General features: G+C 39.8%; 3 protein-coding genes across 4 annotated transcripts; all 3 read right to left on the bottom strand.

The window, feature by feature from the left end:
- Nucleotides 1–6,502: 6,502 nt before the first annotated feature.
- On the bottom strand, nt 6,503–23,410 carry rhoab (ras homolog gene family, member Ab). 2 transcript variants are annotated; one of them, XM_061736702.1, is made up of 5 exons: nt 23,312–23,410; nt 12,392–12,552; nt 10,672–10,792; nt 9,915–10,045; nt 6,503–9,159 (listed from the first exon to the last, which is right to left on the bottom strand). In XM_061736702.1, the coding sequence occupies exons 2-5, from the start codon at nt 12,545–12,547 to the stop codon at nt 8,986–8,988; spliced, it is 582 nt and encodes a 193-aa protein (XP_061592686.1). In that variant the 5' UTR covers nt 12,548–12,552; nt 23,312–23,410; the 3' UTR covers nt 6,503–8,985. The 2 variants fall into 2 exon arrangements, with proteins under 2 accessions (XP_061592686.1, XP_061592687.1); XM_061736703.1 differs by having other exon boundaries at nt 12,392–12,549; nt 23,312–23,406.
- A 9,910-nt stretch (nt 23,411–33,320) lies between these two features.
- tmem115 (transmembrane protein 115) lies at nt 33,321–44,014 on the bottom strand. The gene is made up of 3 exons (XM_061736701.1): nt 43,324–44,014; nt 37,991–38,355; nt 33,321–35,558 (listed from the first exon to the last, which is right to left on the bottom strand). The coding sequence occupies exons 1-3, from the start codon at nt 43,813–43,815 to the stop codon at nt 35,270–35,272; spliced, it is 1,146 nt and encodes a 381-aa protein (XP_061592685.1). The 5' UTR covers nt 43,816–44,014; the 3' UTR covers nt 33,321–35,269.
- A 13,158-nt stretch (nt 44,015–57,172) lies between these two features.
- LOC133457428 (helicase ARIP4-like) lies at nt 57,173–99,056 on the bottom strand. The gene is made up of 22 exons (XM_061736700.1): nt 98,817–99,056; nt 78,434–78,680; nt 76,810–76,943; nt 74,519–74,692; nt 70,105–70,325; nt 69,809–69,991; nt 68,243–68,376; nt 67,894–68,090; nt 66,654–66,857; nt 66,411–66,549; nt 66,146–66,323; nt 64,861–65,079; nt 64,653–64,771; nt 64,436–64,560; nt 63,050–63,149; nt 62,670–62,875; nt 61,684–61,859; nt 61,377–61,573; nt 60,175–60,362; nt 59,975–60,064; nt 58,719–58,814; nt 57,173–58,622 (listed from the first exon to the last, which is right to left on the bottom strand). The coding sequence occupies exons 1-22, from the start codon at nt 98,848–98,850 to the stop codon at nt 57,700–57,702; spliced, it is 4,284 nt and encodes a 1,427-aa protein (XP_061592684.1). The 5' UTR covers nt 98,851–99,056; the 3' UTR covers nt 57,173–57,699.
- Between the last annotated feature and the right edge of the window lie 17,653 nt (nt 99,057–116,709).

Raw genomic sequence — 116,709 nt, 5'->3', positions numbered from 1 at the left:
TTTGTAGATGGTAGAAAGTACCGGGATAGCCAGATTTAAAAGAAGGTGAGCGAAAAGTTGCGCTATCAGCATTTGTTTTGAATTTGGATACAGGAAGAAGAAATGACGGGAATAGCGCCATCACGTTCTCCGTGCGTCGCTGGTTTGATCCAGATATCCCGAATGAATAATTACCATGTAAACGGAATATTCCGAATGTTTCAGTAACCGGAATATTAGCAATAACCCGAATTTTGACTGCATGTAAACGTAGTCAGTGTCCTTGAGGCATGACCTCTAGGAGGAATACATCACAACATAAGTCTTAAACACTAGTTGGATCAATATGAAACACCTGACCACAGTAAAAGACCCAACAGGTGTTTATTACTAACAAATTCTTTATTCCTAAATGTCCCTTTCCATGTGGTACATCTTCAGCTTCAGCGTCCCGTCTCTGGAGTCCCACGTCCGGGTCAGGCCCAAGAATCCCATCCATGTCACGAGCAACATTAGTCCCGGCTATGAAGTGAAGGAAACGCCTCCTTGCATGTTTTATCCACCTTCGACATGCCTCAACTGAGATGTCTAAACAGGTCTCTTTCATAGCCTGGAGGAGGTGAATGCAAGCATGGTGGTGTCTGTTGTAAACTTTCCACTATCATGCAAGAAGGAACTCATCCGTGGGCCTTAAAAAGGGATAATATGCAGGAAGAAATATGTAGAGCAGCCCAGACCCGGACAGTCCAGACCCCACCTGGTTTAGATGGTGCACACGGCGTCTTATATCGTCAAGGGGTTGCTGCGTTAAGGGACGAGGAAGAACGGGGCTGATAGAAGCACATAATGATATTCTGTCCTCTGTGACCAAGAACATTTCTGAAGGTTTGAATGAAGGTTTTCTCTCGTTCTTGAAGACCTTCCATCTCCTAAGCAGCTTAGCAACCAGACATCCTGCTGCAGACGTTTTTGTTGCGGTCCCATGTTCATATTTATTCGCCCACTTTAATATATTCTGAGTTTGATTCTGACTCACACGTGCACAGAAAAGTTGAGGTGTTGAAGTTACTGAAAGAAAATGTTGAAATGTTAAAAAAAAATGAATCAGCAGCAACAAAAATTGTGTGCATTTATATTTATTTAACTTTACCAGAGTCTCTTTTTCAATAGAGAGCAATTTTTATAACAATCAATAGTTCCTCAGTCTCCAGCATGACTAAATATAAACATCAATATGACAGTAAATACAAACTGAAATATGATCAAGTGCGTATGAGCTCTCTTGTTGTTTTAGTTGGAGTTTAAATTCACTGAGTGTGACCAGACTGCAACTTCAGATCCTGCTGGAGCATGTTTCACCCACTTCAGTACACACCTGACAGTAGAGCGTGCAGTGATGAGTGAGAGATTTACTGCCATTAGCTCAGCTCATTCGCAAGCTTTCAGGAATTTGACCAATAAAAGCTACTCTGTAGGTACTAGAAGTTAAAATAAGAAAAATAAGCTTAATAAGCTCATTTCAAGTAGAACTTATTGGAAGATGTTAAGAGTACAAATGGTAAGAAGAAGATTCAAGTGCTTCATAAAATACTAAAACTTGTAGCTCTTTATTACTGGCACTCTGTCAGTTTCTTTGAAGAGGAACGCTGTGGCGCCGTTTCATCATGAGATCATTGAGGATGCAGGCGGTTGAAGAGACGCCGTCAGCAGGAATCCCTCTGAATACTAAGTATGTGTTTTCACCCTCACAGGGAGACAGATCACACTGCGAGCAATGACCTGTATGTGAAACTGGAATTCAGAGCATTTGTAACAACAAGTGCTGTACTGCAACGGACCCAGAAGTGTCAAGTAACGAAGTACAAATACTTCGTTACCTTACTTATACTCTATACTTCACTGGAGTAATTATTTTTCAGACGACTTTTTACTTTTACTCCTTACATTTTCACACAATTATCTGTACTTTTTACTCCTTACATTTTAAAAACAGCCTTGTTACTCTATTTCATTTCGGCCTTTAAAAAAAAACTATCCAGTTAAATTGCTCCATCCGGATAGAGTGAATTTGGTTGTGGTTGTTTCAGATGTTCTTGTCCAGTTTTGTTCTTACATCCGTTCCCTCAGATTCCTGCAACTAAACTTGGATGTACATTCCAATAAAGGTTAGGATAAATGATAACATGCCTCTGAAGTTTGACTTTTTGCACCATTACAATACTTATAGGCAACTAGTCATCATATCTCCTGCTCTCTGAAACACATGTTAATGCTCAATAGTACACATATATGGTTCTTTAATATATTTGCATTATACTAAGATGCATTCATTTTCAATGGCTTTTGTCCTTAATGGCTTTTTTCCCCTTACATTACTTTTACTTTTATACTTTAAGTAGTTTTGAAACCGGTACTTTTATACTTTTACTTGAGTAAAAAACTTGAGTTGATACTTCAACTTCTTCAGGAGTATTTTTAAACTCTAGTATCTATACTTCTACCTGAGTAATGAAGGTGAATACTTTTGACACCTCTGAACGGACCCATGGACTGAGTAAAACCTTTCTGTAACGTCATCCACAGAGGTGAAAGGAGCCACTTCTCAGTCTCAGTTTTTAAATTTTATTGATACTGACCTTTTTCCTGTACTTGTTTTAACTCGTTTTAATCTTGTAAGCACTTGTAAGAGATTCCCTGAATGAAGAGTGCTCTATAAATAAAATCTATTATTATTATTATTATTATTATTTGATCCTGGTTGGACGGCGGGGGAGCTGAAGTTCGGCTAGGCGGCTCAGCCCGGGCAGACCAGAGATAACCGCAGCATCCGTTAGCCCAGATAACAACGTGACAACTGCATATTATCTTTAAAATGAGAGTAAAGCTCTTTCAGTTCTTATCCACGGCTCAGATGACAAGTTTAAGTGCCGACTGACTAAAGTGACGACAGCTAACCGTTGACAACGTAGACTGGAATGTAGCTGTCACTGAAAGGTCAAACAGATTTAAAACAAATATGTAAATGATCTGAAATGGACCAAAGGAGACCAGAACTGTTTCTGTACCAGGCTGTAAATAGGTTTATGTTTGGACACTTTGACCGGGATCAAAGGCGGTGGACTCGCCTTTGGAACAAAACCCTAGTGGTCATTCAATGAACTGCACTTTTCCACATTTCAGCAAGGACTCCAGCTTTGAAACCCAGATTTTGCTCCTTCAATGGAGGTGAAAAGCTTCAAGATATGAAAGTATTGAGTAAAGAACATTTACATTACAGTAAAGAGCAATGAAACACATCCATGTTGTATTAGAGTGGCATTTCTTCTTCTCTTTCTCTCTTCGGTGGTTTATCAGTCATCCTGTGGGATTCAGAAGTTAGGATTGTTTTTCCTCTTAACTCCGGGGTGGTTTTTATCTTATTCTCAGAATAAAACTCAGTTTTCCAAATAAGTAGTGTGTCACAGCAGCATCATCATAACCAGCACAATGCAGAAGTCCAACCGGTTACACTTGAATGGAATATTTTGGGTGTTACGACACGCTGACTGAATATTAATGGATGCTGTGTAAAGTGCAATCATTTACACATTTACATTACACAACAAGTAGATAAAAAAAAGTGTGTGAAAAGTTCAAATGATCAGCAATAAAAAAAAGAGACAAGATTATAACTCAAAACACTGGTTGGAGTTTAACAGGGTCGGTGTTACATGAAGCCTTCTCTAGAAGGCTAGTTTTCATGAGGAGAAACACAAACTGACTTTTTTCCTCCGCACATCCACCCACTGCCTCTTGTAATGTTGTTGAAGGCCGTATATCCTTCCATTTCCTATACATATCTATCCTTCCTCCTCTTCTTCCTCCTCCTACACCACATCACTGTCCCACTTAAGCTGCCAAGAGCTGTCTAATAAAGAAACGTAGGCTTTAAACAGCCTCTACGTGTTTTAAAAGAGTCCAGGAGATCCCCAGGAGATGTAGTTTCTCTTGTTTGAAACGTCCTCCTTATCTTTGCCTCAAGATTTAGCATTATTAATTAACTTCTTTGACAACCAATCAGACTGGCTTTATTGCTCAGTTTCTGTGATTGTGTTATCTTGCTCTCTCCAAGCTAACAAGGACATTTCTGTGTTCTAATAAAGCGTTTCTGGAAAAGCATTTAACACAAAAAGATGTGGTGAGATTGCTCCCAGAGGCAAAGAAAAAGTAATTATGATGAGACACTTAATAAACCAGAGAATGGAGTGTGTGCTGCGTGTAAAGCTAAATATTGACAGTTTGGATGTGTGAAAGGGAGTTGGAATGCTGCATACGAGCACCGTCCAGCTCGTACCCTGGATGCATTTTATTCCTGGATCTTCCCTCCTCCACACTGCACAACTTACACAAGCAGTGCATGCAGCTGGAGGCGGAGCAGCTCAGTCTGCAAACATGCTCTCGGCTCCTCGACTACTAACCCGGCAACAACCAGCATCATCCCTCACCTTCGCCTCCCACACAGTTTACGCTTTAGCTCAAGCGTCAATGCGTAGCCGCTGGAAAATCTGACCCGAGAGTCCAACTTCTGCCCCTCCACCCACCCCCAGAAGTGATAGATTACCAACTGATCCAGTTTTCTACATTAATGTGCCATAATTGATCCACAGCTATAGGCAAATTCAGAGTTCTTCAGCCAAGCTGTGTACAAAAAGCAGGGGCGCAGCTTGTGAACAGGCAAGGCAGGCAACTGCTTGGGGCCCCGAGTTGTTGGGGGGCCCATGAGGCCCAAAAAAAAAAAAAACTTTTTTTTTGTTTTTTTTTAATAATTACTTTTATTACAAAAGTGTTTCCTATCAGGGGTTTTGAGGACTAAAAAAGTATTGAAGGCTGTTTTTACAGATCTCAAAATGTGGTAACCGCAATGACCACATCCTCCTCCTTAAACAAACATAAGGCAATTATCAATGACATCTCAGTAGCCAGTAAGAAACCTCCCTTAAGGGGCCCCATGTTGTCATTCCCATGATCACGGCCATCCACCTGTACGCAGTGTCAAAAAAAAAAAAAAACTACACAGTGTTGTGTGTGTAAATTAGCAGTGTAAATAAATATAAATTTCATAAAGTTTTCGTTGGTGTCAGTTTATTATAACATAACGGTGATGAACGCTGGTTTGAGGGGCCCCCTAGAAATTTTTGCCTAGGGCCCCAACAGACCCTAGAATCGCCTCTGACAAAAAGGGACGCCAGCACCTGTTTTGTTTGAGAAAACTGTCTACTTTTAACATTTCCAGGACCATGCTGATCTTGTTTTATCGTGCTTTTATAGAATCAGTTCTATCTTTCTGTCTTGCTTCATGGTTTGGAAATGTGTCCCTTAAAAACAAAAACTGTTTAAACCAAATCGTGAAATGGTCGAGCAAGCTGATTGGTGAGTCTCAGCTTCAGCCAGAATCCCTGTTTTCTAATCAGTTACAGAGGATAGCTGGCTCTATTTTAAAAGACAACTTCCACCCTCTTAAATGTGAGTTTCAGCTGCTCCATCAGGCAGGAGGTTCATGGTACCTGCTTGTAAAACTAAACGCTACAAAAACAGCTTTGTACCAGCAGCCATCAGTGCCATTAATAAGTGAGGGAACTGCAACATAACTTTGTATTTATGTTTTGTATCGTTTCCTTTATCTTGTTTTTATGAAAAGGCACATTTATCCTTTTGCTTGGTTTTAATATTTTAGTGTTTTTATCTACTGATGTTTTAACTTATCTTGATTCTTATCTTGGGGCCGTCCTTCTTGTTCTTTGTTCTTTTAGCCAAAGCACTGTTGTCACTTTATATTATCCTGTGTTGTTGAGTGTATGGTTTTAGATTGTATGAGGAGGCAATCACTGTGAACCAAATTTACCAAAGGGTACTATAATAAAATCTATCTATCTCATAACACACAAAAAAAATTTAATTTCCCTTTTCTTGCACTATGTTTGACTGCACAACTCAACATCTTAACTGACGATCCATGCACTTGACAGCAGCTGCTCAGCATTTGCTTGTGAGGCACGTCTGATTAATATCGATCTATGGTTATTCTCGGGTCATTTCCACTGAAAGCACAAAAACTCTGCTTTAATACCAAACAATGAGCCAGTGGAGATATTTTGGAACTTCTGGACCATTGAACAGATAATGTATTGAACTTCAACATGTTTTTTTTAAATTCCATTTTGGTTTGTGCACAATCACCCCAGCAGTAAATTCTCATGGTTTGACCAAACAGCTTTGTTTTAGTAAAAGGGACATGCATCCGTTTTTACTATTAAAAAAAAAAACAATTTAAATGTTCTTTTGAGACTACTTTCAAACTATTTTGCTCTCCCCTTGTAACCATCCTTGAGTGACTGAGTCCCTTGAACTCTTAGTCAAGTCTCGGTAACCCACAGTATCATGTTGCATGTGCATCATAACACTACACTCCTGTTCTGGGTGAATGGATCAAAAGAGAACAGGAGCGAACAGCGTTTCCAATCCCCAAAACCACAGTGAGCAGGAGCTGGGTGTTATAGAAAGTAATTTATTACACAAACCAAAGCTAGTTTACAAATACAGTTTCCAGTCATGTGCGTGTGTATAGTCTAGTATGAACAAACCCACATTTTTATATTTACAGACTTTGCATACAGCGTGGTTTTCCTGTTCCTTTGTTATCGTCACTGCTTCGGGATCAAAGAAAAAAGAAAAGATTTAAAATTACAGTAAAAACTAGGCATAAAAATGATTTGTACATTAGGAAATGAGTCTTTTTTTTTTTTTAACTTTAGTCTTTTCAGCCAAGTTTGTGTGCAAAACAAACAAGAGGAAACAAAGCCAGCACTGGTGGTCCTCGGGATGCTCCAGACAGGCAGCCGAGAGGCCAGCCCTTCTCCTGACTGCCCAATAACAGCATTTGGCAGGGATTGACGGGTCATTACAACCAAGTGTAAATCATCAGAAAAATCCAGGTAAAGCGCAAAACAAAACAAAAAAACTAAAGCAAGAACATGTGTAATTCCCTAGACTTCCACCTCTTTTTTTTTTTTTTTTTTAAATACTGATAGACATGTTTGACTTATATTTTTAAAAGCTGTGAAAAAAAGAAAAAAAAAAGAAAAAGTACAAAAACATTAATTTCTGGAATTGGCTCCACCTCGTAGACCAGGAAGAAGAACAACGCTGCCGAGAGCCCAAATCTGCCGGCTCTACATGGAAAAGCCAGGAAAAGCTGGTGGCTGATTAACTCCAAAAACAACTGGCCATGCTTACGTTTGTTTTCAGAAAGAAAAAAGAAAAGAAAAATAAAAAAAAAAATTAACCCCAAAACAACAGCAGGTAGTTAATCTACTCTCCACAGCCACAAGGATCACCTGAACAAAATCCATCCAGCCAGCAAACTTGACATTTCTGGCATTTCCATGCACATTACTCTGGACAAAAAGATAATTTTACATGTTTTTTTTTGTTTGTCTCAAGTACTTGTTTAACAGTTGGCGAGTACCAACAGTTTACTGGTATAAATCAGACATGTAAATGACACCGTGGTAAACCTCAGGCACCTTTTTCTTTTCCATTAAAAATGAACTACAGGTCATTACTGCATGTTCAACCTTTATACATGCCTAAAAATCAATATTCATAGTCATTTACACCCCCTCCCGAAAGAAATCAGTGGTGCGCATGTAAACAATACTTTCCTCTCCTTGTTTTTCATCCTGGTCTACAGCCAGGGGAAGAAGATGACGACCGGGAGTCAGCTAAGTGGAACAGGAAGGGATGGGAGCTGCTCCGGCGGTAATATACAGGCCAGGAAGTTACCGTCGTCATCCTGGGGGACTGATTCATCTGCCACTTCCACTGATTGAATGCCTGTTAACATGCAAATGATGGCGGATCACGTCAGAGAAGACAAACCAGCTGCAGCGGAGAGCAGCGTGTGCGTAGCTGTCACGGTGAGGAGCTCCACACCGACGCCGTGGTAAGATGCCTACATTTTGAGGCAGGAAGAGATAGCCATCTGCCTTCCACTTTTAATCAGATCAGCAAATTTAATCTAAAAAGCAGAAAAGGAGGAACGTTTTTTTTTTTTTCCAATTTAAGGTGCAGACGACTACAGCACCTAATACCAGGACAGTAGAAGATTATCTTAAGACTAGAGGCTGATGCGTTTGTTGTTGGGTGTCTCAGTAAAGGATTAGCTAGTGAGACACAAAAACGTCACCGAGTTGTTCGTGCAGACACGTAACCTCCGATAAAACAAATAAGGCCTGAGCCCCTACAGCATGTGACGGCTCGATTAAGAACAGGGTGTTAAAATGCTCCTGGTCACGATGTTAACTACAAATCACAACCATTTAAAATCAGTTCTGAGGAATACAGATCAGTGGAAGTTTGTCTTCTTCTGAGGTCGTTCTGGTGTCAACTGCATGTTAACAGGCAGGATGGGAGCGTAAAACGAAGAGGCGCACATTAGCCCCGCGCTGCACTTCCTCCGTCCCATCAGCCGTACAATCGAAGTCCCCGACTCCAGGAATGAAAACCGGGGATAAATATCCCACATGGTCACTGTGCAGTCAGTTCACCCACCTAGGAAAGATATAAACCTCTCCTTACCGACGGTCAACTTGTCAGGTTTGAATAAAGAATCTAATAATATTAATCAGTGTAAGTGGCTTGTTGAAAAGACTAAATGCACCGACGCTTGACTGGTAGCTGGTGTAAATCTCCCGCCCTGATGGTAGACCCGCAGGTAAAGGGCCCGATGGTTTACAGCGGTAATCATTTATGATGATTCCCCCTCCTCCCTCGTCCATTTCCCTCCATCAAAGCTTCGTCAACCCCAGTCCCAGGGTAAATGGAGTCCGTCAAAAACAGCCAGGTTACAGCGTATTCATTTACTGCACTCTTTTTCCTCCCCTCCCCCCTTCTAGTAAATCCCTCCCGAGCACTATCCCCTGGCGTAAGAGCCCAGGGGGTAAAAACAGTCCAAATATGCCTGCTTCTTTACAGCAGTACACATTTATTGCTCTTCTTTCCGCGGCGGGCCTGCAGCGCCGCCCTGGTGGCCATTTCAAACACCTCCCGCACGCCGTCCTTCGTCTTGGCGGAGCACTCCATGTAACCGAAAGCCGCGATGCGCCCGGCCATGTCCCGTCCCTCCTCCGACTTTACTGGCTCCTGTACGGATGGAGAGGAGGAGGAGGGATTCAGTCAAACATTCACTGGACCTTCAACCTTTCCCCAACATGACGTTCACAAAAACAATTGAATGTAGGGCTGGGCGATATATCGAGATTTTAATATATATCGATATATTTTAAAACGCGATATGGTACGAGACAATATCGTTTATATCAATTATTAAATTTTTTTTTTTTAATGATTTTGATATAGCTTATTTTGTGACAAATTGACTTGAATGTTTTATTTGAGATTTGCACAAATGTTTTGTTATTTGCACAACTGTCAACCTCAGTGGAAAAGTCTGCCTGTTACTGTCTACATTGTATTAATTGCAGTGTATTTTCATTTAATTGTTATGCAGGAAAGGGATATTTCTTTTATTTTATTCAAGAAACATTTTTATTCTATATATGCAGGCAGTTTATTTTTATTTCATTTGTTTTATACATTTTTATATTGTGCAGACCTCTGTTAATAAATATACCTGTGTGACATTTGGCACGAGGCTTTGTATTAAAACTGACTGTTTTTTTTAAGGGTTTGCCTCAGAAAAAAATGAAGCTAACAGAGATGCTATGCTATAATGCTTTGGGGAAAACCCCAATTATGGCACAGAAAAAATATCGATATATATCGAGTATCGCCATTCAGCTAGAAAATATCAAGATAGGACTTTTGGTCCATATCGCCCAGCCCTACATGACGTTCACAAAAACAATTCAATCCAAATAAAAGACGACGTCGGCTACCTGCTTCATCTTGGCCAGCTCTCGGCGTGTGTGCTCGTCGTTACGGAGATCTTTCTTGTTTCCTACCAGGATGATGGGGACGTTTGGACAGAAGTGTTTGACCTCAGGTGTCCACTTCTCCGGAATGTTTTCTGTCATTACGAGACCAAGGAGAAAGGAATAGATCAATACTCTTTGGACAGTGATAATGATTTTATTGGGTCTATTTTAGTTTTCCATATGCATTCAGATCTTAGTTTGCTATAACATACATCTGTGAGTATTTAACTTAACAGATAATACATAAAAGTGTAAAGAATAAAGCCATGTCAAACCACCAGAACTAAAAGACAACTACCAAGTTCATATTTGCATATTTTCCAATGTGATGGACTTTGTCTACTCATACTATGAGATAGTGGCTGCTTCTTATTCCTCAAGGAAAAACAGCAGCAAAAAGTGAAGTTCCTTATTTCTATTTGTGATCATGTGGATTAAGAAAAAAGCAACCTGAACAAATTTATATTAAAACTACACATCATTAAGGCCCAGTTATTTCTCATCTGGATGTTGCATTATTTGATTTCAACATTTTATCTAATGCCACATCCATAAGTTAACCACCGTTTACAATCTTCAGATTGTAAATGAGAAAAAAGAAGTCTTAAGGGGCACAACAGAACGGAAAAAGATAAAACATGGGAAAGTGTAGAGGAAAGGACAGCCAGAGCAGGTTTTATGTAATGCCTGAACTCCTGCATGTGCGGTCTGTACTCACCCAAGCTGTCAGGGCTGTCTATGGAGAAACACATGAGAATGACATCAGTGTCTGGATAGGAAAGAGGCCTCAGCCTGTCATAGTCCTCCTGACCGGCCGTGTCCCAAAGAGCCAGCTCCACCTGACACACAAGGAAAAGAATACACTTAAAATCGAGAAATGTGGGAGAAGATACTCCAACATAACCTTATATAGACAGAACACTGATGTTTGTCTTTATTTCTATTCAAAACTCAAGCACGTCATTTTATGCTTCTAATTAGGCCTGTGTTGAAAAAAAATAAAAATCGATTTTCCGATTCTAAATCGATTCTCATATTAATTCCTAAAATTCGATTAATATGTCTAAAGATCTTTTTTTTTTTCTTTTATTTATTTATGTATTTTTTTTTCCATCATTACATTACAACTTTTGGTTATTTTTTTGTTTATCCCCAAAAAAGGAATGTTTTGTTGGACACGAGAATAACTGGTGCCATGTTTTTGCCTTTAAATATGTTTAAAGGTATGAAAACATTAAACTGTTAGGTTATAATTGCATAAATTGTCTATATTTCATTACTTTATATACTGTCTTGGGGTTACATTTGCAAAAAATGCTAAAAACCAAATGCTCAAAAATTAAAAACCAAAATAGACCGAAAATGGAACAAATAAAAACGGAATGTGGGAAAAAATAAAACCGATTTCTTTCGTCCTCTGTTTGCTGCCCTGGATCTGTTTGGTAATTCTGACCCACATGATGTTTCTGAAAGCAGTTCTATCAGCATTCTGGGAGCTGATTGGTCCTTACAGCATCGTTAGCTGCCAATACTTGCTGTTTAATCTCAATATAATACTAGTATTAATATTTTGCATAACTACAGTCATATAATTCATGCAACAGCTCAAAAAACAGTTTTAATAACACTAACCCAAATCAATATCGGAATCGAATCTTGATAATCGATTCTGAATCTTAAGAATCGGAATCGATTCTTGACATTTGAATCGATCCCCAGCCCTACTTCTAATTATTACAAAATATAAGTTCTGTAAAATGCTCTGCTCAGGCTGCAAAGCTAAACAGCGCAGGGAAACCAGACAAAGTGACCTAGTAGCTTGTGACCTCCTCAGCAGCAGGGTTGGAAATCAACCAGCCAATAAAAGGCTCAACGTCCAAGAATCCCATTAACCCAGAATGAGGTCAAGACGTGGTGAATTGGTGGCTGATGAGTGAAGCTGCGCTGAAGGGCACATAACGCATCAAGGACCTGAATATTAGAGGAGCTTTTATAGCATCTTCTACACACAGCCGCAAGACACACACAGGGGGTTATGAAAATACATTCAATTAATTTCATGAGCAGAGGAACCCAACACCATTTTAAATAAGAGTTCTAAAAAAAAAAAACTTTGTGAGAAAACTCAACATAGGCAACCTTTAGAAAAAGGCCAGGTGTAGCAGATTGCTGCTGCGATGGGAGGAGAAATGGGGAAAACGGAACTGGATGGTGTTACGAACAAAATTATGTTGAAGCACGCTTTTACAATAACCAAACCAGTTATTTAAAAAGAAAAAAGAAATCCCACCATCTTTAAAAAAAAAAAAAAAAAAAATCAAATAATTTGATCGTTGAAGATAAACTAAACTAGTCTCTCATTCAGGAGGCTTTATAGCCCTGAAACTGAAACTGCCCCAAGAGAATCACTAGTTTATTCGTAGCAGACGATGCCTCACCTGTTTACCATCCACCTCTATGTCAGCAACGTAGTTCTCGAACACGGTGGGGACGTAAACCTCAGGGAACTGATCCTTGCTGAAGACAATCAGGAGACATGTCTTTCCACAAGCTCCATCCCCCACTATCACCAGCTTCTTGCGGATGGCTGCCATCCCTGCTGGAAAATGAGCGAGAGGAATTCCAGATTACAATCAAGGAGTCACAAGAAAAAGAGCAAAAGCAGTGAATAATAATAAAAAAAGGAAACACACAAGCAAGTTTTACATCAACAGAGATCAGTTTAAGCATTAACTAGGGGTGTAACAATATATCGTGCCACAACATTTCGCGATACAAAAACGTCACGAAACGTGTCGTGGAGCTGACAAACTGTATCGCGATATTGGGTTATTAATCTATTGTGTTGACAGTAACGCGCATCCGACCGCGCCTCGACCCGCGGACAAAAATCTTACTCCTCTCAGAAGAAACTAGTACCGTTTTGCGGTCCCGATCACGGGACTCTTGCAGGTTTTTCAGCTCTGTACCTTTATGTAAGGCTGGTGTAGAGTTAAGCCTTACCTTATTAAATTAAACCTTTTTAGTAGGATAAACACGGGGGCAACTTCTTCCGAGTTCGAGTGTACTTTAATGTCCCTCAACAGTGTAGGATTTTAGAACATCAACACCGCAGCTAGTGCCGTACTGTGGCGTATCACTCCGCCCAATCTAAAACAGACTAATCACTACAGATAAACTGACTACTGTAATTATAGTCCCTGATTTATATCAGAATATAAAAGAATATTTATAAAATAATGAACCCTGAATTACCAAAATAACCTTCTTAACAAAAATAAATCTCCTCTGGTGAGCATGAATCAATCTTTTTTATGATGTAAAATTGTATGTATTTATTTACCTTTATTTATTTAATTTTAGTTGTTACATTTCTGGAAAAGAAAAAAGTCAAATCATACATGAAAAACTATTCAGTTTGTGGCAAAATATTTTTACTTGTATGAAACTGAAGATGCATAATGCAAACCTGACATTTACTTTTAGTTCAGTTTGTGGAAAATGGTTGGCCTGGCTTTCTCTTTAAAACTTAAACAGTTATAAAGCATTACAAACTGTAACAGTAGGGCAAACGCACAGTATTGTTTTGTATTTTGTGTCTTTCAAATAAAATACATTTTTTCCAGTCATATGTTCCTCATTCAAGGTTGTTAAAAAAAAAAAATACTGCTATAATATCGTATCGTTATCGTGACCTCAATATCGTGTATCGTACCGTATCGTGAGATTAGTGTATCGTTACACCCCTAGCATTAACACAAGAGTGCTGAGTGACAGTTATGGCGTTGCACATGCACCTTGCAAAAGTTAACACATTAAACCACATTTTGGAAAGCATTTCTATCACCTTTACGCTACAATGGTTGGAGAAAAAAAAAAAAAAAAAAAAATCAATGATACTTCTGATGCAAATACTTTATAGAAGCACATTTGGCAATCCTTGAGATTTCTCTTGAGTCTTTTTTGTATTCATGCACATTCAATCACTAAAATATTTCTACATGTACTTCCACACTATTACATGACACACAGACAGTACATTGCAAGAAAAATGATACCTACAAGGAAGTCACATTTAGCTGAGGTTCCAGTAATTCATTACAGTAAAAAAAAGACCCATCGGGCACATCAGACAGCTCATCAGTCAAAGGAAGTCAAAGCACATATCTTAACCTCAAAGCAGCTAAGATTACTCTAGTTTGAGAAATAAGAGAATACTGCAAACACAGGAAGCAAGTAAAAACACTGTTGTGCACATTTACATTTTATTCATATGAAATGGTTAATGGACCAGAAAGACAACCAAGCTGTTGCACCAACAGTGTGATCAAATGTAAAGTAGGAAAGTGACCATTTCCTCCCATACAAGATGTATCAATACAGCTGTTGATTGTTGTGAACATCTGTGACAATTACTTTAAATCACCATGCACACAAAAGCTTATTATCCGTCATGGTGGGATTGTCAGACGACAATTATCTGTTAGCTGCAGTGGTGTCGGTCACGTGAGGTCGAGGGCATACTCCCTGAAACTTCCGATCATTTTTTCTTTCCAGGAATTTGCACTTGATATTCTGGTTTGACATGTCGCATTTCTGATGCCGTAATGAAGCATCTTTTTCTGCCATCACAGCTTTGCAACTAGCAGCAGAATATCATATGGCCTTAAATCGTACCATTTCTCCCCCCCATCTCATCAATGCAGCACACGGAGTCAACACATTTCTTGTATGCGTCTAGAATTTACAGATGTGATGCAAGTAGATTCTGCCTTATTTCCTTCGGCTTCTGGCATCACATTTGGCGCATCTGTTATGAAAAGTCAGCCTTTTTCTGTACCACAGGAAGTTTGGACACTTCCTCTAGCAGCACATTCCCACAGAGGGGGAAAAAAAAAAAAAGCATTGGCCCACATACCCACTAATTATAATAAAAAGCAAGCACACAATATCAAGTGGCTAAAGATAATTTTCTTCAGGTTAAATCTGAGTTGTTTTTTTCCCCTGCCCACAGCCCTTTTACCTTCCGACACTGAAATGTAACATGGCAGTACGAGGTGCTACAAGCAGCCTATAAATGGTACATGAATACTCCTAAGTAGGACAGCGGTGTCAAAAAGGATCAGACTGGTTCTTCTATGACTTGAGGATGAAAAGACAGAAATGGGGACAGCTGTAGCCTAAAGGCTGCTGTATGGTCAACATTGGATAATGTGACCAGTGGGTAAATGGATCTGTATGTCCTGATTTTAAACAAATGCCACCTAGGTGTCTACGACAGGACTTATCCATAGTATTTTCAGTCTCATATTTGTACTACAGTACAGTAACAGTGTAATTTTGTTTGTTTGGAAACTTGATATTAAGCTGACAAACATGCTAAAATTGTGCTGGATTAAATGGTAGTGGTATGAAATACCTGGCATTCAACCATAACAGTGGTAAAATATCGATTAAAAAGAAAAATCTATTTAACCAAAAATAGCAGTGTCACCTCTCTTTAGATCTAAACACTGCATTCATGTTTGGAGGAGGCTCCAATCTAAGTTATTAAAAAAAAAAAAAAAGTATGGACCGTTTTTAATTGAACTGATCCAGTAGTAAAAACATAATTGCGAATAGCTGGCAGAGCATGCAAACAGCAGCTTGTTATCTTTCAAATTGGCTGATTATGTTACTGAAAGTGGTTGATTACAGTTCCTCAAATAAAAAAATATCTGGATTAGTAAGGCAGAACTGTTCTTCATCAATATCTTAACAAAACACTGAGCTTTATCTATTTGGCTTCAACAAAACAGCAAATGACTTTTTTTTAAATCAATTCCACATCACCATCAGCTGTTAATACCTGGCCAGCACAGATTTGAGTTCCATACTAAAATTAAACATGCTCATTTGTCAGGCTTTGGGAATGATGTAACACTTAACTAGAGCATGTGGATGACCTGAAATTATAGTTGATGTCCAAACTGTCTTCAACTGGTAACCGGTATCTAGTAACGTGAAAGACGAGTTAGGTCATTCAAGTAGGTTGAGAGACGGTAGCGACTGAGACCAGGTCAGATGTAGATAATTGAGACCTGGCTACAAGTGCAAATCCTCATCCTGTCTGTGTGTGCTGGCAGACATGAGACCAAAGGCAAGACATTGAGAGCCCCCAAACCACATCCTCCAACTCTTCCAGGGGAGCACCAAGGTGTTCCCTGGTCAGAAATATAACCACCTTTGGGTCTGCTTCTTGGCTTTCTCCTGGGAGTTACCCAATTGCCAACCCGGTAGCTGTCACAATTTTTTTTTATTCATCCAAAATGTATTACGGTTGTCAAACACTCTCACAGAAAGCTCACCCAGATTTATGAAAATCTCAGTTTTCTATTTGTCATTTTGAAACGGGTGCAAGTGCTGTAGCCTACCCCCTCTGCATTGTTTTTCATCTTCCTCTACTGGCATCATGACAAAAAGCTGTCTCATACAGTATTATAGCATCTAGTCTGTTAAGCCTGAATTATGGTTCTGCGTCAACCCAACTTAGAGCACACGCCGTCGTGAACCCTTCGGACTTCTCCGTCACTTATTTCGCCGCGGTGCAGTCCCCACCGTGACCGCTAATTCGCGATCTTTTCCTGAATGGTTTATCCGACTTTTTCCGGTCACAGTGAATCAAAGAGATAAGGATAAGTATTGTGCAAAAAAACAAAAACAATAATAATCACACATACACAAAGAAAAGAGCGCTGAAAGTTCACCACTGCTTCAAACCGGAAATGCGTTGCTTCCAAGTGAACCAATCACAGCCCTCTCAGTCTGCGTCGCCTCGACACGTAGTTACAATTTTCGGGAGGTGCACGTCAGTGACGGCGTGTGGTCTGCGTCGACGCGTACCACACGCTGTAGGCACGGCGTCGTTTTGACGCAGAACCATAACTCAAGCTTTAATGGGGTCTGGTTGTCTTATAAAAGATATACATTTTTTGAACGGGGAAGCCTAAACTTGGGTTTTAATTAGGGGTGTAACGGTATTCATACCGAACTGTTTCGGTACAGGGCAGTCGGCACGGTGCAGATGTACCGATCCGAATACAATGTTTAACAGTAGCTAACAAGTAGATAAGACGAGAGCAGTGTGCAACATTGTTCAACAGCAATCGGGCATGTTCCTTATAACCGGTCTAACCCCATAACGCATTTGAAACAACACCACGTAAATATCGCGGATGCTGCAAGGTAAGAAACCAGCACCGCATAAACGCAGCTACCTTTGGTATTTAAAACAAGCTTTTGCCGTTAATTCAGATCGGGCTGGAGCTATAACTAACGCCTTTGGTGTTTTTATAAGGACTAGGGGTGCAACTAGGGGTGGGACGATACGGGTAACTCACGGTTCAATACTGTGGCGATATGTGGCCCACAATAACGATAATATCACGATACATTGTAAGAAATTTCATCAATGATATGTGACTGAAAAAGAAAAAATACCCATAAAAAGGAAAATGTCTGTAGTTATGCATTTATTCAATGCCAAAACTTCATACAATGTACAAAGAAAGTGCATTTGTATAGAGCCTCACTGCCTCCTAGTCTTGTAAATGTAAACACTGAACAGCTGGACAAATTGAAGTGCATGAACAATAGTGCGGTGACAACCACGTAAATCCATTATGCGTGTTGTAATAAAATAGATATTTGCTGTCAGTTTATCGATTATTTATTGTGACAGAGAGCGCAACAATATATTGCAACCATACTCAGTTGAGAACACAGGTTTTTAAACCCCCCCCCCCTCCATACTGTACTGAAAAACTGAGGTAAATACTGAACCCTGATTTTTGTGTACCGTTAGACCCTTAGTTTTAATGCATTAAATATATTAATATTCCTTAGCCTAACATCACTGCCACCCCTCTCACTCACTATAATCCTCACTCAGGCTCTGAATCTCTTCAAGGGCATCTTGTGGCTGTGTCGCACTCTCATTTTGGATAAATTAACTATATTTTAAGTACCATGTCCTCCGTATAAGATAATCTCTTCTCTGCACTCTTATCCCCCGACACGATTCTTCTCCTCGCAAATTAGATTTTTAATATTAGCCATGTCTAAAAAGAACACTGATGGAATGTAATGTTAATTCAGAGAAATGTTGAGAATTGGCATGTGCGTGCATGCATGTAAACGGCATTAGAACATATTTATGGGCTTCAACGCTCTCCAAATAAAGAACCACAAAGTCAGGGTGCTGAAAAACACATTCATCAGGTAGGCATGCCTTTCTTTCTTATTCGTTTGGGTTGGTTTGCATGATGAGCAGATTGTGATATAGTGCAACTAACCTATTCTGGGAAGGCCGAGATGGCCACGTTGCATTTTACAATGTAGGAAAATCTCTGTCAAGAGAAACCCGTTGGAAGAACTTGGAGGAACTGTCAAAGACATAACGAGCTTCTGAAGCCCACTTGTGTGTCTGTGCAATCAATTTTCATCTTATACAAAACCCTCCTGCGAGGGTTTGATGAGCACAGTTCATTTGGCACAGTCTCCTCGTATGACAGCTGTCAACACATTATAGAGCAGTTATTGTTTACTGTACATGGTTACTCAGACATGTCCCTTAGAAAACCCCACACCGGCTAGAGCGACATTTTAAGGCCGGTGTGTGCTGTTGGCAAGAAAAACCCCCACACAGTCATTGGGGTGGAAAATTATATTGTGTAGATGTTAGTGCTGCGTTATAAGTTTTATAAGTATAGCTTTAGACAGAAACTTGACAGACAGGCAACTGTCTGACAGCGGATTTGCCGAGGACAACTTTAGTCCATCCTGTGAAAGAGCCAATGTTTATTTAAAACTAGGGCTGTCAAACGATTAATTTTTTTAATCGCGATTAATCGCAGAATTTCAAAAGTTAATCGCGATTAATCGCATTTTGAATTGCATGTTTAAAATTCTGTTATTTCGCATTTCAAGGCAGTTTTAAGCCCATAATGTAAATCATTTCTTACCATTGTGTCTTAATTGGGAATCAAATGAACACAAAGAAAGAATTTCCTTTTTGACCTTTTGTATTTTCTTTCAAAAAAGTGCCATGTAGACCAACTTAAAACACTGTCTACTTCAAATACAGTTTTTCAAATTAAACAAAGTGCCATATAGACAGGGCTGCACATAATTATTTTGGTCTGGTGCTCAGAGGAGCCCCTGGATATGTGACTTGGGGCTCCAAAAACGCGGTGACCCGTCTCGCCAGATCGATAAAAGAGGGATGCAGGAATAAGTTATAGGCAAAACGATATTTATTCACTTATAAAGATGAATGGCTCAATATGGTCCTTTACAAAGTTAATTTATTTCAATAATTCAACTAGAATATGGTGTAAAAGTTAATTTATTTCAATAATTCAACTAGAATATGGTGTAACAGTTAATTTATTTCAATAATTCAACTAGAAAATGGTGTAAAAGTTAATTTATTTCAATAATTCAACTAGAATATGGTGTAAAAGTTAATTTATTTCAATAATTCAACTAGAAAATGGTGTAAAAGTTAATTTATTTCAATAATTCAACTAGAATATGATGTAAAAGTTAATTTATTTCAATAATTCAACTAGAATATGGTGTAAAAGTTAATCTATTTCAATAATTCAACTTAAAAGGTGAAACTAATATATTACCTAGTCTTATTACATGCAAAGCAAGATATGTTAAACCTTTATTTGTTACAATTTTGATGATGGAATTGTTTATTGATTTCATAAAATATTCTCTAATTTATTTTTTATTTGGGGTTTTCATAAACTTTGAGCCATAATCAGAGCAGCGTCTTGCTGGCGCAGGAAACTGCTGCACGCAGTGACGGACGCTGGCTGATTTATGGTTCCGCGTTGCACCAACGCAGAGCTTACGGGGTAGGATACGCGGGAGCGCGAACGTACGGTGCGCGTCGCCGCGTAACATCATGCAGCCACTTCTCGGCAAACACACGTTTTCTGTTTCTATCCACGGGTTGTGGTTCAGTTTGGCGTCTCTTTGTAGTTGGTGGTGGTGGAAGTTTACTTTAGGAAACAGCAAACATGGCGCTACCATGGATGTATTATAAAACGGGCGCTACAGAGGAGTCTTCTTCTTCTTGAGGTTTATTGGCGGTTGGCATCCAGTTTTTTCCGGTGCATTACCGCCCTCTTCTGGATCATTACAGAAGAGTCGACTACGGGTGAGTAGAAGGGACAAAAAGGTTTGCGATTAAAATGCGATTAAAAAAAAATAACGCATTATGGATTGCATTAATCTAATCGCGATTAACGCGTTAACGCTGACAGCCCTATTTAAAACACATCAGGTCGCACATGCATCATTGGATAAGAAATGCAAGCTTGAAGCTTTTTTGAGCTTTTTTGAGCACTTAAATGAAATCCATGATTCCAGCATTTGATTATGCACAAGATATTTGCGAAATTAGTTCTGTCATTGGAAAATTTGCATGCAGCACACAAAAAAAACTGCACACACATGCAGACTGAGTGCAGAGAGAACACCAGTCAAAGTTGACAGGGCAGAATCACACCGAATGTTTAGAGGAGGAACTCTGCAAATGGCATTACGCATAGCAGCACAATTCTTTGCTGAAAGTCTAAAAGGGACTTTGGAACGCTGGTGCTACGAACCCATCACCTTTAACCTTATTAGATAGCTCAAACTCACGCCCTACCAGCCTGTTGAATGTTTCATTCAGTACAGAGCAAGATAATGAACCGATACCGTAATCAGGAAGATCTATGGAGAGATAGTAAACGTCATAGGCTTCTGAATGTGAACCCAAGGAAGAATAATAAATTGTTCACCAACCAAATCGCCTCAACATGGTGTTGATTTTAATCTAATCTGAAATAAAGACATTACACTATGCTAGAGCTATGCGGAGAAGGTGTTACCTTTGGCTATGGGGCATGAAGTGGCAGTAGTTGCTTAAACGGTTATTGCTTGATAGGGGTTTCATTTAATGCTTCTCGTTTAGTCAGAAACTAAACTGACTTTTAGGCTATCAATACGTTTGGGGACTAAAAAGGGGTTATTTAAATAATGGGTTATTCTTGGATAGTAGTCCTCCAGGAGAACACCAAGGAAATACAATCTCTGTCTTGTGTGCTTCAAGGCCTTCTTTTGGTTGGACATGTCCAGTAATTGACCCAATTAAGATTAACACAGAAAACCAAATACACAGGGATCAAGAGACAACACTCTTTCATGAACAATGATCAGAGTTTGTCAATAATAGGCAGAGGTAAATCGGCTCAGTGGTATAGTTCAAATAAATTTGTCAACAGCAGCTTTTGATACATCACACATACTGCACCAACAAATTTTTTTTCAAGAAACCATTGGCAAGAAGATTTTCCAATTCTCCTAAAGGCGTTATCTTAAAAAGACTAAGTGCTCGCTCAAGCATCCGGCAATGAGCTTTTGGGCAAAGTCAGTAATTTTCAAGGAGAGCAAAAGTGTTATCCTCTCAGTGGGGTTTATTCCATGTCTCACCGTTTATTCAGAGGCTAATAAAATACAATATTCTAAGTGAAAAGATTTAGGTTGTCAAAAAAAAGATTTAAAATTCAACATGGTTTTATTCAGGTAAAATCTTAGAACATGAAAGGTTTAAATTTGGATATTGGTCCGTTGACACAATTTGCCTTCAGTGATGAGGATTTCATTATTATCTAGATCAGTGTCTCCCAACCTGGGGTCCGGGCCCCCCCTGGGGGGGGGGACGCGAAACTTTGTCTGCTTTGAGGATATGCAGTTGTAAAAATTATATTAGCGCATGTTAAATAAAAAAAAAAAAAAAATAATCATAACACACCTAATGGAATACTGTAATCCAAGTCTGTATAAACCCACGTAGTATTTTAAAATTACCAAAATATATTTCTAAGTGATTTAGCAGGATAAAAACGTAATTATTATTATATCATTATTAAACATTTAATCATACTATTACTCTGACAGGTTGTTAAAGGAAAAAATGTTAAACATTTTTGCTCTCATATTAAAAGAGACATTTTTCATTAATTATTTTATGTCCTTGCAATTATTTTCTGTGCGTATTTTATACATTGGTGACACAAAATGAAGGTGAGAAAGACAAAGTCATATGTATACAGGGTAATCCAAAGAGAAATGTATCACAAAAAGATAATGAATGTTAATTTTTTTCAATTAAAGATTTTTAACGAATCACTTTACTCTATTGGTGCCAGTACGTACAGGTCGGGGGGCCCGGCTGGTCTTAGACACAAGTAGGGGGGGCTCCAAGGAAAAAAGGTTGGGAACCACTGATCTAGAAAAACATGAAATAAAGCATGTTCGGCTCTGCCCCCTGTCTTAGGTGCAACAAAAAAGAGCTTAATGGAATAAAAAGGCATTTTTGAGACTTCTCTACGTTGGCAAATAATATGAAGGAAAAAAAAAGCCATATTTTACAACATGCCTTGACATTTCAGTGAGAATACCATCACATTAAAAATAAGTATTCATAAAAAATATAATATGTAAAATTTCGTAGAACGCACAAGGTACTAGGTGGTGAACCATTTAATACATGTGGCCATTCAGAAAAGTGAAAAAGGTGGTGTGTTGCCGGTGAAAGCTCCCAGTGTTGAACATTGTTTTTCCTCCACTGGGTGGGTCAGCAGAAACATGGCGTCATCACAGGCAACAGATGGCTAGTGTGTCCGCAGTGGAAGAATGGGTGGGTGGCCAGGACCCTAACTACAACAAACACCCGGCCACAGCCCTACAGTATGCAAACTACAGATCCATATTATAATAAAAAAGAAAAAAAAAGGTTTTAAATGACAGTCAAAATTAAAATACTATGATTTCAAGTTGAGACTGTGCTGTCATATTATTAATGCCACCAAAATGACCCTGAATGCGGATCATGTGTTAAAGTACATAGTCTCCCCGTTTTACGGTGTTAATTGTTGAATTAAATCTTAAATAAATAATGTAAATGTTAAATAATTGGGTGCTGAAGTCGTAAAATGGTCAATAACCTAATTTTTAGTTACAGCCAGTCTCTGATATTCGGGATTTTAAGTCTTGCCAAGTTTAAAAAGACTGTTTCTTGAGCAGAACAAGTGTTATTTTCTTTTTAGCAGTCTATATTGACCATAAAAGCAGGTTTTGCCGCTACTGCGGAAGAGACAGGCGAGTTAGCCTCGTTAGCCTTTTTAGCTTCATTACAGCACGGCCACTAAAACCTCAGCAACTACTTTAAAAATAACCGTATCGACTGTAAAACTGAACAACGTGACAAAAGAAACACTTTTCCAGTCACTGTGTATCCAACGGAAGTGGTTTACCTTCAGTCTGCGGTCACAAAGTCGGATCTTTCGGGTTTTGTCGAAGCTAAATCGCTCCTCTCGTCTCAAATCCGATACAATGAATTAAGTCGCGGGAGCGCGCTTTGTAGTTCCTGCGGGGGAGGGGTGGCGGGCACGCGCACGAGGGCCACGCCTGCGCGGGCACAACAAGCTGCAACAAGACAAGTTTATTTATACAGGACTGTCTAAGAAAATTAGAATATTGTGATAAAGTTCTTTATTTTCTGTAATGCAATTAAAAAAACAAAAATGTCATACATTCTGGATTCATTACAAATCAACTGAAATATTGCAAGCCTTTTATTATTTTAATATTGCTGATTATGGTTTACAGTTTAAGATTAAGATTCCCAGAATATTCAAATTTTTTGAGATAGGATATTTGAGTTTTCTTAAACTGTAAGCCATGATCAGCAATATTAAAATAATAAAAGGCTTGCAATATTTCAGTTATTTTGTAATGAATCCAGAATTGTTTTATATATTTATTGTTAATATTGCACTGTTTTTTGTTGTACTGAAGGGCTGCACCCTACCTTTCGTTGCACTTGTTACAATGACAATAAAGAGAATCTTGAATCTTGAATCTTGAATGTATGACATTTTTGCATTACAGAAAATAAAGGACTTTATCACAATATTCAAATTTTCTGAGACAGTCCTGTATAGCACAATTCAACAAGGTGATTCAAAGTGCTTTACATCGACATTAAAAGCGGCAAGACATAATTAGACAGTAAATAGCAAATAAAATGAAACAAAATTATGAGAAAAGAAGGTAAAATAATAAAAAGCACAAGTTGCTGACTTAAGAGTATGCTTAAATAACAAATAAATGAAATAAAATGATAAAAAAGAGGTAAAATAATAAAAAGCACAAGTTGTTAAAAAGTAAGGGCAGTAGAGTACAGCAGTATATACAGTACAGTTGTAAAAAAAATCAGGGGGGGTGGATTTTATCATATGGGGACAGATAATTTGTGCTGATTACAAATAATATAATATATTACAAATAATAGCACTGACCAAAACACCTGCAGAAATACTGCAGGAATGACATAGCAGCAGTTAAATGCAGCCTTCTGTAAGCTTTAAATATCCACTGGGCTTACATTAAATACATCAAAACACAAAAATAAAAAACAGTTTTCTGAACTTATCAATATGACTCTGTCCTTCACAGGATAAGTAAAATGAATCACTGCAAAAACTCAAAATATTAACAAGAATATTTGTCTTATTTCGAGTTAAAATGTCCCATTTTAGTAAAACAAATCTAATTACACTTAAAACAAGACTCATCACTGGAAAAACAACAATTTTCACCTGTTTCAAGTAGATTTTCACTTAAAATAAGTAGAAACATCTGCCAGTGGAACAAGATTTTTTTGCTTGTAATAAGAAGATAAATCCTACTGGCAGATTTTCCTACTTATTTCAAGTGAAAATTTACTTGAAACAGGTGAAAATTGTCAAATAAGTTATTTTTCTGGTGTTATTTTTCTGGTGATGACTCTAAATGTTGAAATAGCAGTAAAACCACATTCATTGATGAAATGACATAAGGGATGGAAAGGGGGCATGATTTTGACCGTTTTTATTTCAGGGGGGATGCCATCCCCCCTCATCCCCCCTCAACTCCAGTACTGAGCACCACTCAAGGTGACCAAACTTACTTATGATTTTTTAAAAGATCCATGTCTGTAGATGATATTTTGGTAAGATAACCCTTCCTGAGTGGCAGCTGTATCATAGTTATCAGCTCATGAAGTTACCCAGCCCCTTCAGGTTAATTGATGATTCTAAATTGGGTGTATTATACATTTCCTGAATCCTTATGGTCCTGTGAGTATTTCAGTTTTTGTATTTTGTTTTTTTTGTATTTTTTGTATTTTGTGTCTCTAATGTTTATAAAACTAAGCTGGTTCCTTATCTCATTGTGGTGTCCTTTATGTCGTGTATTTGCCTGATAAAGGCCAGTTTGTGAAATTAACCTAGTGGCTGTTATAAGCCCCTTTCACACTAGATTCCGCAATATTGGTGTAAAGAAGTCCTGCCAATACGCCGCCTTTGTTGGTTCACACAGAACCATACAACGCCGGCATAACGCCGCTCCCGTCTGTAAATTCACACAGCATGCCGGCGTTCCGCAATCAGAGGCGTGACGACAGCGTCAGTCCGACCGTCATGTCAGCGGCATGCCGGCTGTGTCATTCACACAGACCCCGTTCCGTCTCTGTGACGGCTCTGTAGCCCCTTTCACACAGAGATTCCGCAATATTGGTGTAAAGAAGTCCTGCCAATACGCCGCCTTTGTTGGTTCACACAGAACCATACAACGCCGGCATAACGCCGCTCCCGTCTGTAAATTCACACAGCATGCCGGCGTTCCGCAATCAGAGGCGTGACGACAGCGTCAGTCCGACCGTCATGTCAGCGGCATGCCGGCTGTGTCATTCACACAGACCCCGTTTCGTCTCTGTGACGGCTCTGTAGCCCCTTTCACACAGAGATTCCGCAATATTGGTGTAAAGAAGTCCTGCCAATACGCCGCCTTTGTTGGTTCACACAGAACCATACAACGCCGGCATAACGCCGCTCCCGTCTGTAAATTCACACAGCATGCCGGCGTTCCGCAATCAGAGGCGTGACGACAGCGTCAGCGTCTAGTGGCATGCCGGCATGCCGGCTGTGTCATTCACACAGACCCCGTTTCGGCTCTGTGACTACCTCCGCTGCCGGCTTATTGGTGGGGCCACTTGGCCCCCCCATTCCGCCTCCGTGACTTTCACACAGAACAGCGAGGCGGCTTAAAGGCGCAACGTTCCCGCCTCGAACTGGCTGTGTGAAAGGGGCTCATGACTACCTCCGCTGCCGGCTTATTGGTGGGGCCACTTGGCCCCCCCATTCCGCCTCCGTGACTTTCACACAGAACAGCGAGGCGGCTTAAAGGCGCAACGTTCCCGCCTCGAACTGGCTGTGTGAAAGGGGCTTATAGTTTCATAGGAGCCTAATGATGCTCTTCTAGTTTAAGGCTCACAATGACCTGTAACAACAATATAGTAGGGGTATGTTATACATTTCCTGAATCCTTATGGTCCTGTGAGTATTCCAGTTTTTGTATTTTGTGTCTCTGTTGTTCCTAGATGACACAGGGCTAAAAGATAATATATCATTTAAGCGAAAATTGTGTAAAAATGTGTGTTGTTTATAGTTTAAAGAGCTGCAGTGAAAACTATGTTGGTCAGATTCACATATTAGCTTGAATGAATGCTTAAAAGGTCCCCTTTAAAATGATACCAAAGACAATATTGTGAAATATTGACAGATATTCTGTACATGAGTCTAAACCAGGATATGCACCAGCATCTAAAATGTAATTTTCTGAAGGGGATGGGTAACTTCATGAGCTGATAACTATGATATAGCTGCCACTCAGGACGGGTTATCATACCAAAATATAATCTACAGACATAGATCTTTTCAAAAATTATGAGCAAGTTTGGTCACCTTGAGTGGTGCTGACCAGTGACATTTTGGGCTCTCAGACCAGATATCAGTGCCACTCAAGGTGACCAAACTTGCTTATAATTTTTGAAAAGATCCATATCTGTAGATGATATTTTGGTATGATAACCCTTCCTGAGTGGCAGCTGGATCATAGTTATCAGCTCATGAAGTTCAGAAAATCACATTTTAGATGCTGGTGCATATCCTTTAGACTCATGTTCAGGATATCTGTCAATGTTTCACAATATTGTCTTTGTATTGTCTTCGTATCATTTTAAAGGTGACCTTTTAAGCATTCATTCAAGCTAAGATGTGAATCTTTCTGACCAACATAGAGGTCACTGCAGCTCTTTAAACTATAAACAACACACATTTTTACACAATTTTTGCCTAAATGATATACTATCTTTTATCCCCGTGTCATCTAGAAACAACAGAGACACAAAATACAAAAACTGGAATACTCACAGGACCATAAGGATTCGGGAAATGTATCACATCTTAGCTTGAATGAATGCTTAAAAGGTCCCCTTTAAAATGATACCAAAGACAATATTGTGAAAAATTAACAGATATCCTGTACAAGAGTCTAAACCAGGATATGCACCAGCATCTAAAATGTAATTTTCTGAACTTCATGAGCTGATAACTATGATCCAGCTGCCACTCAGGAAGGGTTATCATACCAAAATATCATCTACAGACGTGGATATTTTCAAAAATTATAAGCAAGTTTGGTCACCTTGAGTGGTACTGACAAGTGAAAGTTTGGGCTCTGGCCCCTGGACTAATAGGGGGAACAATGTACCTGTTTACTGTGATGACTGTATTAACTATATTTATTTTATTTATTGTATTGTGTGTTTGAAGTGGGATATGTATGTTGTCCTGTTGTTGCAAACCAAATTGCCCTTCGGGGACATAAAAGATTTTCAAATCAAATCAAATCATGTAAGTATTTAATTTAAGAGTACTTTTCAGTAAATAGTAATATCAACAAATTGTTATTATAATTTTAAATTCCAGCCAAACGGGTGGTTTTATCATCTGATGTTAATCCTTGAATCTGAAAATGATTGCAGTTATGTTCACACAAACCCCGGGACACACAACATTTTGAACCTAAAGTAAATAAAGCTTATTCCTGTTTTATATACGTTTCTCCTTCTTTTGGAGTCAACTGCAGGAAGATTACTGTGCTTACTTCTCCACCTGGTGGTTATTTTAGGTCAATACATTCAGGAAATTGAAGGTGAAGTCTGTAAATGTTACCTTCAGCTCATCTTGGGAAATGTTTGAAAGTTAAGATTGAAAGTTCATGCTCTTTTTTTGGTATTACACAATAAAAGTGTAGGCAACAATCTACAGTATGTCTCACACATGTCAGAAATCCATGAAAGTTTAAGCTGGAAAAACCACATCAACCATGTCTGTAAAGAAATATCTAAATCTATTGGAATTATTGGCAAATTCCATAGTTTGGTGAATGAAAATTGTCCCCCAACTCTTTATTATAGCTTGATATGTCCATATCTCACTTACTGTAATATTATTTGGGGAGCTACCTATAACACACATCTTCATAAACTTCATATGTTGCAAAAAAGATTCTGCAGGATTGCCACACACAGTAATTGGTCTACTCATTCTGCCCTTCTTTTCAAACAACTCAATATTTTACCCATCTTTAAGTTAAATACATATCAAACCTGCAATTTTATTTTCAAAGTATTGTTCCTGCCAGTTTCATTTTCTTTGCCATGTAAAGATTTTTTTCAGTTCAACAGTAATATGCACCATTTTAATACAAGACAGGCCAATCATTTAAATGTCCCGAGGTTCCGTCCTGGTTTGTGTCAGTTCTCCATCAGATACAGTTATGGAACGCCTATACAGCAATCTCGTCTACCTCTACTTCATTCAATCATTTAAAACATAAACTCAGGACACATTTAATTGATCAGATTACCTAATGATATTTCTAGATTTGTTATTTTTTCTTTAATCATGTAGATACCACGTATTCTATTCATGCTGCTGTTTATTTGCTTTGTTTTTGTTTTTAGACTGCAATCATGTATTCTGCATATTTTAAATCTTTGTACAATCTTTTGCTGTATTTTACAGGTAGAGGCCTGTATAAGCCCCTTGGGCTTTTGCCTCAGGCTAGCACATTAACAATCTCTCTTTTACATTTGTATGTTGTTCTGTTTTTTTAATCTGTGCTGAATAAATAAAAAAAAAAAAAACATCTTAATCATTTTAAGCATTAAAATGTTAAAGGAAATCTGAATTTATCAATGTGGTGTAAATAAAAATCTAAAGAAACAACAAATTCCAGCCAAACAGGTGGTTTTATCATCTAATGTTAATCCTTGAATCTGAAAATGATTGCAGTTATGTTCACACAAACCCCGGGACACACAACATTTTAAACCCTAAAGTAAATAAAGCCTATTCCTGTTTTATATACGTTTCTCCTTCTTTTGGAGTCAACTGCAGGAAGATTGCTGTGCGTACTTCTCCACCTGGTGGTTGTTTTAGGTAAATACATTCAGGAAATTGAAGGTGAATTCTGTAAAATGTTACCTTCAGCTCATTTTGGGAAATGTCTGAAAGTTAAGATTGAAAGTTAATGCTCTTTTTTTGGTATTACACAATAAATAGTGTAGGCAACAATCTACAGTATGTCTCACACATGTCAGAAATCCATGAAAGTTTAAGTTGGAAAAACCACATCAACCATGTCTGTAAAAAAATATCTAAATCTATTGGAATTATTGGCAAATTCCATAGTTTGGTGAATGAAAATTGTCCCCCAACTCTTTATTATAGCTTGATATGTCCATATGTCACTTACTGTAATATTATTTGGGGAGCTACCTATAACACACATCTTCATAAACTTCATATGTTGCAAAAAAGATTGTGCAGGATTGCCACACACAGTAATTGGTCTGCTCATTCTGCCCCTCTTTTCAAACAACTCAATAGTTTACCCATCTTTAAGTGAAATACATATCAAACCTGCAATTTTATTTTCAAAGTATTGTTCCTGCCAGTTTCATTTTCTTTGCCATGTAAAGATTGTTTTCAGTTCAACAGTAATATGCACCATTTTAATACAAGACAGGCCAATCATTTAAATCTCCCGAAGTTCCGTCCTGGTTTGTGTCAGTTCTCCATCAGATACCAGTTATGGAACACCTATAAAGCAATCTTGTCTACTTCTACTTCATTCAATAATTTTAAACATAAGCTCAGGAGGACACATTTAATTGATCAGATTACCTAATGATATTTCTAGATTTGTTATTTTTTTCTTTAATCATGTAGATACCATGTATTATATTCATGCTGCTGTTTATTTGCTTTGTTTTTGTTTTTAAGACTGCAATCATGTATTCTGCATATTTTAAATCTTTGTACAATCTTTTGCTGTATTTTACATAGGTATATAAGCCCCTTGGACTTTTGTCGCAGCCTAGCACATTACTAATCTCTCTTTTACATTTGTATGTTGTTCTGTTTTTTTATACTGTGTTGAATAAATAAAAAAACAAAACATCTTAATCATTTTAAACAATAAAATGTTAAAGGAAATCTGAATTTATCAATGTGGTGTAAATAAAAATCTAAAGAAACACAACAAATTGTTGATATTATCATTTTAAATTCCAGCCAAACAGGTGGTTTTATCATCTAATGTTAATCCTTGAATCTGAAAATGATTGCAGTTATGTTCACACAAACCCCGGGACACACAACATTTTAAAGCCTAAAGTAAATAAAGCTTATTCCTGTTTTATATACGTTTCTCCTTCTTTTGGAGTCAACTGCAGGAAGATTGCTGTGCGTACTTCTCCACCTGGTGGTTGTTTTTAGGTAAATACACTCAGGAAATTGAAGGTGAAGTCTGTAAATGTTACCTTCAGCTCATCTTGGGAAATGTCTGAAAGTTAAGATTGAAAGTTCATGCTCTTTTTTTTGGTATTACACAATAAAAGTGTAGGCAACAATCTACAGTATGTCTCACACAAGTCAGAAACAATGTACGCCAAAACCTCCAGACTCAGAGACAGTTTCTTCCCCCAAGCTGTTGCTTTGATGAACTCACAACACATAAGAGTCTCAGAGTAATCAATCACTGTGCAATAATAATAATGATAATAATAATAATAATAATAATAATAATAATAATAATAATAATAACCACAATCATATGCTGTAATAATGCACCTTTCAATAACCATGTCTACCTCATACTGCTGCACCTTTCATTAAAAAAAAAAATGTATATATGTTAATAAGAGCTGTCATTTGTCTATTTACTGTACAGTGACCGAAAATAACAGTCAAATTTCCTGTCTTGTTTGACCTGACTTGGCCAATAAACCTGATTCTGAATCTAAAATAGTTATGGTTTCTGTATCACTTTATCCACTGATTTAACTTGGCCGATGCCAAGTGTCTTTAAAAAAAAATACAAAAAAATCATATCATAGTACAGTCAGTAATACTTAAAAATGGAAACTAATGCTGTGTTTTAATCAAAAATTTTGGTAACAAAAAAAAAAAGACACTCAACTCATGACTTATTGGCTTGTTGTTGTGCAGAAATCATTCACTGCAAGGCAGCAAACAAAATAATAATGCACCCTCAACCGAAACTTTTACAATCGTCTTTTATTTTATATTGACAAAAAGAAATTTATATTAAAACTAAAACAAAAGTCTGTGCAAAAGCCACAGGACAGAGATATAAGGAGTCTCTTTAGTGTGAACAGGATCCTTTAGAGCAAAAGTGGAGACAGAAAAAGAAAAAACGAAAACAGCGAAAAACTCCTGAAATCTTATGAATGACCACATGGGGCCGATCATACATGTGATCGGATATGGGGTATATAATCTTTTGTTTCAACGCAGGCTGTTATAAACAAGCACAAAGGCTGGTGCTCTTTACAATGGTTTTCTCCAAACAATGACTTTTTTAAAAGATATTGTGTCATTTTACAAAGTGGCTTAAAAAAAAGAAAAAACAAATCGCGTTCACATACTAAACTAGGGACCAGTGGCCCAACCATATAATTAATTATTAAATTCCATTCCTATTTCGACATGTTAGAACATTCATGACTTTGGCAACAGATGTACTTGAAAATAAAGAGTAGGAAAAAAAAAAAAAGAAAAAAAAAAGGTTTATAACTGATGTATATGAGGTACTCCAGTAGTTAGTGCTCCATTTTCTCAACTTCTCAGGCTAAATGGAAGAAAAAAAAACATCTTGTTTTGCTTCATCCAAAACTGATTTTAGGGATCAATAACCCATACAAACAAACACTGGACATTCAGTGGAGAAATAATCATCTAGTTCTGATTAATGGTTCTCTCCATCTTTGCCCAACCAAGAAAAAGGTCATGTTTAGGAGAAACTAGTTAAAGAACATCAGCCCATGGTGCATCTGCAATTATGACCAAACACTTGAGTAAAGGAAAGAAATAAATGACAGAGTTTGTAAACAAACTGACAAATTGCAGTGTTTGCAGTTTGGCCGCTGTAAACGGAGGCCACTTCAATAATCACTACTGCTGAATATCACTGATGTTATTCATTTTTGCCTGCACTTTTCTTAGTTTGACAGCATGCAGCCGCAATCCTCTCTCGTCTTTGAGGTTTGCAGATGGAACAAATGGGACTGCAGGAGAAGGGAGAAAAACCAAAACAAACAACCGAAAAAAGCAAGGGAACATGGTTGGAGGCTGAAAGTCAGACTGAGCAAGCTCAGTCTAAAACCGTGAGGCTGCCAACCTAAATGTTCCTTCAGTATTACCCCAAAAAAAGAAGAAGGGGGAAAAAAAAGACAACTTCACCACATTAGGCAACCTCAGTTATCTGCAGGCAGCAAAGTTAGGGTGTGTTCAACCGTGTTGCTGACTTTATTGCGCATTGCAAGCTGATGTGCGCGGAAAGCTGAGCTAATTATCAGACTTGCATGTAAAAAGTATTAAAAAAAAAACAGCATAAAACTGTAATTGCACTGTAAATGTATGCAATTATATACAAGGTTATTTGGACTATTTTCAAACAAATGCTACTGTGAATATTTGCAATGGTCGGTTGCGGTTTGAGACGTCAGATATGCGAGTGCAGCTCAACTTTATCCACTCTGAAGCTCCACTGGACTCGGGATCGGCCTAAAAAAGGTACTGCGTCTAATTCCTCTGTCCATTAATTCGTATTTACTGATACAAGGACCAATACAGCAGCAGAAGGAACATAAAAGTAAAAACAAAGGTAGAACACATACAAAGTCATCCGTCTTTATTCTGAACGTAATTCTTTCAACTGCTGAAATTAACAGATGTCAGTTTTTACAGACCATTTCCGCCGTTTTCTGAACGCTTCCTTATAAACCTCGTATCTACTGCAGACACGCTCCCACGGGGCTTCCAACACACGAGGAACCAGTCTGAAATCAATTCATATAGTGTTTTATTTAGGGACAATTTAAAAAAAAAAAAAAAGTGGACTGTTATTCCAAAACCTGTAAAGGTACAGAAGAAAGAATCATTTAGCTCTAACAACCAATCCACTTTTGCCAAACATGTCAGATCAAACCTTTTCCAGGAAGACGTTTACACACTGAACTGTCTCCGTGGAAACGAGATCGTCCACATCACCTCACGTACTGCTTTTTAAATTGAAGTTCGGCAACGCAATAGGGAAACCAAATTTCTCACATAAGTTGTTGACGCTTTCAGAAATGATGGGCTGGTTTGTCATTACGAAGGCTGAAATGCAAACTGCTGTAATGAACGTGAAGGTGAAACGGGCTTCCGGTGATTTGATTATAGCCTGAATACCATGCAGCATTTACAAGAATGACCTTTACATGTGCATGAAGTTCATTTTTGTCTTGATGAAACAATTTAGCTGCCCATAAATCACCTCAGAAATGTGTTCATCACTGCTTGCACCAAACCCTTTGATTTAAGAAAATAAAAGTCCAAATGATGTGAATGGGAACTGTACGACGGACCGAATACTAATCAATACAGAAATCAGTTTATGGTTTCATTTATCCTCATGGGCTGGCGTCCAAACTCTGAGAAACAGAACATTCAAAAATCCTAAACTGCAACTAAGGAATGATGACTCGGCACAGACTGTAAATATGCATCAAGGCGACTCTGTACTTTTCTCTTGCAGTCAGCATTTATCCACATTTGTGAGGGTTCAGATGACTTACAGATCCACAGATAACAACCAGCACTCTTTATCATATGCATCAATATTATTCAAAAGCTTATCTTTCACATATTATCAGATCTAAAATAGTAAAAACGACAAAAGGTGCAGGATGGTGCTCAGGATTAGACCTGGAATTTAATAAAAAGCTTTAAACCAACCCATAACTCGTTAAAACTGGATTATCATCCACAGACGTGTTTTGAGTGCAACATTGCTAACATGTCTTTATAGTCAACAGAAAGAGAGATTTCTGTTTTTATTTCTTTTAGTGGCCTAGATGGGAGAAAAAGAGAAGAAAAAAAGGTTATCCATTGCAGGAGCAAAGGAGTTCCAAACAAAAAAAAAAAAGGGGTGTATGGTCCATTTCTCCATCTGTGATTCCAGATCGGGATCAGGTGCTAAATTAATTGCTCTACGCACTTCTGTTCCACCTGGAACTCCTTCAGACCTGGAAGTTTAGTAGTGCAGTGTATCTAGCGCGACAAACCGGCAGCAGCATCTCTCCTTTAGTCCAGCAGGTCGGTACACGGCACATGCTTTTCGTTGCACGCACATTTGCAAGACGCACGTCTGCAACACGCAAACCAGCAGACAAAGTCACCTGCGGCGTTTCTCCGCGCTCATCAAACTGGCGATTCATAAAGAATCAAAGAATGAATTCCTATTATTAACGCTTTTCTCTGTGCAGGCAAAACAACAAATATGGCTGCTCTGAAAAAGACAAAAAAAAAAAGAATTTTGTACATCGTTTTTTTGTTATTTATTTAGAAAGTAAAGAGAAAGAGACACACGTAGCAGGGATCAGAGTTCTGCAAATTGGGATTGAATCCAAACCACACAGAATTTTCTGACTCTCTGCTGCCTTCGGAAAGGCGGAGAAGAATTAAGTTGCAAGTGAGCCCGACTGTACTGAGCAGGTAAAACCGACATTTCTGAAGGGGAAGCGCTGTACAGTCTTCTGGGCTTCACAATAACGCTGACAGTGTTTGTGAGGGCAAGGCTGTGTATATTAAACTCGCCACACATGTGTTTTTTCTTTTACATATCGTGTGTACATCTTATCACTGTCACTGAACACGTATGTATACTAGTCAGGGACGCTGGACGCACTCGTATACTTGCCAGTGACGCCAAACTTACGGTGTATATCTACACACTTGCATGTGCTCCTCTTGCTATGATCTAGGAGGTGCGTCCTCAAAACTGATAATGCTGGACTCGGAGTGTTGCACTGCGCCCGAGGACGGCGCTCCGCTGCCCTGTGACCCCGGGGAGGAGGCGGAGGAGAGGGACGGGACCATGGCTCCCCCGGAGGACGGCGGGTCACGCCCCACTGGGAGGAGCGGCTGTGTGTCCGTTCTGACCTCGTCCTCTTCGTCATCTTCCTCGTCATCCATGCTGGGCCAAGCAGACTGGTCCTCCACTCGCTTTAGACGCTCGTTCAGAGCTTTCAGGGCCAGTTGTCTGGAAGGAAGGGAGAGATAGATGTTCATCATTAAAATCGGAGAAAAGTTAGCTGGAAGTGTAGTTTTTTTTTCATGTCTTAACCCTTGTGCTGTGTTTGGGTCAAGGGAGGGTGAAGGGAGAAAAGAAGGAATGAAGGAAGGGAGAAAAGATGGAAGGAAGGAAAGAAGGAAGTAAGGGAGAAAGGAGAAAAGAAGGAAGGAAGTAGGAAAGGGAGTAAGGAAGGGAGAAAAGAAGGAAGGAAGGGAGAAAGGAGAAAAGTAGGAAAGAAGGAAGGAAGTAGGAAAGGGAGAAAAGATGGAAGGGAGGAAAGAAGGGAGAAAAGATGGAAGGAAGGAAGGGAGAAAAGATGGAAGGAAGGAAAGAAGGAAGTAAGGGAGAAAGGAGAAAAGAAGGAAGGAAGTAGGAAAGGGAGTAAGGAAGGGAGAAAAGATGGAAGGAAGGGAGAAAGGAGAAAAGTAGGAAAGAAGGAAGGAAGTAGGAAAGGGAGAAAAGATGGAAGGGAGGAAAGAAGGGAGAAAAGATGGAAGGAAGGGAGAAAGAAGGAAAGAAGGAAGGAAGTAGGAAAGGGAGTAAGGAAGGGAGAAAAGATGGAAGGAAGGGAGAAAGGAAGGAAAGAAGGGAGAAAAGGAAAGAAGGGAGGGAAGAAGGAAGGAATGGAGAAAATAAGGAAAGAAGGAAGGAAAAGCAAAGAAGGTAATAAAGGAACGAATGACGAAAGGGAGGTAGGAAGAAAAAGGAGTAAAGGAGGGTAAAAAAGGAGGAAAAGAGGAAAGGAAGAAGGAAGGAGAGAGCATGGCAGGAGGAAAGAAGGATAGAAGAATTGGGTCATTTTGACCCAAAGACAGCACAAGGGTTAAAACATCTTGAGCAGAACTTTGTAAATCGTCTCGGAGGTTCTTTGCATCGGTTAACTGACCTGGAAAATAACCATAAATAATCACACACTCCAAATAGCTCTAGTTCGATTATTCATTAATGTACTAATGTAAATTAGTAATAAATGATAATAAATAAACGGTAGCAAAACCAAAGCCCTCCTTGTTGGCACTCCACACCAGGTTCAGTTATCCTCCAGAACTCACCTCACCTTCGATGCTCAGGTCATACCCGTCTCCTCCAGTCACTAATCTGGGAGTTAAGTTTGATCCTCACCTGACCAAACCTCCTTTTATCGTCTCAAAAACATCTCCAAACTCTGCTCCACTTTAACCCTGTCTGATGCAGAGAAGCTCGTCCACGCATTCATCTCCTCTAGACTGGACTACTGTAACTCACTCTTCACTGGGATCACTGGCAGGAACATCCAGAAACTGCAATACATTCAAAACAGCTCTGCCAGGATCCTGATGAGAGTCCCGGAATATGAGCACATAACACCCGTTCTCCACTCACTCCACTGGCTCCCTGTCTCAACCCAGATTGAATACAAAGTCCTACTCCTCACCCATAAATGCATAAATGGACATGCACCTCCGTACTTACAAGAACTCATTACTCCCCAAAGCTCTACCCGCATCCTCAGATCTACAAACCGCTTGCTCCTCCAGGTTCCCAACACCAAGCTCCGCACCATGGGCGACCCGGCCTTCTGCTCAGTAGCTCCCCGCTTATGGAACCGTCTCCCTGACCATCTAAGGGCGGCACAGACTCTGGATTCTTTTAAGACTGGCCTAAAAACCCTTTTATTCAGGAAGGTGTTTTTGAGTTAAGTTTTATGACTTATTATTGTTAGTTTTAAATGTGTACTGGCTCTGTAGCACTCTGAGATTCTTGGATGAAGGCCCTGTCCCAATACACCCCCTACCCCTACTTTTCAGCCCTATCCCTAAATTTTGCGCATTCCCGTGAGGGTAGTGGTGTCCCAATTCCTCTTTTCACCTAGGGGGAGTGTGCTTATTTATGGATAGTGAGTATGAATCTGGCCCTACAGAGCGAGTGTTTTCCGATGCTCACTAGCTGACCTATGGCCAGATAAATTTCCCAGAATGCTTTTCGTCAGTCATTTGCGGACTGAATAAAAAAAAAATATGGCGGACATTTCTTATTTTTTAGTGAATAAAATCAATATTTTGATGACGTAGCACGCAAAATTTAGGGGTGGTGCTGAAAAGTAGGAGTAGTGGGTGTATTGGGACAGGCCCCTGGGAAGATTTCAAGTGCCCTAAAATCTGTGGCTTCTTTTTTAGGGGTAGTGGTAGAAAGTATGGGGTGTATTGGGATTGGCCCGAAGAGTGCCTTACAAATAGAATGCATTATTATTATTATTAATTATTATTATTATTATTAGATTTCCCTTTGAAATCTGTAATTCCAAATTAAAAAAAATATTGAAACTTGTTAAAAAAAATGTTCCTCTACATTACTGTTAAAGTAAAACTGCTTCTGAATCTGTGTTTGTTTTCCTTTAATGGATCCTGGACGTGTCTCACCTCCTCCTCTCTGCATCCTGCGGGTCTGTCCCTGGCAGGCTGATGGTGATGGAAGACGGCGCCCCCACGTCGTATCGCTTCACCATCTTCCGGCACACCTTGACCTTCACCAGGGCCGCGTGGACCAGCCCTGCCAGCAGCCCCACGGCCGGCTGCACGGCCTCAGGGAAGAAGCTGGCAAAGGCAAAATGGTCCGACATGTCCCCCCGGCCCCGGCTGTGTCTCTGGTAGAAGCGCAGGTACACCCACCCGGCCAGGGCGCCGTAGCTGTACGCAGCCAGGGGGGCCGAGCTCTCCAGCAGCCCAGACAGGCGGAGTAAGCCCAAGAAGAGGAGGACCAAAGCCGGCGCTGCTTTCAGTCTCACCTAAAATGAGAAGGGAAAATTGTTGGTCCATTTACGTGACATAAAACCCTAAACATTGATAGGCTTCATGTCCTAACCTGGTCAACAGATATAAGAGAAATGAGTCAAGTCACACATTTCACATAAAATTATAGTTGTGCAGGAAAATTTTTAAACGCTTCTGTATTTCTGGAACCATTTTGCTACTAAGCTCCTAAGACCTAGTGTGATTTTCTTTTTATTGGTGCTTTGGGCCCCCATAAAGAAATTAAATGTTTTGAAATAGACAACAAAACAAGTGATGTCCACATACGTGTACACCGGGTCTTAGGATATTAGTTTGAATTTCAAAAAATAAAGTGTTTTTAATGGGAAATCCACAATTACAAGTCAGGCTTTAATAAAAGTCTGGAATTCGCAGGCGATTACTATACTATCCATCATGGACAAGGTCTCCCACCCCCTCCACGAGAGTGTCAGAACCCTGGAGAGCTCCGTCAGCGACCGGTTTCGTCACCGACCGGCTTCGTCACCCGCGATGCGTCACTGAGAGGCATCGCAGGTCCTTCCTCCCCGCGGCCATCAGACTGTACAACCAGGCAACCGGGCCTGCTCTCAGTAGAAATGGACTATAACATGTGCAATAACAACATGTGCAATATCCGTCTACCTCGTACACATCCTACCTGCTTTTTTGCACTGTTTTTCTCTCTTTCCCGTACTGCACTACTTTTATTTTTCATTCCAATGTACAGGTATATACTGTTTTATATTTCGTAATTATATATTTTTTACTTTTTTACCCTTTCCCTGCATGTGTGTTAAGTGTACTGCTGCTGCACAAAGTGAATTTCCCCATTGAGGGAGAAATAAAGGATAATCTAATCTAATAACTATACATGTATATAACTACACAACTAGTACATAACATATATATATATATATATATATATATATATATGTATGTATGTATGCATGTATTAGGGCTGGGCGATATATCGAGATTTTAATATATATCGATATATTTTCAAACGCGATATGGTACGAGACAATATCGTTTATATCGATTAAAATTTTTTTTTATGATTTTGATTTTATAGCTTATTTTGTGACAAATTGACTTGAATGTTTTATTTGAGATTTGCACAAATGTTTTGTTATTTGCACAACTGTCAACCTCAGTGGAAAAGTCTGCCTGTTACTGTCTACATTGTATTAATTGCACAGTGTATTTTAATTTAATTGTTATGCAGGAAAGGGATATTTGTTTTATTTTATTCAAGAAGCATTTTTATTCTATGCTGGCAGTTTATTTTTATTTCATTTGTTTTATACATTTTGATATTGTGCAGACCTCTAATAATAAAGGTACCTGTGTGACATTTGGCACGAGGCTTTGTATTAAAACTGACTGTTTTTTTAATGGTTTGCCTCAGAAAAAAATGAAGCTAACAGAGATGCTAACAGAGATGCTAACAAAGATGCTATGCTATAATGCTTTGGGGGAAACCCCAATTATGTCGCAGAAAAAATATCGATATATATCGAGTATCGCCATTCAGCTAGAAAATATCGAGATATGACTATTGGTCCATATCGCCCAGCCCTAATATGTAGGTATAAGAACTATGTATAATATAGTATACTATAATATACTACAACACATAATCATAAAAACAACAACAACAACAACAACAACAATAATGTTATTGTGTAATAGTCCTCCACATCATAAAGTAGCTCAAGGTGACATCTAAGCAACTGCACAGGTATCTCACACTGGCTGATGATGTTCCCATAAGGAAAACAAGGAGCATTCATGTGGATGGAAAGGGGCACAAACTTTACTTTGTGAAATAATAGTAGTACAATTAAGCTACAGCCTACCATGTAACTAACCAAAAAAAGCTGTTGGAAAACTAGTCCGATAGATGCAGCATCATTTTTCCTCAGCCAATTTGTATTTTTTTATGGTCTAATCTACTTTTTGAAAAGTCTAATAATGAAATTATTCATAAAATGTTATTTTATAATTAAGAATCTGAATAGAGATATGTAGATGGTGTAGTTAGTCCAGTTATGTTGGTTTGTGTTTCTGGTGTATTCATCTAAGAATATTAGTGTAGGACAACACCTAACTACATTTCAGCTTAGACCAATTGTCAATAACTGTTATACACAGAAATTACACGATAGTGTTCTTGACAAGGAATGTTTAAACGTATCCAAGTGAGTAGATGCATTTGCTAACATACATTTACTTGAGTGTGTATAAAACAGAAAATGTTTGTGTATACAAATCTTTAGATCAATATAAATGTACTCTTTGTGTCGTTATAAGACACACAGTCTTTTATATCTGATCGAACCCTGTGACTTTAGGACCTGCAGTGTTCAAAAACTGCAGTACAATTTAAGATTAAGATATAGATTACTTTATTGATCGCCACGGGGGAAATTCAGATATCACAACTGCTCAAGAAGATAAATATTAACATTATTTATGTTATTTGTGAAAGGGGGCAGATCAGATAAGATTCTTCTTCGTTCTGCTCCCTTTTCATTCATAGGTTGGGAACGTTTGTATTTGTGTTTGTTTTAAATTGTTTTGTTTTTTGAATGAAATAAAGAATAAAATGAAATGAAAAATGAAGAAACTCATGACTTAAATTGTTCTAGTCTGTTAGGTGCTGTTTCATTCTTTTAAACCAATACTACTACTAAAGAAAAAAGTGAAACACAACACGTTTCAGCAAGTATGAATATGTAAAACTGGTGTGGCGTACTGCATCAGAGTTGCATGTGGTGGAGTGTGTGGTCCACACTCGAAATTTTTAAATCTCGTCTTAAAACTTATTTTTATTCTTTGGCTTTTAATCCAGCATGAGAGTTGTGTGGTCTCTGTCCTGTCTTTTATGTTTATGAATCACTGGTTATTGTCTGTCTGGTGTGTTTTTATTTCGTGCTTGTCTGTCTGGTGTGTTTTTATTTCGTGCTTGTCTGTCTGGTGTGTTTTTATTTCGTGCTTGTCTGTCTGGTGTGTTTTTATTTCGTGCTTTTATGTGCTCTTATCTATTTTATTCCGTTTTTAGTTTTTACTATTTTATTATCTCTTGCTGTACTCATTGTGCAGCACTTTGGTAACCTTGTTGTTTTTAAAATGTGCTATATAAATAAAGTGGATTGGAGTATTTTGCTCCAGTTTGTTCTGCAGACATAAGCAAACAGAAAGGTATGTTTGCTAGCTTAGGCTAGGTCTGGTTTGCCTTTTGCTACCTCAGATGTAAACAATCTTTTCATTTACATTTATAAATACTCCACCAGAGCAAAATGTTAAGCATCCACCTGCACACATCAGTGGAGTGTTTTGTCCCTCTAATCTAAAACCAAATCAAATAGCTTTTTATTTTATTCTATTTTAAGTTAAATGACTTGTCTGTCCTCAATTTGTGCTAATAATAACTCTGATAAAGTCACTTGTATACAGATGTCAGTGGCTAGTTGTTAGATGTTTATTGAATTTTCCCCACATAACAGCGCTGCCCCATGTATCACCAGTGTTTTTTTTGTTCTCCAAAATAAAACTCCAATAAATTTACATTTACATTTATGAATACTCCACCACGGCAAAATCTTAAGCATCAGTGGAGTGTTTTGTCCCTTTAATCCAAAACGAAAGCAAATAGTTTTTTAATTTTATTCTATTTTAAGTGAAATTAGGACTTGTCTTAATTTCAGACTATATAATACAGACTATTATATATACTATTATATAATTCAGACTAAATTTGTGCTAATAATAACTCTGATAAAGCCCCCTGTATACAGATGTCAGTGGCTAGTTGTTAGATGTTTATTGTGTCACCAGTTTTTTGTTCTCCAAAAAAAAAAAAAAAAAAAACGACAATAAAACTAAAAACAGAAGCTCAGTACATTTAGTCCATGGGCCAGACCAGATATCAGTACCACTCAACGTGACCAAACTTACTTATGATTTTTGAAAAGATCCATGTCTATAGATGATATTTTGGTATGACAACCTTCCTGAGTGGCAGCTGTATCATAGTTATCAGCTCATGAAGTTACCACCCCCTTCAGGTTAATTGATGATTCTAAATTGGGTGTATTATACGTTTCCTGAATCCTTAAGGTCCTGTGAGTATTCCAGTTTTTGTATTTTTATTTTTTTGTATTTTGTGTCTCTAATGTTGTTTATAAAACTAAACTGATTCTTTATCTCATTATGTCCTTTATGTCCTGTATTTGCATGATAAAGACCAGTTTGTGACATTAGCCTAGTGGCTGTTATAGTTTCATAGGAGCCTAATGATGCTCTTCTAGTTTAAGGCTCACAATGACCTTTAACAATTATATATTATTTAACCCTTCCTGAGTGGCAGCTGTATCATAGTTATCAGCTCATGAAGTTACCCACCCCCTTCAGGTTAATTGATGATTCTAAATTGGGTGTATTATACATTTCCTGAATCCTTAGGGTCCTGTGAGTATTCCAGTTTATGTATTTTGTGTCTCTGTTGTTCCTAGATGACACAGGGATAAAAGATAATATATCATTTAGGCAAAAATTGTGTAAAAATGTGTGTTGTTTATAGTTTAAAGAGCTGCAGTGACCTCTATAGTGGTCAGAAAGATTCACACCTTAGCTTGAATTAATGCTTAAGGTCCCCTTTAAAATAATACCAAAGACAATATTGTGACACATTGACAGATATCCTGTACATGAGTCTAAACCAGGATATGCACCAGCATCTAAAATGTAATTTTCTGAAGGGGGTGGGTAACTTCATGAGCTGATAACTATGATACAGCTCCCACTCAGGAAGGGTTATCTTACCAAAATATCATCTATAAACATGGATCTTTTCAAAAATCACAAGTAAGTTTGGTCACCTTGAGTGGCACTGACAAGTGAAATTTTGGGCTCTGGCCCCTGGACTAATTTTGGTAGACGTCACAGCGGACTCTCACCTGTGGCACTCTGAGCACCGTGGTATCTCCCATGGTCTGCTTGAGTGCAACCAAGATACCTCCAAGAAAGCCGGCCCCTCCGTGGACACGCACAGCAAACAGGAAGTCCAGGTTAAAGGTCGCCACATAGGTGAGGAGGTAGGAGAGGCCTGCCAGGAGTCCTGCTGACACATTAACAACTGCAAAAAAGATAAGGAGCTCCAGGGCCCCCCACAACGGCTCCAGCAGGCGTCCGCAGGTCATGACCGTCCCCACATTGGCCACCACACCCCAAATGTGCGGCTCCACCATCCCATGAGTCACCAGCGTCCACACCCAGAAGTTAGGCGGAAAAAGGTAGCCGGGGGTAATCCCCAGGGCATATGGAGTGTCGGCAGCCCATGACAGCAGGTAAAGCAGAACCACGACAACACTTATCGCTTTTACCACCACGCTGGTGCTGGCCAGGGCAGCGAGGAAGTGCTGCCTCGCCACCGGCAGGTAGCGGTTCATCGTGGTCCTCTGTGAGGCGGCTGGTGTGAAAGCAAAACCGTTCCTTCTGGACTTGTCCCTGGGTGTCGGTGAGAGGTCAGTGGTGCCAAGCAGAGCAGGAGACGGAGACTAGGAGTCCTGGAAGCAGCAAAATCCACACTTTTCTGTGAGTTTTCATTTGGGATCGTCAGTCAGTGTTGGAAAAGGCAGATTTGGAAAAAGAAAAAGTGTAAACGCCTTCTCTTCAACTCTGAGATGACACCTGGGAGGGGGGGTACACCTTTTTTTGTGGCCCACAGACTTGAGAGAGAGATAAAAACAGGTGAGTTTGCTGAAATAATAACCTCAACCAGAGGGAAAACCTATTTGGATCCAGCCAGCGACCTCCAGCCTGGGTTTGACAGAAGTATAATGAGCTTACATGTCACCTCAACACACTTCCTGAAACAAATGCACCAAACATGCCAACTTTTTAACACAATCAGCGTGTAAACACGGAAGGGCTAAAGCTGGGCGAGCTGTCACAACCTGGTCTGATTATTCACCAATACGAGATTTCTTCTGGGTTTAGGGACCGTGAAACCTGTGTGAATGAGAGCCAGTCCCTGGATATCCAGTCCCCGGACCTCCAGTCCCTGGACCTCCAGCCCCCGGATCTCCAGCCCGGTCCTCTGCGGTTCCTCCTCCTCTCTCTCCCGCAGCTAGTGTAGCAACAGGCCGTCAAAACAATGTGACTGCCGGTCCACCACAACACGAGCCAGTCAGCGAACAATTGATGTTTTTTTTCCGCTACTTCATCTTCCACCGTTGTTTTTGATGTTTCTCGGTCCTTTCTCGGGCGCGTTGCTTCATTAAATAGTGGTTTTGGCAGCCCCTCGTCCTCCCAGGATCACCACTCTGCTAACTGCCCTGCGCCGCTGCCACCGTCATCAGCAGGTCGGTCCTGTGACGTCACGTAACTCCTCGGAGCACGGAACTCTGGGAAATTGAGTTGTTTGTTTATTTCGGTAATTTCCAAAGAATTCAAATACAAGGGGAGATATGCCTTGGACTGGAATATTCCCACTAGGTGATCTGTGAGCATATAATGTGCCTATCTACTGTTATCACCTGTCTCTAGACCTCCCCCTCGTTGTTCTGTTTTGTTTTGTTCTAAATTAGTCTAATTATTTAACTTAGGTATTTATACATTTATATTTTTGTCATCTTGATGGTTTTATCTATGTCATTCATTTAGGATTTTTGAAGTTTAATTATGTATGTTATTTATTTGTTTATCTGTTTTTATTTTCATTAACCTCGTCCACTCTGTTGTTGTTCTATGTACTGTATTATTATTATTATTATTATTATTATTATTATTATATACTTCTACTGTACATAGATGGTAGTTGGCACAGTATGCGGATAGATGACTGAGGCGGTAGCTGGGGAGGCGGTAGGACTGGAGGAGTGTGTCCGGGGGGTGTGGGGTTGCAGGGTTTTTATTTATTTATTTATTTATTTATTTATTTATTTATTTATTTATTCGTTTTTTTATCCTTTTTTTGACAACCCTACCTTGAGTAATTTTATTTTGGATGGTGGTATGTTTTCCTTCCTGTTTTGATACCTTTGTGATTGCAGAGAGCACTTGTTTGTTGTTTAATGTCTGTTTCATTTTGATAAAAATCAATAAAAATCTATAAAAAAAAAAAGAATTAAAATACAAAATAAATGAAAGAAAACAAAACAACAAATAATCATGATATTATCCTAATATTGCATTAGACCAAAAATATATAAACAAAACAAGACCGAAAAGGTGTAGGCTGAAGCTTAGCTTAGTACCCTTTTATAATCAATTTCTGTCAGCTCCTACATACTGTATACCGATACAGAGCAGTAAATCAATGAAAAGAAAAACATTTCATATACTTTTTGTATATTTAAAACTTTCAATATACTTCATAGACCTTTTATCTATTTAAGTTCTGACACTTACATAAACACTCATACAATATGATATGAGTTCATACACGCCACAAAAAAACCAGGCAAGGCAAGTTTATTTGTATAGCACAATTCAACACAAGGTAATTCAAGTGCTTTACATCGACATTAAAAGCGGCAAGACACAATTAAACAGTAAATAACAAATAAAATATAAAAAGTAAAATGTAATCAAATTATAAGAAAATAAGTAAAATAATAAAAAGCACAAGTTGTTAAAAAGTAAGGGCAGTAGAGTACTACTACTACGACTACTACTGTCATTTAGTAGATGATTTTATCCAAAGCGACATCTGAGATAACAACACAAGCACAAAATCACATAGGAGGGTACAGCTGGATAAGTGCTGGTCAGACTGCTGAGAGTCCACTTGTACACAGGTGCTGTCACGCCAGTGATAGAATATAATTTTTTTGTATATATAAGAAAGCTACATCTAAAAGTGCGTGCAGCTTACTAGATGCAGAAGTGCTAAGAGCTGAGTCTTTAGCTTGCTGTTAAAAGTAGGTACAGACCCTGCGGATCGGACAGAGAATCGGATCGGAGAGAGTACAGCAGGTAAGTATTTAATTTAATTTAATCAGAATCAGAAAGAAGTTTATTGCCAAGTAGTTTAACACATACAAGGAATTTATTGTGGTGATTGGTGCAGTACAAAAGAACAAATAATATTAAAAGAAAAAATGTACAACATGTTGGTTTTAAAGTGCCAGAGTAATGAGTCTGTACCAAGATGACCTAGGATGTGTGTTAATGTGACGCATAAGGTCAGAAGTGGGATCTTTACATTAATGTAATGTAGGAGTGGGGTGGGGGGACAGTCTGTGGTAGACGGGGGACAGGGGGGTCCGGGGCCTTGTTGACGAGGCCAGCTACAGTCAGGAAGAAGAGTATGGTACGCTTCAGTAAACAGTAATGTTTTTATCCTGATTTAAAGGAGCTGACAGTTGGAGCAGACCTCAGGTCTACAGGAAGTTTGTTCCACCGGTGAGGAGCAGAATAACTGAACGCTGCCTCACCTTGCTTGGTTCTGGTTCTTGGGAACCACAACAAACCAGATCCAGATGAACCTCAGGGGTCTGGGAGCTTCAAGAAGAAGAAAAATCAGGTTTATTTTGCCAAGTCAGGTCAAACAAGACAGGGAATTTGACTTGGTTATTTCGCTCACTGTACAGTAAATAGACTAATGATGGCTCTTATTAACGTATATACAATTTAAAAAAAAGTGAAAGGTGTAGCAGTATGAGATAGACGTGGTTATTGAAAAGTGCATTATTACAGCATATGATTGTGGTTATTATTATTATTAGCATTATTATTATTATTGCACAGTGATTGATTACTCTGAGACTCTATGAGTGTTGAGAGTTCATCAGAGCAACAGCTTGGGGGAAGAAACCATAGACATATATACATAGAATACGGCCGATAGTTGAACCTCGGATTCAGGAGGAACAATGCGGTTTTCGTCCTGGTCGTGGAACACTGGACCAGCTCTATACCCTCCGCAGGGTGCTCGAGGGTTCATGGGAATTTGCCCAACCAGTCTACATGTGCTTTGTGGATCTGGAGAAGGCATTTGACCGTGTCCCTCGTGCCATTCTGTGGGGGGTGCTGAGTGAGTATGGGGTCCGGGGCCCTCTATTAAGGGCTGTCCGGTCTCTGTATGATCGAAGCAGGAGTTTGGTTCGCATTGCCGGCAGTAGATCAGACTTGTTCCCGGTGCATGTTGGACTCCGGGAGGGCTGCCCTTTGTCACCGGTCCTGTTCATAATTTTTATGGACAGGATTTCTAGGCGCAGCCAGGGGCCGGAGGGGATCCGGTTTGGGAACCTCAGGATTTCATCTCTGCTTTTTGAATGAATGAATGAAGTTTATTCAGTCATTGCAACACAAAACAACACCAAAAAAACATTGTACACAGCATTAACTATTAAACCAAAAAAATGTGTTGAACAATAACTGAAAAGGCATAGGCAGAAGCAAATTGCTTATAAAAGCCTATCCTATATTAACAACTTTCTATTTTTGGCTACCAACCTCCAGAAAACCAAAAAGAGAATAGAAAAGCAAAGAAACAACAAAAGCAAAGAAACAATAGAAAAGCAAAGAAACATTGACAGATGGTCAATTGCACTTATAAGCTTCAAAAATAGCTTTACAAACCATTTTCTTAAATACAACAAAAGAATGACATGTTTTTAAATTTATGTTGGCATCATTCCAGAATTTAACTCCAACGATGGAGACACATCTCCTTTTCATACCTTTTTTAGCCATTTGTACTGTGAAATTACAGACACCTCTAAGATTGTAACGAGTCTCCTGAATTGAAAAGAACCTCTGTATTGGGTCAGGGAGCATTTTTGATTTTGCTTTAAACATAATTTGCATGATTTTAAAACAAAACAAATCATAAAATGTAATAACATGAGAATTTAGAAAAAGTGGATCTGTGTGAGCGTAGTAATCAGCCTTATTGATGATACGTATGGCTCGTTTTTGAAGTTTTATTATTGCATTTAAGGTGGTTTTAAAGGTGGATCCCCACAATTCCACACAGTAAGATAAATAGGGAACAATCAATGAGTAGTAAATCAAATGCAAGGCCTTGGAATTCAGTATATTTCTGGATTTATACAGGATTGCGAGTGATTTTGAAATTTTCCCTTTAATATATTCAATGTGTTGTTTCCATGTTAACTTTTGGTCGATGACAACGCCAAGGAATTTAGTCTCAGAAACCCTTTCAATATCAACATTACATATTTTTAATTTAATATTACCATCACTTTCATTTTGATTCCCAAAAACCATGAATTTTGTTTTCTTAATATTTAGAGATAATTTATTGACATCAAACCAAGTCTTGAGATTTTCCAGCTCCCTTTCTACACAACACAAAAGTTCCCTTAAATTCGTACCAGAGCAAAACAAATTGGTATCATCGGCAAATAAAACATATCTAAAAAAATCAGTTACATTACAGACGTCATTAATATAAAGAATAAACATTATTGGACCAATCACTGAACCTTGAGGTACACCACAAGTAATCTTTCTAAAGGCGGACATAGTATCATTAATTTGTACACACTGTTGTCTATTACCTAAATAACTTTCCAGCCAAGAATGAGCAACCCCTCATATTCCATACATCTTTAATTTCTTCAATAGCTGTTTGTGATCTATGGTATCAAAAGCTTTCTGCAGATCAATATACACTCCAATAGAACACTCGTTATTTTCATTTGCATTTGCTATTTCTTCTACCATTTGCATTACTGCAAAAGCAGTAGTTCTACTTTCTCTGAATCCATATTGATTTTCACTTAATAATTCATTTTTATTAATGAACCGATTTAGTTGTTTCACAAACAATTTCTCTAAAATTTTTGAAAATTGCGGTAAAAGTGATATTGGTCTGTAATTTTCCATACAGTGTTTATCTCCATTTTTATGAATTGGGATCACCTTTGCTAACTTCAAGTTGTTTGGAAAAATTCCTTTTTGGAAAGAAAGATTACAAACATAGGTCAAAGGTCTGACAATATAATCAATAACATCTTTAATAATTACTGTATCAATGGAGTATATGTCAAGTGATCTCTTATATTTTAATTTTCTTACAATTTCAATAATATCAGTTTCATGTATTCCACTTAGAAACATAGAACTGACATTAGTGTTGATCAAATTAAACATATTTTTATTGTCATCGGATACAGTAATCTGTTTTGCCAGCGAAGCTCCAACATCTACGAAGTAGTCATTGAACTCGTCAACAATATTTTTTAAATCATCCACTTTATTATTAACTTTATTTATAAAATAATCTGGAAGTTCTGAGTTATTACTTTTATTCTGAATAATATGATTGATTACCTTCCAAGTTTTTTGTATGTTATTTTTACTGTCCGCCAATATTTTACTATAGTATTCCTTCTTTTGAATCCTCATAATGGTGGTTAGTTTGTTCTTATAGCGCTTATATTTTTCCTCACTATCACTAGTTCTCTGCTGTAAAAACTTTTTGTACAGTTGATTTTTCTTATTACATGCCCTTTGCAGACCTTTTGTAATCCATGGTTTACCTTTATATTGATCTTTCACCTTACACATTTTTATAGGACAATGCTTATTAAATAATTTTAAAAATATAGACAAAAATGCATCATATGCTAGATTTGGATCATCAACATAAATCTCGTCCCAATTACAACTCCTAAGATCCATCCTTAAGGCTTCAATTCTTTCTGATGTTTTCAATCTCCTTAATTTGCAGGAAGGTTTATTTTTATCAACCGAGCATTTGGTATTTAAATTATGCACAACTACAAAAACAGGAAGGTGATCACTGACATCACTTATGAGTAAACCGCTTGTTACTTGATGATGAGTATTCGTAAAAATATTTGCAGATGATGTTGTCCTGTTGGCTTCATCGGACCGGGACCTTCAGCATGTGCTGGGGCGGTTTGAGGCCGATTGCGACGCGGCAGGGATGAGAATCAGCACCTCCAAAACCGAGGCCATAGTTCTCCATCGGGAAAGGGTGGTGTTCCTTCTCCTGGTGGGTGGAGAAGTCCTGCCTCAGGTGGAGGAGTTCAAGTATCTCGGGATCTTCAGAATCAGAATCAGAATCAGAATACTTTATTAATCCCAAAGGGCAATTCATTTATACAGTCGGCCTGTCCATAGCAACAACACATAATACACCAAACGGCCAACATCCACGACCACATCAGCAACAACAACCACAACCAGTGACAGCACAGCAGAGCAGAATGCAAATACTTTATGGTTCACAGTCGTTCATAGCAAGAAAACTTAAAGTTTCATTTTGCATTTAGCAGCCTTATGGCAGACGGAACAAAGGAATCTGCATAGCGGTTTGTTTTCCGCACCGGCACATAATACCGCCGACCTGAAGGCATAATTACAAAGTGGTTGGCCAGAGCATGATCAGGCTGGGAGAGTATCCTGTCTGCTTTCTGCACCACCCGTGCTTTCCAGAGAGAGCAGAGGTCTTTAAGCTGGACTCCAGTAATTTTAGAGCAAACCCTAACAATGTCGTTCAGACACATGACATCTCCCCTGCCTCCGAATGAGCAGTTTGTAGAAAGACCTGAAACTTTCTATACTATAAAATCCACTTTTTTGTTATGATGTAAACAAAACTGTCCACGCAAATCTTGTTCACGAGTGAGGGAACGATGGAGCGGGAGATTGACAGATGGATCGGTGCAGCGTCCGCAGTTATGCGGTCGATGTAGCGGACCGTCGTGGTGAAGAAGGAGCTGAGTCGAAAGGCGAAGCTCTCGATTTACCGGTCAATCTACGCACCTACCCTCACCTATGGTCATGAACTTTGGGTAGTGACCGAAAGGACAAGATCGCGGATACAAGCGGCCGAGATGAGTTTCCTCCGCAGGGTGGCTGGACGCTCCCTTAGAGATAGGGTGAGGAGTTCGGCCACCCGGGAGGAGCTCGGAGTCGAGCCGCTGCCCCTTCACATTGAGAGGAGTCAGCTGAGGTGGCTTGGGCATCTGTACCGGATCCTCCTGGACGCCTCCCTAGGGAGGTGTTCCAGGCATGTCCCTCCTCCCTAGGGAGGTGTTCCAGGCATGTCCCTCCTCCCTAGGGAGGTGTTCCAGGCATGTCCCACCGGGAGGAGACCCCGGGGAAGACCCAGGACACGCTGGAGAGACTATGTCTCTCGGCTGGCCTGGGAACGCCTCGGACTCCCCCCGGAAGAGCTGGAGGAAGGAAGTCTGGGCATCCCTGCTGAGGCTGCTGCCCCCGCGACCCGGTAATGGATAAGCAGAAGAAGATGGATCGATGGATGGATATATAGAGTACATAGACGCTTCATCGACCGCTGGGTTGCAAGAAATATGGCCGCCATCCTACCCATAAGACAGCATAAGACAGAACAGTATTGAAGATGCCAGAACGCTGTGCCGCGTATAATCATAGAACCAAGTATGTGTTCAACATGCAAATATTTTCCGAAACCGTGATAATGCATACTCTTCATATAAAATACAAATTTTAGAGTGGTAAAGCTCTGTGTGAAATTTGCTGTAGTACAAAGTATACAAAGCAGTCCTCTTTCAGGGCTTTTAGCATATGTGTAAATATAGTTTGTGATATATATATATATAGTCCAGGTTAAAGGTTGCCACATAGGTGAGGAGGTAGGAGAGGCCTGCCAGGAGTCCTGCTGACACATTAACAACTGCAAAAAGATAAGGAACACCATATATATATATATATATATATATATATATATATATATATATATATATATATATATATATATATATATTGTGTGTTTTGCAAAATAGCCTACCTATTATACTCACATGGCAGAATATTCTATTACTGTTAAGCCTACTATGAATATTAAAATACGCCGAATCATGGGTCCGGTATCATGCCTAGATATATGACGTTTGCAGAAAAAAACCCTGTGAAAATCAATTTTGTATTCTGCGAGTTATGACTGATTAAATGCGCTGACACTTAACTGCACCAGCCAGACAGATGACACAGTCATTTGCCGGATAACTAACGTTAACTAGTTGATGCCACTTGGGCCTCCATCGATACCGAACCTTCAGTATACAGTCTGTTTAGAACCATGTGTGCAATTTTTTAACATTTATTCTGAACAATATGTGGTTACTTAGGATTTGTTCAGGAATTCTTTTTGGCCCTACAGTAGGTAATATTAGTATGTTTTATATTATTTTTAAACAAATTATTTTATTTGTTTTATATAAGATATTAAATCCTGAATAAACACTAGATTTAAGGTTACATATAATTGTGTTAATTATATATCCACACAATGCCTTTTTTATTGTGGCATAACATAATAAATATACATAAATAAACATTATAGTTTTTTTTTTTTTTACTGGGAATCAATTATATTAATCAATGCTATGCCCAGATTTTGCAAAACAGTTGTATCTGTATGCAAACTTATAAAATAGAGGCTTTTTTTTCTTTTCTTCAAAATGAAGATATACAGTATATTCTGATTAAGGCACAAAAATAACAGTTGCATTGATTTTATTCTGAAAATCCAAATTCACATATGTACAGAGACACCATTTACATTTAGTTTGCAACAATGAAACAGGGAACACGTAGAGATTCCCCCACTCAATCATAGAAAGGTGAGCTCTCATCATAAACTGAATAGAGATGAAACAGAGAGACATATGATACCGTACTCATTGTGCTTCATGATCCATCCCCAAGTTGACACACAAGCACACACCTTTATGCAGAGACTAGTGTACTCTGCCTGGCTACGGCTGATAACGCTAATGTACTCTAGTGTATGACTTTGATTCATAGGCACAATTCATTGTGAAATTATAGTTATATGGTGATAACAGCTTTGGTTTTGAACCGTCATTGGAGCTGGCTGTTTTGCTCTTTATTTATCAGGCACGCTCAAGTGAGCTGATTTGGCCCTAAAGCCAAGGCCCTCTGTGTACAGAACAACATTAAATTGAACAATACACTCCCCGTTATCATTCACGCGCCTCCCTTGGCCAGTGTTTCATCTTCAATATCCTCTTTCTGGGAACAGGTCAGAACTTCTGTTAACCTGCAAAACAAATGTGATTTTTGGAAACGAATAGGGGGAACATGTGTTGTCTTATGTGTGTTGATTAAATGCAGATCAAGAATTTCCACATTGTGGGACTAATAAAGGAAAGTTATTATTAAACTGATGATCATGAATTTCATAATCAAGTCAATCAAAGTTGGTGAACACAAAACAAACATGGATTTATTTCAGCCTCTGCATTATATTTCAGTCTTACTACGGTGTTAAATGAACAACAGGAGTAGATATGTCAAGAGCAGCTGCAAGGGGAAGGATTTGACATTATTTTACACAGATACAACCAGCATTTGTCATTAGTTGATCCAATTTCGGTTTTAAACATTTGTTTCCCTCGAAGCTCATATCTACTTACCCTTATTTTAAAATTGTAAGCATGTTTAAAATAAGGGTTAGTAGATATGAGCTTCGAGGGAAACATATGATTGAAAAACCAAAGTCTAGGACTAAAATTAAAGATCAATGTATTACTGTAAGGGGTGTAAATATATGGAATGCACTTGATGAAAAATTGAAGATGTGCCAGTCGATTCATGCATTCAAACATTTGTTTAAGTTTAATGTGTTTGAAAAATATGAGGGATCCAGTAGATGGTACTATTACGGAATTATGTTCGGGATTGTGTAAACAATATGATTTTTTTGTATGATGTTTTGTATGTTTGATCTGAATAAGTTGATCATGTGAGAAGGGTAGGCGTAAATAAGCAATAGCTTCAGCCTATTCCTTTTCGGTTAGGTCTCTTTATTATGTGAACTAATGCTTTCTGTTGGTGTCTAAATTCTGAATGACCTGGCCGAAATAAATATATTTTCATTCATTCATTCATTTCATTCATTAAACATGACAATTATATCTAAAATGTTTGTGGTTCCTATTTTTCTCTCAACAACACGGCTTAGACAGTTCTCTAAAAATTGCAACACGTTTCGACTTTTAGTACTTTGTAATTATGGTTCGTTCATCTCATTTTGAGGGAACAAAAACACAAACTAGAGTGAGAAACTATTTGTTGTCCTGATGTGTATTCTTAGATTTGCCACCATAATATTTCATTCATATGTTACCATTAGGAGGGTTTTTTTTTTTTTAAATTGTGCTGCTCAGTTAAAAATATCCATTAACTGATCAGACTGATCAGTGCAAAGTTGAATTATCTCAAGATAAACATAAGCTACACCATGGCCTTAAAATAAGGTTATAAAATGTCAACCTAGTATATTTTCAAATTTTTAAGGCTTTTGTTGTGTGTGTGTGTGTGTGCAGATGTTGCTGAAATGGCAGCTGTAAAGAAAGTAGGAAAAGTATTTTTTTAGAGCACAGTTCTTTTATTTACAAACTTCAAAAAAAGAAAATAAAAAAAAAAAGATTTAAAGTGATTCAAAGTCATACACATTATGCATCGATAATCTACACAACAGACTATGAATCAAGCCAATCCCCAAAGACAGCAGATTTAATCTCTTCCCCGGATAAAATGGAATTCAAGACAGTCGGACTGGCTTGCCCGACCTAATTGGTTTATATAAATAAATATGTAAATTCAAGTAGAAAGCTGTGAAACTAAAGAGCAGTCAGTCTGCACAGCAAAAGGCCGAGCCAACAGCCTAACAGTTCGACACTGAGGAAACTCGTTTGCCATCGTAGGACGACGCGGGTGGACAATTCTGTCGATATGGTCATGAACTATCAAAAAAAGAAAGCACTTGATATCATTCTTTTCTTTTTGAGTAGTTGGACTGCCTCAGTTTTTGACCCCAGTACCTGTGATTGACCTTACATGCACTCAAATGGCTCATAATATTCTGATTGAATACATTTGTATCCGCGTTTCCGAGCTCAAAAAGACCAGAACATGCTTTCCCCACTGCGCAGTGAGTCAGAATATCAACACACCCCCCTTGTCTCTTTCTTTTCATCTTTTTTGGGGTGGTGGGTGAATCACGATGAAAAGCTGATTAATCATCAGGTACACCATTTACCCTTAATGTCGTCAAGATCCTGAAAGTTTATGTGCTCAGCAGCACAACAACTGGTTGGTCCACATGCAAGTTCTGCACAGGTTCACATGTGTCGGGTCAGACTGGCTTACTGTCAGTTGTTCTATAAAAAGATAAAGAAAAAAAAACAACAAAAAAAACAACAGTAACATGACCATAAAAATCTCAAACAAGTTAATAAAGAAACAAATGGAACCGAAAAAAAAAGACATTGTACAAAAATAAAAAATACAAATGAATAAATATGCAGTCATAAATAAATTAATTTGGTAAATTCAAACATTTTAAAATGAGAAGAGGAAGAAAAAAATAATAGAAGAAAGAAACATGAGTAAACTAACAGTTTCAGAACGAAGACCAGACCCATGGAAGAGAAAGGCCGAGAAATGCTGAGACTTTGCTGGGGGATGTCTTTCAACTGAGAGCGAGTTGGTTCTTAAAGCTCTCGTAGCAAAGTTTAAGGAGAACAGACGGTGCTGATCCCGCCGGATCTGCAGGATGAAGGTTTGCCGTCAATCTAAAAGGAATCCTGCTCCCTAGAGAGTGTTTGCAGACGTCTCCTCCAGGTTTATTACAAACGTATACAGATTTGTGTCTCTATTACAGTGCAGAAATGGATATGGACTTCTCGACCGTGAAGGTGCCGTGGAGAACGTGCCGCCGCGATGGGCCGGATTTGACACTGCTCTGTCAACATTATTTGGTCTCTTGGTGGATATTTTTATGTTCTTGTGCATTTCTCTGAACTATCCCTCTCTCAAAAAAAGAAAAAAAAAATCCACAAAAGTTTGGTTTTGCATTTACATTATTTTCCGTTTACAAAATAAGATGAAACGAAGCTCAAAAAAATTAAAGGGGGGGGGGATTCAGAAATAAATCCAGCAGAGCAGAGGCGAGCTGTGTGTCACTGAACTAGGTGTCCATCCTTTTTTTTTGTTTTTCTCCTTTAAATGAATCCTTTTATAACCCTTGAAAACACGACACGTTGATACGAACACAGTAACGGCACGAGCGTAACCACAACTCAGGGCTGCAAGCTCAGTTCTGCCGGGGTTGTACGAGTACATATAGGCTTGAGTGAGTGTTTTGCATCGCTTTACGCTAGGCTACAGTAAGACTGCGGGTGAGATCCAGAGAGCCGTGACGACCCGCTGTTTCTCTTTACCTCTCCTCTCTCACAGCTAACATTCAGAAAGATGGAGGCAAAAAGGCATTTTCTGTTGGTTGTTCCTCTGCTTTCGAGCAGGAGACCTCACTAGTTTCGTTTCCTCAGTTTCACCTGGCTGATTTTAGGCAATCGTTTTAACTTTTAAAAGTAGATTACATACAATACAGTACACAGAAGAAAACCAAAAAAAAACAGAGAAAAATTACATCTTCCCACGTCCCATGCCTAAATAGAAGGAGTCTTTCCCAAAAGGCCTGGTAGAAAGGCATTTGATTAAGCGTACATTCGTTGATTGTAGTTTTAAAGTCTTGAACCTCATCCTCACCAAGCCTGACGGGTTTCTTCCAAAAGTCAAGATGATGCCATTATTTTTTTTTTTTCCCCGTCAAGAACAAAAATGTACGACATGACCCCTTTTCTGGCAGTGAATTCTGTTAAAATAAATTGCTTTCTAAAACTTCGGTTTGATCCTCCAACTGTATTCAGTAGCAATATACAACAAGATGAACACTTATCGTTGTAGTTATTTAGCAAAATTTACTACCAGCTACTTCAACTTCAAAGCTTTTTGTCTTTTTTTTTTCTTTAAAAATGAGCAACTCCATCCTATGGCTGTTTTTTTTTTTTTCGTCTTTTTTCCTTAATTCGATGAAAGCAAGTCTTGGCAATAAGCAAAGCTGTAGAAGTAGGATCTCTAGAGTACAACTAGTGGCCGTTTGTAGGTACTGCAGGCCCACACTCAGCAGCACTCAGTCCAGTGATGAGCGTTGTAATGCCGGGATTTGACGAGAGATTAAAGAAAAACAAACAAACGAACAAACTTGAGAGCTCAGAGTCTTCAGGTTTTCTTTTTCTTCCTCCCTCCGAGTCTTATACACGCTTTCTCAGTTTCACCCTCGGACATTTAGCATCGATATTTCTCGTTCTGTGTCCAGTCTGTGTTCAATCGTCGTTGGATCTGTTTCTCCAAGGCAGTGCAAAGGAAATGCTTAACACCTCTAACCGTCTTTTTTCTTTTCTTTGTCCGTGTAACTTTTGAAACCTGTATTTTGGAGAATAGAGCCTCCTTGTGTCGGTAAAGAGCTGAACGCCTCACTGCCTCCTCACCTCGATGAAATCATCTTCATCGTCATCAGAGCTGCGGACTCGGCCGACATCCGGGGCCCGGTGGCCGTCGGGCCGCGCTGAGGGGGAGAAGGATGAAGGTGAGGATGAGGAGGAGGAGTTGGAGGCAGCAGTGGGGGGGTACTGAGACAGGAAGCTGGCTCCGGCGGGCCCCGGGGTGGCGGCCGGACCGGGCAGCCCCCCCGGGACCATGGACCCTGAGTAGAGGCTGGCCAGAGACGGGCCGTACGAGTAGCCCGGGGGCAGCAGGCCCGTCATGCCCGCCATGCTGGGGCTCAGCATGAACGGCGGCAGCGTCCCTGGAAGAGAACCGGCGGTAGAGACGGAGGGAGCGGCGGTCGTCGTTAGCGACGACGGGGATGAGGAAGCGGGGGCGCCGTTTAAGCCGAACACGTCCGGGTACATGTACCTGGGGTCGCCCAGCTGAGGGCGGGGGGGCTGGAAGTAGTTAGAGCCCGAGCCCATGTAGAGAGGATGCCCGAGGGAGCCGCCCAACATGGCGGGGCCCAGACCCGCGGGGGGGCGGCCGTAGCCGCCCACGAAGGGGTAGCCGTGCGAGGAGGGAGGCGCTGACGAGTGCTGCTTCCTGGCCCGCTCGTCGGGCGGCGGGGAGGAGGCTCGGCGCTTGGTTCGGAAGTCTTGAGGGGCGTCGGGGTCCACGTTAGCGACGGAGGCGTCGTGGTGGCTCAGGCTCAGGCTCAGGTCCGCCCCGCTGCTCCCCGCTGATCCGTCCGTCGGGCCGCGCGTGTAGCGCTGCAACTCCTCGACCATCCCGGGGTTGTCGGGGGAAACGGGGGAGGAGCCGGCCTCGGGTACCGGCTGCCCCCCGTCAGGTGACGGGCAACCGTTACTGCCGTTGGCTGAAACCACCTGCGACGGGGCTTGCAAGTCTGAAATACAAACACAGGATGGTTTTATTACATTTTATGAATGAGTCAAAGCTCTTGACTTCTAACAGAGTTCAGATTGGGAGACTAATCACTCACCTGTGGGTGGCGCTGTCACACTCTCCTCCACCGTCTTGGCCTTGTTTGCTGCTCTAATGGCAAAGATTCGACCATCAGACGTCCTGATATAAGTCCCTAAAAAAGTCAAACAGTGGAAACTATTAAAAAGTGGTACACAAGAGGCTGAATTCCTGTAACTTGACTTTTTTTGTTTTGCAGTGCAGTAATCCCTCGCTATAACGCCGTTCACCTTTCACAGTCTCGCTGCTTCACGGATTTGCATCGTGTTCTGCATTCTGATTGGCTAAACAGTCTCCCCGCTACAAATATAATCGATGGTGGCATGTCGGTTTATAAGAATCTTTTTTCCCCAGAAGAAAAAAAGAACAACTACCCATAACTATGTTCTTCTCTCGAAAAAACACACGTGGCAGCTGCAGTCAGAAGAGCAGTGAAATACACGCCAGTAACAATTTTACCTACTGTACTTAATGTATTTTTTTTCGTAATCATTTTTCATTTCCTCCCGTTCAAATCCAGTTACTCGGGTCGCAGAGGGGCGGTGCTGATCTCCGAAATTTGAAGCCTTGTATAATAATTGTAAAAAATAAAAGGTAACTACCTCACAGATTTCACCTATCATGGGTTCTTTTTGGAACGTAACCCCCGCAAAACGAGTGAATAGAATAGAATAGAATAGAATAGAAGACTTTATTTATCTCCCAGAGGAGAAATTATGTCGTGCAGCAGCCAAAACACACGCACGCTTTATACAAAAAATTTCAAATAGAAATAACCAATAAATAGTTAAATAATAAAAAGAGCAATATAAAAAGTAGAAAAAGAGTATGTACAAGAGAGAAAAAAAAATACTAAACACCAAAAAAAATGGATAATATTTACAAAAAAATTACAAATAGTGTGATTACTGTATTCAGTCAGTCTGACCAACAACAAACCGGAACTTGCAATAACTTTACATGACACTTATTCCTTTTTTATCCATATCATTTTATTTATGGCACTGCACTTTTTTTTTTTTTCCTATTTTTTTTATCTTTAATTTTTTTATCTTTTCATCCTTATATGGGTGTTTGGCTTTTGGGGTGTTTGATTTGTATATAACAGTGCTGTGTGTTTGAGACGGAGAGGTCAATTTCCCCGGAGGGAACCTCCCAAAGGGATTAATAAAGTTGTCTGAATCTGAATATTCTGATTGCATGAGACTCATAATCCTGATTAAAGTTTCTGCCTCACTCATATTTATTTATCATATTTAGTTCACTGTGTCGTACCTTTTGTGCCTCTGATAACATGAATACTCTCTCCCGTGGCGATCCTGGCCTGGACGTCCGAGGAGCTGTTAGTGCCTGGAATCACGATGTCTGGAAGAGAATCAGCAACAGATACTCAGGTTTACGTTTCCAGAAAAGTCAACCGTCATTAACTATTTGCAAAAACAGATGGAGGGTTAAAAAAAAGAAGACTTGCTTACCATTAGTGGTGACAATCTTCTGGACAAACACGCCTGCTTTCTGCAGACAGTTGACCGGGAAGGAACCGAGACTGGATCCGGGGGAACCGCGGTCCGGGCCGGAACCTGCAGCCGTCTGGGGAACCGGAGCCGGTGGAACCGGTCGGACGCTGGCCACTGGTTTCTCCTCACTGCGAGGGGGAGGACGCCTAAGCACAGATATTCTCCTATTATTTTCCATGTTTTAAGTAAGATTTTATCATATGGGGACAGATAATTTGTGCTGATTACAAATAATATATTATATTACAAATAATAGCACTGACCAAAACACCTGCAGAAATACTGCAGGAATGACATAGCAGCAGTTAAATGCAGCCTTCTGTAAGCTTTAAATATCCACTGGGTTTACATCAAATACATCAAAACACAACAATAAAAAACTGTTTTCTGAACTTATCAATATGACTCTGTCCTTCATAGGATAAGTAAAATGGATCACTGCAAAAACTCAAATCTTAACAAGAATATTTTTCTTATTTCGAGTTAAAATGTCTCATTTTAGTAAAAAAATCTCATTACACTTAAAACAAGACTCATCACTGGAAAAAACAACAATTTTCACCTGTTTCAAGTAGATTTTCACTTAAAATAAGTAGAAAAATCTGCCAGTGGAACAAGATTTTTTTGCTTGCAATGAGAAGATAAATCTTGTCCCACTGGCAGATTTTCCTACTTATTTCAAGTGAAAATTTACTTGAAACAGGTGAAAATTGTCAAATAAGTTATTTTTCTGGTGATGACTCTAAATGTTGAAATAGCAGTAAAACCACATTCATTGATGAAATGACATAAGGGATGGAAAGGGGGGATGGCAGTTTTACAGGGGGGATGATTGACTGTTTTTATTTCATGAGGGGGTTCCATCCCCCCTCATCCCCCCTCAACTCCAGTACTGGATGTAACCCTTTCAAAACTAAACTTTTGCTTAAAACCCCCCCCAAAAAAATCCTCTAAAACCCAAGGATTTCCTGGACAACTCAAAGCTGCCCACTTAAACCTTTTACATTTCATCTTCTTAAGAAAATTGGAACATAAAATATCGATTACGAGAAATATGTAAGACCATTTGGCCTTTTTCATGTAACAGTTTGCTTATTGGTCTGAGGACACCTACAGTAAGTTGCATTAGTTAGGAAGTGTTAAACAGCAGATTGACTGACCAGTTCCTCTGGCTGAAGGCGGGGATGTTGGTGAGGCTCTGGTCGCTGGCGGGGTAGTAGTGGGCGTAGGACGGGCGGGTGTACGGCACCGACGCCCTCTTCTCCTCCTCGTAGCCCTTCCTGGCAGCTTTCTTCTCAGCGCGGCTCAGCTTCAGCTCCCTGCGGTCGATCAGCAGGGACTCGTGGGGGAAGGGTTGCTGGAAGGGAGGCGGGAGAGTTTGGCAATGAGCCTTCGGTCTTAATAAAACACACACTTCTGTAAGTTCAGAACATTCCCACGCTCTGGGTCTGTGGAGGAGACTCCCACCTTGGTGATCAGGTGAGAGTAGAGGCGCAGCGCCTTCTGCAGGACGCCCTCCATGCCGTCCTCGGCCTGCAGCTGCACGTTGAACAGGCCCGGCTCCTCCTCCACAAAATGAAGGAGCGACTCCACTTCCCTCCTGGTGAAGGTCAGCACCGGGTTCAGATCATCCACCACGCGATCTGCGTTGGGAAACAAAATTGGTTTGCTAAAATTAAAAAGGCAAAGATAAAAATACATGTATTACTCAAGAAAGACCATTTTTCCATTGTCACAGTTCAACCGCTCCAACTTTCCAGCAAACACTTGAGGCAGTTCACTTGGTCACACGACAATTTCTCGGCTCAAGAACTTTGGTTTAAACTGATAGTTAAACTTCATATAAAAAGGTATATTTAGTTTAGTTTTACAGAGACGAACTTGAAAAATGTTTGAAAAAGTCTGAAGCGTGGGAGTGGGACGGGAAACATCCTCTGCATGAATGGGAATCGAACACATTAGTGTTCTTCCACGGAAGAACTTTGGTTTAAACCGATTGTTAAGCTCCATATAAAAAGGTAAAGCCTGAAGCGTGGGAGTGGGACAGAAATAAAAACCAATCTACCACAAAAATGTTCTGGCAAATTGATGTTCGCTGCCAAATATCTTCATTCATAAATCTAAAATCTGCCTGCGCTCCTTCTTTTCTCTCTGGATGATTCTGCTGATTCTGCATCATAAAAATGATCCACACTTCTTCTCTGCTCAGTACATTGGTTTTATTTATATTATTTATATTCAGAGTGAAAGATTGATCCTGGCTCATGTGGAATCAATGCAAACAATTAAATGCATTCAATTAAAACCTTCTGACTCTGCCGCAAAAGGACCTGGTGGACGTCAGTGAGACATAAATTACATCTCAAAGGCTTTGTGAACAGAATTGCTCCCGTGTGGGGATGTGCAGATGTAATCTACTTTAATGATCTTTGATTGTGGAGGTAGTTTCTCACCAGACATGCCCTGTTTGGAGATCTGCCGGTCGTAGATCTTCTTCTCCAGCGTGAAGTCGCACACCAGCCGGTAGATGTGGCACGGCTTCCTCTGTCCGTAGCGGTAGACGCGGCACACGGCCTGGGCGTCGTGGCAGGGGTTCCAGGAAGCGTCGAACACCACGACGCGGTTCGCCCCGATCAGGTTCACGCCCAGACAACCAGCCCTGAAACCCGCAGAGTTGGAAAAGAGAGTTGGGCCTGTTAGTTTGGTTTTTAGTTTCACCTTGATGTCCAGACCTGACACTGTGTGTGTGTGCGTGCGTGCGTGCGTGCGTGCGTGCGTGCGTGCGTGCGTGCGTGCGTGCGTGCGTGCGTGCGTGCGTGTGTGTGTGTGTTACCTGGTTGACAGCAGGAAGACCCACGCTGAGGTGTTGGAGGGATCGTTGAACTGGTTGATGAGTCTCTCTCTCTCTGAGGCCGTGGTGCTTCCATCCAGTCCTTCAAAACATCACACAACCAACTCAGAGTTACCACAAACCAGTAGCTCTGGATTCTGTTGTGCTTCGTCCGGTTTCCGTGTCATCCCATCTTTTTATCCCAATACATCTTTTATTGTCTTTTTTTTTTTACCAAGATTCATGGTTTATTTTACTTTTATAGTGCAAATCTATCCCTGTTATGTGATCTATGGGTGACTTTAATTTAAGTATATATACAACTAATGAAACAAAGTTTATGCCAGAAAAATTACAGCTCATCACAAAAAATCTAAAAAAATACAGATAAAGTCCTTGTGGAGACATTAATGAATTCATAAATATTCTTAAAACAGAGGTCAACACAATAAAATCTGCAGGGTTTGAAGTTTGAGTAGATTTATAGACCAAACTGTATCAGTTATAGTACACTTATTCAGTTTCTATTTTACTGTATTTTTTTTATTTTTCATAGTTATAATTTATATTTATCGTTTATTTAGCCTGAGTTCATGTTGCCCTGAACATGTATCTGACTTTCAGCTGCTGTAACACCTGAATTTCCCCTCAGGGGGTCAATAAAGAACCATCTTATCTTATCTTATCTTATGTTATCTTATGAGAACTCACCAGCAGGTGGCAGCACTAGTTTTCAATCGACGGCTGTCTTCAAAATCACCCACTTGCTCATTAATCCACACCAGTTTTGTGTGGAGGACTATTTTCCACGCTCATCATCTTAATGAAAGGATGCTTTTGGAGGAGTAAATTACTCTGCGCTCTGTTCCCCTCACTAATGCACAATTAAATGTTCCAAGTCAATAATGCGATACTTTTCTGTGACGTGCTGAATGTTTTTCCAACTTATTTTACCCAAACAAGGAAATGCAAAACCCTTTAAGCTGATATTACTACTTTCTACTCACATTTTAGAAATGTTTAGGTTTTTTAAGTTTAAGAACAACCATGCAACACAAACATGACTTGGTTGAGAGGTTTTGGCGTTGCAGGTTAACTATTTGCTGCCTTATTCCAGTGCAATGGCATGGCATGATGGTATATATTTGCTGAGTTACTGACAATTCTGCAGCACTTTTCAGAGTGGTGAATGATTATATTATTAGACTTAGAATATTAGACAGACAAACCCAACAAATGTATAAATATAGTTTGCTTTATGTTATGAATAAATCTTCTCCTCTTGAGAAAATTCATGACAATTTCCAGAAGATTCATCTGCCTCTTTGCCTAACAGTTGCACAGTTGTACACATTTGGGACACCAGGGCACCAATAAATGCTGACTCACTGTAGTAGTTGAGGTTGCGGACCCAGTTCTGGTTGGGTCTGTCTTGGCTGGCCGTGTAGGGTGACGAAGGTACCGGCCTCTTGGCCAGGAAATCCTCAATCACCGTCAGCGTGGACAAGCTCTGACTGCAGACAAGACAAGAATCTCATGATGTAAATAAACACACAGCTGAGAGAAGTCGGAGACGGATATGATTATTATTAGTTTGAGTTTTTACCTAAACACCAGGAGTTTGTCTCCGTTTCGGACACTCTCCTCTATCAAGTGGAACAGCAGCACCATCTTCGCAGAATTCTCCAGGAGGCCGGGTTTGTAGTCGGACATGATGTCCTTGGCCTGGATGTGAAGAGACAAGCTGCTGAAACCGCTTGCAGATGGAATGAATGCATGCACGTTTGCGGGCACCATTTCCAGGGAGCACGTACCCATTCGTAGGTGATGACCTGGTTGGCTTTCTCCTGCAGCTGGCTGAGACTCAGCCCGCCGATGGGGGGCGGGTTGTCTAAGGTCTTTGGCTTCTGGCCGGGTGCAGTGGGACATCGGCCGTGAGCGCTGGAAGTCATGTCATCGAGGTCCAGGTCCTGCTCGCTGGGCAGGTTCTCCTTCTGCAAGGCCTCGTACAGCACATCTGGATGGTTCCAGATCTGAACAACGACATTCATTCATATTAAGTAATGTAAGTATTGAAAGAGGGGATCATATCACATTTCTTGGCGTGATAATTGATAAAAAAATTTGCTGGAAAACTCACATTGGCTATGTATGTTCCAAGATTGCAAAGAGTGTGGGTGTTATGAGGTGATCTAGGTTCATACTTAACCAACAGTCTCTACTTATATTACTTATACTTATTATATTATATTATATTATTCTTTTGTTTTGCCATATTTGAGTTACTGTGTGGAAGTCTGGGGTAATGCGTATAAAACCAACCTGTTGCCTCTATATATATTACAAAAAAGAGCCATACGAATAGTTTTCAATATCAGGTTCAATGATCACACTATCACAATCTACTTTTTCTTAAGGCCTCTGCATTACATTTTTTTGACTTGGTAAAATTGAAAACTGCACTAATCATGTATAAAGCGAAAAACTATCTTCTTCCAAGTATAATTCAAAAATTATTTCATGACAGGGAAGGTTGTAAAAGGTATGACTTAAGAGGAAAACTTAAATTGCAACAACAAAGTGTAAGATCAACTCTTAAAAGTATGTGTGTTTCTGTTGGAGGGGTTAGTCTGTGGAACAGCTTAGAAGATGAAATTAAACTTAGTCAAAGTGTCAGTCAATTAAAAGTAAGTACAGAAAAGCAGTCTTTGAAATGTATAAAAGGGAAGATGAGATAAATTGATGTAAAGAAATGAAATGATTGAGGGGAAGAGGGGTTTAAGGGAGTAACTTTGTGTTATGGTTGTCTTTTTTATATGTGTGTTGGCGGGGGATGGAAATTAATAAGCTTTGCTTCTGCCATCCCCTTTTCAAACAGTGTTTGTTTTTGTTTTGTTACAGTGCCTGTTGTTGGTATTGTTGTTTGTTCTGTTCAATGGTGTCCTGTAACTTTCTGTTCTTGTTTTGTAGTACGAGAGTTGTGGTTTTGTGGGTTTGAAATAAATGATTGATTGATTGATATTTAGACGAACGAGAATATATGACAACCTAAATCAAAGAATTTAACAGGTAGATTTGGAAATGTGCTCCTCTCATCACCTTGCAGCACACGCAGAAGGCCTTGAGTGGGTTGAGACTGAGCCAGCCGGTGTTTCCTGCCTCTCTGAAGCGGTTCATGAACTCCGTGTAGAGCGCCCTCTGCAGGGGAGACAGGCGTACCAGGATCACATGCTCTTCCTTGGAGGGGAGCTGGTCCCTCAGGACGTCGTGGCCTCGCCTGGATTCAAGATGAGTAACAGTTAATACCCAGAAAGCATCACTTCTCATTTATTCTCCCTGTGAAGTCTCTGTCAGATAAAGTTACCTTTGCACAAAGCCCTCCAGCAGGCTGTAGAGGACGTGGCTCCTGTACCTCATGAACTGGACGTCCTGGGGTGTGCTGTCAACGCACTGTCCGTTCAGAATGGGACGCTCAAACATGTTGCTGAACTCCTGCCGTGTACCTGGAATATGTAAAAGATGGAGATCAACAGGAAAGCATCGGCCTGCAGATGCAACGGCGTGGAGGAAGAATTCCCCTGAAATAAAGCAGAGGTCTTGTCTTTACCCAGGAAGTCGGGGCGGACGAAGTCCACCATGCACCAGTATTCAATCAGATTGTTCTGGAGCGGGTAGCCGGTCAGGACCACACGGCGACGCGTTTGGATGTTCTTCAGAGCCTGAGACGTGGTGGCGTGGCAGTTCTTGATGCGATGCCCTTCGTCACAGATCACAACATCTGGACCGGGTCGCGCCAAGGCTTTCTCCACACCTAAAAAAGAGAAGAGACAACAATTAAATGAGATCAGGAGATGCAAAACAAAATCGTGAGGCCACTTTATTGAGCATCTGAAGTAGGGATGGGCGGTATGGACTAAAACATTTATCACGATAATTTCTGGCATTTATCCCGATAACGATAAAAATGACGATAAAAAAAATACCAATTCAACTCCACCTTTTTAACTATAAATATATCACCACATTCAGTCTTTGGAGCCCCCAAAACACTGCTCTAAAAGAATAATAAATGCTACTAACTACACCAATTAAATTGAATTAATAAAAACCAATTAAATTAGTACACCTGTACTGCAAAACTGGAATGACTCAAGCTCCTCGCTCTCAGATCCGCCATGTTTGTTACACAAACACGTCATCAACGGGAATTTATTTCTTTCTTTCTTTCTTTCTTTCTTTCTTTCTTTCTTTCTTTCTTTCTTTCTTTCTTTCTTTCTTTCTTTCTTTCTTTCTTTCTTTCTTTCTTTCTTTCTTTCTTTCTTTCTTTCTTTCTTTCTTTCTTTCTTTCTTTCTTTCTTTCTTTCTTTCTTTCTTTCCCGCACACGTACGTTGTTCGCCGATTTAACACAGAACCATAAATCCGGCTTTACACAAAAACGTCATCAACGGGAATTTATCGTTTTTACCGCGAGATGACAAATTCTTACCGTGGGGAATTTTTTTGACGGTATATCGTGAACGGTAAAATATCGCCCATTCCTAATCTGAAGTAACTGCCGAACTAAAAACTTCAACAGAGCACAATTCTTTCCTAAAACTCCCTGTTCCCATCTGCTGTTCTTTGGTAGCGGACGAGAGGTCGGACCGTATGACTGAGGTGCTTTGAGAAAACCTGCTGCAGATATTTAACTGAGATCTCAGGATATGGGGTCAGCTTCTGGAGAAAGTGTCTCAATTAACGATTTAAAACTCTTCTATCATCAAACGTCTTCCCGCGTTTCACCCAACTCAGTTTCTTTCCCGTTTTCTTGCCCTGAAAAGCCAACGTCTTTCCTTGTGTCACCAACCTTTAAGCAGCTCCTGCTGTCTGTCTTCTTCGTCCAGGTCGACGACATCGGCTCCTGCCGTTTTCTTGCTCCTCTTCTTCCGGCCCGCTACAAAGCTTTTTTTCATGGACAGGAGGCGGTACATCTCGTAGCCCATCAGCAGCACGCCGCCGTCCCGGGCCCAGGCCTCCACCACCCGGGCCCGCGTCGCCGTGTTCCTGCCGAGCAAGACGAGAGGACGACATCGGTTACTGACCCGTACAAAATGAGTACAAAGTACAAAAGTAGAAAAAGCTATTGTAAGAGATAAAACTCACTATAGAGTAAAAACAAATGCTTTCTAAATAATTTTTGTTCAAATATCACTCACTTGTGTTCATCGTTGAGGATGTGAACCTTGAAACTGCGAGGCGTCACCACTGCGGGGTCGTTGTCTGAAGGCAGCGCCTCTGCAGGCGGGACCCAGGTGTTGAACTCTGACAGCCAGTTCTGCAACGTGTTCACCTGGAAGGAGGTGATAAATATGTCATCCAAATTAGCATCAGTCGTCTAATCTCCTCCCTCTTTCTGCTTATACAGGACTGTCTCAGAAAATTTGAATATTGTGATAAAGTCCTTTATTGTCTGTAATGCAAAAATGTCATACATTCTGGATTCATTACAAATCAACTGAAATATTGCAAGCCTTTTATTATTTTAATATTGCTGATCATGGCTTACAGCTTAAGAAAACTCAAATATCCTATCTCAAAAAATTTGAATATTCTGGGAATTTTAATCTTAAACTCTAAGTCATAATCAGCAATATTAAAAGGCTTGCAATATTTCAGTTGATTTGTAATGAATCCAGAATGTATGACATTTTAGTTTTTTTTAAATTGTATTACAGAAAATAAAGAACTTTATCACAATATTCAAATTTTCTGAGACAGCCCTGTATTTAAAGCAGCTCAAAAGGACTTTAGTTCACATGAGAAATATCAGTTTCAATGTCATTTGAAGGAATATTTGATGACTTTTAGGATGCTTGCTCTTGAGTCCCTTCAAAATGACTTTGGACTCTCAACTTGACGGGACAGCCAAGTATCGATTTATGACACTATTGGCGCTTTTCCACTAGTACCTACTCAGCCTGGCTCGACTCGGTTTCGCGCTTTCCCACTAGCGGTCTAACGTGCCGAGTAGATACTTTTTCTGTACCTATTCTGCCGAGGTTTTAAGCGGCTGAGTCGGCTGTATCTAACATCATCACACTACAGGCCACCGACTGGTCGGGGGGTTGGAGTCAGACGTCTGAGTAAGGATGTGACATCAGTGAAAGAGCGACTCTGACGTCGGCTTCTCGTTCATTTTATTCGACAGGCAATGGCAGCGCAAAAGTCTGTTTGGTGATCCAACTCTGAGGTGCAGATGTTCATAAACCTGGTGGCTGAGGAGAGAATTAAAAAGGGATCTAGACGGGCGATAAGGAACGACCAGATCTACCAGGAGCTCTGTCACTTCATAGCTGCTCGCGGCTCCAGCTGACTTTTCAGCAGCGCCGAGACAAACTAAAAAAGATTAAAAAACGTCGCCGCTTGAAACTTCTTTCACTTCCACAGACACAGACCCAGCAGCACATATACATCATCTCCTTCATGTTTTACATCTTTAGTGTTGTTGTCTTCTTCGTTTAGATCACACAATCAAATATGTCACAGCAGCTTCACTCCAACCTCCTACTTCTGCTCCAGGTGAATTGTTATGGAAAAGAAACCGAGCCGAGTAGGTACTAGTGGAAAAGTGCCACATGTCATCGCTCCCCATGCCAAACATCGGGAGCGATGAAGCTCGCTCACAGAAAAGGGAGTGAAACGAAAGCAAACTGTGTGGTAAAAGCTGTAAAACAGGTTCCCGTTCTCCGAATGATTCCAGCGTTTGGCATCAGGATGCTCACCGGTACGATGGCGAGCACGGTGTGGGCCTGGGTGTGTCTGAACAGGACGTCGATGAAGGAGATGACCTGCAGCGTCTTGCCCAGGCCCATGCTGTGAGCGAGGATGCAGCCGAACCCGCTGCTGCTGCTGAAGCGCTCCACCGACTCCACCAGGTTGTCGTACAGGAAACGGATCCCACCGATCTGAGGAGAAAGAAAAAAAAGCCACGGAGAATGAAAGATGAGACCAAAAGGAGACAATGAGGCAGTTAAAAGTAGGTATGGTGGAACAAACGGGAGAGAAGTGACTGCGATACCTGGTGAGGCTTGACGGCGCGAGCCAGCTGGGGCGACAGGAAGACGTCGCTCTCTGCAGGCGGGTGGCTGAGGTTGACCAGCACCCGGCCCTGGGCGTCCGCCTGGTTCTGGGCGTCGTTTACGTGAGCGCTGCTCGGCTCGCTCTCCTCCTCCTCGTTGGTGGACTCGCTGCTGGCGTGGAGGGCGGCGTCGTCCTCCCCGGAGCTGAGGTCTATCACATCTGAGCAGAGGGTGGAGGAGCATTTAGACCACGGATCGGCATCCCGCGGCTCTAGAGCCGCGTGCGGCTCTTTAGCGCCGCCCTAGTGGCTCCTTGGAGCTTTTTCAAAAATGTTTGACCTTTTTTTTCCTTTTTTTCTTTTTTTTCCTCTTTATTTTCTTTTTTTCCCCCTTTTTTAATTTTTTCTTGATTTTTTTTCTTTTTTTTCCTTTTTTGACATTTCGATTTTTTTCTCGAAATTTCAACCTTTTTCTCGACATTTCGACTTTTTTCTTGAAATTTTGACTTTTTTCTCGACCTTTTTCTTGAAATTTTGACTTTTTTCTTGAAATTTTGATTTTTTTCTTGACATTTTGACTTTTTTCTTGAAATTTTGACTTTTTCCCTCGACATTTCGACTTTTTCCCTCAACATTTCGACTTTTTTCTCGACATTTCAGCACTTTTCTCGACATTTCGACTTTTTTCTCAACATTTCGACTTTTTTCTCGACATTTCAACTTTTTTCTCAACATTTCGCCTTTCAACATTTGCCTTCATTCTAAGGATTATACAAGACTTTTCATTTTTTGCAGCTCCAGACATATTTGTTTTTTTTGTGTTTTTGGGCCAATATGGCTCTACAACATTTTGGGTTGCCGACCCCTGATTTAGACTCTACACACTCTTATACCTTCCACATGTGACATCCTCTCTGGCTGACCAGCACAAACGCACAATAGGATGATTAAAAAACTAATTACATTTCATTTTCTGGGATCTAAGTCTCCTTCGTTCTAACACACAGATTTTAATCTACACATTTTACTTGGAGGCTAAAAATCAGTGAGAAAAAGAACAACGGATGGCACAACATGCCACATCTGGAAAGCACTTTTATTTGTCTAGCTTTTTCCATTGTTTTTTTTTAAATAAAAAAGAAAAAGACCGTATTTAAGCAATCCTAGAAAGGCATTTCACTAGAGCCGCGTTGACCTTTAAGATTGTTTTGGGTTATTGCTGCCGTTTGTTCCGGGGACAAACACGGATTAGATGCCGGCTCTACAGGCTGCGTAGCTCCCGTATTTCACAGTGTTTAAACTTTTACGGATTAAAAATCCTCCATGTCAAAGTGATTATAAAACCCAGAATCTTCAATATGAATGCAGAACTTTACAAGTAGTACAAGAAACTGTACTGAAATTTTAAACAGAGGTTAAATTTGACGACCCCAAAGAGAACGTAGAAACTTCCAGCTGCAGTTTCTCTGAAGGAACCGACTTCCGTTTCATCACCAGGAAACGGGTGTTGTAAAAACATCGGGCGTCAACGTGTGTGTGTAAGTTTATGTATGAATGACAGGAATCAATATGTGATTAAAAAGATCCTCTTCGTCAGGGGCATCAAGCGGTGAAAGTTACACAACCTGGCAGCCTGCGAGAGCATGCCGCCAAGACTTGGCATGTGTGTGTGTGTGTGTGTGTGTGTGTGTGTGTCACTATGTTAGTGTGCTTGAAAAAGGGGGAGAGCAAGCTTATATAACTGCAGTGAATGGCTGGTTATACAAGTAGGATTAGTATGGAGGGGGGGGGGGACTGGTTATGCAACCCCAACCAGAAATGTCACTGTGCCACTGTGGTGCTGGTGTGTGTTCGTTACAAATGTGTGTGTGTGTGTGTGTTCTGGCTCATAACCAGGATTAGCTGGTTTTACTGCTCTCATCTGCCCTACAGACACCCTCTCCTTTCATCTCTTCCCTCCGCTTCCCCCTCTTTTGTCTTTCCCTGCCTCCCATCATGCTGCTTCGCTCGTTTGTTTCATCCATCAGTTTCTCCCCGACTCGCTTCTTCTCCGCTATCATTTACGCTACAGATGTGCGCCTGCAGTTTGGCCCCTCGCCGTCATTCGGCCTCTGTCTGAAGTGCCAGCGTTCGTCCCAGACCGCGGGAGCGCGTGCTGGAAAGCAGCTTCCCACACGCGTGTCTCGGGTGTAAATGCGACTCTGACCGCCTTGGCAGTATGGGAACAGTACATGATGTACTCTGTGAAGGGTTTAAATATTCTGATACGCATAGCAGCTAATCTCCCAACGCTCCCTCCGCTTTAAAAACAGCCACACGCACAAATCGCACTCGACAGTGCGCGGGCAGCTCTCAACTCCGTGCATGAGCTTAAATGTTTCCCAAAAAAGCTTGTTCACTACGCGAAGAATTCACTATTTATGGGAAGTGGCGATCAAGTAATTAGCCAGTTTCAGAGTGAGAGTAGCTTCCTTCAGACTAAACCAGGCTTGAAAACTGCTATTAATTCCTCCTCGTGGCTTCTTCTCTGATATGGTTTAAGATAAGTAGAAGCCGAGACTTTAAGGTGGCTTTGGGGCAAAAGAAAAAGTTTTTTTTTTTTCTTTTCTTCCAGGAACTCTTTTAATGTGTCGACTCCCCAGACCCCTGAGGTCACAAACGCTTGCAGCGTGTCTAATTTTACAAACACTTGGTTACCAAACAGCTATTTGGAGCTTCTTAGGTGAATCTTTGAGCCCGGGGGCCAATTTTCCACTTGACCCTGAAAAACCCCTAAAACTGTGTGACGAGCCTGAGAAAAGTTATCAGACATCGAACGTTCTTTAAATAAGTTTCTGGAAATCAATTCATTCCTTCACACAATCAGTATTAGAAATTAATTTTGAGTTAAGCTCCAATTTGTATTTATTAAATGACACACTGGATCTTCAGTTAGACCGGAAAAAAAGCAGGATATTAATTATGATCACATACTTCGCTAAAAAATGCATACTTTTACTTTGGAAAGATGATTCCCCTCCAACTTTCAAGTTTTTTTGAGATCAAATTTCAGTTTTTTTACCATTGGAAAAATTAACTTTGGAAAAATACAACCGTGCTCATATTTTTCAAGAATTTTGGTTTCCATTATTTTCAAAACTGGAGAATTTTTCCAAGGGCGACCAATGAGTATCTCTATTTTCGAACTTGTGCCTTATATGTACCGGTATGTATGTTTGTATGTATGTATGGATATATATATAGTTTGATATCGCTGTTGCTGCCATTATATATATTTTTTATTTATTTATTTTTTTTTTTTATATTTATTTAATTTTGTTCTCCCTTAATGTATGTTTTTTGTTTTGTTTTGTTTTTTTTTTTCCCATAGGGTACTTATGGGGAGGGTAGGAATGTGGGTAGAATAGAAATCGTGAATGTGAAAATGTGAATTGTGAAAATTATTGTGAAATAAAAAGATCAAACGTTACCTAAAGTCGCCGTTAGGTCAGTAATTTAATTTGGCAGCCAAAAGAGTCAGGATGGATGCAAGAAACATGCGTTTTGAAAGTGGATCCACTCGCTATAATATACTTTTTCAGCCCTCTGACAACAGCCAGGAGCTTCTTGGACAACTTTACACGAGTGCTCCATGCTTGATTAAACTGGATCTTATATTCTCGAGATAACTGCATCAGCGCAATAAAAACATCCTGTTTAATCCCATTTAACCGAACAAGAGGAAACCAAACCGCTTTAACAAGCCCCTGCCCCTAGTTTATTACTTACGCAGTCAAACATACCAGGATTCTCTGAATTAAACGTAAAAGGATGAAGGGAAATGTGATTATTTTCCATCTAGCACAGATTAATCTCCATCCATATCCGCTTGTACGGTTTCTGCCAGTTATCACATCACCAATCACTTTACCTTTAAAAAAAATATCGTTTATTTAGTCTGAGTTGATGTTGTCCGACTTTGAGCTACTGTAGCACCTGAATTTCCCCTCTGGGGATCAATAAAGGACTATCTTATCTTATGTCCACAATAAGAAAACATAACAGGGATGACATGAGGAGGAGGAGGCTGGGCTTTGTGCTACAAAAATATTCTCAGGTCTCCTTGTCTCTCTTTTTCTCCCTCCCTCTCTTTTAACGAGTTTCACTGAGGTCTCTTAGTTGTTTTCATCTTTGCAATGTTCTTGTGAACGCTGCAAAGATGTTTGCTGACAGAAACCTGCTCGAGGAAGCACTGAAACACAACATCCATTTGCAAAACAAAAGAGAGAAGTTGGGAACAGATGTGGCTTTTATGTTTTCAGAACAAGATGTTAGAAGATTTGTTTCCTCTACCTGTCAAAAACCCTCATGAAATAAAGAAACAGCATGCTGATTTCAGACTCAGACAGATGAGTGTGTTGTACGCGTGTGTTACCTGTTTTGTGTGGGTGCTCTGTAGCAGCTGAAGAGGGCGTGTTAGTCTTGCTGTCGTCCTCGCGGATGCTGGCGCTGCTGGAGTCCAAACGGATCACATCCCGTCTGACCGGCTTCACGTCTGGCTGCGACGACGCTGATGCCGACGACGACGGCACGTGCTGCGTAACGTCCGCTGGAGAACGGGGCAGGAATCATGCAGCAATGTGAGTTATTCATGGTGAAAAGAAAAAAAGAAAAGGTTTGGGAATGAAAACCGGGAGGCGTTGAACGGACAAAGACTAAATAGGGCTGGGGATCGATTCAAATGTCAAGAATCGATTTGATTCAGATTCTTAAGATTCAGAATCGATTATCAAGATTTGATTCGATCCGAATCGATTCCGATATTGATTCAGGTTACTGTTATTAAAAAAGTTTTTTGAGCTGTTGCATGAATTATATGACTGTAGTTATGCAAAATATTACTACTAGTATTATATTGAGATTAAACAGTAAGTATTGGCAGCTAATGATGCTGTAAGGACCAATCAGCTCCCAGAATGCTGATAGAACTGCTTTCAGAAACATCATGTGGCAGAATCTATTTTGGTTTTTAATTTTTGAGCATTTGGTTTTTAGCATTTTTTGCAAATGTAACCCCAAGACAGTATATAAAGTAATGAAATATAGACAATTTATGCAATTATAACCTAACACTTTAATGTTTTCATACCTTTAAACATATTTAAAGGCAAAAAACATGGCACCAGTTATTCTCGTGTCCAACAAAACATTCCTTTTTTGGGGATAAACAATAAAATAACCAAAAGTTGTAATGTAATGATGAAAAAAAAAAACATAAATAAAAAAAAAATAAATAAAAAAAATCGACCTTTACAAAACGATTTTTTCAACACAGGCCTAAGACTAAATAAACGGAACTAAAAAGCAGTGGCGTGGGTATCAACTATGTTTGCTTGATGGAGTGTGTGCTGATGTAAGATTGAAGTGTGTTAAAGAGATGAGGAATGGAGACTTCTGGATGTATCTTCTACTGGACGGCCAACATTGGCCCGGTTTCCCACATCAGTTAAGTAGCTCTTAACAGCGAAAGACTTCTTTCACAGGCTCCTTAAGATGGTTTGAAAGAAGTCTTTCGCTGTTAAGAGCTACTTAACTGATCTGGGAAACCCAGCCATTGTCTGCAAGGTGTTACGGTTGCCATGGCAACATCAGCGGGTCTCACCCCTGGTTTTCCTTGCTCAGAGAGTGTATCCTGCCACCTGACTTCATGCAACACAGCAGCGGACAGACCGGGTGTCTGTCCGCTTTCACGTACGGCCAAACATTACTGACTCTTGTCTGTTTGAGATATCTTTTAAGTTAGTTTCGGAGAACCCTGGCTCAAACATTAGACTGGACATTAATGGGACATTTAAATGAGCATGTCTGTTCTGCAGTAACGCCGGCGTCTTTGAGTTTCATCTTAAATGAGCATCGGGCTCCAACGTACTCCGTTTTTTTCTAGTTTCAGAATTTTTATTGGTTATTTAATGTTTTTTTTATATTAATTTGAATACTGTGTCCATGTTTTTATTTTATTTATTAATTTAAAAAGGATCCCCATTAGTCTTCACCATGGGAAGACTATTCTTCCTGGGGTCCACACATAGACATACAAAAGATTACAATAATACAACTCAAAAAAGGGTGAAAAACATTCACTAGAATTCCTGAAATAATAAATTGAAACAAAAATAAAAGATTAGTAGCAAATATTGTTACTATCACCAGATCTGTATCCACTTTTGAGCAAAATACTGTAGTTTGCAACGACTTTATAATTTATAATATACCCATGCCTCTATTTATAGTAGTATAAATATACTACATATCATAATATACTCATACATTATAATATACTTATACTACTATACTATATATATACACTCATAGCCTACAGTAATTTAGAATATATTTACTATTAAATTTACAATATACTTACAATTTGCAGAATAATCACAATATATACCTAGGACCGATCATAACCTCCTTCTGAACCACAGCCTGCTTCAGTCTCCTTTTAAAACTTTACACCTTGATTATTGCAACTATAAATGGGGGGAGAGGGTTCCAGTGTTAAAGCTGTTACCTGCTTCTGGACAGACTCCGCTGAGGTATTTGCATTCTTTTCTTTAGTCAAGTGTTAATATATTTGTCCTTATACTTCCACTAGTTAAGGGAGTACTAGTGGACAGGTACGAGTTGTCGTGAATCACATTCATTTCCACGATGCTGCGTGCCTCTCACCTTCTGTGTACTCGGGCAGCAGTGGCAGAGGAAAGTCCTGCTTTCTTTGCTCCTCCAGGCGCTGCCTCCTCTGCAGCTCCCCCTGCTGGGCAGCTTTGGTTACTGAATCCAACTGATGATCCCTCAGTAACTTCCTGTGCAGGCGCAGAGAAAGACATTGATTTTAGTGCAGTTGTCGATTTTGCATCGGAAAATTAAAACCCTGAATGGGAACAGATGGGCTGTTTTATGCAGTTGCGCTTGTACTGAATAATTATCCTCTTAAGAAAAGTAGGCTCAGTGGGCCTTCATTACGATAATCAGACCAAGGATTGCTTTCTTTGAAGCTACACTAATCTTTAAAATCAAACATTACATTTGAGCTGTGTAGTTTAATCTGTGACTCAGCTCAAAACCCTCAGAAAACCCACCACCCCTTATTTCTAGACATTTTCAGGGCTCATTATCTTCTTTTAAAGGGGACATTCATCGTTGTGCTACTCTAAAGACGTCACTGTGAATTTACGACGGCATTCTTTGGGGTTGAGCTTAATGCAGTTTACTGGCAGTCAGGAGGACAGAAGCTGAAGACTCAGCATATACTGTATATATGTGTAGAATCAGTGCCAGGATTCATCAGTGAGACGTCTGCAATACAGTGTTTCAGAAATGAGAGAAAAATGTGAGGGAGAGAAAGGAGGAGGAGGAGAAAACCTACAATGCAGCACATTAAATCCTATTATGAAGCCAAAGATGGGTGTTATAAGGAGCAAAATTAAAAGAAAAGTGTTGAGTGAACAGAGGAAATGCTGGCTTACTGCCACACAGCACCAACATACTCAGCAAACTGTGCAGTAATCCCTTTCATCCTTAGGATGACTGGTTACCATTTGAAGAGTGGAGATTCATTAAAAAGAAAATCTCACATAAATCCAGTTTAGCTGTGAAAATGTCAAGAAGGAAAAACACTGAATTAATGAAAAATTGAATTACTCATGAAAACAATGATTTAACCATGAGTTTTGAATGCTGCTGTAGTAGCATCCTGTGATTTATGCACCTTTAGATTATATTATTCAGGTAATTAAACTCAACTAATGTAGTGGAATTCGTTCATCTAAAGCAGGGTAAATTTTTTCTCTTTTTTTTCTTTTTTATTCTTCTTTTTTCTCTTCTTTTTTCCTTTTTTTCTTCTTCTTTTTTTCCTTTTTTTCCTCTTTTTTTCTTCCTTTTTCCTTTCCTTTTTAATCTCGACATTTCGACTTTTTTCTCGAAATTTTGACTTTTTTCTCTACATTTCAACTTTTTTCTCAACATTTCGACTTTTTTTCTCAAGATTGTACTTCAATATTAATCTTGACATTTCGACTTTGTGCAAGTGCATAATGAAAAAAAAAACTTCCCCCAGTTATAAGTAATATAGATAGGCTACATGCAGCATGTGTTGCCTTCATTCTAAGGCTTATACAAGACTTTTCATTTTTTGCGGCTCCAGACATATTTGTTTTTTGTGTTTTTGGTCCAATATGGCTCTTTCAACATTTTGGGTTGCCGACCCCTGATCTAAAGCCTTAAAGGTTAAAGGGTTAGCTGTTCAAGTTTGCGTCAGAACCTTCAGAGACCCGGTTTCCGTGGAGCTCAGTACCTGATGTTTCGTCTCATGTGTGTGGGTTTGGAGCTCCTCTTCTTGGCTCCCGCCAGGGTGGAGGGAGCGCTGGGGCTTTGGCGCGCCTGCCTGGAGTGGTGGGGTCTGGGCACAGACTCTGCAGAGGGGGGGTGGGCCGGCGTCTCTGCCGCAGGTGAGGTAGATGGGGCCGGGGTGCACTGCCACACAGCCGCGTTCCCCCCTTGAGCCTCATTCTCCGAGCTGAAGGAGGCGCTGCGGGACTGGTCTGAGGAGCGAGAGGAGAGAGCTAACGGTTATTACAACCCACCTTCAAAAGCTCATTCATTTTCATTTCATTTATTCTTTATTTCATTCAAAAAAATAAAGCAATTCAATACAAATACAAATGTTCTTAAATTGTGAATGAAAAGGGAGCAGAAAGAAGAAGAATCTTATCTGATCTGCCCCTTTTTCCAAGAAATAACTTCACAAATAACATAAATTAAAAATTAAAAAAAAAAACAACAACTAAGTGAATAAAAAACTAAAATAAAATAAAATTACCGCCGTCTATGGGTATGTCAATCAAACTTAACTAACATATTTCATTATATTTACTTAACATACAGGCTTTAATTGTTCTTTTGAATGTAATGATTGATTTGGATTCTTTGTTTTCTTTATTCAGATTGTTCCATAAACTGATTCCTTACACAGAAACACAACGTTCCATCAATTTTGTCCTGAATCTTGGTTTTTTTTAAATCTCTGTTCCTTTTAAGTTATACTTGCTTTCTCTTTTTTCAAATCTTATCTGAATGTTGACTGGTAAAGTTTTTTTATGAGCTTTAAACATAATTTGCAGAATACTATAGTCTACTAGTTCATGAAATTTCAACAATTTTAACTGAAGGAATAATGGATTTGTTGGATCTCTATATAAAAGCTCACTGCATTCAAGAGTGGTGCTGAAAAATGCACCACACTTTAAAAAAAACAAACAAGTCCAGTCTCGAGAGAAAGCTGCTAAAATCACCTTGTTTTTCCTTTTTCTGACAGCTACGACTCCCACTAGACTGTAATTTATGTTAATAGATAAAGAATAGGCTCAAATCTGAGATGAGCAAGGACAACTAACACATTTATGAAAGCAACATTCAAGCATCCTGAAAATAAACCCCAACCTTCCCCACAGACTGATGTTTATACGCAAACAAAGCAGAATTTCTATTAATGAGGGAAAAAAAGCCAGAGGTGATTTTTGGAAAAATCCAGCATCTGCCAAGTCATGACAGCTGAAACGCTTGCATAACTAAGCGTTTTATAATACTGGATGACTCAGGGGAAGTGGCTCGAAGCAGCATTTCACTGATACAGATAAACAACTCGAAATGCTAGAATCACCGAGTGTAATAGGACGAGCTGCATTCAGGACAGGCCCTCGCGCTGAAACAGTGTCATCGGGTAACCAGGTTATTTAAGACGCCTCTGCTACTGCCGTACCGGCCCTGATCTCAAAGATTACACTTCAAGGTTTCACACTCATCAATTATAACCGGCAAACGTCAAATATGCAAGTTACTGCAGCAAATCTGCTCGGCCTTCACTTTTATGCAGGTGAACGTATTTTTAAGTGATAACAGTATTCTCACAAGTGTGGATGCAACACCTTCCCCACCGTCACTGCAGAGTAAATCAATGCTTTATTCAATATATGAACCAACAGTCGCTGTGCAGATCCAAGATCAAGATTTAATCTAAAATCATCCAGCTGCAACGCTTTGCTTGCATAATTCACTCTGAATGAGGTGACAATTTCTACTGAGCTGAATTACTTCGGAGGCGCTGCTCACGTCAGACGTTGGGAAATATTCAACTTTTCAGGCTACGGTACCAATCAAACTGCAGCCACGCTCAGCCAATTATTTGATTTTTGCAGTCGGCATCTAATATGACCAGACTTTGATGTCTTATAATGACTCAAACCTCAGAAATAAAGGTGTATAGATTAATCTGCTGCGCACTGCATTCGTGTGGTTGTGGACTTGTCTGTGCCGCTTGGTAACCACGAGTTATTCTTTCTCAAAAGTGAGCAGCGTGATCCTGACCACAGGAAATCACACTTATGACAGGCCCCCGTCGTTCCCCCTGCAGATAGTTGATTTGTGGTTTACTGGTACGATGAAGGTGTCAAAAACAAAAAACGGGGTTGGGAGAGACATGTTTTTTCTGCTTTAAGCCGCCCAAAGGTAATTTTTCTAAAATTATTACAAAGATTTGTTTAAAAGCTAAAATGCAACTGTATTCAAAATTCACTGTAGTTTTCTTAAATTCGTCAATATTTGATTTGGAGCTTAAGATATCTTTCTAGTGTTGCAGTTAACTGCTTTGATCTACTGAGCTGCAGTCATCTGTCAGCATCTGCGTTTTCAAATGAACCTTTAAAATTATCAGCATCATCACAACAACATAAAAGACATGTGACAACTTTATTTTGGCTTTTTTGCAAACTCAACTTTGCCTCTAGATTTCTCACATTTCTCTTAATCTGCCCGGATGTTACTTTCACCTCTCTTATGTTGCTCCCCTGCTCTTCTCTCTCTCGGCCAGAAACACGGTGATCGAGGCTTATGCAAGAGCTGGATCACAAATATGGACGGCTTATGAAACACAAGACAGGACACAAATGCTGACACACAGACGCGTGTGTTGTTTCCTGGGGACAGCCGCTCATACAAGAACATTTATCAAGAACGTGTGGGCAGGTCCAGCCGAACAAAAACCTGCCTGGGACGGCTAGACGAACAGGGACTTCCTGCCAACACGTACATTATCGGTTTCAACACAAACGCGCAGAGAAATGCATGTGAGATGTGCTCACTGTGGGAAACCTGGCACACACACATGCGCAGCCTTGATATAAAAGGGAATGGAGGCTGGTGATGAGCTCAGTGTGAACTGAAAAACAACTTACGTAAAACGCCCCTACAGTGTTTCTATGTGGCAGAAAATGTCTCGGTCTGGTTGCTCATCCATTATGTGTGTGTGACATGTTAATAGTCTTCTTTCCAGGAGTTCTAAAATAAATTAACTTGCAAAAGTTGTGAAATGATGCATGATGTGAACTTAGGTGGAGATCATACGTGGAGGCTGGATACAGCTCCGAGTCTGTGATGTCACAGAACCCTGCAGCTCCAAACAGCACACTCAAGGACATAATTTTAGTCACAGAGTTGTTCCAGTTTTGGTTTTCGGTTGTCACTTCAGACACCCAAATAGAGACATATTTAAACTGAATATGTCCCATTTAAACTCGGCTCTTCCTTTAAGAAACCAGTTGCCTCCCTCCACAATAAATACTAAAAAGGCAAACGCAAGCTTCACTCAGAGCAGTTGTAGATCGTACAAGGATCTTCCAACTTTCTTAAAAGCTGTAAATGAAGTCTGAAAACTATGTTTATGTTCAGCTATTAGCCTCAGATGTTAAATACGTGCTGTTCCTTAAGTTGTAAAGGAATAATAAGTGCTGATGTTTATTTCGCTGAGCTTTTACTTTCATGCTGACATTAGATGCCGTCACGAATGCAGCATTGTAACATCTCATACATGTCCAGAAAATAGAAAACTGAAGCAATTTCATTCAAATTAACACAAGATAAACTTAAATTACCATCATTACATTATATAAAGACAGAAACAGCAAAACAAGTTTGTTCTTTTTTTGTTTTAAATTTGCCAGAAATGTAATTTTTGAATTCACTTGATTACTCTGTTTATTCCGGTTTCCATTTGTCCAAACCTACCTTACAAAACAGTTGCATAACAGTTCCTCAAGTGCACAAAGCATGAACAGAAACAAACTCACACACACACTGAGGGGGCAGGAAAAAGAAAGGAAATTGGAAAGGGGAGATTGATGAAAGAGAGGTCATCACTCCACATAAAAGTGAGAGGTGCACTTCAAAGACAGAAGTGGTCGTCAAATCTCTCTCTCTCACACACACACACACACACACATACACACGCACGCACACGCGCGATAATAACGAGTGAGCGCAACACAAACAAGCACTTGCATGTGCAAAGATGCAGCTGATTGTTTATGCTGCTCAGGTCAAAAGGACGAGTTCAGGACTGATTTACCACCATGAAAAAAAGGATCTTTATGAAATCTGTAGCAAAATAGGCTTTTATCAATTGTTAGACAAACATTCTGCACAGATATGATGTCTTTGCACACTTGCATCAATAATACTGATCTCGAATGTGCAGGTCCAAATATTCCAAGCCAACTAAATTGGTTTTAGGATAAAAAATACACAGAGGAAAACAAGTACCGGTACATGTCTTGACAACAGTGGTGTTTTTATTTAAATGTGAGATTGGAATTTTGATTGTAAAATCCTGTAAACTGATGTGGTTACTTTTGTAATACTGTATTTGACCCGGTCTTTGTACGTTTTGACCGTATAGAGACGTAATTCTTGTCAGTTGTGTGAAATAAGACCTGGAAACAGGCATTGTGGCATAGAATTGTCAAATTGGTTTAATTCACCATACGAATTGTTACAGATTACTTTTTTAATACTGTATTTGACCCGGTCTTTGTACGTTTTGACCGTGTAGAAACGTAATTCTTGCCATTTTAAGAATGTGTACCTGCTGTACTCTACTGCCCTTACTTTTTAACAACTTGTGCTTCTTATTATTTTACCTCTTTTCTTATAATTTTATTTCATTTTATTTGTTATTTACTGTTTAATTACGTCTTGCCGCTTTTAATTTTGATGTAAAGCACTTTGAATTACCTTGTGTTAAATTGTGCTATACAAATAAACTTGCCTTGCCTGGTTGAAACTCTGTAGAGATAAAAAGTTAAGATGAAAGGAAGTTCTAAGAATAACATGTCCATCTGTGAGCTGGATGGTGTACATCCCGTTCTAAAGCGATATGGTAAATAGCTGAGATCAACAACTGAGATCTTTCCTTTGGGGGAAAGACAATATGTGCACATTATTTGCAAATTATCATAGATAACTTGAGACCATGGACTGAATAAGAGGAACTGGTCCTGTTATGTCATCCATAGATTATCTCTTCTGAAGCCTCTTTTTCCTGGTACTGTGTAGCTTAACGTTGCAACTGGCTTAGCTTATGCTACTATGATGCTAATTAACACTGATTAACACTCATTCTGATCAAATCAGTCCAAACCGAAAAGTCATGTGATTCGAGGGCCAGAGGGCCAGAGACCTTCATTAGTTTCAAGTTTAAATGTTGACAAAAAAATACATGCAAACTTTTTTTAGAAAAATTATTCCTCGTGCAGGGAAATAAGATGCTTGTAGCCAAGTTTAGATGATCTTTTGTGTTCATACTTAATATTATTATTATTATTATAAATTATTATTATTATTATTATTATTATTATTATTATTATTATGAATTAAGTTATAATTCATGTTTCATTTGTTGGAATGAATCTGTGTTTGAAAGTTCTGATTAATTAAGAAGTTTGTCAACAATGGCTGGTTTTATATATGGATAACAGCAACGATCTGTTTCAGATAAACCCAAGAATACAGGACAACCCTTTTAAGTCTGGGCAATAGACTATAGTCCTATAATAATGCTGGCGCGAGACGTAATGTCTTCCTTATGCGGTAAAATCACGGACGGACATCTATAGACGATATACATAATGGAACATTAATATATCAACACCTCAAACAACTAATCAAGAGCTTACCTTTATCTATTTTACTTGATTTATTTTAAATATGGGTTGCGTAGCGGGTCTGGTATTATTTTATGTTTATCAAACGGTCGGGTTGGCTGAAAACGTCGGGCGATCGTGGGTCGTTTCTACACTCACCGGTGCAGCACTGATTCCTACATATAGCGGCTTTAAAAGGCGGCTGCTCCACAGTGTAGACAAATACTTGTCTAGCAAGTCCACTTCAAGAGAAAGGACAGTGCAGAACATGCAGAAAAACAAGTTGCATAACCTCCGTAACACATATCCACCAAACATTTATCCATCTGATTTGAAGAGAAAATAGATTCCCATTTGTAACTGAGCAGCTGCGTCTTGCGTGTTTACGAGTGCCGTCTGGGAGACTGCAAGGTGAAGCGCCTCGCACGTAGTCAGACTCACACATGAAATGTACTGAATCTGACACAAAGACATCTTTAAAAGAGTTGCACGGCTTTACGACCCAACCACTTACACAACACGCTCACATGGAGGCAAAAAAAAAAAGTTACATAACCAATAAATAGTTCAATTCTCCTCATGGAGGAGACGAGAAACCGAAAACCTCTTGGGTCCTTGCAAATAAACACACACACACGCACACGCATGCACTTTAGGTGCCGAGCAAACTATTCTTCAACACAGGATTTGAGTGCACCTAAAGCACTTATACTACGTACTGTAGAATAGAAAATGATCACAAATCTCCCATTAGCCCAAATGTCCATTATCGATAACGCAAGTGAGTGTAGCAGGCAGAGCTGAAAGCATCTACACCGACACTTTAGGCAGAGCTTGTCTGAGGCAGATCCAGATGTGCCAGACCAAGTTATGCCGGTTCTTTGGGTTAATTTTACAAAAACAACAACGCTAAAGCAACCTACAGGGCGTTCAGGCCCTCTGGGGATGCTTCAGCTCCGCTCAACACCTCGGCAGATGATGATATATACAGAGACAGATTGCTGGTGTCTGCTGTCATGAAGAGGTAATGAAGCACATAGTTGTGGAGCCAGTGACACTGGAAGCTAAATAGCTGAATATCCAACACACAACTGAGCAACAATCATGCCTCTGACACTTCAGGCATTCATGCCTTCTGTCTATAATCTATTTTACTATCTAAGCAGTGAAATTACAATCATTCTATTGTTCAATCAAAAAATAGAAACAATCTTACCAGAGAAATGACAGTATTTGCTGCTTCTAAACTGCACCCTCAGTTCAAAACCTGCTGAATTGTGGTTTTAAAGGGGAATAAAAAAAAAAGGCTAAGGAGCCAAAGCAATGCTGCAGGATTTAGAAAATCATTTATTTGTGCCTTCTCTTTCAGTTTTTTTTCTTGCAGTCCCCAACTTTATCACTAAATTGCGTTCTGCACATCGCTGCCATCCTTTTTTCTCTGCTTTGTTGGTACAATTTACACAAAGACAATAAAACAGTCTTAACCATAGGTAATAAGTGCTTTCCTTCAACCTTAATAACATCTAGACCAGGGGTCGGCAACCCACGGCTCTAGAGCCGCATGCGGCTCTTAAGCGCCGTCCTAGTAGCGCCCTGGAGCTTTAAAAAAAATGTTTGACCTTTTTTCCCTTTTTTTCTTGTTTTTTTCTCTTTTTCTTCTTTTTTTCCATTTTTTTCCTTTTTTTCTATTTTTTCTTACTTTTTCCTTTCGTTTTTAATCTCGATATTTCACTTTTTTCTCGACATTTGGACTTTTTTCTCGAAGTGCATAATGAAAAAAAAAATCTTCCCCCAGTTCTAACTAATATAGATACATGTTTTTTATGTCTTTGCTCCAATATGGCTCTTTCAACATTTTGGATTGCCGACCCCTGATCTAGACTTAACTGAAATTGATGAATACATTGTAGGGCTGGTGAGTTTTAGGTCTGTGCTTCAGGACCAGCAGCACCATATTTGAAAGGCACACAGTTTTTGGGCTCAGAACTTCAAACTCTAGTACACGAGAGCACGCTTTGCTGGTACTGGCTCGACGATGTGATATGAGCTAGGAACCGGCCGTTAATCCGCTTCTGCTGCCAGGCTGGCCAGCTTCTAGTCCTCACATCCACTCGTCACGGCTGCAGCCCACACGCACCACCGCCGCTGATGCAGAGCTTACATGGAAACAGGGAGTTCACTTATTCAAGCTTTTGTTTTCTTTAAAGCCTTCGAGAGTTCACATATTTCAGAGGTCGTGAACAAATTCTCAGACATGCTAAAGGCAGTATTTTTATAACCTTGGCCCCAATGGTCCTTGAGGGCCCTACATGAATAATGGTATAAATCAGCACTTTACTTCATGTCCTTCAAAACATCAGTTTCAATTTCATTTGAAGGGATAATTGATTACTTTTGGGAAGTGTAGTCTAGTTCTCACGATCCTTTGTCAATGCTATTGACGAAAAACAGCCACAAACCCCCTAAAAAACAAAAACCTTTGGACTCTCAACCCAGTAATCTCTTGCGATGACATAAACACAAAAACAAAACATGCTCACAGAGCCTACAGTTGGAAAATAAGAGACGATAAAAAGTAATGATTGAAGAGAAAACAAGTGAGGGACCAAATAAATGACACAGTATCATAACAGCGACTTAACCTCCTATCGAGGGACCTGCTGGCTAGAAATTGCAAAAGGTTTATTTGTGCTGCTTTAATTAGCTGAATTAAAAGCACCCATCTCAATGCTGCAGGGCGTAACGCGTTTCAGAGCAGATAATGAACTTCCATCAAAGGGTTCGGGAGCCTGTCAGGAGTTCAGACTGGAGCGTTGATCCTTCACCTCCGGAATTTGTTTAATTATTGCCCTTTTGGAAAAAATAATTGACATCCGAGAGCCTCTCACATGACTTGTAATCCTGATTCTGTCATCTCAGTGCTTTTAGCTGTGCTTCTCAAACAAATACTTTCATTTTCCAGAAACTGAACACTCATTTCAGAGTTCAGAACGATCTGAGGAACCAAGAGGCAGCTAAAAACAGCGTAACTGAGTTTAAATCCTGCTCTAAATTCAGCCACGGAGAGCTGCCCGCCTCATTTAGAGGTGTTATCTCACGGGGACAATTTAACTTGGAGGACTACCTGTTGCTAGGTGACCAAATCAAACCAATACTGCGCAACATGTAATCTGGAGAAGGAAACAACACAACTGCAGACAGTTTTATGCAAAATGAGTTGGAGGAAGCGCCTGGAAATGAGAGAACGCTTGACCTCTTCCATAACAGACATGCAACCAGCAGCAGAAGCGTGTGACTGAGTGTCCTGATGAAACACGGACTCATCAGGACCCGCAGCAGGTTTTCTAAAACTTTAACGCTCCCTGTGGGCAGCAGACACAACAACATATACTGACACACGAAGAACGCAGCGGCGTTGCTAATAAAGCCATGATATGCGTGTACTTTTGTGCATCTGCACCGGGGGAAACATCCCCTGCAACCACGAGGTTATATAACCCCATCTATGTGTGCGTTAAGCTTTTATATAACTCTTCAAACTGTACTGACGAACATTAAACCACGACAATGTGACGTCAGTGCATGCGACCCAAATAAATGCCAATCCCTGACGTCCGTCCGCGTCATCGAGAAGAAAAGAGGACAATTATGACGAGCGAAGGAAAAGGAAAAAAAAAAAAGTCATGCCTCGTTCATATTTGAAGGTTTTCATGTGTGAAAGTACTTTAACAGACTAAAAATAGACAAACCAAGCCACAGATTAAAACTTTGACTCATTTTGCACACAAAAAAAGAAAATAAACGGACCCGATATACAGAAGATGTGTGTGTAAAAGCATGTGAACAAAGAAGTTAAGCAGATGATGCTAATCAAATACAGATTCATTGATCATCTGGAAGTATGAGGGCCTCTACAAAAGAAGAAGTGTTGGTAGTTTGCTGAAGCCTTCAGGCTTATGTTAACACGCTGCCAAAGAGGGAAGACATCAGCCGTGATCTTAAAGGGGCAACTGTTGCCATCCAATCAATCAAAAGGAGGATTATAAATCCATTAACAAACAATTTAATCTAATTCCACACTGAGAAAGGGGTAAACATCAGAGGCAGCTGCAAGTCTTTTCAAGGGTATATACAACCAACCAAGGTCAGTTAATGCATTGCTCAGAGATACCCCAGAAATCTCATCAGGCTTCAATTTCAGACAATAACGTAGGAAAAGGCGACACTAACATGGCTTGTCTGGGAGGATTTCCTGAAAAAGATAACAAAACAAACAGTAGCACAGCCTTGGGTTTGCAAAGTTGCATTTGAACCATCCGCAACAAGAACTCTGGATCAATATCCTTTTGAAAGGCCAACATTGAGATATTTGGTTGTGCAGAGCATATCAGCAATGCGTTGTATCTTTTTTCTCATATCCTGATGCATGAAACCTTAAGGTGGACTTTCTTTTTCACATGAGGGAAACAAACAACTCTATGACACAAAGACGTCGTAATACGTCTTTATCCGTTGTGGTCTGGCCAAAAATGTTCTGACTCCACTAATTACTATCATCAGTACTGGAAATAAGCTCCTGCCTGTCTTCTGGGTCTCCTAAAAAAACTAAACCTAACAGGTTGAAGACACTTAACCACGCTTTACATATATTTATTTGTATTCTTAAATCTGTTTCGCCACCAACACACACTGTTATAACAAACACGAGCACCAACGATCTGACCCTGGACCCGCTGTGTCACCTTGGTAACCAGGAAAGAGATGGAGAAGCTGTTCCAACTCTCCTGACATGACCTCACCGAAGAAAACAAAGGAAAAAAGTTAAGCGCATTTTAATGAAAAGGTTCATATCCACTCTCATTGTATGAAATCCAATTAATTATAAAAATAAACCACTTATTGATCCCACTGGCTGTATTAACTGCATGACAGTGATATGAACAGCAAAAAAACAACAGAAAGGACAAGCGGACAACAACACGAGAGACATCTTGCATGTGTGTAATCCATCACTGATGAAGTTAAGGAAAAGAAATGTGTTCCCAGTTTCTTCAACAGTAAAAACACAGACACATGTCTCTTCTGGCTTTAACTGTCTTATTTGAAGATACAGCTTTCTACCATTAGTGATTTACATATTTTTTATACATGTCCATTTGATTAACTTCCAATAAACTATGAAACCAAACGAGGAACTGATATTTATCATTATGAATTACCGAGGAATCTTTTCAGGTTTCTCGGTAAAATGACTTATAAAAGAACCCCCACACTCTGGCCCTGCTTAAGGGTGAGAATAAAAGTCTAAAAGTGTAGGTGGCAAGTCTTTTTTAATTACTGTACTTCTGTTAATAACTTTATATAACCTTCAGTTTCTCTACCACACTCCTCGCTTCACTCGTTTTCCTTCCACCTCCGCTTTCTCTCTTTCCTTCCAGCTGTCAACACTTTGCTCTCCCACTATATCTTCATCCTCCACCTGCTCAGTTACCTTGCTGAACTCATCTCAATTTAAATTCCCTCCTTTAATGCCCTCTCCTCTATTCATCTGCTCTCCTTTTCTTCTCTGCACTAACTTTCCTCCCCTACGCCCGGATTCAGATAAAAGTTTAAGGGCTTGGTGAAACATAGGACGCCGCTTGCTGACAAACATAACCTGTAGATCAGTGATTCCCAACCTGTGGGCCGCGGCCCCCTGGTGGTCCGCAAAGGTATTGCAAGTGGGCCGCCAAATCATTTCCAAAAAAGTATGATTTTTGTGGGGGGGGATATAATTATATAAAAATATACACAATAATGTTTTAAATGTTAAAACTCAGTTATGTTTAAAATGATATTAAAATGTTTAAATATTATTTTCATTATTTTGTTTTGTTTTCCTTCAAGTATTAGACATGTGACAAGCAAATGAGCGATAGGAACTTTTGTTGTTATTGGTCGTACCACTTTGCAGTGGGACTGCATTGCAGTTGACTTATTTATGTTTTTTTTTTTTTTTTTTTTTTTTTTTTAAAGGTTTTTTTGGGCTCTAGTGGCCCTTTATTGGAGATGTAGACTGGAAAGGGGTAGAGAGAGAGAACGGGGAAGACATGCAGCAAAGGTGCGCGGGCTGGATTCGAACCCGCGACCGCTGCAGGAGGAGGACTGTAGCCTCAGTATATGGCCCGCTGCTTAACCCACTGCGCCACCGAGCGGCCCGACTTATTTATGTTTGATGCTGATACCTGAAACTGGAGTATAAAGATGGATAGCTGGCTAGCAACAGGGAGAATTAAAAAAGGTCGGAGATGGGCCGCGAACATTTTTGAGACATAAAAGTGGGCCCTGAGTTGGAAAAGGTTGGGAACCACTGCTGTAGATATTCAACATGCTACCATCCAAAGCTGTGAATCCACTTCTGTTACTGATAACTGCCTCTTTCCAGATGACTGATTAATATTTGTGTTTCTGCATAATCATAGAAAACTGTACGGCCCTCATATTAAAATAAGTAGCGACGTTGCTCAGAGGTTTCCAAAGCTCTGAAAAGTTTAGAGAAAATGCTGCTTAAGTGACAAAAAGTAATTTAAAGAAAATATAAAATAAAAAATAGAATTTCTTTGGCTGAATTTGCATCATTATCAAAGCATCTGAGCCTAAATAAGCCAATTAAACATAAAGTATTTTTATTCCACTGTGGTAGGTTTCCATCAGTGTAGGTTGGGGGTAACTGGAACCTCCTCTTCAGTAATTTCAAAAGCTGCTACTTTATTATTACATTGGCGGACCCGGTAGGATCCACTGACTTATGGAACTACCACCCCATACCAGTTGGTGGCAGTAGTGCGCCATTTCCAGAAGTTGCCAAAAACCTACTAAACAAAAAATCTGATAAATAAGAAAAAAAATGGGAAAAAATATGCAGAAAAAATTAGATGAGTTTGCTGTTTGCATAAACTCCAATGGTAGCAGCTTGAACTTGAAAGGGACGTCGAGACGGCTAAACAACATCCCAGCAATGGCACCCGTCACTCTGTGATTTCTGAGTCCATACCCAAACCAGGGTGAGTAGAAGTACCCGAGGATTCTCACTGCAGAACCGATCCTTGTAACAGAGCCCTGTAATAACACCCTGTAATAACACTTACGCTAATAGAAATCCCCCAACAGACAGTAAAGCATGCATGTTTTGGCAGACTGATTAACAAGCAACTTTTTTAAGCAACTATGGTTTCCTCAGTTCTTGGTAAGACCTGCTCTTTTCATGCAATATCCAACAACGCGAAAACAAAAGTGGACTCAATTCTGAACTCAAGTTCTTAAAACTTTCATCCAGACACCATGGATGGCGGTCCAAGGCGTACTTACATCTCTCTTTTAGTCTGTATTTAAAAGAACCAAAACTGATGGGCAGTCCCAACAATCAGTCCTTCAGTCTCCTGAATCAGTCCTTTCTGCATCAATCAATTCAATTTTAACATGAACGTAATGTTTATATCATTTTGAAAGCATTTATATCCAACTTGTTAAACACAAAAATGACATTTCTAGAGAAACAAAACTGATGTAACAATCAAAGATGCTTAATTCAGATGATAAAAATCTAGTTTTATGCCACAGTGAGCAGCAGTTTTCAACTCAAATTTTTCGAAATGGCAAAAAAAAACAGGGATTAAGATGATAAAATAAAATAAAAATGATAAAAATGAGACCTGTGAAGGCTGAATGCAAGGTCAGCGTTTTGTGTACAAAACTCCTCATTTATTTCCACCTGAAGGGGCTGTAGGAAGCTGCTGCGCACAATAAAATGTTTTATTTGGGCTGCGATTAGCTGCGTCAGTGACACACGGTTTCAGTCTCACTCAGACAGAGTTGCCTTACAGACAGGCCACTGCTGTCGAGGCCGTTTGAACGAGAAGGGACGCTTATGTAACTGCTGCCTCTGGCTGTTACACAACCAGCATGTTCACACGGACCTCACGTCCTGTACGCAGAGATGCGGCGCATCACCGACACGCAGGACTCGGGGAAAGCTGGCAAACTCAGGGGAACGTGGTGACATTTAGACAACTTCTGAACATATTTTTAAACGCCTCCACAGATGGGAGCGACTCTAAACGGCATGTACCAGCAGTGCTGGGGTTTTCCACCTTCCCTCCACTGTTTACTGAACTCCAAGGACTGTTGGCCAAATTTAACCAGCAGGAAAGATGTGAGAGTGTCCGGATGAGGAAAAGATCAACTGGAGGACGGATTAAAAGAATAAAAAAAGACAGATAAACAGATCGATAACGTGGGAAGAAACAACCGATTGGACAAAGTTATACAAGTACAGATACTTTTTTTTTTTATGTAATTAGAGGCGGGCTTGGCTTAAGTGCTTCCTCTCAAAGCTTTTGATGAGACGGATGGAAAATTTAACAAGGCTACATACTTTTTTCAGAAAAACAGGAAAAAACCCTTGAGAATAATCTTTCAAAATGACCAAACAAACAACACAAACATGCACAGCGACACACACAGACACACACACCTCAGTCACGTAACAGATTGCCCTGAATTAGTTATTAACCCGCTTTATTAGAGCAGGACAGGTGAGTTATGAAACCCTCCCGTCAGCGGGGCAGCACACGAGTCTGCGCATCACAAAAAAAATCAGGCGTTGCGAGACAAACATGAAAAACAGGGAAAAGAGAAAGAAGACGGAGAGACGATGCGATTGGAAAGAGCAGCAGAGGGGTGAGGCGAGGTGGAAGCGGCTGTTTGTAGGCCAGTGTGCCACCGCCGCTGCAGAGGAGGAAGATGAGAGCGAGAGGAAGACACGGAGAGAGGTGTAGAGGCAGGATGCTACAGTGTGTGATCGGCGTACGGGTCAAACGGTAGTCTGTTACATAAGAGCCGCTGGCAGACTGCAGCTTCAGCCCCCTGAACAAGCTCAGAGAAATCTCGCCTACTCAAAACATGATACATCGCACCACATATGCTGACATTGGGTTCTGAGTGCGAGTTTGTTGCTGCATCATCGGATCCACAACCGACATATAGGACTGTCTCAGAAAATTAGAATATCGTGATAAAGTTCTTTATTTTCTGTAATGCAATTAAAAAAAACAAAAATGTCATACATTCTGGATTCATTACAAATCAACTGAAATATTGCAAGCCTTTTATTATTTTAATATTGCTGATTATGGCTTACAGTTTAAGATTAAGATTCCCAGAATATTCAAATTTTTTGAGATAGGATATTTGAGTTTTCTTAAGCTGTAAGCCATGATCAGCAATATTAAAATAATAAAAGGCTTGCAATATTTCAGTTGATTTGTAATGAATCCAGAATGTATGACATTTTTGCATTACAGAAAATAAAGGACTTTATCACAATATTCTAATTTTTTGAGACAGTCCTGTAAGTGCGTTATGATATCAAATTAAGTGTAAAGGAAATCTTGTGAACTCACTTGACAGCTGTTAAGGATTTCAAGGATTTTGTTGGAACAATTCAAACGAGGGAGCAAGAGAACAAGGGACTGCATCACATAGAGGCGACAGAAAGAAAAGTTTATGTTGTCTCTTTAACCTCGATACATTTAAAAAGCAGTTCAGACTTGAGGATTATTGCCTTCTCAGAGCTTGCAGCTAATAACCAACCCACCTCGTCATAAACCAGAGGAACAGATCTCATTATTATTCTTACGGGTTGTGTTCAAACATTATTTATTGATATGATATGACTGGTTTCGACTCAGTGGAAGTAATTACAATCGTGTTGTCCACCATTATACATCACTGCAGACATCTGATGAAAGAGAGGCGTTAGTGAAGCTTGAAAACAGACAAAAGGAGCAGAGCAGCTGTGCAAAACAATGTTTGGGGATAAAAGTACATCTGACGACGAGGGAAAGAAGTCAAAACTGCAAGTTGGAGAAAACAGAGTGGTAGGAGAACAAGGTGAATGGAAATGTGCAGCTACAAGAGGAAGTTAATATAGTTTCTTGAAATGTGTTTGAAGACTGAAGGCGGTTTTGAACAACAACGTGGAGTTTTTCCATTTATTTTCCTGTTCGGGTGGTCTGGATCGGTTCTGAAAGCAGACCACGCAGTCAGTGCTTCATGCAGGCGACTGCCACCCATGTCCCCGACGCTCTAATTATAAGTACGTATCGACTACGATGCCTGTCAGCTTGATTTCAGCTTCTGCACTGAAGCAAATCGTTTTAGCCATTTCTGCGAATAAAAGGCAACTCTGGGCTTCTCTCTCTTCGTTTGAAATAACGGTCCCACTTTTTTGGACTTGTTAAGAATATGTTTCCTTGATAGAAACATATGATAATCCTTTTTCCTTTATTTACAAATATGATCTCATTTACCAGTGACTGACCAAAACTGATCGTGCTCAATCTTGCACGAATCAGCAATATGTTCCATGTGGACCAATCCGTTTGGAGATCCAGCTTTCCAAAACCGTCCAGACTACCCTGGGGTTACAAAAAGAAAAAAAGAAGAAAAAAAGATAAAAGTACAAGGAGTGGCACACTCCCTGCGGTGGTTGCAGCTCTTCCCCACATCACAAAGAGGGACAAGACGGCCTCATTTAGCTGGTTTCCTCTGGCCATTCTTGCGTTTTCTGAGTCTGTCAGATGTCAAAGTGCTAACACCAAGAGTGAGTGAATAAGTACGTAGCAGAGAACAAGCTCCTTCCTCAGTGGCTTTCCTTAAATATTATTTTATCTTAGATTCTATTAGTCCAACTACATTTACACAACTGTGGATTGTTCTAAAGTTTTAGTCTCGATGGCTTTCTTGCAGTCACAGAACGTTTTTTTTCTCCTTTTTTTCGTGCCTTCACTCAGAATGCATTCAGTAACAGAGGTGTCAAGTAACGAAGTACAAATACTTCGTTACCTTACTTAAGTAGAAATTTTGGTTATCTATACTTCACTGGAGTAATTATTTTTCAGACGACTTTTTACTTTTACTCCTTACATTTTCACGCAATTATCTGTCCTTTTTACTCCTTACATTTTAAAAACAGCCTCGTTACTCAATTTCATTTCGGCCTTTAAAAAAAACTATCCAGTTAAATTGCTCCATCCGGATAGAGTGAATTTGGTTGTGGTTGTTTCAGATGTTCTTGTCCAGTTTTGTTCTTACATCCGTTCCCTCAGATTCCTGCAACTAAACTTGGATGTACATTCCAATAAAGGTTAGGATAAATGATAACATGCCTCTGAAGTTTGACTTTTTGCACCATTACAATACTTATAGGCAACTAGTCATCATATCTCCTGCTCTCTGAAACACATGTTAATGCTCAATAGTACACATATAGGGTTCTTTAATATATTTGCATTCATTTTCAATGGCTTTTGTCCTTAATGGCTTTTTTTCCCCCTTACATTACTTTTACTTTTATACTTTAAGTAGTTTTGAAACCAGTACTTTTATACTTTTACTTGAGTAAAAAACTTGAGTTGATACTTCAACTTCTACAGGAGTATTTTTAAACTCTAGTATCTATACTTCTACCTGAGTAATGAATGTGAATACTTTTGACACCTCTGTTCAGTAATAACAACATGTAAGTAACTACCCTGCAGAGATGCTTGACATACCTGCCAAATGTAGGTTATATCTAACAAAAGGAAGCTCGGCGTTGCGAGACACAGAGCTGCAGCGCTGGAACCAGCCACCCAGCCGTTTATGAGATAACTAAGTTCATTAACTGTTCTGCATTCGTCACAAAAACGCATCTCTCCTCTGAAAGCCAGGATTCGTCAAACTTGGACAGCGCTCTTAAACTGCAGCAGGAACTGAGACAGAGCATAACTCATTCATGGCAGCTCCTGGTACCCTGCTGATTTATAAGAATCAGATTTATGCAGGCTGGACTGGCGCAGTGAGATTGTTTGTGTGTGGTCCTCTGATGGACCGGCGAGCTGCCCGGGGTGCTGCCCTGCCGTTCGCCTGAAGAGGGCTGGAATAAACTCCAGCAGATCCCCCTGACTATGTGTAAAAATGAGCTGCCACAGATGATGGATGGGGGAGTGGTCGAATACACACTGTTAAAGAGCTTGTATCGTGACGTCTATCTGCAGTATCATGCAACCCGTCGATGAGTTCTGGGAAGAGCTAACAGCATCCGATAGAGCTTTGAGGGTGATGCATCTACTTGCATTGAGGATTGCTTCTATGCAGAGCAACTTTCTAACAAGGTAGTTTTATAAACCTAGGTTGTAAACGAAAATAAACCAGGGCAACGTAACCATATAACCAAATTCTCTCCTCCTGATGATGTGCTGAGGCTGCAGATTAGCTGCTGAAAGCCCGTCTAAAAACCTGCTGATTACCAGAGTCCCCCGTGCAGGGGGGTCTGGTAATTTGAGAGCAGAAGCCTGAGGACACGCTGGTGAGTTAAGATTTTAACTGCAGACTGACTGCTGGCGCGCCAGAGCAGAAAACATTCGTAATGCCCTCATACTCCTGAACCTTCATTTTATATATTTCTTTTAACTGTTTATGCTGGGATGTGGATTTCTGTGACGTTTTAGTTTCTGCAGGTTCATTTACGCATTTCTATGACTTTAAAAAGCTGCTTTATTTTCTATTAAAAAACAAAAACCTTGAACAGAGAAGGAGAAATGAGAGACATGTGACCTGTCGGGCACAGCAATCCTCCTCTGTGAAAGCTGCCGGACTTCAGGTGGCTCTGGTGGATTGTCTGGACCTCAGCGAGGCCTTGAAAAGGGACAGGTTGTTCCTGTCTAATGTACTGAGATAAATTGTCAGTATGAAAAAGAGAAACCCCCTCCCTTCTCGCAAACTCCTTCCTCTTATTGTGCCACAGAGTCACTGCAGTAAAAAATGCCATATTTTCCTTCTCCGCACAATCAGCATTTGTGGACAGACTGTACTCACGGGAATATTTATGAAAACACATTCTTAACGAGGAATTTGGGGACAAACTGTGCAAACTTTAACCTTGGACTCCTCAAACTCGCCACATCTTTTGTGATGGAGTTTTTTTTAGACTTTTAATGGTCAAACTGGTAGAAACAGTCACATGACGTCAGTCCAGAGGAGCATGTGAGTTATCGCCTCAAACGCTCACGTGCACGGACATGCTGGATGTTCTTATCTACGTTTTTGTGTTTTGGAGATCATGTAAACAAAAGGTCAACTACAATGCATAACTTCATATGAAAGAGGAGTCACAAAATTAAAATTAACATCTCATTATTCACCAAATACCTCAAAAAATGTAATGAAAAGATGCAATAAATAAATAAATTAAACTTTTGACATTCTTATTTTGCTGATTGGGATGCTTATATATTTTTTTTGTTTTAATATTTTTATTAGGGGGTAAGGCACAGTAGAACAGGAATAAAAAAAAGATATACAGTCTACCTCCTAGGACGTTTGTTTTTTTTTTAATCAAGAACAGAACAAAAAACCACACAAAAAAATTGACAAATAAATTTAAATTATTTTAAGTAATATTTAAGTATTAAAGCTAGGGATGCGTATATTCTTAAGAAAACTTACATTTATTTTTTCAATTATATAGCAGCTTTAAGTGAAGTTTTAAAACAATAAATGGATGTAAACGTTTTAATTGTGGTCTATAATCTGTAGAAATGCATCTTGATGTTCAGCTCAAGTATCAAAACTATACTACTGAAAATCAAGGGATGATGTTCCTGCAGTAAAGTTTATTCACCTTCATGTAGAGAAAAATAATTGTTTTGCCTTTGCTGACAAAAGAAATACAATTCATGAAGAAATTAATCAAATTGTGACTTGTTTTTACTATAAAAACCTGTTCATATAGGCCGTATCCCTTTAGTCAAGCGTCCGGCTGCTGCCCGGCGCGGTGCTTGCCTGCGGCCTCACGCGTTTATCCCTCTTACCCACTGCTCTGTTGAACCATATATTTTCCTGCCTCCACATGCTCACACTTCCAGCATGGCTTAACCCTCCCTGGATCCACCAATCAGACGCAGGCCCTTTTAGGTAACATTACGGGCAGCCAATGGGAGGCCGGGGCTGAGATGACAACACGAGCGAGAGGCAGTGGACGGGAGTTGGACGAGCCGGCAAAAAGATGGGAGGAAAAACTCCAAAAGTGAGGTAGAAAGAGACAAAGCCATCAGGAAATGGATGAAAAGTGGACAGAGAATGACAGAAAGAATAGAAATGGTGATAAAATAAAAGCGAGAACAGATGGAAGAGGAGATGGACGGAGCTTGCATGCTTAAGTAGGTATGGATCCAGTGTTACACAACAACGTTAAGTAACTTAACAAGCATCAGCCAACCGCTATGCACCTTCTCTACCCTACAAAGGCTGAAAGAATAGCCCTTTTTCTACTTATTAACTGTTAAAATGATTTATTTTAATCAATTTCCTTGCTACCTTCCATTCATGCTGCTTTTTTTCCTCCTTTCTTTTAAACAAGGACCCAATGAGGAAGCCCTCTGCGGCAGATGGGCAGTGATCAGTCCCTCGCCCGATAAACCTCCATCTGTGAAGCTTACTCTGCAGCTTTTCTGCAGCTTTCTTCTCAGAACATCCAGCTCACCTTCCATATTCGTCCGTGCCCTTTATATTTTACCCTCATCACCAAACGCCCTGCTCGATTTGCCTGAGATAAGAGTTCAGTCCTCCTTTAACTCTGCTGAGCGTCAAGGTATAAAAACAATAACAAAACAAAACATCACCCACCTGCAAAAGACTCTGATTCGTCCAGAAGCAGCATGGTTACGGAGAAGAGAAGAGCCGGTCCCCTCTGTCCCCCTGTCACACTCTCAGGATCCCCTCACAACTTTAAAAGAGGTACGGAGGAGGTTAATCTATCCCCCTCTTAGCCTTACTTTGTATTTAACTGCTTTGTTCTGTTTTTAATTTTAAATCAAGTGGCTCGGTGACTGGCTGACTACCGGCTGACCACGGCGTGCACCTCTCTGCTCAATAACAATGTGAATGTGCGGCTGAGGCAGCAGGAGGAGGGCTGGCAGATGAAAACTTACATAACCCCTCATGCTGGAGCCGGGGCCCCACTCAGGGGGTACTCGTACACCCGGGCCTGATCATTCCTCATCCCCCTTCCCCTCTAAAAGGCTAGAAGAAAAAAAGAAAAAGACAGTCCGGAAATGCAGAGCATGTACAGAAGCCGGCGCCCCAACCATCACGCTGTTCGTATGTAAGAGACAGTCAAAGTGTTCGGCCTCAAGCATCTCCACACTGGTTTCTCAGTTACTGACCTACAGATCACATGACTCAGAGTCACGTTCAAGCAGACAAGCACCTGATAAAAGCATTAATACATTACACATACATAACGAATGATCGGTCACGCTTGCTGCGTTTGAAACGGTGTGTTACACGGGCGGAACACAGACAATTTAACGTGCAAAACACCATTTACTTGCAGACATCTTCTCTCTCGGGAATGAAGGAGTCTGAACACAGGTATCCGGAGAGTTATGAGCTCAGGTAGAAGGATGAGAATCACCGAACATGACTTTAAAAAAAAAAAACTGGGTCAAAATCTCCCAAAAAATGACCTAAAAAAGTGAAACAATTTATGATGCGTCCAAAACTCTTACGTAAGAACTAAATCATAAAACGCACAGTTACAAGACTTTCATTTAGAGATGTCCATATCTTCAAAGGTCACATACGTAATACATAATGAAAGTAGCTTCGGATATTGACACTCAAACTAGTGGCAGTAAACTCTCATCTGAAATATGGACAGTCTGATGACTGAAAGCTGATCTGGACACATAAACTTGTTAAGTCTCACATGTCTAACCACAAAACAGAAACTTGGCATTCATTTCTAGGAACAAAACTGTGCCCACAAGCAAATGTGTCTGATTTCTCTGCTTACTTAATCCGACTTGTCACCATTTCATTAGGACCTGAGGGGAGACGGTTATGAAAACTCGCGGGGGAAACTTCATGCTGGATTAAATGACTCATTACTCCACAACGCAAAACTGCATCTAGTCGCAAAAAGAACCCCAAAACATATTGTTTTGGTCAAACATGAAGAACAGGGCCTGAGAAAGTTTAGTTAAAACAGAAATGAAACATTCTTAAGAACTGAGACGAGAACTTTTTTTTGGAAAAGGAAACAAGGGCAACTCCTGTTTCTATTTCATAATATGGCTTATGAAACCTCCGAGCTCCACACTGGCAGAATAAACTGGCTAAAGAGTTGGCACTACACCAAAATGTAGGTCAGTATGGTAGGGACACCCCCCCACCACCACCACACACACATACACACACACACCCCCCCCCACACACACACACACACACACACACACACGTGTCTGCAAGCATACTTTGATTTTTTTTTAATGCACACAGAAGAAGAAAAACTGAAGGAAATTGAATATGAACTTGGAAGAAGAGCGGATCTACACTGACTGAGTCAGTCAAAAGAAATGTCACCTACTCACCCATGTCATGTGGCTCAAACTTTCTGTTTCTTACTCTGATGAAAGGTGCATGTCTCCTCTTCACAGTCACTCCAGGATTATTAGTCCACCCGGTGTTTCAGCCTCTCTCACATTTCTTCACACACTGCACCCTAACTGAACCGAGCACGTCAGACGGCGTGTGTGTGTGGGAGTCTCCTAACATCTAGCCGCGTCTCGGCGTTTAACCGGCACTCCGGTGAGGACAGAGGGCCATTGGGACAATTACAAAACAATGAGTCGCTGAAAACGGCCCCAGCCCGTCGTGTGTAGGAGCTCCCCCCACCGCCGGTTCGAGCTGCTTTTCCTGTCCTGCCTCCTCCTCCTCCCCCTTTTTCCTCTCGCCCCTCCTCTCCTCCGCCAAACTGACACAGGAACCAGTGTGATGTCAGCAAGGCCCGCCCGCTGGAGAGACGCTGCCTTAGGTAACAGAGGTAATGGGGTTCAATCAGAACAAGATGGGCAGATGAGGGGAGGATGCAGGAAGAGAGGGGAAGAAAAACATTACCTTGATAGTTTACTGAAGCTATCATGTCGCCAGTTTGAGGATGTCTAAAGAAAAGAAAGTAAAAAAAAGAAGGGATCTTTAAGAGTGTCATTATAGATCATGGAGGTAAAAGTGAGAGAGAATGATAAAGGGGGGGATGGAAATTAATGTATATACTTAATGTGATTACAAACCCATGATTTCATACTGGGGAAAGAGATGACAAAGATGAAATTGGGGGATGAGGTACCAAATAAGTGGGTAAGGGGGAACAAAGAATCATGTAATAAGTCTTTCAAGTCAGCAAAAAAAAAAAGGTTTTGCATCTGAGGACAAGAAACATCATTTAACAAGTGAGATCCCACAAAAGATGTGAGGAATTATGAAAAGGAACACAAAAAAAAGAAGCATACAGAAGCTGATGGATGCATGTTTTAAGTAATTTAGAAATCCATACAAATTATTGTAAGACCAGGATGAAAGAAGAAACTATGAATGGCAAAAGAGAAAAAAAAAACACTCCAGGAAATAAAAAAAGGGGGTGCAAATACATTTAAATAAGAAATAAGGAGGCGCTGACCCAAAACAATGCTGCTAACTCCAGGACCCTGACAAATCCATGTTGGTGGTGTAGGATTAACATGTACAGATCGCTTTACTCACACACTAACGCCCCCACACACACACACACTCACACACACACACACCGAGGCTGGAAGGTCAGAGCCTAGTCTCACATGACTGCACTCACTGACCCACATGCTAGCAGGTCCGGGGGGAAGGGCGGTGGAGGGAAGAGTAGTGAGGTGGGGGAGGAAAGGAGGAGGTGGTGACGGCAGCAACGTAAAGCCAAGCCTGCCTGGTAACATATGAATTTGCTCACACACGGTCAACCTTTGTCCCACTACCACAGTTCTGCTGAAGCCCCGCCTGCTGCCAGGAAGCCCCGCCCACATCGCACTGTGTACATAACCCAGATTGAAGAGCAGACGCATGGAGAGGAAGTTCAGGAATCAGGTATCCGAGTGTCTCATCTCATAAACATGGAATTAACAAATTAACTAAATATACAATTAGATTTTTACTTCAATTCACTTTACTTGCATAGCATCAATCCACATCAAAGCTATTTTAAGGCCAAAGGTTAAAGTTGAATACATCCCTGGACGCAAATGCTTTGATATTCAGATAAATGTTTTGTTAATTTGGGCCATTTTTCTCCTGATTTCCCAACCAGCCGGTCGCAGCCTTAACGCTCATTTTTATTTTTATTTGCAATTTATTTTTACCTTTTACTATTATTTTTATCTTTATTTTTAATTTTCTTATTTTTTTAATCTTTATATGGGTGTTTGGTTTCTGGGGTGTTTGACTAGTAAATGACAGTGCTGTGTGTGTGAGATGGAGATGTCCATTTCCCCGAGCGAAACCTCCCAAAGGGATTAATAAAGTCGTCTGTATCTGTATCTGAATCAGCCGTCAACGTCGCCCACAGTAACGTCACCTACATGCCTCGGGACATTTTAATCGTATTAAAGTCATAACAGGGTCTCACAAACCTCAGTTGTGTGGAACACTATTAACTGAGTGACAAGTTGGAAAAATAAAACCCCTCCCCATCGCATCTATTCCCGGAAAAGAGGATTTTATTTTCCACCTACATCCAAGTTATCTTCCATTTGCACACAAACCCGTTTGCCGCCAGGCTCCTCTCGCTTTCGAGAGCAAGTGATGACGCATGTGTATCCCTCACCCAAATGTGGACCTCCCTCCCTTGGTGTCCCTTCACTGCGTCATGCATGAAGGTTCGAATATTTGCTGAAACCCCCCAAAAAATGGCACTCAGGACAGTCCTATTAAATGTATTCTTATTAAATCCAAATTATTGCGATCCCGTGACTCTTTCGGTACACACCTGAGTGTGGTTTCCGTGTTCTCACTGAACCCTTTTTTTTTCATACCCTCTTAAACTCTGTCAACTTGAGCAACACACGTTATTATTAGGTTATTATTATCATTAGAAACTTCTCTTCCTTTTCTGGTGTTACAGTCACAATTTTTGAATTTGTAATTAAATGAGAATTTACATTTACAAATTGCATTTTTGGAAAGCGGTGGCACACTAAAGGAAGTCCTGCAGAGATGCAAGTCTCCTACTGGAAGTTCAGTATTCATTAGTGTCTATTTTTAACCTGACATGTTGGGATTAAGTCAATCCACAGGGTCAGGCTGAAAAATGAGAGAACTGCTTCATCTTGTACTTGAATTATAACGAATTAAATAAATGGGTCACAAGAGCCGGAAAGTGGAAAAGCTCCTGCAATCACGGTGCTGAAATTACAAGCCGTCTTTTAAAATACACTTTCAAAGCCTGTAAGAACAGGATTCTGTTTGAGCTGATTTGATATTTTGGGTTTGAACCGTCATGTGTGACTCAGAGCCCACTTACCTCTGAACAAAATCATTAATCACTATACTTAAACATAAAGAAAACGATATTAGATCCAAAGATATTGACACAAGTCATGTGCATTTATTAAATTTACAAAAATGAAGCCATCTATGATCATATTTAGCAAGTTTCTTTTACAGACCAGAAACGTGAGTCACATTTATTGTGACTACATAAATCATATTAAAGAAGAACAAGACAATTAGCCTTTTTACTTATTAAAAGAAAATGAAGTGATTTTTCAAGTCACTTATTTCAAGTATAAATTATTAAGAGGGAAGAAGTCTTTGGGTGTCTCTGTGAACAGATGCAGCAGCTTAACATAAGTTAATTTATTTTTCCTAAAGTTTTTAGTCTCACATTAACTAAAATGTGAGACTTCAAATTAAATGTCCGTAAAAAGGGCACTATATGAACAGAAGTGTTTGCGCACACTTGCCAATTACTGAACTCTTGTCAAACAGGCCCGTTGCCACATATGCTTGAAGTCAAACGCCCAACCATGTAGTCTTTATCTGAAAATATTAGTGATGCAAAATGAGTCATTCTGAAGAGATGAGTGACTGCAAACATGGTTCTGTGATCGGATGCTGCCTTCGTCAAACAGTTTGTGAAACTTCTTCATGATCTGGATATTCCACGGTAGACCCTACACTCGTGTACTTGGCTATGGCGTTGCACGTGACACATGTTGTGTTGCGTCAACACTGACCTCAAGAAATGTGATTTATTCTTCTCCATTTTCAAATTTCCCGCCGCAATTTCTTCTCCGTCGTTTTTAAGCAGGTATAATTACAGTTTGCTTCAATGTCTGTAAAAACTACTGACGCACAATATTTTGCAACTCAAACCCATGAAAAAGGTGCCGTGCGTAGCCTACGTGCCGCTACGCAGAGCTACAAACCAGGCTTAAGTGACAGGAGCAGCAGCAACTCATTGTGTGACCACGTAAAATAAAGTGTTTGGCAGGTGCCCCTAGGACGGGTTTCCCTGACCAAGCAGCTGCTAACCAAGAATAGCCAGGAGAAAATTCCTGTGTGGTTTAAAAAAAACCTAAACAAAAGTTAATGCTGTTTACTGATCGACTTAAAGCAGCACAAAAGAGTTGTCACATAAAAATATCAACTTTAATTTCATTTTAAGGAATACTGGTTTACTTCTGGGAAGAGTCGTCCAACTGTCCCGACTACTCGCAGAAACCAACTAAAGTAAAGTTGGACTCCTGTACTGGTGCTCTCTTTCAACATGCATACAGGACTGTCTCAGAAAATTAGAATATTGTGATTTTCTGTAATGCAATTACAAAAACAAAAATGTCATACATTCTGGATTCATTACAAATCAACTGAAATATTGCAAGCCTTTTATTATTTTAATATTGCTGATCATGGCTTACAGCTTAAGAAAACTCAAATATCCTATCTCAAAAAATAAGAATATTCTGGGAATCTTAGTCTTAAACTGTGAGCCATAATCAGCAATATTAAAATAATAAAAGGCTTGCAATATTTCAGTTTATTTGTAATGAATCCAGAATGAACTTTATCACAATATTCTAATTTTCTGAGACAGTCCTGTATAGCTTTAAAGACACTATGTGACATAATAAATGATGAAACTACCTCACAGAGCAACAGTGGATGACAGAAGAGAAAAGGAGGAGGCAAAGCAGGAGATCAAACACCAGTAAAGCTTAGTGTTGTAAAAGACTTCAACTTAATTCCTGCTGTTTTAAAGATTTAAAATGTATCCGACACTGATGATATTGCACAATGAATCTGTTTGTTCGTATAGTTCAGTTTGAAAACTGTTCAGACCACCAGAGACTCCGATCAAGTGCTTCTCTTAGTCCCTACAGCTGCTGAAAACAGAGGAACGATCGCCGCTGAAGCGGCACGAGCGAAGGAAACCCGAGTTCACATGACAACGGCTCAGAGCCTACAGCCCACATTCAAAACAAAAACAAAAACAGAAGCCGGTCTGATGATGACTTATTGCATGTCATCACCTCTGACTTTGTGTCAGCCTGATCTCCAAACCGCGCTCATCTTTCCTTGGGACACGTGCGCGCACACAAACCCACAGTGTGATCCAGCAGTCTGGTGTGCCAGTATGTAGACCAGCTGGTGTTACTGTCACCTCCTACACTTCTCTCTGTGCCGCCCTTAATCAGATCTCTCTCTCTGTTATGACGCATTTGTGCTCATCTAAACTGAATTGTGTCAGAGAAAATACAAAATACAAAAAACCCAAACCTCAAAGAACCAGAAAGTAAATGAGTCATTGTCCATTTCATTATTTTCATGATTAAAAATTAGCCTATTAAGCGGTGGTGGATCGGTAATATCCCTTTATTACTTTGCATTGAATGACTGGTATGTTAAAAAAAAAGGACAGTTCCACAAATTTAAAGAGAAAAGAAGAGAAAAAAAGAGAAAAATGGTTGAATGTCCTCTTAAACTCTGATGGCTGTGTTAATAACCAGCACTGGGGATATAGTTTAACTATTAAAAGAAGAAAAAAGGCAACAGCACTAACAAACATGTCACATTCCTACAATTAATGCTTATATCCACTACAATTTCCCAGCTTGGGATAAATAAAGTCTATCTATCTATCTATATTTTAAGTTTTCCCACTGAATATTGTATGAACACTGGTCTTAAATGACTTTATAAATGATCAGGTATTTTGAGTAAATCCACAGCTCTGGTATTCTGCTCGTTTGAGCTGCAGCTGCATCGATGAGTCTCTTCACCTCCTCGCACCATCCACCAACCGACAGATGTGCACTAATTTGTTAGGGCCCGTCCTTTTAAGACAGAAAACCCACAATGCTCACTGAGATTTACTTTTTTTTTTTTGTCACTTTGTGTTTATTAGATTTTCACTTTTTTTTACAACTGCACATTTTTACCAGATCACAAAAATTATCTGTATATTCGCCGTGCAACAAACAAACAAATAAAAATAAAAAGTAGAAAAACAAACATAAACTTGTGGGTTAGCACATTAATAATCTATCAAAAAAAAAGAGAAGAGGAAGAAAAAAAAGAGGCCTGCATCCTTATGCTTTCTGTAGATAAAATGTCCACTTTTGCCATCTCTTCTCAAATAGCCCTTCCCTCAAACTCAGGATATGGGTCAGTCTTTCCATCGTCCATATTTCTTTAATAATATCCAGCCACTGTTTAAAAGTAGGCGATTCAGGTTTATACCAAGCTCTAGTGATGGTTTTCCTAGCAGCTGTAAGGAGAGTCTTAACCAACCAGTGATCCTCTGCCTGCACTACCGTTGCAATATGACACAAGTATAAGACAGTACATGTTAATGGTATCTCATATCCAAGTACTTTTGTCAAAACTGAATGTACTTCTTTCCAGAAAAATCTCAATTTTTCACAATTCCAAAATAAAAGATAGCTTTTGAAAATCAGACATTGCTTTTGAGGGAAATTAAATTGATGAATTAGCTGGGACCAATCTGCAATCTTGTGATTTCTGTAGCTCAGTGAGACTTCTGCACACTGCTCCTGCCGTCTCAGGTTTGAAGGTTTCTTCTCCAGACTGTTACGCCTGTTTCCACAGATGTTCAAAAGGATTAAGATCATGTTTTGTTTTCAACTTCTCTTGGGTATTTTTTAACTTTGTGTTTTGGGTCACTATCCTGTTGGAGGACTCCTGACCTGTTAACACAGAGCTTATGTGACTTGTCAATAATAGATTGCATTTCGCAATATGCAAATCTTATTATTATTATTATGTTGATAAATTCCAGCCTTGCTTTTTTATGATTTTCTATCAACAGGAGCCCTCCTCAGTTGTCCACTTAGGCTCAAACAGTGATGGATGGCGTGACCAGACACCCATGAACCTTGACCCTGGAGTTCACCTTGAATCTCTTTGGAACCTGTTCTGGACTGTTTAGTTCCCATTCGTATTATCCATCTGTTTAATGTATCTTCACTTTTCCCCATGTCCACTTCCAGGGAGGTTTACTACAGCCCTGTGGACCCAATAATTCGGAATCAAATGTCCAAGTGTAGTGACAGGAACGCCAAGTTGCCTGGAGACGGTCTTCTCGCCTGTACCACCAACATTCTTGTCCAAAAATGTCTTTCTGATCTCCTCAGCTCTGTCTTTTGCTTTCTCTGGTCCACGTTCAGTGTGGTGAACATCATGATACCAAACAGAAGTGACGACTTTTAACCCTTTAAGCCATCAGACTTTATAATAACCAACTGTAGTCACCCGAGTGCAATAACCTGTCCCTTTGAAAGTGCAATAACCTTTGCCCGCTAAATACCTCACGTATTTTTGCACATGTAAATATTATCCATTTTTTTGTGTTTACTATTTTTTGTCTTGTACATTCCTCATTTTTCTACATTTTATATTGCTCTTTTTTTATTATCTAGCTATTTATTGGTTATTTCTATTTTAATTTTTTTGTATAACCCATTGAGCGTGTGTGTGTTTGGCTGCTGCACGATTGAATTTCTCTTCTGGGAGATCAATAAAGTTTTCTATTCTATTCTATTTAATGACCGACTGTAGAGGGAAGACAACTGTGATGTTGATTACGGGACACACTTTAGTTTAACATGTCTTGACTTTCATTCACTCAATTTTCTGTAACGTGCTATAACAACTTTTGTCAGTTTTCAGCATTTCAGATAGCATGAAGGGGTTTTCTACCTTCTATGGACTTGGAAAGTCTATAAAACCAACAGGGAACTAAAAGGCGTGTTTGTGACATTGTAAATGTAATGGACTTGCGCCAAGGCCCCTCCTCACACTACCAGCCATCAGCCGTTAGCTCATGGGACACGGGGTCACTGGTTCACCAAAGCCACTTGTCGGGTAGTTTTTTGCTCTCTGCCTCATTCCCGGCTGAACTATGAAGTCAACGGACCATTTCAATCAGAGAGTCAGTTCGCTTTGTCCCCTCGAGAGGCTTTTGTTTATCATCTGTGATCCACACACGGCGGATGTCCAACCCGATTAAAGAAACGGGTGGTGTGACACTTCCACTACCGAATGGACAGTAGCCAGTAGGCCTCAAAACATCCCTGATAGATACAGGACTGTCTCAGAAAATTAGAATATTGTGATAAAGTTCTTTATTTTCTGTAATGAAATTAAAAAACAAAAATGTCAAACATTCTGGATTCATTACAAATCAACTGAAATATTGCAAGCCTTTTATTATTTTAATATTGCTGATTATGGCTTACAGTTTAAGATTAAGATTCCCAGAATATTCTAATTTTTTGAGATAGGATATTTGAGTTTTCTTAAGCTGTAAGCCATGATCAGCAATATTAATATAATAAAAGGCTTGCAATATTTCAGTTGATTTGTAATGAATCCAGAATGTATGACATTTTTGTAATTGCATTACAGAAAATCACAATATTCTAATTTTCTGAGACAGTCCTGTAAGGTACAATACTAATCCTGAAGCAACCACACATTTTCCTTGAAGGAAATTAAGCACGTGGAACTTCAACTGGACACAATGAAATGAATTTCTGGTTAACATAAAGATGAACAAGCTGCACTTTTTCAAACATAATGCAACTTGACGTTAATCAATTCAGTCAAGCTACTAAAACTCTCAAAGCACGACCTGCTCAACATGTAAACATGCCAAGGCAAACACTTGAAATACTTGAAAATGCTCCTATTTTGTGGGATTAGTCTTGCTGACTTAATATTCTGTGACAAGTCAAGTGAGTAGAAGCTTACTGAGGTGGGAGCTTTACATGAACTAATGATGCTATTTGAGTGTTAGATTTGTTCTGATTCTGACACCAGCAACAGAAATACTCAACGATTGTCCAGCATGAGCTTTATGATGGCAATATGGCATCATTTTAGGGAAGAAAAACCCACCAGGAAAACTGCCACATGCTCACGATGCAAGGCTACATCTTAATGTGCTAGTGGACACGCCACTTGTCTTTGTAGCAATTAACAAATCTACTATTACTACTACAATGGACTATTCTTATTGAAGGAAGTTTCATTTCTTTTTTTTGTTCTGCAAATATTAAGCTTAATTTGAATTCACTTCCACTGTGGGTTGGTTTCATTTTATCTAAATTCCACCCTTTGCCTCCCAACTTCGTCTACATCATACAGCACACAAAGTATGGTACTACTACTACTGTCATTTAGTAGACGCTTTTATCCAAAGTGACTTACATCTGAGAGAACAACACAAGCAAGAAATCACATAGGATATGGTACTTTTAGCAATTCTGTCACCACCTGAGCAAAACTGTCAGGATGATGCACCTTCTTTACTGTGGTTTCAAATCACCGCCTTTGTTCTGTCAGTCTTGATGCAGGAAGAGAAACACGGAAAAGTATCTCTTGCAACAGGATCTTATCCAATTCTGACAAAAACTGGCAAACTGATGCATCGTGTCGCCGATTAAACCGCCAGGTGTCGGTAACATTTGTGGGAGGAAACATGTTTAGTTATTTTTCTTCATCTTCTACGAGTGCTCGGCTCAGAAACACCTACACGCAAGAGGAGCAACAGGCCAATTAACAGACTATTACTCCGTTCTCTGGAGTCAGCGTGTGTGTGTGTGTGTGTGTGTGTGTGTGTGGTGAAAGATGTGACCAACCTCATCACAGTCTCCTTTAAACTGTACTCAACCAATAACACACCTCACTCTGTTCTCACACACTCACATAGGGATTTAAAACCCCGGAGCGCCACAACAGGAGCACGGACACACAAACACACTTGACCATCTCTGGAGAAGAGGACGTGTTTAAGCCAGTTTGCCCTCACCTTTCCGTACACATGTGCAGCACCAAATGATTCTTCCAGGCTCAGACTGCACGAGCTCTGTGCATTTCTTTGGGCCATTTTCTAGGCCCCTGGGCAGCTATGGCTCAACCAGTAGAGCAGCTTGTCCTCCAAGTATAAGGAGAAACAAAATTGCATGTGTGTAATGATGTTACACTTTAATAGCTAAAGTTTAACGCCATTGACTCACTACTACATTATACTTGTATATATACCTGCATTGGTTTGGTTTACTCCTGGCTGAGTCGTGGTGTTTTCATCCCATTTTGCCATCAGGTTTGTAATAATAATAATAATAATAATAACAATAATAATGATGATAATCTTCCTCACCTCCTGTTCCACCTCAGTACAGTTTATCAGCTATAAAAGTCCTTCAAACTTAATTAAAAACAAAGAACAAAACCTTTAAAGGTTTTAAAAAAGGTGCATAAATTAAAGAAAGCAGCTAATTAAATACAAACGTTTTTAAAAGAAAGTGTTTGCACCCCAGTTATATAGCAGAAAAACAAAATAATCAAGGTTTTGCAATATTCCAGTAAAATTTAGACCTTATCTGAAATAACTTGATCTGAAAAACGCCAAATAATCAATGAAGGGAAATTATATTGTTCCAGACTAAAGTATTTGGGAAAATATTCAAGAAGGTAAAATTAAATAAACGTCAATAAAGTGTTGTAGTTCTTAGTCGACGTTACAGACAGGAACTTATAGCCAATAGTTCAACATCTAGGATGTAGAGGGGCTTCTTTACTGTAATATGTCTAGTATTGTTTGTTGGTTGCTAACAAGTACAACACGCACTTCTTCAGGTCTGTTTCAACTTTTCTTTTTTCATCATTGTACCATCCCAAGATTGTGTAGAGAGGTGCAATTTCTCTCCATTTTTCATCTGCTCTACATCCTTGACCACTCCTTTTCCAATTTGGTTTGCATTTGAGGTCATTAGCTGGACTTTGGAAAGCTTAATCAGCCGCTCCCACATGTAGACTGATTTTGCTGTCATGTCCAGCCCTCGTAACAAATGTTAAAAAGTGCCACAAAGTGCAGACTTCTCCCAGACTTCTCATTGTTTTGTTTCCTTTTGCTGTGTTGTATGAATCCTTAGAAATGAAGAAGGGTGAACTTTCTTTTTCAGATGATTTTGTATAAGAGAAATGCCTCACTGTACCCGTTTTTTTACAGCTTGACTTTGGTTCTGCATCTCTGTCTTTAGTAAATACTGCAGAACATGTTTGTTCCTTCATTTAGATTCATCATCACATTCATGAGGCAAAAAAGGACAGCAGGGAGAGTAGCAACTTTTAAACAGACACACACATATGCACACACACACAAAGACAAACAAACCAGTGATGAAAGTAGTATAAGTCATCACCGTGACAACCTAGACCTCTCATAAAGAAGCCATTCATTAAACATCATAATTGACTTGACTGCCTGTATAAAATAGGTTAATCATAAGTACTGAAGAAGTACATCGAAGAAGAGCAAGGGCAAGGCACCATGCAATAAATGTGAAAATGTTAAAAAATATATAATATTAAAAAAATATATATATACCGTATATATATATATATATATATATATATATATATATATACACTCTTTTTTATATTATTTATATATATATATATATATATATATATATATATATAAATAATATAAAAAAAAGAGTATGAATTAGAATTAAACAAACAGCATGTAAACAGCATAAAAATGTCAAAGAGGAAACATGACAGCAACTGACACATTTCTCAAATGACTTCACTATATATATATATATATATTAAAAAAAAAAGAGAAGTGACCGACGGATGTAAAAACCTTGAGAGCAAATGGTGATGAAAGAGCCACAGAAGTTAGGAACAGAAGTTCAAAGATACAGTCAAAATGGGGGAAAAAAAAACAGAGAGAGAAGGGGATGTAGAAGCAGGAGGAGGAAACTGACATCTCTGAGTGGGCCGGCGCCCCGGTGACAGTTGCTATAGCAACCATGGGACAGACGTAAGAGACTACGGGGGGCGATGATGTCACAGGAGCAAAACAAACTTGCAAAGTGAAGAGGATAAACATGTATTTATAAATTTTTCGTCCACCATTTGACACGACAAACAAATTCAATGTCACACTTTGAAGATATGGTACTAGATAACCTGCAAACAAAAAGGTACACAGTTTGAGGCATTAATCTGAATTCAAACCAGTTTGCTTTGGCAATAATGGAAAAGAATATTTACATAAAGGTAAGAAGAGTTTCCAAGCTAAAATGATATGAGGGATTTTCCAACAAGACATTTACACGGACTCCAGAAGTGGAGAATGTGGAGTTCTTCTGAGAACGTCAAACCACTGTTTGTACCTTGCATGTCAATAAAATGTCATTGTGACTGGTCTGCGCGCAATTACGCCGTCATTTCAAATCATTTTTCGCATCATCTCTGCCACATAAGCGAGAGGAAATGCTTGAAAAGTGTTTTTTCCACAGTAGCAGCTTTGCTTTCTATTGCATTATTTCAATCTTTCCAGCTTCTTGCATCTACTACCATTTTATGTAAGCCATCACATTGTGTTTGTTAGCTTGCTCTTAATAATTATGGCAAAGTCCTTTTTAGTTTTAGAAGGATTTGCAGACTTGTGAGGCGCTGTGGCTCCTATTGCTACTCACAGCTACCATTCAAGAATATTAAAACATGTATAAAAGTGAATCTTAGTGGCTTCTTTCCACGACTGTTACATGACCGCTCTGCACTTGGGTCACTGGTATTCATAGTTACGGTGGTAGGACATGAACGTTCTAAACTGTGGATCTATAGGTGACATACCAGACTTGTAACTGCGCGATCTTCTGAAAACAGAAACCCTGAGGAGACGTAGTTCTCTCTTAGCGTTGTAAGCGAGTCTGACTGAAGCCCGGCGAACACTGACGTAAAGGGAACAATGTTTGAACAAAGGAACGCCTCCGGTGCTGTAAAAGATCTATAGAGCTGTTCAAATCTGGAAAAGACAGAAATTATTTTAAAAAAAGGTTCAATATCAGTTCATAAATTTGTGGATCAATCTTACAATATTCTACTTTTTTATTCTACTTCTTTCTTGTCACGTGGATTGGAGTCAGTCGAGCGACCCAACAACAAGATGTGTTGCCCAAACAGACGTTACGACAGACCTGTGCATCACAACACGGCCGGAGCCGCTTCCGTGAAGGTCGTCAATATTTGGGATGGAAAACTTGTGAGTGCAGCAAAAACAATTTGCAAACTTTGCCTTATAGAGGTAAAATACTTTTCTTTGTGATTATTGTTATTTCTTTGCTCAGCTGGCTTTTTCAGAGCAGGGTTACAAACTACACTATTGTTGAATTGGAGACAAATAAGTCAAGGTGTTTACATATTTAGTCATGATCCCTGAAACACTCATGCAGTCACAACATTTTTATGACTAGTATTTACCGTATGTGTGTTGTTAAATCGAAGAACCAGCCATGTACCCTTGGATAGAAACCCTTATGTTGGACCAGATAAATAACTAGTTTGCAGAATTAGTTCTCCAGAAAAGGTTTACGATATTATAACTATATACCTGTATATTCATCATAACTAAACAAACCTTCTTTTGAAGCTAAAATACATCTAAATCATGACCACTGGAATCGAATCAACTCAGAAAACCAGCAACGACAACAGCCGTGATACTTAAGTCCCATTTAAATGCTCCTTTACAATGGTCCGTTTGTGTCCAAAAACATATCTAAAACAACTTGGGACAAGGTTTTTATTCAGAAAGCTGCCACAGTCAAACTGTAAACGACGCAGATATATTGTCTGAATTTGCAGCAGTAACTTACGGATACGTCAATTGAGCCGTTTCCACTGAGCGGTCCGGTTCAGTACGGTTTAGAACGGCCCAGTCAATTCAGGTGGGTGTTTCCACTGCAAGTTGGACCAACGCGGTGCATGCGGGGTGTCGACTAAATGCCTAGCGTGGTGTCATAGTAGTGCAAAGCTACCATGGAGACGCTACCAACAGCAACAACAGAGGCCGTCCAGCAGCTAGTTGTTGTTACACTTCACTTTTGGTACTACATACGTACAATTCAGACACGTTTGACAGAAGATTATGAAGAGTGTTTACAAACGCTTGTGCTGGTTTCGCGCTTGTTTTTGTCATGGGTAGTGACGTTTTCTGTCCGCCAATCAACGGATTGTATTGTGTGACCCCAGTAGCTCCACCCTCACCGTTCTGTGCCATTTGACCTACAAACAACGGGGGCCCAAAAATGGTACGGTATGGTCTGGTTTAATGAGACCATTTTATAATGGAAACACTAAATAGTTTGTGTTCAAACCTGTAAATAAGCACAGAAGGTTTCACGTCATCACTGTGTGAAGTTGCGTCAAGTAAAGCTCATCCTTCTCAGTTTTTGCGACGCTTGTTTAATTTTTTATATCTCAATTCTTTGCAAGTTGTTCTGTGAAAGCAAGCCGTAGTTTTCTTTTTCAGTAGTTAATTGTCTTACTCATAATACTTCCCCTGCAGGGCCATACTTTCCTTTCTTCCACCAGCACTTTCCCCCTCGATGGTAAATTGCCAACCCTAAACTTCTGCAGCCCGTAGGCATTTCTGCTGCTGGGTCAGTTATACAAAGTGTTGCACAACCGTTGTGGTAAAAGGTTTTATAAGCCTGAACAGTAATCAGGAAGGTACAAGGCCCTGAGCCTATTTTTGGTGATGATTAATGCTTCATCATAATCATCATCATCATTACCGCTCTCTCTCTCTTTCATGCATGCTCTTTGAGGGTGGATTGGATTGCATGCCCACCATTACCAGTATATTTGTGACAGCAGGAAGAGTCTGAGTGTGCATGGCCGTGTGAAAAAGGAGGTGTGCTTGATCAGAAGAGGAAATAAAATTTAAATGTGTGCGTGTTCCAAGTTCTTCACAGGTTCACGGGCCTCTGCCGCCTGGTCCAATACTTCACAAGCAGCCTGTTGCATGGAAACGGTTATCTAATACTGACTCACAGTGATGAGAAGTCTAAAGGTCTCCATCGGGCACAGACTAAATGGGTTAGACTTCAGGAAACCGAGCTACAATCAGAACTCTACAAACTTGGGCAGAAGATCTCCAGGACGTGAACAAATGTGTGAGAAAAAATCCCTGTTGCATTTGCGGTACTTCTCAAAGACTGGAATGGTTTGGCGTGTTTTTTGTTTGAGAGTGCGTCATTTTAAAAGGTTTCAAAGAATCTGGAGGAATTTCAGAGTATTAATGGAACAAGCCAGTAATGCCTGATATAACCACATGGCCAAGATAGTACTATTTTTAAACCTGTCAAGCAATGCAACAGAGCTACATTAACAAATACCACTTGAAACTTTGCACAGCAAAAAAGAAAACGGCTGCACAAGCGTGTCGGGGTGAAAAGCTTCTGGGATGAACCGCCACACCCTGAAAACGTGCATTGGGGTGTTCTGAAATGAGTGTTGTGTGCACACAAGGGATAAGTGTTGTGTGCTCTGTAAAAGATGAAAAGTACTATTCACTCTGCCATCATAAAGCCTGGCCGTTGGGCTTGTTTTCAAAACAACTTCATTTGTGTGCTTGGCAAAGATCACTTACTTCTCTGCAATGGCAACATTATTATCTTTTTTTTATGCTGAGGCAAAACTGCATTCTGCACACATTTCAGAGACACGACTGAGGAAAATGGAGAAAATGGAGTCTGCAGGTAGCAGACTGACCCGTCTGCAGTCCTGAGGCCTCTCCAACAGAAAATAGACCTCATTTATGAAATTTTTCTAAATCTATGAGCAGAGTTTCACATAAATCACCTCCTTACAGCTCCAGATTCAAGAACACTGAGTAAAAATTCATATTTCAACGTAAGAAAGTGTGCACGTTCATGAATAGCAGTCCATCACAAACCAGGCATGAGTCCCCGCCAAGGAGGATACACCATATAAGGAGGAGCATCCTTATCATGCAGGTCACTGTACATCAAAAAAAAAAGATTTTGCCTTGTTAGGCTGCGTCAGGGCCTGTAAGACACGGCGCTGGAAAGAGGTGATTAAAGCCTTGTTTTAAAGTTGGATGAACTGAACAAAAATGAAATCTAACTCCACATGAAGAAAACGCTGTGCGGCAGCATAATTATTTTTTATAATTAAAGAAAACTCTTCATCAGGAATCATTCCTGATAGCGACACACAGACGCTCCTAAAAGGAGTCAACAGCAAACTCCAAAGCTCAGCTTATATTTATTATATTGTGTGTTACTTATTGTGATAATGGGCTGTGGCAACCGAGGGAAGTTTTACTTCCAACACACTTAAAAAAATTGGTTGAAATTAGATT

This window comes from Cololabis saira, chromosome 12 (assembly GCF_033807715.1).
Source record: "Cololabis saira isolate AMF1-May2022 chromosome 12, fColSai1.1, whole genome shotgun sequence".
Classification (NCBI taxonomy): Eukaryota; Metazoa; Chordata; class Actinopteri; order Beloniformes; family Belonidae; genus Cololabis; species Cololabis saira.
This window is presented reverse-complemented; position numbering and strand designations above follow the sequence as displayed.

Excerpts from the sequence above, each read along its gene's own strand:
- LOC133457428 (XM_061736700.1), bottom strand. The coding sequence starts at position 98,850 with ATGCTGCTTCTGGACGAATCAGAGTCTTTTGCAG. Across the intron at positions 78,681-98,816 it reads CGAATCAGAGTCTTTTGCAG|ACCAGTCCCGCAGCGCCTCC; the intron begins GTGGGTGATGTT and ends CTCGCTCCTCAG. Across the intron at positions 58,815-59,974 it reads TGTTATCAGAGGCACAAAAG|GGACTTATATCAGGACGTCT; the intron begins GTACGACACAGT and ends TGACTTTTTTAG.
- tmem115 (XM_061736701.1), bottom strand. The coding sequence starts at position 43,815 with ATGAACCGCTACCTGCCGGTGGCGAGGCAGCACTTCCTCGCTGCCCTG. Across the intron at positions 38,356-43,323 it reads CGGTGCTCAGAGTGCCACAG|GTGAGACTGAAAGCAGCGCC; the intron begins GTGAGAGTCCGC and ends TTCTCATTTTAG. Across the intron at positions 35,559-37,990 it reads CAGGATGCAGAGAGGAGGAG|ACAACTGGCCCTGAAAGCTC; the intron begins GTGAGACACGTC and ends CCTTCCTTCCAG.
- rhoab (XM_061736702.1), bottom strand. The coding sequence starts at position 12,547 with ATGGCAGCCATCCGCAAGAAGCTGGTGATAGTGGGGGATGGAGCTTGT. Across the intron at positions 10,793-12,391 it reads TAGAGGTGGATGGTAAACAG|GTGGAGCTGGCTCTTTGGGA; the intron begins GTGAGGCATCGT and ends CTTGTGTGTCAG. Across the intron at positions 10,046-10,671 it reads AGACAGCCCTGACAGCTTGG|AAAACATTCCGGAGAAGTGG; the intron begins GTGAGTACAGAC and ends TCGTAATGACAG.